General features: G+C 54.2%; 4 protein-coding genes across 16 annotated transcripts; 1 reads left to right on the top strand and 3 right to left on the bottom strand.

Annotated features, from left to right (window-relative positions):
- Nucleotides 1–202: 202 nt before the first annotated feature.
- On the bottom strand, nt 203–20004 carry LOC127382371 (uncharacterized). 8 transcript variants are annotated; one of them, XM_051613899.1, is made up of 33 exons: nt 19369–20003; nt 16098–16205; nt 14552–14707; nt 13698–13829; nt 13390–13581; nt 13228–13311; nt 12957–13075; nt 12674–12788; nt 12326–12409; nt 11900–12015; nt 11576–11717; nt 11266–11372; nt 11077–11161; nt 10771–10905; nt 10566–10697; nt 10041–10297; nt 9717–9840; nt 9355–9549; nt 8904–9059; nt 8268–8488; nt 7764–7941; nt 7332–7478; nt 6685–7107; nt 6276–6395; nt 3612–5141; nt 3243–3323; nt 2915–3001; nt 2689–2780; nt 2360–2445; nt 1707–1773; nt 1417–1580; nt 987–1121; nt 203–772 (listed from the first exon to the last, which is right to left on the bottom strand). In XM_051613899.1, exons 1-33 carry the CDS (start codon nt 19795–19797, stop codon nt 537–539), a joined length of 6435 nt encoding a protein of 2144 aa, XP_051469859.1. In that variant the 5' UTR covers nt 19798–20003; the 3' UTR covers nt 203–536. The 8 variants fall into 8 exon arrangements, with proteins under 8 accessions (XP_051469859.1, XP_051469858.1, XP_051469861.1 ...); XM_051613898.1 differs by having other exon boundaries at nt 11077–11158; nt 12326–12412; XM_051613901.1 differs by having other exon boundaries at nt 11107–11161; nt 12326–12412.
- Nucleotides 20005–26837: 6833 nt separating this feature from the next.
- On the bottom strand, nt 26838–40105 carry CAPN11 (calpain 11). Of its 2 annotated transcripts, none has more exons than XM_051614665.1 (22): nt 40041–40105; nt 36841–37120; nt 36177–36246; nt 34695–34813; nt 34446–34579; nt 34111–34279; nt 33148–33231; nt 32976–33061; nt 32690–32764; nt 32116–32276; nt 31867–32036; nt 31640–31651; nt 31136–31347; nt 30982–31021; nt 30644–30709; nt 30252–30309; nt 30090–30154; nt 29275–29343; nt 29073–29151; nt 28505–28621; nt 28371–28429; nt 26838–28111 (listed from the first exon to the last, which is right to left on the bottom strand). In XM_051614665.1, exons 2-22 carry the CDS (start codon nt 37084–37086, stop codon nt 28085–28087), a joined length of 2118 nt encoding a protein of 705 aa, XP_051470625.1. In that variant the 5' UTR covers nt 37087–37120; nt 40041–40105; the 3' UTR covers nt 26838–28084. The 2 variants fall into 2 exon arrangements, with proteins under 2 accessions (XP_051470625.1, XP_051470626.1); XM_051614666.1 differs by lacking the exon at nt 40041–40105 and adding an exon at nt 39059–39126.
- A 2831-nt stretch (nt 40106–42936) lies between these two features.
- TMEM63B (transmembrane protein 63B) lies at nt 42937–91534 on the bottom strand. Of its 3 annotated transcripts, XM_051616305.1 has the most exons (24): nt 91381–91534; nt 62524–62722; nt 61815–61894; nt 59636–59674; nt 56191–56281; nt 55342–55379; nt 54438–54580; nt 54116–54167; nt 53734–53842; nt 53163–53233; nt 52248–52328; nt 51466–51589; nt 51243–51376; nt 50959–51096; nt 50531–50684; nt 50166–50272; nt 49274–49360; nt 47845–47910; nt 47542–47704; nt 47270–47375; nt 46978–47145; nt 46734–46849; nt 46437–46517; nt 42937–45447 (listed from the first exon to the last, which is right to left on the bottom strand). In XM_051616305.1, exons 2-24 carry the CDS (start codon nt 62698–62700, stop codon nt 45283–45285), a joined length of 2490 nt encoding a protein of 829 aa, XP_051472265.1. In that variant the 5' UTR covers nt 62701–62722; nt 91381–91534; the 3' UTR covers nt 42937–45282. The 3 variants fall into 3 exon arrangements, with proteins under 3 accessions (XP_051472265.1, XP_051472266.1, XP_051472268.1); XM_051616306.1 differs by lacking the exon at nt 59636–59674; XM_051616308.1 differs by lacking the exons at nt 42937–45447; nt 46734–46849 and having other exon boundaries at nt 46483–46517.
- Nucleotides 91535–91601: 67 nt separating this feature from the next.
- On the top strand, nt 91602–103377 carry MRPL14 (mitochondrial ribosomal protein L14). Of its 3 annotated transcripts, XM_051616309.1 has the most exons (4): nt 91602–91667; nt 92109–92222; nt 100002–100095; nt 102720–103377. In XM_051616309.1, the coding sequence occupies exons 3-4, from the start codon at nt 100022–100024 to the stop codon at nt 103084–103086; spliced, it is 441 nt and encodes a 146-aa protein (XP_051472269.1). In that variant the 5' UTR covers nt 91602–91667; nt 92109–92222; nt 100002–100021; the 3' UTR covers nt 103087–103377. The 3 variants fall into 3 exon arrangements, with proteins under 3 accessions (XP_051472269.1, XP_051472270.1, XP_051472271.1); XM_051616310.1 differs by lacking the exon at nt 92109–92222 and having other exon boundaries at nt 91604–91667; XM_051616311.1 differs by lacking the exons at nt 92109–92222; nt 100002–100095 and having other exon boundaries at nt 91622–91667.
- The last annotated feature ends 34295 nt before the right edge of the window (nt 103378–137672 follow it).

Genomic DNA, 137672 nt, shown 5'->3' on the forward strand with positions numbered 1-137672 from the left:
GGCAGAGGAACCATAGGACCAAGCATCCTTGTGAAAAGCAGCAGGTTGCTCAGTCTTCTCCCCAAGCAGGACCAAGACCCATTACAGGGACTCCCCCCATCTGAACATCTCCCTTCACCCCCCCTAGCAGGGACCACCTTGCAGAGCCCCCCTTATTCTGCACCAGCAGGTGCTGCCAGAGGAAGAAGCTCCCAGACCAAAGTGTCTTGTTTGTTTTTTAATAAAAATAACCATCCCCCTACCCCTGCTTGTGCTCTGTGTCAGCAAGGCACCTGGGGAGCTGGCAGCACCCAGTCAGAGCACCCAGCAGGCAGGCAGGAGGGGTGCTCAGCGCCGGGCTGAGGCCAGAGGCAGTGGTGGCTGGGGTGCAGTGGAGCCCCCAGGGCCAGCTGGAGTGGAGCTGCTTGTCGCAGCCTCTTTCCCCCTGGGAGACAGTGAGCAGTGAGCTGGTGCTAGGAGTGGAGACCAGGCCAGGATGGCACCCGAGAGAAGGATAAAGGGCAGGGTTGGGGCTTTTCTCTCCCCTCTGCTGGGTCTCACTCCTTCTTGCCGAAGAACTTCTTGAAGACTGATTTGTTCTTGGGGCGAGAGGGGCCGGGGGTCTTCTCCCCCAGCGTGCCCCGTGGGCTCCCTGGCCGGGCCACAAAGGAGTGGCAGCGTGCCCGTGGCACAGCCGAGGCTTGCTCCCCGATGTACAGCGTGACCGAGTAGCTGCCCCCAGCCTCCACAGGCTCCTTGGGTGCCGCCACTGGGGTGATCTTCTGGTAGGTGGCTGCAAGAGGGAGCAGTCAGGAGGGAGGGCAGGGTAGCATCAGGTTCTTCCAGCCCCACAAAGCCCTCCCCAAGTCGGGGGGTGCTGCAGCCCAGAGTGCAGGGATGTGAGACTGGGTGGGTGCTGAAGCAGTAACACACCTGCCCTCCTGTGTCTGCAGAGACAGGGGCTTTGGTGCCACCTCCTGGCAGTGACAGCAAAACCAGAGGCATACCTGAGGTGAAGGAGTAGGACCTCCTCTTGTTGGCCACCAGCCCGTAGTCATCTTCTTGGCAGCTGTTGTCCCACAGCCCGGGGGACCCCCTCGGTGACCACCGCTGCTCCCTGTGCCCGGCCCAATGAGCATCCTCTGAAGCAGAATGGATACATGCCGTAAGGCAAGGCCACCACAGGACACCCCCATGTTAGCCCCAAAGAGGACAGGGAAACTTGCATGATTATCCGAATATCCCAGGAAGTAAAGGGAAGTAACTGGTCCTTCCCTCATTCCCATTCCTGGGCAAGGGGCTCCAGGACTCCTGTCCCAGACCCCACTGAGTTCAAGACCAAGCAACAGACAGAATCCCCTGGTCAGTGCCTTGCACCTCTCTTGGCTGGGTAGAGGAGAGAGAGGACAGCAGAGCCCAGCCAGGTGGGGAAGTCACCTGCTGCAGCCACAGTCCCATCGGCTGGGCCATCCTTGCTGCTCAGAGGCTGCGGCAGCGGGGCGTTTGATCGGGGTAGCACCACGATCTCCTGGCTCTTGGCAGTTGTGACCTGATGATGTCCCTGGAGGTGGGAGCTTCCAGGGCTGGGGACCTTGCTGAAACTGGAAAGTAACAGAGGTTTAGTGAACCAGACTGGCCCACCATTGCCTGCTGGAGCAGAGCACAGCAGCAAGCACAGGAGAGAGCTGAAATAACAAAACTTGGCTGGCCAGGTCCTGGCTACTCACCCCCCAGCACCGCCGGTGCCCTCGACACGCTGTGCTGCTGCCTGGAAGTAATCCACTTCAGGGAAACCTGGGGGCACAGCAAACATCCTGCTGGGTGCTGGTACCACACAAGAGCATCCCACAGAGCCAGCCCCAGTTCTGGCCAGCCAAGCTACCCAGATGCCCATGCTGCATGGCTGGCTACTCAGACCTCCTGCTGTAGCACCAGCTCTTGACCCTGCCAACCAGCCTAGGATTTTATGATGGGGCCTGAGCTCCCTTGGGTACAGGTACAGCAGGAGGAAGACCTCGATATTACAGATTTCCTTGCCTGGAGGGCAGGCAAGGGGTTTCCAGGCCTTGCAGAGGAGCTGAAGGAAGACCAATGCACAATTATAATTTTCCTGACACTGGCTTTTTGCTACTGAGGCTCCACTGACGTCAGACCTGCTATTCCTGATTTATAACTCCGTATGTGGTGTGAAAATGCCTCCAATTCCTGCCTGGCAGAGAACTGCTGTTTCTGAAGCAGGTTAGAAGGATGCACAAACCAGAAGCAATGCCATGCTGCTTCTCTTCTGACTCCCCCAGGTATCAGAGGGCTTGTCAGGGGCTGCATGCCCATGGTAACTGCATATAGCTGGGCCCCTGCTCTGCCAGCAAGGGCAGCTCACCTGAGTTTTGCTGCAGCTTGGAGACCCATTCGTTCATGAGGGGCTGTGAGGGGGCCCTCAGGAGGTACTCAGAACCATCCCGCAGCCTGCAAGGGTAGAAAAGTCAGCAATGAGGCAGACATGGGGTGCAGACAGCACAGCCCCCACCAGCCTGGTAAAGAGGGGAGGGGAAGGAAGGGGAAAGGGGAAAGGGAGGAAATCCTTATCCAGGCACCAGAGTGAGCTGGCCCTGGCTGGAGGTATTGTCTGACCCAGGAGAGCAAAGCTCCTTCCACCTAGGGAGGGCTATAGCTATGAGACCCCATCTGCCCTGGGGTGGGGTGACTCACTGTAGCCTGAAGCAGTTGGTCTTCTTGGTGTACTCAGTGTCCAGGGTGCAAACTGCCCCAGAGAGGTTTAGTGGAAGGGCTACCACAGAGCTCTGCAGAACAGGAAACAGCAAGAACAACAGTTGGGTTGGCAAGTTCTGCCCTCACCAGCCGCAGGGGTGAGGGTGCCCCGCTGCCAGCCCCATGCCCCACCACCAGCCATTCCCCCTGCTCTTCTCCACCACACCTTGAGGCTGTCCCTCCGGTCCTGGTAGAAGCACAGTGTCTGCCTCATCAGCACAGCATGGAAGAGGCCCCAGGCACGGCAGTTGGCCTGAGAGACACAAGAGGGGACAGCTGTGACACCAGCAGGTTTGGGAGAAGACAGGTGATCCTCTGCCCCAAAAATGCTCCCCCAGTCCTGGTAGTCTCTGCCCTCCCAGAGTGGCCTGCAGCACCCCCATGATAGTGCCAAGAGCTTCCTTGCCTTTGCTCCCACCCCAAAACTTGGTTCTTTCCCCAGCAGGTCCCAGCACTGCAGTTCCAAAGGGGAAGGCCCGCAGCCACATCCGTACCTTCTTCCCTCCTGTTTGCAACACATGCTTCCTTTCCAGCGTCCCCTCCATCATCTGAAACTCTGCTTTACTGGGATAGGCCTGCAAGGGGAATGGGGTACAAGGGGACAGGGAGTGAGTGAAGCAGCATGGAGGTTGGATGCATAGTCTGTCTGACCCATCCCCAAGGGGATGCCAAGGGGGGAATGGAATGACAGGAGCAATTTTCTGGCCTGGGTAGGGGCTGGACTGTTTGTAGGCTTTTGGGGTGAAGCGCTGACTTGCTGGTGGGGGAGTTGCATGCAGCAGGGACACCAAAATTCAGCAGATACTGCCTGGGGTGTCCCACACTCCTCTGCCTGACCCTGTGGGAAAGCCCCCAGCCCTCACCTTGCCGCCTTCTCTCTCCTCTTCACCTTGCCTCCGCCGATCCCAGGCACTCGGGCTGTCCAAGGAGGCTGCGGTCACCAGCTCTTCCATGCAGGGGGATGCCCCGTGCTTGCTGGGGCTGCCACCACCGCTGTGCCCCACGCTGGGGCTCTTATCTCCTGCTGGGCTGTGGAGGAGCCGGGCAGCGGTGGGAAGAGTGAACTTGGCCACCAGCACGTTATTGTCTGCCAAGAGGATGAGAGGCCCGCTGGCAGTGGCGTCAGGGCTGGGCAGGCTGTCCCCCTTGCTCCTCTGCCCACGGCAGGCATGGCTGCTGGCTGGCGGGCTGGGTACCTGCTGCTCGCCTACCCTATCCCAGATAGCCTGCAGCTCCTCCTCCTCTTCCTCAAACTGCCCGTGGGCAGGGTGGCACACCTCCCTGGTGTCTGGCACAGGGCTAGGGGGCTGCAGGGACCCCAGTGCCCACTCGAAGACCGAGAGCTGAGTGGGGGCAGCAGGGGAAGCCAGGGGCCCACCAGGCTGGGCGCTGCGGGTTGGCTGCTGTCTGCTTGGGATGGCTTCTGCCCTGCTGGGGATGCTGGCAGGGGATGGCCTGAGCTCCAGCCGAGTGGCTTCGTGGTGCCTGGCCCTGCCAATGGTGCTGGGACTGCTGTCCTGGCCCAGTCGGGTGGTCAGCTTGTCCTCCTCCTGGCCAACCCACCCATGCAGCACACCGGTGTGGGATGGCTGGCTCGGCCTGAAGTCCTGGAGTTCTTTGCTGGTGCTGCCAGGGCGCTGCGGGCTCCAGCACTCATCCCTGGCGCAGTACGCCCTTTGGCTGCTGTAGCTGGGGTTGAAGCTCACCTCCTCAAACCATGTTCCTCGTTCACTCTTAGGGGATGTCCCCATTCCATCACCGGGCACCTGAGGACTGTGCTTATCTACATCCACCTCCTCCTGCCATCTGGCCCCATGCGTGCCCCTGGGCTTCCATGGCCTCACCTTCCTGCCCTGCCTCTGCTCCTGCCCCTCCGCCTCCCCCCGTGGCACCGTGGCCCCTTGGTGGCACCCCAGGACTGACACGTCTCGGGGCAGCTCCAGGCTAAGCACCGAGCCCAGGGCCAGGTGGGGGCACGTGGCTTTTGAGTCAGGGAGGCGGGGGCCCTCCGGGGCTGCCCCACACTCGGCGTCGATGTCCCGCACCAGCGGGTTCCTGACGTAGAGCAGCAGCTCCCCAACTCCAGAGGCGGCTGCCCCCGGGCCCCCCTTCCTCCGGCCGCACTTCTGCGGCCACGTGTTGCTGGGGCCGTGGTGCTCCTCGGGCGGGGGCTGCAGGGAGCTGGCGCCCATGATGCCCTGCAGGGTCAGCAGCCGCGCCTGCTCGGCCCGCGCCCGCTCCCGCCGCTGCAGGCTGTTGAAGAGGGAGCCAGCCCCGGTCTTGGGCAGCGTGTGGGACGTGGCTAGGGTCCCGTCACTGGGTGCCAGAGGGCAGCGGGCAGCAGCGGGCGGCCGCTTGGAGTCACAGGTTTTCCTGGCCTCCACCTGCTGCACCTGGGAACACAGAGGAGAGAGGGGTGACCCCCCATGGCCGCGGCCTCCATCCTCCTGCACTGACTGCCCCTTCTCCATGCTGTGTCTGGGCAGGCAGGGAGCAGGGCAGGAGACAGGCAGCCAAAAATGATCGCCAGCGGCATATGCAGAGCTGGGAGAAGCACAGCTTCAGCCCAGCTTCCCAAAGGCTGCTCCCTCCTCAGCACAGGCAGGGAAGAGACAGGCAGGGGATCCCTTGCTCATGACAGAGTCTTCCAGGTGGGATGCAGTGGGGGCTGCCTATGCCCTATGGCACTGCTGCCCTTCAAGCCACCACTTTTGGGTGGCTGTGGAGACAGTAGTCACTGCTGCCTGTCCCTGCCGCTGCTACATGTCCCCAGGCAGCAGTTGATTGCGAGGGCAGGGGCTGAGCACAGCCTCCTCCCCTTCCCTGCAGACACCCTCTCCAGCCTTGCCACAGCTGGGTCCTAGCTGGCTGAGTCTCCAGCCACCCACTGTCTGGGTTCCTGCAGCCAAAAGGATGAAAGAGAAGGATCTGGAGGGGTGTCTGCCTGTAGCCCTTAGGCTGGAGAGGCCCATTACCCTCAGCCATCCTGGCAGCCCCTAGCCACACCTCAATGCCTTTCTGCCTCTCCAGCCCCTTTCCCTCTTCCCACAAAGGGGCCCCAGCCGGTGCTGCCCTCAGGGCGTCTTGCACAAAGCTCTTTGTGCCAGGCCTAAAGTAATGAATGGATGGAAGCCCCAGCAAAATGCTGAGCCCCCAGGCCCTGGACTACAAGACATGCACCTCACAGCATGCCCCCCCAACACATGCACCCTCACATGGCCCCATCCAGCTCTTCCCCCTTCAGTTGGCTGCATGAGGAACTGCTGCTGCCCCCCAGCAATGTCTCCCTGTGCTTCTTGCAGCCACCAAAACCACCTACCCAGGGGGCCAAACTCCCACCATCTGAGCCTCCTCTTTGCATGCCCCAGCACCCATGCTCTGGAGCCCATGGAACTGGGAAGGGTTTCCCCTCTCCTGGGGGACCACTGCCAGCAGGGCATGGTGGCATGCCCAGATGGGTCAGTATCAGGTGGGTTCATGCCATGCAGCTGCTCTGCCCGGCATGCAGCCTCCTCTGGGGATGTTACCTCTTCCACTGGCTGGCGAGGTGGCTTTCTCTTTCGCTTTAAGCTACCCCAAGTGTTTCCTAAAAGCCCCTGGCAACGCTTCCAAAAGGTTTTACAGCTTGAGGGTTTAGTGGCAGGGAGCTGAGCAGGGGAAGAGAGAGAGACAGAGTTGAAAGCAGAGTAGGCAAGGAGCCACAGCAGGAGAGCACAGGCAAAGGCAGGTGACAAAAGCTGGTGCTCAGCCCTCGGGCACCGCTCAGCATCAGCACAGCTGAAGGTCCTTCATCCCAATAGCTCTCTTGCAAACAGCCTGGGAGGGAGCACCAGCATGGGACACATGGGGACAGGGGCAAGGGGAGCTGTGCTGGCTGCACAGGCACTGGGTGCTCCTCCTCTGTCCTGCTAAAAACAATTACCATCCCCCACATACCGTCCGGACAACCTCTTCTGCTGGCTGCTCACCACTGGTCACCATCTGCACGTTCTTCTTCTTCTCACCCTTCTTGCTGATGCTGAGGATGAGGTTGACTGTCCCCCCCAGCCCACCGGGGCCCCTCGGTGGCAGCAGCAGCGTGGAGGTCTCAGAGGGATCCCAGATGGCAGCCTCCTCGGGGGGTTCTGCACTGTGAGGTGTCAAGCTTCTGGGCTCCCCCCAGCTCCTCTCCACTTCCAATGGGGCACCCAAGAGGGGTGATGGCAGTGGGGAGTCAGGTGATGGCAGTGGAGAGCTGGCTGTTGCCACTGGCACCTGCCGCCCCAGTCCTTGCATGGGCTCCTGGAGGGAGCAGGGCATGAATCCCGCTGGGCTGCAGATGCTCTCCAGCTGGGGCCGAGGACCTGTGGCACGCTGCTCCTAGGGCAGTGAGGCAAGAGAGGTAGGAGGGCTGCCAAGGCCTACACACTTTCTCAGGACAGTGTTATTTTTGTCCTCTCTGAACCCCTGAGAGTCCCAGGGGTATCACCCGTAGACATTACATGTCCCTCCCGTGCTTCTGCACCACCCACTCCATCTGGTGCCTCTGCTACTCTCATCCTCTGTCACTGTCACTGCTTGACTCAGACCAGGACAGTACTCACTTGGCTGGTGGGGGATGTGCCCACGGGACTCTCTGTGTCCCGTCTTTCCTGCTGCTTGCTCCCTGGGTCCCGCTGGTGCTTTTGGGCTCGCCAACGCACCAGCACCCAGCCCAGCATGCTCTGCAGCTCCTCCAAGCGTTCCTTTATCTGAGGAAAGAAAAGATGCTGGGCAGCCCACAAGGACCCCTGGCCCAGGAACACACTGTAGGGCAGTTCAGAGGAGTTTTGGGAGGGGGGAGGATCAGTTGCATCACCTCAGGTCTCAGCATCCTTTGCTGGGTGAAACCCCTCCAGCCCTGAGCAGCCCCAGAGACACATGGGTAGCCCTGTACCCCTTGCTGAGGCTCTGTGCCCACACCTTGCTCTCTCACCAGGGACAGTACCCCAGAGGATTTCTTGGGGTGCAAATCTCCCCCCATTCCTCTCCCTTACCGTTGGGCTCAGGTAGTGCTCCTCAGACACCAGCTCCTGCCCCACTGCTGCCAGTGCCTCAAACTCCTTGAGCTTCCCTTCAATCCTCCTCTCCAGTTCCTCACATGGAGCCTCTGGAAAACCATGGCCACTTGGGCTCTCGGAGAAGATCTGAGCCCGTGTGTCCTCTGTCCAGGAGCTGTGGGCACGTGAAGGATGGGCTGAGGGGACTGAGAAACAACCTGACCCCACCTCAGCCCTGCAGACCCCAGGGAACACATTCCCAGGCACAGGGATGGCTGGAAGGAGCCCGCTGGGGTGGCTCAGCAGCAGATCTGGTGGGGCAGGGCAACATGCTGTGGGCTCCCAGGCAGCCCTTAGTTCCAGGCTCCCCATGGTCATGCCTGGGTGCAGCTCTGGTGCTGCCCACGTACTTGCCAGCAGCCCACGCTGTGGCAAAGCCACGCTCATGCCAGCTCCTGCCTAACCGCCCAGAGGCCATCCTGCCATCCCATCACCACTTACATCATGGCCAAGTAATCCTTGAAGAAGTGCCACAGCCGGCCCGCCTGCTGTACACGGGCCCGGGTCTCCCGCAGCAGTTCCTGCAGCCCTGCCCAGGCCTGCAGCGTCCTCTGCACCTCCTGACTGACAGGGCACAGCTGAGCAGGGCAGAGTTCTTGCAAGTGGGCAGCTGCCCTCTCCAGCTCCTCCAGCTGCCCCTTCAGGGTCTCCGACATCACATGCTAAAGGCAGAAAAGGTTCAGAATGCATCCAACTTCTGGATGTGGGAGGATGCAGGGATGGAGGGGAGGATGCTGGCACAGGGACTGCGGAGTGTGGGCAGAGCCACCCTCGGTGAGGAGGATGGGCAAAGTGGAGGGCTGCCTGGTTTCCCTGCTCTTCCCATGTGAGTCACCTCCCTACCAGCGGGAAGACAGAGAGGTGCTGGCAGCCAGGCACGAGAGCTGACGCACGTTGGCAGTGGGGAGCAGAGCGGGGCAGGGCTCAGCTCTGCTGGAAAATTCCAGCCCAGCCTGCCATGGTGTGCCAAAATTTCTAACACCTGGGTCCCCAGGGGCCCACACCTCCTCAGGACACCTCCCAAGCACAGGCACAGCCGGCCACACACCCATGGACATGGCATTCCCTGGGTCTCACCTCCATCTCCTGCTGCTGGCTCAGCAAGCCCTGCAGCCCCTGGAGATCCTTCTCACTCTTCACTGTGGTGAAGCCACTCTCAGCTTGGGCAGTGGCACGAGCCAGTGCCTCGGCTCTGCATCGAAGGGCCTCCAGGCGTGGGGACACTTCTGCCACCTGGAAAAGGGGAAGAGAGATGAGCCCTGGTGTGGGACCCCCTCTGCCATCACTTGCCACATGGCCCCACCCCAGCCTGGGGGCACCCTGCCATGTGCCTGCAAAAGGGCAGGAAGCACCAGCCACAGGAGGTACAGGGGTACTAGCCTCACACAGAGCAGCCCCCATGTATCCCAACACCCTTGTGTCCCTCTGGGACTAGCTGAGGTCCATGCCCTCTCCTGACTAGCTGGCACTTCCAGCTGCAGGGGGACCACCCAGCTGCATCTCCAGATCCCCTGCCTCTGTCCCCTACCAGGCGCTCCAGGCTCTCTGTCTCCGCAGCCACCTCCATGACCCGCTCCCGCTCCTTTGCCACATCATTCAACATTTCCACGGCTTCCTGCAGCTCTCCCAAGGGCCGGCTCATGTCCTCGCTGCTTGGCGGCTGCCCAGCCTGGGCCGAGAGCAGGGGAAAAGACCCCTGTGAGCCACAACGCCTGCTCCCTGGCTGAAGCCAACAGAGAGACACCAGGTGTGAAGGAGATTGTGAGTAACCTCCTGGGCAGCTGGGCCAGAGGGATCACCCATGGGCTCCTCCTGCCAGCCACGCACTAACCCCTTGGGCCAGTCCCAGGTGCTGGATGATCCCAAGGGATGCCTGGCCCCACTACTCACTGCTGCAGGTCCCTGCTGGCTCCGTGCCTCCTCCTCTTGCAGGTCCTGCAGGAACTCAGACAGCACCAGGGAGTCACGCAGGTCTGCTACCCGGCGCTGCAGGGTTGCCTGCACACGTGCCAACCTGCAGGGACAGGCCCCTGTCACAGGTGCCAGCAGCCTCTTCATCTCCTGGAGGCCAGCATCCTCCTCCCCACACCTCCCTGGGACGAGTAGTCTCTTCCCCACACCTCCCCGGGCACCTTGTCACACCTCTTCGGCATGAGTATCCTCCTCCCCGCCCAACCTGGGACCAGAGAGGAAGCACCTTCCCCCAGGACTCACTTCTCCTCCACCATCTCCACCTTTCTTTGCATCTTCCTCGCCCCTTCATGCTCAGCAGGTGACTCGCCCGCTGCCTCCTCCCGCAGCCCCTGGAGCTTGAGGCCACACAGCAGGAGCTGTCTCTCCAGCTGTCCCGTCTCCTCCAGGTCCCGGCGCAGCTCCACGGGGCTCCTCATGGTGGCTGGCTCTGAGAGCGACCCGGCCACAGACTGCAGCCACCGCTCAGCCCGGTCCAGCTCCCCCACGAGCCTCAGTGCCTGCAGGGAGAGTGGGGAGCCCCTCAGCCTGGCTCCAAGCTGCCCAGGGGAGGCAGGAGCCACCGTGCCACCTGCTGCAGGTACCGCGGCACTGGCAGCTTGAGCAGCACAGTTGGAGCAGAGCACAGGCTGTGAAGCCAGCTGGAGATGTCAGTGCCAATGCTGTGGATCCCATCTGAGCAGGTACCAGCCTTGCTTGCTGATCCTCAGAAGCTGCTGGAACTGGGCCACCCCAGCCCCTGGCCACCCCAGCCCTGCCACCACATACCTTATCAATTTCCTGTAGCACAGCGCCATTCTCCTGGTGCTTCCTCTGCAGGTCCTCCCACAGCTCCCCCAGTTCCCGCAGCATGGCCTCCACCGGTGGGCTGCCCAGAGGCCCCCCTGGCTCTGGCCCCTCCTGGGAAGCAGGTAGGGCAGTTAGGATGGGCTCCGCCTGGTGTGTTCCCCTGCCCCAACCCAAGGGGACTCACCAAGAGCACAGCCCTGGCACTGGAGCTGGGGTCCAGGGGCTCCCGCTGCTTTCGTGCTACTTCCAGGCTCTTCATGTCCCCCAGTAGATGCGAGGGGATGCCAGGACCCCCACTCTCCTTGTGTTGGCACACAGTCTGCCAAGGAGCAGGGGGACATGGTGCGTTACTGCCCAGACCAGGGACGAGCATGCGTGCACAAGCACGCGTGCCCACAAGCAGCAGGAGGGGGTCAGGAAGGGAGTCGCCCCTCAACACAAGCTCCCCTGACTGGGCAGGGAACATAGGGGACTCGTGGGGAGACATTACCACATTCACCACCTGACAGACATCCTGCACCTGGGCCTCTGCCTGCCGCATTCCCCACTCAGCCTCTGTCTCTCTCCTCCTCCTGCTGAGAGCGGGACAGTCTGGACTACAAGGTTCCCCCTTTCACAGGAGACTGCCATCCCCTCCAACCCCAGCCCACTCCCCACAGCCATCTCCATAAGCCAGTACCTTTTGCTGTCCCAGCCATGAGGGGGCTGCCCCGTTGCTGGAGAGCCAGGGCTGCTCTTCTCCCCTCTCCCATGCTCCTCTGTCTTCCCCGGCACATCCTTCAGCACCTACAGCACAAAGGCTCCCGTTCCTCCTTTGCCAGCCCAAGGGATCTATCACTTTGCCCTGGGCCTGGCACTTACCACCTCCTGTAAGCGGTGGGGCCAGGATACAGGCATACTCAATCCAACTCCTGAACCCCTTCCCCACAAGCTCCCCTGTTCTCTTGACATAGAGCTGCTGGAGATGCCCAGAAGAAGGAAGTGCTCACCGTGCTCCCAGGGCCTCTTGTCCGTTTGTCTCCTGCTTCCTTCCCCACAGTCCCACGGCTGCTGTCATCCTGGGGCTCCGTGCTTGGAGCCACAGCTTTGCTCCCCAGGGAACTGCTCACCAGCGCTGGAGCCTTTTCCGTCCTGGGAAATGGGTGCAAGGGAGGCCCAGGGGAGCAGAGGATGGAGAAAAGAGAGACCTGCAGTGGAGCTGGTGCCCAGAGACAGCCTGCCGGGGGCTAACCCAGGTCTTTCCCCAAGCCTCTGGCTCCTACACTTGGGGGGGGTCAGTGTTGGGCCCTGGGTCTCCTGCTGGACAGCCCTACCTCAGTGCCTGCTGGAGCTGTGCCCACCTCTCCTTGACATCTCGGTGCTTGGGGGTGAGTCGTGCTGCCAGGCTGGGCTGCAGGCTGAGGAGCTGGGACACAGTCACATCCAGCATCTGGAGGAGAGAACAGCCAGGCAGCGATGACAGGGCTGGCACGGGATGAGCCAACGCAGCCACAGGGCAAGTGCATGATGGCAACCCACCACCAGCACTGCAGGAGCAGGAGAGGCAGCAGGCACCGAGCCCAGACCCCTGTTGCCCGTGAGGCAGCTCCCCCATCCTTCACACAGCCCCAGCCACCCCACGTGGCTGTGGGGCGCCCATCAAGCCCCCAGCCCTGCCAGTGTCAGCACTGACCCAGGATGGCACACATCCCCCCTCCATTGGAACGCTCCCACAGGATGAGGCATAGCCTTGCACTTACCATCACCTGGCTGGCCATGTCCCTGACATCTCGATCCCGGCATGGCTCACCCTCCCCTGGCTTCCCCAGAACACAAATGCTCTTCTGCTGTAAGAAGAAGCTGGAGTCAGCAGCGGAAGGAGGATGGATCTCTGATAGAAACGGACACTGCAAAGCCATGCCTGCCACTTTGACTCCCCTTTGTAGACCAGGCTCTGTTCCCCAGCTCTCTACCTGAGCCCCAGTCTAAGGGTGCCAGGACCAAAGCAGCTCTCCCACAGAGGATGAGAGCAAGGTGCTGCCTGCCCAGTTTTGCTCTGGCCACGCAACAGCCCTGCACCAGGCTGACTCTGGCTCCAATGCTGATACCTTGGCATGGATGGCCCTGAGCAGGGTATCTGCTTGCTGGAGAAAGGAGGCCACCTCCAGAGCGAGCTGCAGAGCCTCATGGTGCTCCTTCAGGGTGCCCTGCAGCCGCAGCCACCTGTGCAAGTGGAAGGGGAGAGGTGAAGGGCAGTCCATATTCTCCTGAGGAGCTGTGCAGAGGAGAGGTGAGGGGAGGCAGGCGAGAGGCTCAGAGGGTCCTGCTTCCCAGCCTGTCGGCTCCCTGCACCCGGCTTGCTGCTGCTCAGCCTGTATGTCCTCTGCTCACGTTTTATTGAGGTGCTTGCGCCGGGCTGAGATGCTCCTGCTCTCACTTTTGCCTTGTTTCTCCAGCTTCTGGGCCAGACTGTTCAGCTCCTCATGCAGACTCTGGAACTGCTGCTCCTCCTGGCCCAAGCAGAGGGACAGACATCAGCATTCCCCAACCATCCCTCCTGCTCCTCTGCCAGGGACCTGTACCATGGCCCAGCCTAGGGACCCGAGGGATGGTGGGGTTTGGGGCTCCCTGGCACACCAGCAACCCCCAAGCAGCCTCTCACCTGCTTCAAGTCAAGGATGCGGCGAGTGAGCTGGATCTTGTCTGGGCTTTCCTGCAGGAGGGCTGCCAGCGAGGGCTTCTCCTCCTGGGCCAGGGAAGGGTGTGAGAGGGTGGAGGTAGTGAGGCTGTCCCCCACCCTGCACCATGCTCCCTACACTCATACCTTGTGCCTGATCCATGCCTCCAGCTGCTCTGCTTTTCTGTTGAAGTCCTGCAGGCTCCGCAGCCCCCCCAGGGCTTTGTTCTGGCTGGCAGCTGTCTGCTTCAGGAGTTGCCACTGGTCCCGCAGGGCCAGCAGCTGCCTCCGCACCCCATCGGCACTGGGGCTCACCCGCCACATCAGTTGCTCGCCCATCTGTGGGGCCAAGGGACCCACTCAGTGTCAGAGGCTCCCAGAGACCTCCCACAAGCAGAGAGCCCAGAGACACAGGTGCTGTGGGGAATGGGAGCCATGCTGCTGCCCAGCCTCACCTGATTGAGCTTTATCAGCGTGTTCTCAAAATCCTTCATGTCCCGTTGCAGGGTCTGAGCCACCTCCTCCCAGTCCTGGAGGTCACAGCCATCCTTCAGGTCCCGCAGCTTGCCTCGCACCCAGCCCTCTGCCTGAAAGGTGGCAAGAGACATGTTGCCCGGTGCCTCTGCCAGAGCCCTGAGGATGCAGCTTCAGAGACTTAAGCCCAAACCCTCCCAAAGCCACAAAAAGGACCAGAGGGAACCCTTTTGGCTGACAATCTGCTTGCTCTAAGTGAGAACAGGCCAGAAATGGGGTTCAGGATTATGCCAGCAGCAATGGAGGTGAGAAAGCAAGCAGCATCTTGTTTTTTTTCCAGCATCTGCTTGCCCCAGCCCAGCAGGAGGAGCTGAGCCCCCCCCGGCAGGCCAGACTGGGGGTTTCTGCACAGGACGTCCTTGCACAAAAGCATCTCCCCCCTCTGTGCTCAGCTCCCCTGTGCAAGCACCCATTCACCCTCCCCAGCATGGTGTGGAAGCAGCTCCCCCCCCCACACCATCCCCATTCCCACGCTTCTGGGGAGGGACAGGGGCTGGGAGGAGGAGGAAGAGGAAGATGAGGGACAGCAGGAGCATGCGCACGTGGGGAGGAAGCAGGGCCCTGGTGTGGGCTGACCCCCTCTCCCCGGGGCTGACAGCCAGGCAGAGGCAGCCAAAAATGATCTCATGCCACAACCATGGCTTCGCTCGGGGCCGGGAGTTCAGCCCTCCCTGCCGCGCACCCCACCCCGCAGCTCACATGAAAGGCTGCCGGTGGCCCCCCCTGCCCTGCCCCCCAAGCAGCCCCCCTGGGCAGGCACCCCAGCTGGCCTCACCTGCAGCATCTCCCGGTTGAACTGGGCTACCAGAGGGCTTGGGTCAAGGAGGGGGGACACTCCCACGCCACTTCGCCCGCTGCATCTTGGTGCCGCTGCGGGCTCCTTGCCCTTGGGGCTCTCTTTCCAGGGCAATGATGGTGGGGGTCCTGCCAACTGTGTTGGGCAGAGGTGAGGGGGTCAACATGCTGTTCCAGGGACTACTCATTGCCTCCCAGGAGCGTTTTGGAAACCCAGATAAAGTGTGTCAGCCTGCCTTATCTCTGATCCCACTGCTTCACCGACCTATCTGGGGCTCTTTCCCAACACCCTGAGGCACAGCTCCCCTCTACCAAGGCCACACCGGTGGCTTTTGCAGCCCTGGCAGCAGGTTGCCAGGCTGTCCCTCAGCCCTGGGTCACTTCCAGCTGGCAGGCTGGCACTCAGCACCCTAGCTAGTCCTCATGCCCACTTTGGAGGCAGATGCAGAGCTTGCTGCTCCTCCAGCCTGAGGCTGCATGCCCCTGTGAGGAGCATTCGTGTCTGCAGCATCTGTTTGGTGTCACCACAAGGTACATCGCCAGGGAAGGGGAGGGTGGAAGAGTGGGGCAGGTCCCCAGTGAGCTCAGCCCACCACTCCTTCAGGGGCACCCCGAGACCTCCATCTCAGCGAGCAGCAGCGGGGGGCAGGAAGCACAGCATCCCCCTCGGGGCTCGGCCTCGTGGGCGGCCGGCGCTGACGAAACGCTCTGTCAGGGCTCCAGCTCCGCCAGGGGTGATGGTGAAGGTCAGGCAGCAAAAGCACTAGCCCCCCTCCAAGCTCAGCCCCGGGCCTAGCTGCACAAGCCCAGGGGATGGCACAGCCACCCGTGCACTTGCTTCCCAACCTGCTTCCCAGGGACAGGGACCTCACCGCACACTAACCAGCAGCAAAGCGGAGCCTGAGCATCTTCAGGAGAAACCTGAAGGTGCAGGGTTCACTAGGCAGAAATCGCTCCTGGGGCTGGCCTGGGGCAGCTCTCTCTTTTTGAGGGGTCTGGGTGTGAGCTGCCCAGTAGAGTTCCAGCTGCACCCAAGCCTGCCAGGGTGCAAGCTCCCAGGAGCCTGTGGAGCAGCAGGGTTCAGGCAACTGTTTCAGGCTCTCTAAGCACTCTGGCATGTGCTGCCCCACAGATGGCATGGAAGTTGCTTTTCAAAGCCCTTCTGCCTAACCACAAAAGCTAGAGAAATCCTCTGTCTTTTTCTTATTTTTTTAATTCCTTTTTTTTTTTTTTTTTTTTTGTAGCAACACAGATTCTCAGGCCCTCCTCCAACTCCAGGATCTTCAGTCTCTTGACACAGCCAGGGCTGGAGCAGCCTGCAATCCATCTCCATTGGAAGCAATAAAACCTCTGGGCACTGGCCTGAAGGCTATCCCTTTACCCTGTCGTGCCCAGCTTGTCCCCTCACTCATTTAAAGCAGTGAGGCTCCATCCTGGACAGACCACCAGCAGCCACCCTTGCCTGCTCAGCCCCTAGCTCTGCCCCTGGGTCAGACCCTCTAGACAGTGAGGGCAGGGGAACATACCGCATTGAGGGGAGATCCTCTGTCCACCAGAGAGCAGAAACCACCAGTCCACAGACTTCCAGCCTCCTGCTGCTCATCCTCTGCATCCACATCCTTCCTAAGGAAGACCTAGAGACAGAAAGGTACAGCCATGAGCCTGGAAGTGCTCAGCCTTCCCAGCAGCCAAGGGGATGGAGAAGCAGGTGCCTGCCTCCTCTTGCCCTGAGCCAGAGGAGGCTGCCAGCAGTACCCAGACACTGCTTCGCTGGGCTCTTGCCCAGCCCTCCTTATGCATCCAGGCCAGGCTCCTCCAGGCAGCATCTGCAGCTCCTGCCACACGTTCAGCAAGTGGCAAGAGCTCCTAAGCTTGATTTGTTCAGTTTACTCCACTTTAGCTCCCCCCTCCACACACCCTTTTTTCCCTCAATTCGGCTCCAAAGCCAGCAGAAACCCATCCAGTGGTTATCGTTGGCCACTGGTCACCTAAGAATGCTCGGGGTCAGCCCCCCACCCATCTCCAGAACATCAGGGCAGAAGTTTGAAGGCACAGAAGGACAATAACCCCACTGGCATGAACCTGAATCCTTTCAGCTGCTGATCCCTGACCTTGACCTCTCTGGGAGGTAAGAGTTAAGGGGGCAGCTGACTCAAAGGGAAGGCACCCTCGGGACAGGGGAGAGGCTGGGAGCAGGAGAGGCAGGAAGAAGCTGCAGCCAGGCACAGAAAGGAGGTCCAGGATGAACTTTGTGTTACCTTATCCTTAACAGAGCCTGGCCCCAAGAGGAGAGGTGCGTGGGACTGCTTGGATCATGCACAAGGGCAATTACTCTCATCCTCTATGGACGAATCTTTTCTTGGCCAGTCAGATATAGCAGACCAATTTAGGGACCTCAAACCACTCCCTCACCAGGGCTACCTTGCTGTTTCTCTAACAGCCATCCAAGCCTGCACAGGGAAGCACGAGGTGATGACCAACATGCCCTGCCCTGAAACCCCCTCCCTGGTCTCCTCTGAGGCCACAGCTAACAGGGTGGTGGATCAGCCAGAGCCAGACCCAGCCTACCACCACTCAGACCACTCCAGATTGGGGACAGTGTCTACAGAGAACCAACTTAGGCAAAGCAAGACCCACTTGCCGAGCAGAAAGTCACTTCCTACCATCTCTGTGGGACTGAAGAAGAGCCCCAAGATAGATGGCATCCCCCAGAGCTAGAGCTGCTGCCACCAGAAAGGCTTGGAGCCCCACAATCCGTTCAACCCCTGGGAGACCAGCACCATCAGACCTTTCCAGGCGACTGAGGAGTTCAGATGGTGACTGAAGAGCACAGACCACTGAACCTCACCACAGCATCCCATCCTGAGTGGGAAGGGCAGAAAGGGAGCGAGGCTGAGTCATGGCCCAGCAGACCCAGTGAGAGCTCAGCATGTTTGTCAGGAGGCTGCCAGAAAGAGAAGGCACCCTCTGCCCGACCGTGGAGCTGAGAGGGTTGGATGCCCATTTAGGGAACGGGAGGGAGCTAAACATGAAGTGCTCACAGGCCATAAGGCCCCAGGAAGCTCCTCTTCTAGGCAGCAGCGTCCCATGCCGGCTGCAGCCCGCAAACCCCCCCGAGGGCTCAGCCGTGGTAGACAAGCCTGCAGGTGACACAAGAGCTTTATTTAAAGTCCCCGTCTTGCCACCCGTCAGCTGCAGGAAAACAGGGCTGCCGGCATAGGGATGACTTCATCCTTCCCGCAGAGCCGCTCCACCGGGACTGCCCCTCCTCCCCCGGTCCCTCCGGCCGGAGCTGGGTACTCGCTCCAGCAAAACAACTCTCGCAGCAACCGAAGGCTGGGAGAAGGAGCTGCACTTTCCTCGGCATCCGTGAGGTGCTGTGCTAACCGCTCCCTGGCAGGACTCCAGGCTTCACAACATAAGCAAAGCCACACGTGAAATGAGTGCAGCAGCCTCAGCTGCCTCCTCTATGAGTGCTTCTTCCCCCCGTTAAAAGCAAAACAAACACGGCACATACGTTCACTGCATTCCCATAGAAAAGGAGGTGTCATTGACTTCCCATGAGCAAGACGAGCAGGGACAGCCTGTCCCGGGCTGCACTGTGCTCATCCCAGAGGAGTCCCCCATTCCTACAGGGCAGGAGTGAAAAGCAGAGCCACGGACCACGGGACACGCTTGAGAAAGCCCTAATGTGCTCTGAGCAGGGGACAGCGTTCCCTTCTCTCCCCTGGTTGCCATCCCGCCTAATGAATGCTTTCCCTTGCTCTCTGGCTCCCACTCTCCCTCCCAAAGCTCCATCTTGCAGCCTGCCCCCGCTTCCAGCTCCACCTCCGCAGGCCGGACAGAGGGGAGGGACTGATTCTGGCATCTTCCCGAGAGTCCTGCACTACACCGCGGTGCCGAGCACATGTCCCTACCTTATATGAAAGAGGGGAGCCCTCATGCCGATGCCCCTTGGGCTGCGCAGACTCCGGCCGCCCAGCGAGGAGCTGCCTGCATGCCGGAGGAAGCGGCAGCTCTTGAGAGGCTGTGCCTGGCCTTTATTGGCAATGAAGACAAGGGTTTTGGCAGTGGGCTGTGCGGCTCTCTCTAGCGCTATCCCGCCGGGAAACCAGCTGTTGTGGGTCAGGGTTAAATCCCAAGGAGCTCCTGCCTGCTCTTGCTAGCGACTGCGACATCGACATCTCCCAACTCTTTTCCGCCCCATCTCGGCCACGCAGGGGGTCTCCCGGGCGCTGGCACTGATGGATTCCGTGCCTGTTAGTGCTCAGACTCAGAGGGCGGGGTGCCGGGAGCCCTGGGTCCTGTTCCTAGCCTCGTCCCGGCTCTGTCTGCCTGTGTACTCCTTCATGAGTCACTTCCCTTCTCCATGCCTCCGTTTCCCCTCCGGTAAACGGGAGAGCGAGTTCCCAGCTCCCCACACATAACTACATGATCAGGGACATCCCAAGAGCTGAGCCCTCCATAGCCGGGCTCTGGGATAGAGCTTTTTCTGGGTCATCTAAGTTCTAGGGAAAGCTCATCTCCAGCTCACCTGCAAAGACCCCTCCTGCCTGACGGTACAGAGAAGTGCGGGGGGGGGGAGAGGGGGAGGTAGTGAACAGGACGTGGGAGAAAAGCAACTACTCGGGGAGCCCCTGTAGCGACCGCTGCCTGGAGAGCACGGGGACAAGGCAACAGCCATCCTCTCCCCGGTCGGAGCCCCCCCAGAACCTACCTGTCCGCTTGGCAGCCAGGAACAGGGAGCCGCAGGGAAGACGGGGAGAGAGCAGGGCGCAGGGTACAGGGATCGCTTACCTTGAACTGAGCTTTCCCTGGCCTGCTGTTGTTGTTGTTGTGGTTCCTCTCGCCGCCGGTCCGAGCAGGGTCCCCGTGTCCCCCCGCGTTTCCCGCGCCAGCTTCCCCGTGCCAGTTGGACAGCGTGATCTTCTTAATGGAGCGGACGAGGGAGTTGCGGTTCAGCCGCTCCTCGTCAGTCCCCGCTTCATCGCCGGGGCTGGGGCTGCGGGGCTGGCCCTCGGGGGCGGCGGGGCTGGCCCGGGCTTGGGCCAGGTAGAGGGAGATGCGCTCGTTGAGGCTGCGGCGGAGGCCGCGGTGATTGTCCAGAGCGGAGGCGAGCGCGATGCTGGGGCAGGCGTCCCTGGGGCAGTCGGCGGCACACTTGGGCAGCGACAGCTTGGTGCTGATTGTGAAGGGCTGGACCTTCCTCGCCGTGCTGCCCGACATCTTCGCCCTCCCCGCCGCCAGGCAGGGGGGCAGCCGGGGGGGCCGGCCCGGGCACCGTGAGGCGAAGCGGCAGCCCGGGAGCGCCGGTGATGGAGATGGCCCGGGCGGCTCCGACTCCTTCCCCGGGGCGGGCGGCGGCGGCGGGGCCGCCCCTTCCCGCGGGGGCGCTCAGCGGGGCGGCCCGGCGGCAGGGGGCAGCGGCGCGGGGGGCGGCCCAGCTCCCATGGCCGGAGCGGCAAGGCGCGGGGCGGCCTGGCCGGACCCTCCGCCCCTGCCGGGGTGCGTCCCCTCCCCTGCCCGGGTCCCTCCTCCCCGCGGCGGGCAGGGGAGGCGGAGGAGAGCCGCCCGCGCCGCGCCCTGCCCGTCCCGTCCCCGGCCGGCTTCAGTCGTCCACCCTCTTGCGCAGGTTGAGGAGGCAGAGCAGGCAGGTGAGCAGGGCCTGGCGGCTCTCCCGGGAGCGCAGCCGGCGGCCCAGGCGGCGGAGCGGCGGCAGCAGGCGCTGGCGGGCCAGCGGCAGCAGGCGGGCGAGCAGGGCGCGCAGCAGCGGGGCGGCCAGCGGCGGGGCGGGCATGCTGGCCCCCGAGCCTGCGGGAGCACCCTCAGGCCCCGCCGCCCGCCCCCGCCTCCGCCCCCGAGGGGAACTTGGCGGATCGGGGGCTGCCCAGCAGCTCCTCACGCTGCGGACCTTCCGAGCCGAGTGGGAAGTGGGAGCCCCTCAGCAGGGGGGCTGCCTGGAGGAGGCTCGGAGTGGAAGCACTTGGAGGGAATCGCTCTCCTCCCCACCTCTTCCCCTGGTCACTCTTACCCTCCTTGGGATCCTTCCCGCTCTGGGACACTGTTCTGCCCTCTCTCCCAGCGGAGCCTGTACTGCTCAGCTCCCCCCACGTGGACCTGCCACCAGCCCAAATGGCAGGAACAGCTTCAGAGCAAGGCACAACAACAACAAAAAACAGCTGCCCATTTAAATGCCCCCTCCTCCCGGGCCAGACACATGTTCTCTGTAAGTGATACTGCTCCTCATCCCAGGACAACATTTGTCGGGGTGGCAGTGCTGGAGGAAGAAAGAGGGGTGAGGGAGGAACAACATCTGCCCACCACAGAAATGTGGGCTGGCAGGATGGGGTCCTGTTTCACTACAAGGCTTTGCTGAAGCCCCTGAGCAGTCAGCCAGGTCCATTGCCTGTCATTCTCTGCCAGCGCCAGCAGTCACAACCCTGCTCCCACGAGGGCCAGGAATGCAGCCCAAGCAGACCCCCAGGGAGATCAGGCAAGGGATGCCCCAGTACTTGAAGAACAGAGGAGCAGATGGGGCACTCCTCTGGGGATCTGGCTGGTCCCATGCTTTCCCGCTGTGCTCCCAAGCTGAAACTGCTTGGGGCAAACAGCCAGGGCCCAGCAGGCCAGAGGAGCATAAGCTAGGCAGAGTGAGAGTGCAGGCAGGAAGGTCCATGGGTCATGTCTGTGCTCTTCAGCTTCCCTCCTGTGCCTAACCTTTGTTTTGTTCCTGGTGGCTGTCTGGCTTTGTTTCCTCCCCTTGTTGTTCCCTTCAAAACCCCTGCCAAGGCCCTACTGCTGGCTCGCACTCAAGAAGAATTTAGGATAATGAACAGACACAGGGGACTGAAAGCCACTGCTCTATCTCCCAGCCTGCCTGATGCAAGCTGTCCCTTGCCCCGTGAGTCCCATCCAAGGGTGGTTAGTTCAGCCAGAATGACCTTTCCCAGCCCTGTGGATTCCTCTCGGGAAGCCAGTCGTGGATGAAGAAAGTGGGCTGGCTGTGCCTCAGCACAGAGACATCATGTGCCAAAACCAGAAACAGCTTCCTAACAGCTCAGCTCCAGGCCCGGGAGCTGCAAGGACCGGGGCTGACGTCAGCCCCTTGGGACTGGCCTCCTGGAGGCTCCTGGAGCCTCCCAGGCTCCAGGTCTGCTGTGGTCAGAGGGCTGTGGTGCAGGTGCATGCTGCTGCAGGCCCCATGCCAGCAGTGTGATGGGGAGTGGGAAGAGCTCGGGTGGAGGAAGCAGGACCCGAAGGTTTGCTACAGCTGTGTCAGGATTTACGCATCCCTGGGAGGGAGCTTTCTCCTTTTATCAGGAGGGCAACACTTGGCCTGCTCTTGAGACTCCTGGGTTCACTGTGCTGCAGCTGATCCCGGCTAAGTCTCTGCCTTGCTCAGTGCCTCGATTTCCCCAGCAGTACAGCCCCAGCAGGAATAGTCCCCTCATTGTGACAGGGGCTTTTGCAGGGTCCCACCTCTTAAGTGGGCTGGGATGAAAAGTGCAGTGTCCCTGGTCAGCGGTAGTGACTGGTGATGGAGGAGAGCGGAGATCATATTCCCCAGGGAGTCTTACCTATTCCTAGGAAAAGCCCTGCCTGAGCCAGGGGAACTGCCTGTCCTACTGTGCCTCCCGGGGCAATCCTCTCCTTCAGCTTCACAGGGAAAGGGAGGTGCTGGCCAGATGCAGAGGTGTTACAGCAGAAATGTTGCAGCATCTTCCTGGGGCATTGTGTCTGAGCACAGTGTAGCAGAGATACATAAGGCGGGGAGGGGGAGTGTGTGGTGGAAAATCCCTTGGGAACAAAGGGGCTTCAGTGTGCAGCCTCTGCAGAAACATGCTCCTTCCCTGCGAGTAAGCACAGGTGATGGCAGGAGGGGTTACCACGCTCTGAGAGCCAGATGCTTGCAACATCCCGGTACTGGGTGGAAAGTGGGGCAGGGCTTGTTTGCCAAGCTCTTGGGACTCGTAAAGAGTCAGATTTTTGTCTCTGCCAAAAACGTAGAGATGTTGCCGAGTTGCTTTCACCATCTCAAAAGTGAGGGGCTTTCAGCCTCGTTTCACAAGCTGGGTAAAAGGACAGCCCAGGGAGGTGAAGGGATTTAACCCTGCTCCTCTGGTAAGTCACACACAACTGGAAAGGGAATGCAGCCTCGAAGGAAATGAAATCCCACCGGTACCTACTTCCAAACACAAGACTTGGGGTACTGGAGTCCTGTGCCTTTGTGTTTCCTGGGCTAAGACACGTAAAGCCTTGCTGTAACCTCTCTGATCCACAGAGGACTTTCTGCTCCTGCAGTCACTGCTCTGTCTCTAAACCTTTTTTCTTGTCCAGCCTTCATCACTTTTCATCAAGGGGCTTAAAATCCCTCATCAGGTGGCTGGCTCCTCTTTTTGCTGAGTACAAATCAAGGCTGCTTCCTTTCAGGCATCCATTTACCTTATTGTACCAATTGCATAACCAATCCCTTATTTAATTGCCAGGGAGGGCTGTGATCCACTTCCTGAGCCCAAACAGGCACTGTGTACCCCTCTGTAGCACTTATTTGTCTCAAGGTGGTCAGTTCGCAGCTGGACATCAGCGGGAGATGCATCTGGGTGGTGTGAGGCAAGTGCAAGGCTGTGGGACTGAGCAGTGCCAGCCATGGGAGAGCAGGGCTGGAAGCAGCCCAGCTTCAGGGTCTGTCCATAGGGTGGTGGCAGGTCTGTGAAAACCGGTCCTCTTGTCTTCTCCTCTCAGCCATCTCAAAGCCCTGGGGATTTGGCTTGCACAAAGCCCAGCCTCTTCCTTCTTGCTGCTGAGCAGGGGTGAGCTCACAGCCCACACATCTTCTGAGCGCAGATCCTGGGCTGGAGCCAGCCAGCACCTCCCTCTCCTCAGGGAGAGGATGGCTTGCTGGGAGGCCAACTTGGTTGGAGGGGCAGTGGTGTGGGATGTGCCAGCCTTTGGGCAGGGTGTGGTTGTGCTACCTCCTGGTAGGGCGCCTTGCTCACTGCTTCCCATTGGCGGAGGAAATGGCTTCTGAGCAACCTCATGCCCTGTCAGCCAGCAGGTAAAGCTGGCACAGGCTTTGAGAAGGGGCCAGATCCCTGGCCTTTGCCCCATGAGTGACCTGCCAGCACCCAGCCTGCTCCCAGAACAGCATCTTGGCTCTGTGGGAGGGCAAGACCCTCATGCCACCTCAGAGGCTGGCACAGCGGACAGAGCCACCTGCCAATGCTTGAAGTCTCCAGAGGATTTAGCAGGGAGCAGGGGTGCTGGGAAGAAGGTAATGCCCCTTAGGCATCTTTTCACATGGTGTGTGACGTTTGCTGCAAATCTTGCTCTGGGCATGGAACTGGGAGCTAATAGAAATGGGAGGGAAAGGAAAAGGAGAGGGTCCAAAAGTCCTTCCTTTGAGGAGACCTGGCCCTTCTGGTGGGGATGGGGGAGGGTATTGGTGGTGGGGACACCAGCAGCACCCGAGTGCCCAGACTTGCACAGGAGGAACGCTGGCCATTCCTGCTGGGGAGGGACGTAAGCACTATAAATAGTTTGTTTAACGCACCGTGGCCAGGCCCTGGAAAGCCCCAGCCCATGCACATTCCCTGTTGCTGGCGCTGAGATGGCAGCTGTTGAAAAAAGCCGAAGCCAGCAGCTGCTGCCTGGTGCTCTTGGCCCTCACCCCACGTCTCCAGCCTTCCCACTCCCGTTGGGGCGGCCAAGCCCATGGCATCCCTTGGTATGCGTGCTGAGGCTCACCAAGGAGGTGCCAGCTCTGCCCTGGTTGCAGGATGCTCCCACTGCCTGGCTGTTGGTGCCAGAGGGATGAGGAGGATGGGGAGGGGGACTTAATCCCTGGCAGCTCTTGTAGCAGTGGAGACACGGCTGAGCCTGGCTGGGAGCTGCGAGGCTATGCTGGTGGCAGCTGCTGCCCACACACATACCCTCAGCTGTGGCTCTCCCCAGCCCCACTGGGGATGCTGGGCTGGGGCATGGCCCAGCCTGCTGACTCTGCTCACACAAAGGCCCCTTGTGCCCACGGGAGTGACATTCCTGTGGCCGCGGGCCTGGGGCAGAACGAAGCGCAGCCCAAGGGGGATACAGGGCCAGTGCCCGGCTGCCGGGGCAGCTGGTAGGGCCAGGTGGGCCCAGGCTGTGGTCCTGCCCCCCTCTTGTGCCTGGATGATGGATGTGAGCAGCTGGCAGGAGAAGGAGAACCCCTTGTGTGAGCAGTCAGCTCCAGGCTGCAGGAGGCAGGGGCACAGGGGTATAGAAGGGGATGCTGTGATACTGGGGAGCAGGAGCAGTGGTGCTGTGCACCCAGAGATGCTGCCTGCCCACCTTGTGCGCTCCCACCCAACGCAGACATGTGGGACATGGCAAGACTAACCCTACACTAAGAGCAGTTTTGGCCACATCTGGCCCCCAGCCACCTCTTGCACCTCATCTTACATCAGCATTCAAGGACTTTGCTGGGCCTCCTCCTTGTCCCCTTTTGCAAGGAGGGGGACAAGCCAGGCTATTCTTCATGGCATTAGCTGGCAGCTGGGGACCCCCCACCTGCTGTCCCCAAACCGATCCTAGCCTGCCAGCTGCCAGGGCCAGTGAGGGAAGGGATCTGCCAGCTGGCGCAGAGAGGGAAGGGGGGAAGGGGCTTCTGGTAAGTCTATGCCAGGGGCACCTGTCATCCCAAAGCCAGGACATCACTGTGCCCTACAATTGGCTCTGTGTGTGCTCGACATGGCCCCGCAGCTGGGACAGTGATGACAGCTCTGCATGCTTGCCCTTGTGTCCCATCTGACCCAAACCCTTATTTCCCAAGGCCTTTGTGGTAGTACAGAGAAGCAGGGAGCCCAGGCTGGCAAGCCTTGAGGTACCCCACACAGGGCAGCTCAGCTCACAGGTAGCCACAAGCCAAATGCCAGCAGCCCATCTCCATCCAGCCCTGGAAAGCATCTTCTTCTGGAAAAGACAGAGCAGGCTGAGGAGATGCTCCCTCCTGCTGGAGCAATTCAGCTCCCTTTCATGCTCTGAGCCAGGTCATCTGGCCCCAGAGCTGAGTGCTGCCCTACTGTGGGGAGACTGGTCCCAGAGAGCTGGACTGCCATAGGGCACCCACATGAGGGATACTGAGATGCCAGGTGGGATAAGGTGTGAAGGACACTAATCTTCCAAATGCTGAGCACCCCTAGGGACATCTGGGCTGTGATGCCCATCTGGGGTGCCACCAAGGGGCAGGGTGCATATGCTGACAGTGAGTTCTGCTCTGAGCCACGCTGTGAAAAGACCCATCACCTGGCCCTCCACTGTCCTTTCCCTAGAAGGCTTTTGCCTCCACCTGTAACGTGTATGGCCTCAAAGGAAGCAGGGAGAAACAGAGGCCCCTACCCAGGGTCACAAACCTCACGTGGTCGCTTTCCATGGTCCAGATCTTGAGGCTGCCTCCCACCTACTCCACGGTTAACTCCATCCTATCCGAGCAGACTTTTCCCCCTCCCCAGTTCCCCCAAGACAGCACTGCTTATGAGCAGACCCCATCTCTGCCACCAGCAGGTAAGACCTTGGCAAGGGGCTGTGCAAGGCAGTGCTGCCCCTGGGGCAAAGCCATTGCAGCAAACTGTGAGCAATGCTCATCTGCCCCAGCACCACATCTGCTGGGCGAAACCCAGCCTTCAGCCGCTGCTGGGCCCCTGGTATGGCAGGGGGACAGGGACAGTGACACTTTACTCCAGCTGATTGCATGGCAGAGGCACCCACTGATGCCCCAAGGGAGGCCTCTGGGACACTGTGGCCAGACCCAGCTGAGCAGCATGGCTGCACCCACGTCCCTTGGGCAGAGGCTGGGGAGAAGCTGTTCCAGCCTCCTCATCCCAGCCTGGCAATGACACAGTCCTCCTGCCACCAACACTGGGGAGCAAGCACTGGCTTTTCCTCCACTTGAAAAATCCCTGGAATAACCCAACAGCCCTGCTAACAGCATGCTGCTTGCTCTTGCTTTGAAAAGCAGTGCTCCCTTACACCTCTCTTACATGGTGCTGCCCCTGATTGTCAGTGTTAAGATCCCCCTGCAAAATAAGAGCAAAGTTTTATAAAATCCTAGGGAATGTGAACCCCCCCCATCCCCATGGCAAGACCTGCATCTGATGGGGCTCCTCCACCACCCATGCCCCAGGCTGGGCAAGCAAGATGCCTTAGGCTTGGCTCTGCATCTCATCCCCCCTAACCCAGGCCATGGTGAGAGAAGGAGGACGTGAACCCCAAGTGACTGCCCAGGCCACACATCCAACAGATCTCGGTTTATTCCCGGAGCGCGCAGTGAGCGGGGTGAGGAAGGGGGGCTGCTGGGTGGGCAGCAGTGGTTATTGCTGCAGGCGCATCCTCCAGTGATGACAGGGGTCTGGGGGAAGCTAACTGCCTGCTTCTACAGGGCAAAGGATGGGCCATCACCCACTGCCAAGCTGGAGCCACCTCGTTACCCCAGAAGAAGGTGAGGGGAGTGGAGGAGCACAGAGAAGTGCAAATATGTTGGCACTGGAGTCCATCTGCACTGGGCAAAGGAGCCCAAGGGAAAAGGAGTGTAGCAGTGTTGGAGAGGGAAGGAAAGGGGAGAAAATCCCAACTGTGTGCAGGAAAACACCCCCTCCCCCCTCCGCCCCAAACTGCCACTCCCTCCTCTCTGGGGGGTGGGATTGTCTCTTGGGTGCTGTGGGCCATGAACTGGGGCAGCACAGGCCAACCCACTGTGATGGTAGTGGCATTGCTGTGCCCATGTGGAAGAGAGGAGCTTCTGTTGCACTACAGGGTGGCAGGGGAGCCCCCAAACGTTCAGTGCTTAAGTTTCAGGGCTTGATACAGCGGTGGGGCAAAGACAAGGGCATGGAGATGGGAGGGGTGTGTTGAAGGCCACGCAGAAAGAGCCAATGGGCTCCACGCTTTGGTCGTGTTTAGTGGTGATGACTGCAGTGCAAGGACTTCAAGAGGAAGAGTATAGTCCTTCCTCCTCCCAGAAGGCCACTGGGGACCCCCAGGAACCCACTGCCTCTGCCTGGTCAAGGCAGAACCTGCTGGTGCTCCCAGGCATGGGCACAGAGACAAGTAACACATGCCAGCAGGGCTAGGGCAGCACTAGAGCAAGTGATACAAATCCCTTATCTCTTCCCCCTGCAGCTCCTGCCTCTCCGTGCTCAGCAGCTGGCCCCTATCCTGCTCCTTCACTCCTGCCAAGCTTGGTGCAGGGATGCACAGGTACTCCATGCTGCTTGCCCTCCTCCTGTTCTGGGGTGGGGAGAGAGGAGGGGGGGTGTGGAAAGAAGCCCAGCCCAGAAGAGGAGAAGGGCATGCCCTGCCTGCCTTGACCCCTGGTCCACTGGAGAGGGTGGCATGATGCTTGCCAGGAGGCAGGGCTGGTGGCTCAGCCAGGGATGGAGCAAGGGAGGAAGAGTATCCTGTGTCCACAGATCCAAGGAGAGGCACTTGAAGGGGCCTGGCCCCCCGGGGTGTCCCAGCTGCAGTGGATCTGTCATGGCTCCTAGCCGAACATCGTCAGCAACAGCCACTGGGAAAGAGAGGGAGAAGGGATGAGCAGGAGCTGGTGCATTTTTGGCATGCCCTCGTGTCCACTTTGATAACCCTCCAACACAGAGCCTGAAGCAGCCACATTTGGTCACTGTGATCTTTTACGGGTTCTTTCCTTACCCAGGGGGCTGAAGGGCTTTCTACCACCCCACCCCAGCTGCCCTATTCACCTTAGTGCCTTGTCCCTTTATCTCCCACCCCACTTCTGTGCCCATCTCATCACTAGGCTGAGCTCTCACCTCAGACAGGTTCATGACAGCGGTGCCAGTGCCTTCAGGGTCCATGCTGTGGAAGAACCCTGCAGGGGCACAAAAGCAGGGTAAGCAATGTGTCCCTCTGTCCCTGCCCTCCCTGTCCCGGGACTGGCACTCACTGAACATGGCCTCCAGCTTCACAAGGCAGCAGACAAAGTTGTCGAAGTCCACACCCATGTCAGCGTCTGCATAGCGAGCCACCACCACCTGATGCAGCTTGTTGTTCAGCTTGAAACCTGCAAGGCAGAGGACAATCAGCACCCTAGGGAGGCAGGAGAGGAGGATGTAACTATAAAAGTCCACATCCCCACCCGAAGGGGCCACCAACCCATGGAAGAAAGGACACAGAGTCCAGCCTCAGTAGGAAGAGGAGATGCTCTCCCTGGAAACATATAACTAGTTAGCCCACTGGTCCACTCTAAGCCTCTGCTTTGCCACAACAGGGCCCTGCAGGTTAGAGGAGGACAGAGACTGGGACCACCTTATGTGTGTCCCTAATGCCAAGGCTCCAGCACTTAACATGACTGAGACAGAGAGAACCCACTGCAGACATGGGCCACATCTCACTACCATGACAGGTTGACTCCAAGCAGGCAATATAGGCTACTTGAACTCTTCTCCAGCTACTTGGGACAGGGCTCTGACAGCAGGAGCCCCTTCACCAGCACCATCCTTCTCCAGACATACCAGCTGATTCTAGAGCCATGCGCATCTCGTAGGAGCTCATGGTGCCCGACTTATCCAAGTCGTGCTGGCGGAAGATCGTCTGCAAAAACATCATGGAGGATGTGAAAGGCAGGCCCTCCACCCTGGCTGTCCCTTCACCCCACTGCTGCAGGAGGGGTACTGCTACTGTGCAGTGCACCATGACCCCCCCACTCCTACTCACCAGCCAGCTCCGGATCTTGTTCCATAGGATCTGGAACTCAACTAGCCCAAGGCGGGCACTGCCATCTTTCTGGGGAGTAGAAGGTCAAGGAGAAAGCATCTAGCAAAGGGAGTGGTGTAAAGGCAAAGCCATGAGATCCTAGACACCTGAGGCAAGGAAAGCCAGGCCATGCTCAGCCAGCCCAATTTCCCCCCCAAGCTTCCCCTCTCTGTCCTGCAGAATCAGCAAAATCAGAGCCTGCAACCCAGCAGGAAAAGTGCAATGCTTAAACCAGCTGCCGTGCCACTCCCCAGGGGAAGCCGTGCTGCTGCTGTAGCAGGCACACCATTGAGATGTCCTCGGAGCAAAAATTGCCTGGCCTGCAGCAAAATGGGATGCTGCCGGGCCAGGCTGGAGAAGGACTCAAGAGGTGCTCCTCTGCCCTCAATTGACCCCTCAGCTGCATGTCCTTGTGCAAGCAGAAACACAGGTCATGGCTCCTGTCACTTTCCACCGCTCCTGTCACTTTCCACCTCTCATCCTCAACCACTGGACAGGAGGGTTTTGGGGGAAGGAACCCAACAGCCCTCAGGAGTTTCCTCCCAGAGGGGAAGGTTGAAGTCATGAGTGGGGCTGGGCTGCCTTGTGGCCTAAAGCAAGCAGGGGAAATGATGACTCTTTCAAAAAAACCTGCTGCTAAAGCCCAGGGCCACAAGGACCCCTTCCTTTCTTTCTTCCTCTGGTTGAACCAACTCAGCATGGCTGGAGAGCCAAGCCTGAGCTCCCACAGAGAAGCCTGGGGAGCTAGCCCCTGCCTGCAGCATCAAGAGGGATACATCCATCAGATTGACCATGTTGCGGCAGGAGTCCAGGCTGAACCCATCTGTCTTCAGATCTTTGTCTGAGGAGGAAGGAGGAGGTTGAGTATGTGCATCAAACCCAACCTGCTCAGCAGGCCTGGGCCATGGAGAGCAAGGGGCAGGAAAGGCAGCGCTTACGTCTAGCGATGACTCTGTTCAGAATAGTCCGGAGCTCGAAGACGCTGATTTCCATGTCCTGCAGCAGGAGCAGAGTTAGCAGCACACCTTGCCTGCTCTCCACTCCACTTGTGGCCTTTCCCCCCCTCCTGCCTTAAGTCACAAAACATCAGGGTGCCACTGCATTTCCTGCATTCCCAGAAGAGTCTGGGCCACAGATGGATGTCCCCTCCCCAGATCTGCTCTTGTCACACCACCCCTGGGTGCAGCTGGGCTGAGCCGTGGCAGAGATGGACTTGTCTTCAGGATGGGACTGAGGGAGTGTGGGGTGGGCTGCAGCTCTCACAGCTAGGGATCCCATCTCCCCCCAATCCAGGCCAGGGCCCTCCAGAGCTTGGTACAGCTGTACCCACCTCCCCTGCCAGCTGTTGGAACATGTTCCTAAAGCCGTCCTCTATGTCATCCTCCGTTATTTCCTCCTAGGGTGACACAGGCCAGAAATAAGAGATTAAGGATCAAACCTGGGCTCTGCCCTGCCTTCCAGGCTCAGCAAACCCAAACTCTTTGGGAAGGGAAGCTCTTCTTTGTTAGTCTCATCTTTGTTACTTCCCTTATCCCCATCACCTCAACCCTTCCAGCCCCTCTCCAGCCACAGAGACATCCCAAACCCAGGAAGCCACCTCCTGCCTGCAGCTCACCCTCCCAAGACCCAGAACCTCAGCACCGACTGCACCAAAGTGGCAGCTCCTACCTCATCTGCCAGATCTGCTGAGATCTCCTCATCCAGCTCCCTGGGGATGAAAACAATTTGATGAGTGGGGTCCCCAGCCAGCAGGCTGCCTGTCGTGGGGAAATGTCCCACAGCTCACAGACACAGGGCATCCTCTGGCCAGGCAGGGACTCACGCTGTGTCTGACTGCTTCTCGGTGAAGACCCTCAGGATGAAGTCGGCCTCCTTGTGTGGCTCGAAGGTGGAGGGCACAACAATGTACTCGCCGGGGGGCAGGCGGATCTGGTTGCTCACCTCCCGCAGGTTGATGAAGGTCTCAGACCGTGCTCGTGACTGGTTTCTCAGGAAGAAGTCCTTCCTTAAGTGCACATTCTGGCTGCCCTGGGCCTGGGGAAACGAAGGCACTTGTGGAACACAGCCTTGCAACGAGGGGTGGACCCACAGGGAGCGGCGGGATTGAAGGCAGCCCCATCAAGCAAGACATCCCTGATGGCTCCCAGCAGGAACCATCCCCCCCACGTGAAGGTGGCCAGTACCCATTAGCACTCTGGCCACTGCCAGCATGGTGGGAGCACCCACACCACTGGGTGCACATGTTGATGCATGTGCATTAACCCATTCCTGCTCTCTCTTGTGCTACCCTCCAAGAGGAGGTAGGCTCCAGCAGCTCAGCACGTACCTCTTCAGGAACCTGCAGGGAGGAGAGAAAATGGAAAAAAATATCAGAATCCCAGTACCTCCCCATCCCTTACAGCTGCAGGGAGCACAGGACGGGGGACATTAAGCCACAGACTGGCCAAAGCAGATGGGAAACGTTTCCTTGAGGACTGGGGTGCCAGGTTGAGGTGGGACTGGCAAGGGTTGAGCCAGTCCCCAGGAAGCAGCTGAGGGGTGGGCAGGGGTTACCTCATAGACGGCAAAGCCAATGGTGTGCATGTCGCCCCCCACACGCCGCTCCCGCCGCCGGTGCTTCTGCATCAGAGCCACCAGGAAGCTGCAGGCCACTTCATCATCCCCAGGGTCGTCGTCCTCTTCCAGCAGCTTGATCTTAAACTGTGGGTTGATCCAGAATGTCGCTGGGAGGAAGAGGATACGTGGATGAGACACCTGGCTTCATCATGCTAGAAGGGGTGGAGAGATGGAGGTGAGAGGTACCTGGGTGATTCCTGCAGCCCCCAGCAGTGCTCCCCCGGCGCCATGTGCCCTCGAACACCTGTGTGTGCCACCTGCTGAGCTCATCCTTGGTGAGGGCATCGGGGGTCAGGTTGCAGATCTCCAGCCTGGAGAACTCCCTCATGAAGTCCCGGAAAGACATCCTGTGGGAAGCAGGCAGGGGCTGAGGCCAGGGCACTGCTGCAGGGGAGGAAGGAGAGCGCAAGCAGCTCTGAGCCCAGCCAGTGTTTTGGAAGAATCTTGTGACAGCAAGGTATTTTACCCTGGGTAGCTATAGCTCATTTAAAGCCCACTGCTGGGTTTGGGGGAGAAGAGATGTTTGCCCTTCTTGGATGTTTATTTTGCATTTAGCTGGGCTGAAGTTCCTTGAAGGCAGGAAAATTATTAACTACATCAGATGAGAAAATATTAGCAGGCTCTCCAGTGCTGGAAAGCCAGCACATAAAGGCAGGTCATGTGTTTCAGGTGAAGTAGGACTGCAGGATCTCTCCCAAGCTCCTCTGATCTTTCCCGGGCTGGCTGCTGAAAAAGAGCAGCATTCTGCTCTGGCACTCACCAGAACTCTCCATCCTCCATCCTCAGCTGCAGCTCTTCCCTGTCACCAGGGTCAATGCTGTCCCACTCAGAGGAGCTGGAATAGTAGGAGAGACACAATTAGATGAGGACTACTCAAGGCGAAGTAAGAGCATTTCAGAGCTGGCCCTCAACTGCCCCCCTCTATGATATGAAGGGCACTGCACGCTGAGAACTTGCCCTGGGCAGTGCCATGCTCTCACATGCCATGTTTGCAGTGCCTGCTGGCCTGCCAGTGGTGGGACTGACATCCCACCTGTCCAACTCACCCATCGCTCCAGGCTCCAGTCCACTCCACCTGACCCCAGGGGTTCCTGATGCGGATGAGCTGTTCCTGCTGACCCCGGTAGTTCACCTGCCAGACACCAGACACAGGAGGTTGAGCCCATGCCACTGGCCAGCCTATTTTATTGCTATTAAATTATCATCTAGCCAACTCACATTTCTGAAGGCTGTGACAGAATAGGCATGGCCCTTCACCAGCTTCTTGAAGGTCACTGCTTCCATGTCAAAGGCACTTGTGATCTGAGGAGAATGTGCAAATCTCAAGTGAATGTGATTAAATTCACAGACTCACAGAATTGTCGAGGTTAGAAAGGACCTCTCAGATCAATGAGTCCAACCATCAGCACAAAAAAAAAAACAACGAAAAAACCCCTCCAAAATCCCCTCAAAATACACAACTAACCACACACACTCCACCAAAAAACAACCACAAAAATCCCCAATCTTGGCTACTAGAGCATGCTCTGAAGTGCCACATCTACACGTTTCTTGAATACCTTCAAGGATGGTGACTCAACCACTCTTTCTTATATCCAATCTAAACCTCCCCTGCTGTAACTTTAGGCCAATTCATGTAGCCCTATCCCTACCCCTTCACTTCCCTTCACTGCCTGGAGAACTCCCCTTGCTTTGCAGTGCTCCAGCCAAGACAAGCAGCATGCAGCAGCTCCCTATGCTCAAAGGCTGCTGGCTGAGGGCAATTTAAAGAGAGTTGCCCTACCAGAGAACCCTGAAGATCCATCAGGGAACCACCCAAAGTTCAGAAAGCATAAAAACAACTTAATGAGAGGGAACAGATGGAAAACCTCACCCCAGATAATTCTCAGATGCTGTCATAAGACACGGCCAAAGCTATAGTCAGACAATAGCCCACACTTGAGATGGACATCCCCATTCCATCCAAAGCAGCCCATTCCCAGCAGCTGGGCTGCAGCCCCACATGCTGCACCCCTGGGCTGCCATGCTGGCTGTGGAAAGGGTGCTCTGCTAAGAGGGGAAAGAAGCAAACTCCCACCTGGTGTCTCAGCAAGGGGACTGCTGGCACCATCTCGGAGTGCGAGGCCTCACTTCGGCCATGGCTGAGCCAGAGCCCCTGGCTCATCCCAGCACACCACTTACGTCGATGGAGCAGCCCAGCAGGGATCCCCTCTCCAGCGCCTTGCGGATGATCTGGGCCATGTTGCGTGGCGGCCGCTTGAGGTCGTACATCTCTGCCACGCCCCCGGTGAAGTCCTCGAAGCCCTCGGTGGTGCTGCCCCCCGAGAGCGCCTCGTAGCAGCCGTTCAGCCTGAGCATCAGCAAGGGAGAGGGGTGACAAGGACATAGCACACTGCTGCTCCCCAGGCACCCAGCACAAGCCGGGACAGGGATAGAAGAGATGCCCTCCCTTCTGCCCTGCACAGTGAGGTGCCCTGTCCCTCACCCACCCACGTGCCCACCATGGGGGTACCCACTTGGCATAGGCTTTCTCCAGCAAAGCACTCCAGAATTCAGTGCACTCTGCTGAGTGGACAAACAGGAGCTCCCCATCCTTGGTGGGCAGCAGGTCATCCACCACCACATCCACCCACTCACCGAACTGCCAGATCTGGGGGTCAGGAGAGAGTGGGGTGAGCTCGGAACATCACACGACTTGCTCATCCCCACCCTAGAGGGATGCTCCCATTCCACCAGCCATGGAGGGCTGGGAGCTCCTAGCCCACCTGGAAGTGGAAGATGCCAGCATAGTCCTCCTGGAAGCTCTGCCCATGGGGCACCACGCGGTGCAGGAGCTCCTCATTGAGCGTGAGGGAGCCGATGGCAGCCAGCAGCCAGCAGTCACCTGGGGAAGGAGAGGAAGCTGGTGTGAGCCCTCGCTGCCTCCCTAGCTGGGGGGGCACCCACCTAGAGGTGGTGGATGTGTAGGAGCCCATGGCATGCTATCCTTGCAAATGCTTGGGGCTCCCCAGCTCAAAAAAGCATGTGTAGGAACTGGAGAGGGTCCAGCAAACAGCCAGAGGTCAGGCACCCAGGCTCGCTCAGCCTGTCTTGGAGAGCAGCATTCCTGACCTGGAATCTCTGTCTGGACCATTGCCTACAGCCAGCATCAGCAGCCCCCTCCTGCAGCTGTTTATCTAGACCCTCCAGGCACGCACTTGTGTGAGTGCCCTCCACATCTCAGTGAGTTCTGCAGCAGAATTACACTTTGCATTTAAAACAAGGCTTTTCCAAGAGAGAGGTTTAATGCTGCTGCTCCAGCTTCTCAAATTGCGAGGAACATCACCGCACTTTTCTTTCCAGATGCTCTTAACCACAAGTGGTGCTCCAGGCCAGCACTGCACTTTAATTTATTTGCCTTGGTTTCTCTTTTGCCATTCCGGCCTGTCACACCTTAGCCTTGAGCCTAGAAAACCTGTACCAGGCTGTGGTTTGACAAAATGGCATTTCAGACTTTTTAATGACCAGTTGAACACCACCGTGGTGCTCTTGGGCTATTATGTGTTCCAATTACCACCTCAAGATTGTTCCAATTACTGGATGTATTTAAAGTGGTGAGTCTTGAAACCAGAGTATCCAAAGATACACAAAACTTCCAATCAAGTGGCCAACTTGATCCACATCAGGACAATGCTCTTGGTGGTACCCAGATCTGGTTCTGATGACCACGAAATCCCAGTTGCCAGCCCTGCCAGCCTAACCAGCCCACTAACACTGCTCTCTGTGTCTCATTGCCTTTGGCTTAGGACACACCCCTGGAGAACGGCTCTCCTCTCTATTCCCTTCTGCAACACTGCATTGCTTTGCAAGCACTTTGTCATGACCAGCACATTTCTCACCATTTACCAAAGCAGGGAGCTCTTTGGAGCAGCTCCTGGCATTTTTGTCAGTGTGTGTCAAGCATGGATTCACTCAACATCTCCTCTGACCATGGTCAGCCTCCGCACTTATCAACCCATTCTCATGGACCCTTAACCTAGAGCCACCAGGAAGCACAAGGGGTCATCCACCTTCCAGTTTCCACCACACTAAGTGGGAAGGGAGCCTTGCCTATAGAGATGGTTGTGCAGAAGCTGGCATGAAAATGGAAGTTGCTGTGAAGTTGGTCCATCCTCAGCCTTACAGAAACGACTCTTCTCCAGCCATGCCAACCCTTCCCACATGCTGCTCTCCAGACTAAGGTCCAGGGACACAGCTCCAGCACTCACCCAGAGCCCCCTGGCAGATATCTGTCCGGGTTGCACCGCCAACAATGAATTGAGGGTCATCTACTAATTCCTGCAGGAAGAGGAAAGAATCAGATGCTGGTGCTGGATCTTGGCAGGTCCTGGTCTCCTGGTGGGCTGGAACTCACTGCAGCTGTGACTCAAGAGGAAGGGTATCCAGCCCTCAGGAGATGCACTCCACCTGCCCTCTGCCAGGGAAATCTGCTTGACTGCAACCCCAAGGCCATCACAGTAATACAAGGCAAGATCTTCTGCTGCAGCCATGGGAGGACACAACCAGATGGACTAATATGCATTCCCCTTGCACTGGTGGCACCAGGGAATATACACCCTCCAAAGCCCCAGTCACCAAGGGTGACACAATCCATGCCACAACACCTAGAAGCAATGACATAGCCCACCCATTTTAAAGCCCACAGTCTGCTGCCCAGAAGCAGGGTCTGCCAGACATGATGCTTCTCTGAGCTGACATTCATGGGACCTTGCTCTAGGCCCCTGGGAAGGGGGGTTGTAAAGCACTTGAGGGACTTTGAGAACCAAGAGGAGCAGGCCAGGGCCAGGCTGCAGCTTGACAAGCCACATCAGTGCAGACACTGCAGAGCAGGGACACCAGCCCAGCCCAAGGAGAAGCAAGCCCAGCACTTACCGACGGGCGCTTCCACTCCACCCCCCGTGTCTTGCTGGAGTGCGGCCCCAGCTCCTTGAATCCGAGGGCAGTGGGGCCAGCTGGGAACTGTGGGTCCCTAAAGAGGGTGCCACTCTCAATACACTCTTGTTTGAGGGCCTCATAGTCCTGGTTCAGGTACTTGACAGCGTTATCGTGCTGGCCAACCCCCTCGGCTCTCAGGCGGTCTCTCTCCAGCCGAGCAGCCATCCCACCGAAGGGCATCATAATGCACCGGCAGCACTACCTTCGGCTCTGCTCCCTGCAACAAGACAGGTACGGCCGGGCTGAGGCAGAGCCTGGTACCTGCACAGCTCCCTGGGGACACTGGCCACTTCACACAGTGCCAGGCTTGGGGCTGGGTCCCCAGTTCCCCACCACCCCACAGCAGGGACCTTCTCCACCGGCACTGCCCCGGGGCTGCGAGCAGAGCTGGCACACAGAACATCCCCAGGGTGGGCCCACGCGGCGGGAGGACCCCCCCAAACCCCATTCCCAGCAGCAGCCCCTTCCGAGCCACCGCCTCCAGCCTGGCCATCGCGGCCCGGCTGCCTCAGGGCGGGCAGAGACGCTTCCAGGGCCGGCGGGGCAGAGGCAGCTCCACGCCACACTCCCGTCCCGGCCGAGCCGGGAGGAACGCCCGGCGCTTTCCGCCCCCCGCAGTCTCTTCCCGGCGCAGCTTTCCGGCACCTTCCTTTGTCCCGGCTCCTCCTCGCCCGTCGCAGCTGGGAGGGCGTCAGCGGCCGCCCCGCAGCTTCTCCCAGTCCCGGGTGCCTCTCCCTCTCCCTCTCCCTCCTCCCTCTGCTTCTCCCTCTCCCTCTCCCTCCTGAAGCCGCCCCGGCTGCCTGAGCACTGAGTCAATAGGGCCGGGAAGGGAGGAGCCCCGCGGGGCGCCAGGACAGCTCTATCTATGGGGCCGGGGAGGACGAGGGGAGGAAGAGGCGGGACGGCCCCTGCCAGCACACACAGGGAGGGTGAGGCAAGCCTCGCCGGCGGGGCAGCCGGCTGGGAGGCACCGGGGACGGGCTGCAGCGGGGCACCCCGGCTCCAGGAGCCCGGGGCCCGGCACAGCCGCCCGCGCTGCACCGCTCCCTCGCCCTGGAGAAGGCCTTGCCGCAGTCCTCCCTCCTGGGGGTTTTGATCTGCAGCTCCTCGATGAGCGCTTCGAACCAGCATGACACAGCCACCCGGCACGCCCAGCCCTGCAGCCCTTGCCCCACGGCACCCGCGGCGGTGCGGCAAGCCCCAGACTTCCTCCCTGTGCCCAGATGCCTTTGGCATTGCTCGGGTATCCACAGCAGGAGCCAGCGCCCACCACACTGCCCAGGCTGGAAGGGGCCTCTGGGGACCACCTGGTCCAACGGCCCAGGCAAGCAGGGTCACCTGCAGCAGGGCTGTGGGGCAGGTGCCACTGCCATGGGCCCCCTGGAGCATGTGGCTCACCCTGCCACACTCCCCAACCAGCCTGGTTCCCACTCAGCAGGGCTGGTGCTGAATACTCTGGACGTTTCTCTCTGCAAGGCAGCAAAGCAGTCCTTGGGTAAATAGCCCAGGAGCCAGCAACCCACTCAAAGCAGTGGGCTGAGATGCCAGTGCTGGCCTGCTGCCTCCCCAGAGTCCTGTCCCATGGGAGCAGGGAACCGGCTCCACAGAGGCAGCTCTCCTTGTCCTGAAGTGCTGGGATAGCTAAGGGAAGGCAGGCAACACTGAAAAGGGTGCAAACTCTTGGCATGTGCACAGGGCATAAATCTGGTTGCTAACTCAGAGGGCTATCCAAACCAGAAGCTTTTCTGGAGGAAAATCTACTCTCCATCACTCTGCCTGCCCTGGGATGTTCTAAACCCACTGCTCTTCTCCAAGGCAGCACCAGTCCGTCTCTCTTATTGCCCCAAATCTGTGGAGGTCAGCCTTTTCCCATCATCTCCTCCCTCCAACTCCTGCTCTGCACCCAGCACCCTGGCAGCCTCTCCCAGCAGTGAGGCAATCGTTGCCTGCAGAGCTGGAGGGATAGCTCCTACTGTCCAAGTCGCTGCCCAGAGACAGGCAGGGGGGCTGTGTGAAGAGGAATCCCAAATGCAGCCATCTGCAGAGCCTCCAGCTCCCACCCCACCACCTCCCTGGCCCTCACACTGCAGCCCACCAAGGGCCAGGTAACTCCCCCTGCCCACAGGCTCCCTAGACCCTCTCCCACCCTGCCTACCGGCACCGGCCATGGCTGCGGACGCAGAGAGCTGTGTGCTGCTGAGACACGGGCTCCGTGTGAGTTATTCTTAGCTCTGTGGCTCAAAATACTTGGGAAGGTTGTGCTCAGTAGCAGACAGGAGGTCACGCAAGCGCAGAGCAAGGAAAAATACTTCAGACCCCAGGATGGGACAGGAACCATGTGCAGCCTTGAGCAATGGGGTCTGTTGCTGACAGCCCCCCCCTCCTGGGCTGATGCTGATGGACACTGCAGGTCCTCCACCGGGGAGGAAGGGGTGAGCAGAGACAAGCTAAACTCCTGGCACAGTTTTCCATGCCTGGCAGCATCCAACCCACGTTATGATGCTTTCCAGTATTGAAGACACCTCTGATCCCGCCCAGATGCCACCAGAAAGACATGCTCATCCCTGATACCTGGTGCATCTTTAGCATGTGTCCTGGATAGCATAATTGCTTAAGTCCAGCCAAAAATCTCAGCAGATCTCTGTTTTGCCAGCTGATGTTGGATACTGAAGTAGGGAGCAGAGTCTCCCTCACCCTCCTTAAAACCAGTCAGGCCCGGTCACCGCATCCTGCCGCATACTCAGCTCGGGGCGAGGAGTCACAGCCGCCCACAGGGACCCACACTGCGCAGGCAGCTCTCAAGCCCTTACCAGCCCTCTAGGTGACATCCTCATTTCCTACAAGCTTCCCCTTATGCTCTCGAATCCCCCCTCGACAAGATGCAGCGTTAGCTTGGCGTGGGTATCGCATCCCGGGTGTCTGCGGTACCCAGCTTAGTCGCCGCCCTGATTAGGAAGCCTCCGTGTCTCTGCGGCTGCCTTATTTAACGCAAAAATCCCCCCCGGATCGAAAGGGGATGGGGAGGATCGGCAAGCCTGGAGCTGCTCAGAGCTTGGGGGAAGCAAACGGGGGGCCCCGCGGTGCTTCCCATATGCTGGGGGTCGGTAAGGGTGAGGATGGGGGTAGGATGGACTTACGGAAGCTGCCGCCGCCCTGCCCGCTTGAGCCCAGCCCAGCCCCGGCTCGGCCCCACAGAAGGTGGGGTTTAGGCAGGCAGGATGTGCGAGCAAAGCCGGGATGGGCGGTGGGAGGGGAAATTAAAGGCACAGCGGCCGTTCGCAACTAACGGGAAGGGATTTACCGGGGCTGTTGGTGCGGTTCTGTTGGTGTGTCACCCTCACCCAGCTCCCAGGGCTGGGATTGTAGCACTGGGCTGGGCGCGCTCCTTCCACCTTTGCTCCCGGCGGAGGGCTGGGTGCACACGGAAACCGGTGCTGGAAGGAGAAGACGAATCAACTTTCCACTGGGAAAGGACTTGGAGTGAGACAGCACTGCTCCACGTTGCTGGCACCCTGGCTTAGTTGACTGGAGCTATGCACTGTGCCTTGTCCCAGGGCTCGCTGAGCTTCAGTTGCCAGGGCTGAGCACAGTGGACCCAACAGTACCACCCACCAGGGTCCCTTCTTCTTCCCTGGTGCCTGAGGAGGCTGTGCCCACACCACCTTGCTCCTGCAAGCCCAGGCAGTTATGACCAACAACCCTGCTGCCAGCTGTCCCAGCAGTCACAGCTGGCACCCATCCCACCAGCTGCCCCTTGCTGCTGGTGCCAGCAGGGCCCACCCTGAGCAGGCACCACTGCCCTGTGGCTCCCGCAGCAGGGCTGCCCCAGCGTGCCCTCTGTGACTCAGGGTGCAGCTATGCCGGGTGGTGCCGGTTGCTGGCAGGCATGGCCACAGCAGGGCTCAGCACAGCACCCTGCAGCCTGGTGTGGCGCAACATGGCTTTGTCTGGCGTGGCACGGACCAGCACAGCATGGTTTGGTGTGGCTTAGCCCAGCATACTTGTCTTGGTCTGGCATGACCAGCTCAGCTCAGCCCCATTTGGCCTGGCCTACCCCAGACCCCACCTGCCCAGCTCTGGGAAGATGCTCTGCACTGCTCTCCTTCTGAACTCAGCGATAGACAGGAACTGGATTCAGGAATGCATGGATGAGGATTGAAGGCAGAAGGGACAGAGCCCTCCTTAGACATTAGCCATGGAAGAAGATAGGTTGACCCTTGCGATCCCTCAGCTTTATACTGAGCATGATGTGTATGGGATGGAATACTTCTCTGGTCAGTTTTCAGTCACCTGTTGGGTCCACTCCTCCCTGCAGGTGCAACCCCTTTATGGCCTTCCACTTATGGCACATAGGAAATTTAGCCATGACTTTGTTCTCTAAAAGAGCAACTATAAGCAAGAGCCCTTGTGCATACCACTCATACCATTACCTTAGCAATAACTATAAACATCATGTGTTATCAGTCCTAGAAGCAGACATAGTCAGAAAAATATGCCTTTAACTTCAGAAAGTGCAGTCACTTAAAAGAGAATTAACTGAAAGGTAAAATTACTGAAAGAATAATTGGTTCTGTTCTGGCTCAAATCAGGACACAAGACTTCTTGCTAAGCAAGGAGCAGGTTGCGTGTGGCGTCAGGATCTGTGTCCCTAGCCTGAGGGAAGGGCAACCAGGACATTCAAAACCAGCTGTAGCAGGGCCCTTCTGCTGCACACACAAAGGGACACACTTTGGCCCTGGCCAGGAGCCACCACAGCTGCCCCATCCCCACCTAAGAGAGGCCACCACAGTCAGCTCGTTCTACCCACCCTGCTAAGGAGGAGGCTCTGGGGTGCTGCAGTGGCCACTCCACCTTATCCTCAGCCAGAAGGTGGTTGTGTCCCTGCCCACAGGCTGGAAGAGTAAGGTCCTTGCTGGGGACACCGATCAGGCTCTGCATCAAGCTGCGTGCAGCAGGGTGCTCTCAGACAAGGAGCAAGCAGACCTGTGCTTTAAGGGCTTGTTACTGCCCTGGTCTTGCTCTTGAATGGCTCTGACAGCTTTTTCTCAGGCCTTGACCACTAGAGAACCCTGCCTGCTCAGATCCACCGAGGGCAATGTCCGTTGTTGTTGTGACCCTGTTCATCTCTTGCCTCATTACCCTGTGGTAGCCTTTAAAGCTGCTTTCACAGCTGACTCTCCTGGGCTATTATAAGACAGCTCCTGCCTAATCCTGTAATGTAGGCTGTCCCATGTCCTGCCCCTTGTGCTTGGGAGCAGTTTCCATCAAAGACCTGCACAAACACCTGTGCCATTTCCTTGTTCCCTTCCCTCCAGCTTCTCGTTGCAGCGATGCCTGCAGAAACTTGGCAGCAGGCACTGTTCTTCTTTTGGTCATTGGTTCCCTTTGTCTGTGCCCTGGCATTGCCTCTTCCCAGTCCTTTGGCTGCAGGCTGCCAGGAAAAGCAGAGCTTTTTGTTTCCTCTTCACGCTGCACTGCTGGCACATGAAGCCACAGAGCCTGAGGACCCCGAGGCAGGAATGGAGGTGGGTGGCTGAGGCAGAGGCCTGCCCCACACCTCACCTCTGCATTGCACAATCCTCCAGAAAGTCACTGTACACAAATCATTGACGGTGCTCAGCTGCAGGACACGGCAGCTAGGAGACAGGTTCCTGGATGGAGATGGCAGGAACAGCCATGTAAATTGTTACTGGGACAGAGGCTGCCAGCAAAGCTCCCCTCCCACACGCCCTCCTGCTCCCAAAGCATTCCAGCCTCAACACATGCAGCTCCCATTCCACCTGATTTTAGCAGCAAAGCCTTTGATGCCTCTAGAAGCTGGAAGGAAAGCCTGCTGGGGCTGGGAGAGCCCCTGGGTTCTGAGCCACAGCTGGGTTCCTGCCAGCCTGTGCTTGCACAGGGGGGAGCAGGCAAGCCCCCACTCCTCCTTTTGCACCACGCATGCTCCTGCATCCCTGCTGCAGCTGGGGTCCTCTCCTCCCAGGTCCCAACCCCCAACCCGCTCCACAAAGAAAAGACTGCAAGAACAATAGCTCCTTTTTTTTCTTTTTTTCCTGTTTTCTTTTGTACACAAATATATACAGGGTATTATACACATCTCTACACAGACAGTGCCACTCAGAACACACAGCTCTCCACAGGCAGAGCCCAGACAGCCACAAAGGCAGCCCAGGCCACAGATGGACCTACAGAGACTGGAGCATCCCAGCCTGCCTGCTGGACTCGGGGCAAGGACAGCAGGTGGGTGCAAGAACAGGGAAGCAGGATCAACATCCTCCGCACCCCAGCCTGGAAGCAGATTGGGAGCTCTTAGCTCACATGCTCATTTAATGTTTAGCCTATCCCTGGAGGGGATGGGTGACACTGTGTCCCTCCATGTGCTCCAGCTCTGGCTGAGCCCTGGGATCCAGGGTGGCCTGCCCTCCCGACGCATCAAAGACCCATATCTCTTCCCTTTCACCCCCCCTTTCCTCCAGACCTGGGATTGCTACAAAGAGCTGTACAGGAAAGTCAGCTATGTCCTCTGCAGAGCAGCCCCCAGCCTGCTCCATGTCTCTGGCTCCCCTTCCTCTAATAGTGGTGAAGGAGAGAAAAGACCTAGGACGTGATCGCCCTTCCAGGAGCAGAGCTGGGCAGGGCTGATGCTTCACTTCTTTAGGTCTATTAAAGTGCTTGGAGCTCCAGAGCCAGCACAGGTGATTGAAAAGGTCAAAGGATTGACTCTCCCCTTCCACCTGGCACCATCAGACTCTGGAGGGCACAGCCCCAGCAAGCCAGAGCAGCACCCACAGATGACAGGCAAAGGATGGGTGGTAGTGTCTGCAATGAGCACCAAACAGGATGGTGGCAAGGGGTTGAGGGAAATAAATATAGCTTAATAGTAGGGAGATTTATTATTTTCCTTTACATTTTACACAAGGGGAGGGAAGAAGCAATTGAGAACAACTGATCCTGACCAGAAACCTCCTCACAAAGAGCCTTCAAAGAGAAGAGGCTCACAAAGAGCCTCCCTGCAGATGGCAGGGGCTCCAGTCCACCTCTCTCATCCATCCTGCCCCCCATATTGCCTCTGGAACATAACCATCACCAGGGAGGAGACAAGGACAGAGGTAGGGGAGGAACAGCCCCCCTCTCTCAGGCTGGGTGATGCTGGGAGAGCCTACACCCAGTCAGGGGTGGTGAAGAAAGCCACTGCAGCCCCATGAGGCTTCTGTGCTCCTGAAGATGGTGGGCTTCCTTGGAGAGGGCTTGAGGGGCTGCTCTCCCAGTGCTCCCTACCCACTCCTACCACCTCAGCTGGGGGAAGTCCCTGTAGCAGCTCAGGCAAGGCAGCCCATGGGGCCCCGTTGCAGCCAGGCAGCGCCAACCCACAGGGTGCCGAGGGCCTGCAGCCCAGGACCCTTTCTCCCCTCTCCCTAGCACCCAGGACACCCCCCAGCAATACCCCCCAGCACAGCCCCCATGCCTGACCCTGCTGTGCAGACACAGGGAAGCAAAGGGGGTTCCTGTACCACAGGAGGGTCACTTTGAATTTTGTTTGAAAGAGGGGTAAAATGTGCAAAATATATGCCACTTAAAATGATGCTGCAATCCCCTGCCTGGGCCCCGGGGGAGAGAGGAGGGGATAGGCCCTGGGGGAGATGCTGCCTGTGCCTCCTCCAGCCCTTGAGAAATGCCCTCAGCATCCCTCACCCTGCAAGGGGCTACCCAGCTTACTCCAAGCCCATGCCCCTTCCCCAGGGTGATGCCAACCCTGACCACAAGACCAGTCACCTTCCCCATGGGGAGGGGGAAGTCTCTGTCACTGCCTCCTTCACCTGGCCTAGCTCCTGGCATGTCACACCAAGTGGATGCTGCAAGGGGTTGTGAAAGGGCAGAAAGTGCAACAGAAACCACCCCTCTCCCTAGGTGGGGCTTCCAATACACTGACTAAAGCTTTTCATTTATCACCTTTCTGTAAATCTAATACATGATTAGTGTTTCTCATCAGGAGGATGGGGGACAGAGGGGCCTGCTGAGACCCTTGTGCCCCTGCTCCCCACAAAGCACCCAGCCTTCCTCCTGCCTGCAGGTCCAGAGCAGCACTGTGGGGGTCACAGTCTCCCTCCCTCCCAGACCCCAGGGTTTTGGGGTCCAGGGACATGTTAAAGAGGGTAGCAAGTAATGAGCATGCCTGCCAAGCTGCCAGGCTGGCACAGGGGTGGAGGGGCAGGAAAATGGAGAGCTTGCAGCAGGGCCCCTGCCCTCACTGAAGGCAGTGGACCCAGGGGTGGGCAGGTGAGGGCAGCGGCCAGCACCCTCAGGTCCCTCTCCCCAGGTCTCCATGCACACAGCCTGCTGCGCTCCTGGGCCTCCTTCCCCTCCCACCCTTCGAGGTCCCTACTGGTGGATCTCGTTCTCTATCAGGCTGTCCTCACACGACTGGAAATCCGTGTCGTTCATGCCACCTGCATTGATGAGCTCCTCGTCCTGCGACCCCTGCTCTTCTGACTCTGTCGCTTCGCCCTCGGGCGAGGAGTCCTGCAGCACTTGGGCGATGTATTTCTGCCGGGGTGAGGGGTGGGGAGAGAGCAGAAACACAGGTGAGCCCGGGGGGCAAGGCACCATGCCTGAGGTTGAGTGTTGGGATATGCTGGGAGGGTGAAGAAGAGTCCAGACTCCATGGGATGTACTGAGAGAGGAAGGAAAAGTAGGGCTGGCTTGGTCCTGCAACAGTGGATGTGCCAAAGTCCAGCATCCTGGGACAGGCAGCACTCAGGACTGGGACAGCATGAGGGGGCTTCTCAGCTGACTGTAGCCCATATAGACTGGAAGAATGTCCTCCCATTTTTGTCAGTGGATGTGTCCCTGTAAGACTGTGCCTGCGCCTGCTTCTTACGGGGAATCTCCTTTTAGAGAGATGTCACTGCCCTTAAGTACATGGGGACTGGGAAGGAGCCTGGATTACACATGCACCCCAGCACTACTCTCCTGAGAAAGCAGGAGGTTCTGCTTTACCCCATGTCAGCATGTACCCCCTGAACAGATCTGCACAGGCCCCAACTAGAAAAGTCTCACGATGGAAGAGAGCAGCTGGAACGAGCCAGTGAGCCAAGGAGAAAAACTGGCGCTGGTATCTCAGAGTTGGGCAGGGAGAGTCCCCAAAGCACCTTGATGGCCTTCAAGACAATGCCCACAGAGAACGCTTTGCGTTGGCACTAGGGCTGGCCTGGCTGGTGACAGCCTTTGCTGATGGGCAAGTGCGCAAAGACGTAGAACAAGAAGTGAGACTGACCAAGCTGGATTCACTGTCCCAACAGAGGGGCAGAACATAAAAGCACAGCCATCTGCGGAGCGGCAGAGAAGGGTTGTGCGTGTCACGCAGCTCAGGTGAGGGGCACAGTGCTCAACACTTGCCTCCCACACTCACTGGGAGACTTTGGCTGCTGTCTCAGAGAGGTGAAGAATGAGGTACTTGGACAGGGAGTTATCTCTCCCTTCCCAAACCCAGGTAAGGGGCATGCCAGGGTGTGGAGGTAGGGAGAGGGACTCACAGCTGATTTGGGAGCTGGCAGACTGGTGGCAGGCCTCCCATTCTGCCTGCTTTCTACAGCATCCACCTCTGTGTGGTCAATCTGGAGAGAAAAGGAGAAACACTGCTGGGTCAACACACTTACTGTCCCACCACAGGAGCAGCACAAAGGCAGCAGGGCCAGCCTTGGGACTGTCCCCTCTGCAAAGCCAGGGTTGAGAGGCTCTGCTGGTAAACAGTCTGGGGCTTTCCCAGAGCCCCCACTGTTTTGCTGCTGAGCCATGCTCCCAAGGAGAAGGGTCCCACATCCCCACCTCACCTTGTAGTTGTGAGCGCTGAGGTATTTGAAGTGCCCAAAGCAGACGTGACACAGGCAGATCACAATGGTGATCACAAGGACCACAAAGGTGAACATGGAAGTGGGGGCCAGGAACCCTGGGGCAAAGGAAAACCAAACTGGGACCCTGACAGTGCTCCATGGCTTGGGGCTGCCAAGACCACAGCCTGGCCAGGGAAGTGGCTCTGCAGGAGGCCAGGGGCTGGCATCCCAACCCAGCACCCACCTGTGCGCATGGTGGAAAAGAAGAGAAGCCAGAAGAGGCAGAGGATGGGGGCTGCCACCACCTGGTTCACAGCCCCTGAATGGATCTTCTTGTCCAGCTTGGCAGGCAGGTAAGCATAATACAAGTTGTATCGGTCCACCAGGTGCTTAAGCAGCATGTACATGAGCCCTGGGAAAAAGGGAGGGATGCCAGCAGAGCAAGGAATCAACCTCTTTCCCAGTGTCTCTGACTGACTGAGAAGATTCCCCCCACCTCACCCCTTGCCACAAGGAGGTGGAGGGGTATCACTTACCAAAAGGGACAATGATGGGGCAGGTGATGCTGTATGTCATGACCACAGTGAACACGCACATCATCCAGGCGTAAGCAGCCCCAAACTGGAACTCGTAGGCCTGGTGCTGCAGCAGGGAGGAGAGCCCCATCAGCACCACCCCAGGAGCAGAGCGGGGCTGTGCCACACACCCAGCTGCACGCACAGCGTCGGGCCAGCCCCATCGGGGCCGCATCACAGCACAACCCACCCCTGGGTGGAGGACACAAGCCCCCCCCACCCCAGCCACATACTCGTTTGACGTTCCTGCGCTCGGCAGCCGAGCGCGCCAGGCAGAGGCGGATCATGTACATCAGCAAGCCGGGAATGCGCAGCAGGTCCATGGCGTTCCCGATGAAGGCAGAGGCGATGACATAGTTGACAAAGAAGGCCCCGTTGTCTGGCAGGAACACACACCTGGGGAGGCACAGCAGGAGCAGGTTGCAGGTGGCGTTTCCCCCCTTGCAGGGCAGCAGCCAGGAGCCCCCAGTACCTTTGGACACCGAGAAGAACCTCCCCCCATTGCAAAGCAGGGTCTTCTGCCCAACTCCACTTACTCAAATCGCACAGCGGCTTCAGCAAGGAACTTTTTGTCAAACAACCAGCGGAAAAACACATCCAAGCTGTGGGGGAGGGGGGTCAGAAGGAAAGAGAACAGTCAGAAACATCAACAGACCAACACGCACATGTATGCACATGGAAGCTGCTCTAGGACCCAAAGCTCTGACCATGGACTGTTTTGTTTCCTCCTGGGGTGTGTCACCAGCAATTATGTAAATCAGACACTGGGACAAACACTCCAGCACCCAAAAAAGGATGTAAAGCTTCTCACTCTCGCCTGATCTTCTCCCTTTGCCCTGATCCTACTGGTAAAGTGTTTTCTTCTCCCCTCTGGGCACAACATCCATACAAGGAATAGGTGAGTGACTACAGACTTAGATAAAAGGCACCCTCCAACAGAGATAGCAAAAAAAAAAAAATCCCTTGGGAGAAACAAGTCCCATTTTCCTCAGTTCTGATTTTTTTGATACAAAACCTTTGGCGCCTCAGATACTGCTGGAGTACAGAGGTCCAGAGGTGACAGCAGGGGGACTGAGTCCTCAGAAGGAAGTGAGAACTGTTTAACTGTACCTGATCAAGATAAAAACCTTCTTAGAGCATTCACCTACCTGAGGTTATATGCAACAAGGCATCTTCAATCTGACTGGGAAACATTGCTGTAGTCACTCAACTCTTCTGTCTCTATCAGAGAGCTCATCTGTTCTCAGCTACCCGACGTAGCCTCTGAGGAGCTGTATCCCAAATCCTGAATTTAGGGGGGGTGTAGATCTGCTAGCCTACAATGTATAAGTAACTCCCTACCACAATGAGGACCCCTCATCCCACTCCCACCCCTCAGTTCTTCCTTCCTCACACTGTTTCCCTACTCAGCCACTATTCAATGCTGGGAGCCCATGCTGATGACTGGCAGCTGACGCATTACTGTTTGCCACAGGGCACTTCTACAACCCCTGCAGAAAGATTTGGAGCTCATACCTAAACAGATGAGCACTCCTGCAACCTACACGTAACTATCTCACCCAGCTAAGCACCGCAGCCTACTCAGTTCTGGCTCAAATGCACTAATTTTGTGCAAAATTCAGAGTGTGCACTGAACACAGAGGTGGGGAGTGTCTCCTTCACCCGAAGACCTTGAGCAGACTTTTCATATCCATCCATCAACCGTGTCCATTTTTGCTGCATTATTTATAACACCATGGCATGTTTTAATGTGTTTGCAGATTGATTTAACAAGCTCCTAGAGACCCAGACAGGTATGGTCTGGCTTGGCCGCCAGTCAGAACTAAATGCCATCTTCCCAACGGGATGATGGTGAGGGCACTTGTGCAGTTGGGAGAGGATGTAGTGTAGAACAACCAGGGGTGCATCTTGGCCCTCCCCATGCTCCAGGTCTCTGCACTTCCTTCCCCTTCCCACCACTCCTACCTGCTCAGGCCTAGTGATGGCAGCAGCAAGACCATGAAGATGAGGAAGGTGTAGCACTTGTGCATGGTCGTCCTGTTCTCTCCAGACCTTAGGGCAGAGAGGAGGCTGTTAGCCTTTCACTGTCACCCCACCAGCCCCAGGATTGATGCCCCATCACTTTCTCATCAAAGAGCACTGCCCAGTGTTTAATCTGTATCCACCCTGTCCTCTAATGGTACATGAATATCTCCCTTTTTCCTCCAGCATGTCTGAGGTCTGTTCTCTAGTCCCAGTTGCTCCTGCCTTGTCTCACAGGCCCTCCCAGTCCTCATGTCTTTAAAGGACTCTCTGCAATCATCTCTCTTGACCTACAATCCTCAGCACTGGTGACATCCTCCCCATTAGTCTTTACAAAACAGGGTAGAAAACAAAGCTTACATTGCACGTCCTGTGAGGAAGCTGCCTCACAAGCTGCTTCTTTCTAGTGCTCTGCACTTCAAATACTTTCCCTATGGTCACAAGCCATAGCAGCTAAGGTGATTTTTCCCTTGGAAAAGCTGTGACTTACACATGGGTACAGGCAGATGCCACACCTGCCCACTCATCTGAGCCAAGACTTCCCTCACTAGCAGCACTTCTCACAGTGACCAGCCCAAACTCCTCCCAGTTTTCTTCTTGTAGACCTATGTCAATATCTGCTCAGAAAATCATGCTGCACAACAGCTAAGGACTGGCTGAACAGCTGTCTGCAGCAGACCTCAGTTGTCCAGGAGGTACAATGTAACACCACACCTGGACTGGAAGACAGAAGTTCAAGCAGAAGGATCCAGCCAAGAGCTTTACATCAGTGAGAAGTGCCTGGTGGCCAGGCAGCATGCTGGTATGACTAAGAACAAGCACTGGCTGTCCTTACCTGGTCCAGTGCGCCTCAAAGAAGGCAGAGTAATACACGATGGTGGGCAGCAGAGCAGAGAAGCACCATAGCAGCAAGGTGGGGAAGAACTGGGTGATTATGGGGTTCTGCAATAAGGCAGAGAAGAGACCACGTGTTAGATGGTGCAGCAGCTCTTGCACCAGCCACAGGTACAGCTGCCTTTGCTGATGCCAAGTCCTCAGCATGGCAGCTGCCACTGCATCCTGGCCAAGCTCAGCAGCTCCCTCATGGTCAGGATGACAGGACCTGGGGAACACTGACCATCTCCCTACCCCCTCCCTTGCTGCTGTGCCTTGGGGCGGTTTTCATGCTACCCATCCTGCACCCATCTCCAAAGGCCTTACATTGAGGTATTCCACAGGCTTGGTGACATTGAACTTGTCCATAGTGGTGATGATGATAGCAGGAGTGGTGAGGAAGAAGAGGAGGATGAAGAGGACCACATTGATCACAAGGCAGCGGATCCACCAGATGAAACCCCGAATGGAGAGGTGTTCCCTAGGAGGGAGGAAGGAGGGCATCAGGATGACTGCATGGGAGAGAAAAGCAGGTCCAGGGCTTCACGTTCACACCACGGCCCAGCCTCCATGAACAGCACTTGGAAAGCCAGCCCAAGGCTTTCCCTCTCCAAGCCAGGTAAGACCTTTAGATCAGCCAGGCTGGGCTTCAGGAGGAACAACTCAGTAAACAGAGTAGCAGATGGGGAGGAAGACAGGAATGGCACATCCCTATCCCATTGAGACGACCTGCGGAGCCCCACAGAGCTGCTCACCAGTAGATGTTTTGTGGGTCAGGGGCATAGCTGACGGTCCAGTTGGATACGTGGAGGGATTCACTGCAGGAGGAGGCCCTGGGCTCCCCATGGCATGCACAGCCCTGGCACTTACAAGCATTGAAATCTTTGAGGATTCTGGAGGAGAAGATAAAGGAGATGCTGACATGGAGAGCTGGAAGGGACAAGCTGAGGGAGATGCCTTAGTGCTAGCATCCCTCTGATTTAAGGTGAGAGCTGGGACAGATCACATTCCTGGGCAGGATAGGACCCTTTGCACTCACATGGCTGTGATTGTCTCATTATGGAAGGTGACAAAGGCCATCCCAAGAGGCTTTTCATTCACCTTCTCCTTCTCCCGCTTGTAGTCATCTTTGAGCTTCTCCTCTAGCTTGGTATAGTACTCTATGGCCTCCACCTGGAGAGGGGGAAAAGGGTCAGAGCATAGACCTGGGACCCCAAGCTCCCATGTGTTCTACTGCCCAACACCTCCAGCTCTGCCCCTACCTCCTCACAGCCCCTGATGACACAGCAGCACAGATGGCCACAGGGCTTGGGGTTGATCATGGATGGAGTGTTCTCCTTGCCCTGCAGGTTGGTGAAGTAGATTCGCCCACGCTCAGCTTTCTTCCTGAAACGGGAGAGCAGAAAATGGGGAAGGAGGGGAGGGAAGGAGGGGAGGGAAGGAGGGGAGGGAAGGAGGGGAGGGAAGGAGGGGAGGGAAGGAGGGGAGGGAAGGAGGGGAGGGAAGGAGGGGAGGGAAGGAGGGGAGGGAAGGAGGGGAGGGAAGGAGGGGGAGGGAAGGAGGGGAGGGAAGGAGGGGAGGGAAGGAGGGGGAGGGAAGGAGGGAGGGAAGGAGGGGAGGGAAGGAGGGGAGGGAAGGAGGGGAGGGAAGGAGGGGGAGGGAAGGAGGGGAGGGAAGGAGGGGAGGGAAGGAGGGGAGGGAAGGAGGGGAGGGAAGGAGGGGAGGGAAGGAGGGGAGGGAAGGAGGGGAGGGAAGGAGGGGAGGGAAGGAGGGGAGGGAAGGAGGGGAGGGAAGGAGGGGAGGGAAGGAGGGGAGGGAAGGAGGGGAGGGAAGGAGGGGAGGGAAGGAGGGGAGGGAAGGAGGGGAGGGGAGGAGGGGAGGAGGGGAGGGGAGGAGGGAAGGGAAGGAGGGGAGGGAAGGAGGGGAGGGAAGGAGGGGAGGGAAGGGAAGGAGGGTGGCTCAGAAAAGCTCCTGTGGCAGCAGACTTGAGGGGGGAGCCCACAGCTTCTGCCCACCCTGCCCTGTCTCACAAACCAGGAGTTACCTCTCTGCATCAAGGAACATCAGCCGGGCCACGTCGTAGCAGGGACGGGCCTCCAGGACGGTGCAGTTGGTGTAGGCCTCCCTGTGGAAGGAAACACCAGCTCATCACACCAGGCACCAAAGGCTGTGCCCTCAAGCAAACTCTGTGTGTCTAGGACTTCTCTCCTGCCTTGGGCTGAGCGTCATGACACACAGCAAGTGCTTGCTGAGGGTAGAAGGGAGCCTGCGTGCTCTGTCCCTTACAGCAGAGGCAACACACGGGGCAAATGCTACAGGCTCCAGGCTCCTGCAGGAGAAGCCTCTTTGGACTTTTGCTCTGTGGCAGTAAGGCACCCCTCTGACCCCAAATCCCCCCTCTGCCCTCATCGGCTACATGGGTTGGGGTCAGGAAGAGACGGAAGGGCTCCCAAAGGAGGTACAAAGCATTTCTCCTCTCCCCAAGCTACTTCTAAATGTGGTCCTGACAGTGTGTTCTTTGAGGTCCTGACAGAAGAGAAATTATTTCTTTTTGTTAAAAAAAAAAAGTATACTTTTCTGCAAGGACTATGGTAAGGGCAGAAGGAGCAGCACAACATCTCATAGTCACTGCTTGAGTGCCTCCTACCCGCATCCCTTACCTCTAAACTTGACTACATCTCAGAACATGCCCTGTCCACTGCTTACCATGCTGACCCCCTGTGGCTTTGCAACAGATGGCTGGGCATACCCCAGAACACAAAACCAAGGACACTGCACATTCGGATAAAAATTTGTGCAGAAAAATAACAGTAAGATGCCCAAAATAAAAGCATTTGCCTATTTTTACTGGCTTTCTGCTCTCAATGTATTATTGCCATTCCAGGTAACACTAGCATTACCTCAGTAAAAACATGTCCATTACGGAGAAGCCTGTAATTAGGGACATAGTGAGACTCACTCAAAATGCTTCTTGATCTTCTCTGGCTCAGCATATTTTGAGATCCCATTGATGAAGAGAGTTCGCTTAACCTGCAAGGACGGAAAAAAAAGGGAGCAGGGAGGTAAGTGAGGATGATGTGAAAGCCCAGACTGCAGCAAAACCCCGCAAGGCCTGAGTCAGTGATGTGAAAGGGCATCACTTCTAGCACCTAGGGCTTCTCCTCTCCTATGCTTCCACTAGCTGCTGGCATCTTGCATCCTGGTGTGCTGTAGATGGACATGCTAGGGCCTTATGCTGCAGCTGCCTGAACAGAAACAGGGGGTACCCTTAAGAAATGAAGAAGGCAAAAGCAGTTAAAGCAATCTCTGAGGAAAGCATGGGGTCCCTTGCACATGTTCACCTAGCACAAACTTATTCTCTTTCCCCATAGACAGTCAGGGCTGCTACTCTGGAGGAGATCTGCTTTTGGCCAGGCAGAATAGAAGGACTGCTGTGGGAAGTGGGGTGCTCATTACTCTCTCCAGTGCCCCCTGACTTGATAGAAAGGCATGGGAGAATGTGCCTGGGAGAGCGGCCAGGTCCTGCTCACCAAGTCATCCTCTTTGTAGCGCATCTTGGAGGTGTGCCGGCGCATGCTGTACACTGTCAGCAGCAGGTACAGGAAGGCAAAAGATGTGTGCAGCCACAGCAGGTTATTCCTGTCACAAGGAAGACCACAGAGGTCAATGAAAGGTTGCCATTACAAGTCTGCCTGTGGTCAGGCCTTGAAGGCACTGGGGCGATGAGCAGCATAACTGGCACAGCACCCACATGCCTTACAACCAACTTCCAGGAGCCCAGCCTAGAAACAGTAGCCTCTCAGCAAGGGCAGAAATGCAACCCTCAAGGAGGTGAGGCTCTGCAGCAAGTGGACGTTTACAAAATACCCCCAGAGGGCCTCAATTATCCATTCCACCCCTGCCCACACATACCCAGAATTCAGGTTAGCGATAGTTGTCCTCCCAAAGCTGTAGGCGTTGTTTTCTAGGGAGAAAGAGGCAGGCACAAAAACATTCAGTTATACAGAGAGGCACAGAGCACCACTGGGGTGGGCTACAGCAGGAATCTCACCTGCAGAACACCCCAAAACCCCAGCTGCCCAGGGGATGACCCTCTGGACGAACATGCTCAAAGTGAGGCAGCAGTCAGGGTTTGCCTGTGTTAGTCCTGCCCTGCCCTCTGCTCCACCCAGTGGTCTGGGACATGGTGCTGAAAGCAGCTCCCCCAAACCAGCCAAAGGCTCCCTGTTCTTACCTAGCAGGTCTCCTGAGAAGTTTACAGGTAACACGATGCCCACGGAGAGCACACCCACTGCCACCAGCAGCCCGATGATGTGCCTCTGGAAGGACAGGTAGTGCACTGCATCACCCCCGCACTTGTCCCGGATCTCGTCATCCCTGCAGAGAGAAGAAAGGCCATCAGGCAATCTTCTAAATTCCAATAACTGCTGGAGAGCAGCAGCAGCACAGGGTCATGACTGCCCTCCCACACAGCACCCTGGTACTACAGAACAGTGGCCAGGCCCCAGGGTACCGAGCCCAGCACCCAGCCTTGAACCACCTTGGGCAGAAACCTGCCTGTGCAACGCTTACTGCAGCCCCACTCCCCATGCCCCTGCTCTCTGCTCCCCAGGACAGGCAGCTGAACACACACAAACCCCACCTCACACCCTTCTGGTGAGCCTTGCCTTCCCTGTGGAGATACAGGATGGCTGACACTATCCCACAGTGCTCTGAAGCCAAGAACTGCTCAGGAGACTACCCCTGGGCATTATCAGGCTGCAGGAATCTCCCTGCATCCCCCGGTTCCCACTTTGTAGCCAGAGAGCAGTGGCCCTAGCAGGAGTCCCAGGAAGAGGAGCATGTCTGCAGAGCAGCAGACAGCATTTCTCAGATGGGACTGAGGCAAGGGACGCCTGGGCTGGATGCTCTCTTCTGTCACAGACTCACTGTGTGACTTAGTTTTGGCTTTAAGACTCCTCACCTAGTCCTGTCTTTGCTTGTTCTCTCCAGAGGACAACCTTTGCTTGTGCTCAGGAAAGGGGCTGCAGCAAGCAGAGAGACTTCACACAGCTGTACTGCGCTGAGTGTCCCAACGCCCTGCACTGCCTCTCTTTCCTCCCTGTGTGGGTTCCCCATGCAGGTGCTGGTGCACTTACTTTATCCTGAAGATGGCTGTCAGCCAGGAGCAGAAACCCTGTGCAGAAAGAAGACAAGGAGGGTCTTGCATCATTCTATGTTCCCTTATCCTTGCTCCCTCCTTCAAAGACTGAGGGGATCAGGCTGGTGTCCTTGCACCTCCACATACTTGGTTCAGAGCGGGATTGACGATGGGCACCCAGATATGCAGAGCCATGGATGGGCCAAAGTGAAGGAGATCACAGTACTACTTCCTGGGGCACAGCACAGGCTGTACCCTGTCATGTGGCTGTACCCTACCAACTAGCAGCTCAACATCCCAGGTGACTCATGGATTCCTGGATAGCATGGAAGCTCTCCACAGCCTAGGGAAACCCAGGAAATTCACTATACAGGTACTTCAGCCATCATCCTGGGTAAGAGAAGCTCTGCAGGGACTGGGAAGGCAGAATAGCCCAAGCCAGTGCTCCTCAAAGGACACCTGAGGGAGGAATACTTCCTGGGAGCTTTACCACCCACCCATGACACCCTGTTATCCTACTGAACTGTGCCTCCCCTTTAGAGGGGAACAGCAGTAGAGGCAGACAGTGCTGTGAGGAGGAGCTGGCAAGTACTGTTTGTAATGCTGAGATGACAGGTTGGACAGATGACTGTTAAGCCACAGGGATGCACACCCCACTTATTTAAGTGTCTAGAAGCCACATAGTTATGTCTCCTTAAGCTCTATACCACGCTCACACACTATAAGGTATGGGACCTGAGGCCCAGGGATGGGCAAACAGTGTTTCTTCTGAAGAGCCCTTGGTTCAGACAAGCTGTGGGCTCCTGGCCACTCAAAGGCAAGGTGTCTGACTCCTGCTGCTACTCACGTTGTCCCTCTGGTCGAAGTCCACAGAGCTGGAGACGGAGGTGAGGCGCTCGTAGCGGTCGTGGTTGTCGGAGTGCAGGGCGGAGACTACGCTAAAATGACAAGTGGGAGGTGAGGGAAAAAGTTAAAAGATGCAAGGAGGCAGTCTGGCCAGGAACCAAGAGCACCCAGAAGATCAGAGGTTAATTCAGGTCGGTTTGCCTCAGGTGAAATGGAGAGAAGTGAGATCAGAGAGCAGAAGGTAGCAGTAAGCAAAGACCTCAGATGGCACCCTGAGCCCAGCAGCCACCATGTGCTCAACCATGGATGCTACTCACTCAGTGACTTCCGAAAGGCACCTGTGTTATGCAGCAACCCCTGCGAGGAGGGGCTGGCACCAGCTTCCATGGAGGAGACACTAGCTCTGTTCAGCACAGGGTTTAGACAGAAGAACAGAGGTGGGAACCAGAGGGCGCCACAGCCCTTCTGGCTCCGGTATGGCCACGAGGTGGCAACCCCAGTGCTCCCAAGAGGCCCTGGCAGTGACCCATCCTGGAAGACTGTGAGTCTGATGGGCTGTATTCCCACTGCACCCATCTTCCCCACCATTAGTGCTTCAGTGCAGGGAAGAAGGAATGCAGCTGAGCCCCAGCAGCCACGCTGCTTGGAGGCATGCTCAGCCCAGCCTGCTCCACAGCCTCAGCTGAGCCTCCTGCCTGGAAATCCCTGCAGCAGGAACAGAGCAGGCAGCTAGAAGTGAATGACAGCAGGCTAAAGGACAGGAAAGCAAGAGAGGTGAATATCCCAGACCATTTTACTCCAGGCACAGGCGGAAACCTAGATGAAGAACCTGCAGCAGATGCACCCAAGGCAGACAATAGGCCACACTAAGAATGGAGGCGGAGGGCAGCTGGCGAAGGAGACAAGAAAATGGTCCAGAGACCTAAATTAAATAGCATCTGCAAGATGACAACAGCAGGCTGGGACCTTGGAGGTGCAAGAAGAGATATAGCTGACCTGAAGGCCAAAAGCAAAGGAAAGAAACAGATGAAAACATGGTAACATGTAACCAGTACAGGCCCATGGAGGATCAGACGGAGGAGAGGCAGCTGAGAGACTAGAGTGCTAAAGATGAAGTGCATAGCACTATGGGAAGGATAACAAGCAAAGACCCTTGTGACCCTGCCGAAAGAAAGAGCATGGGACATGTACATTGCCTCCCTCAGAGCAGCACCTGCTAAGTCCCTAGCTGGAAGTAATGGAGAGAGGGGAAAGGAGATTAGCTGAAGGTCATGGGACTACAGGAGAGCAGATGAGAGAGCTTGCGACTGCGCAGCCCAACATCCCACCATGCTGGAGGGACAGAGCAAGCTTCAACCAGGCTCTTTGACCTTCAGCCCTTTAAAACCCCAGAGGCCTTGCCACTGGGCACAGGGAATGAGGGTGAATTTCTGCTGTCTACAGCTCTGAGGAGAGCTCAGCACAATTGTATGGTGTGCTTTTGGCTCCTAAGTACTGGAAGAGCAGAGCAGCACTGAAGAGGACAACTGACTGCCATGTTACACAACGATCAGGCTAATTCAGCTCCATTCAGCAGGACGTAGAGATGATAATCAGGATGACCCACAGTGACGAGAACACAGAAGGGGCCAAAATGGGAAGCTGAAGAGGGAGCTCCTAGGGTACCCACACCTAGCTCGAGGCTTTTTCAAGAAAAGCACCAACAGAGCAAGTGGGTGAAGGGAAGGCAGCCCTAAACTGCAAGAAGATTAAGGATGGGACTCAGAAGGCCTTCTCCATGCCCACTGTCCCAGGTTTGGTGCTCATCTGCCAGGGAGGGAGAAGGATGGGGTCCAAGGCATGGCTAGCCTCAGGCCAAGGGAAGTGCAGGCTCCAGCAGGGAAGGACAGGCATACTGCGGAAGGGGCTTGCTGTGGTGCAAGGCAAGAGGTGGCTGTGTGGGGACAAGCCCTGCAGGGGTCTGTGATCACTACCCTTACACACAGAGGTGTGAGTAGGTTGCCATCACCTCCCGGTGCAGACTGAGTCAGATTAAGGGTGCCAATGGCTACCACAAGCCCTTGCCATTCTTGACAGGCAAAGGTATATGTCAAGAGGAGAATATTCTCCTGCACATGCAGGGGCGGGGAGCACCAAGTGGCATGTTCCTAACCCACCACTTGCCACTGTGCTTCAGCAGAGAGCAGCTGAGATAGGAAGGTGCCACCAGCCTTGGAGGAGCACAGCCAAGACACTTTCCTAGCCAGTGCCACAGGCTTTTGGAAGCTTCTGGATACTAGCACTCTCCCAGCTTAAGCAGTAGGTTTCAGGGGACAGATGTCAGCAGAGAGCTCCAGCAAGCTCAGATGAAGCACTGAAGCAGGAAGAGCAGCCCCCTGGAGACAGACAAATGCTTGTAAGGACAACTGAAAACCCTCAAGGCATTAGCAGTGCAAAGTTGCCAGACGTGCTCGAAGCAGGGCAGTGAGTGAGGGATCCTCTCCAAGCCATGTACCACAGCTACCACCACCTCTGTTTTCACAACTCCTATTGCTCTGCTCCTTTGGGAGCAAGGAGCAACCACAAAAACAGGAGCATCCCTGTACCCTCTCTCAAGACAGTAGCAGGCCTCAGCTTCAGATAAGTGTTAGCCTGGCTGATGATCTCCTCTGCAGTGTATACCACCCATCCAGTCAGCACGACTTGGGGAATACTCTTCTCTTAAGGATAAAAGCAGAAAGAAAGAGGAAAGCAGGGAGGGTCCATGGCAGTACTTAATGGTCAGTGGCAGGCCAAGGAGTTGGTGGATGCTCTCAGCATTGCTGAGGCAGGAAGTTTGTATATGCAGGGGGAGAGAGAAAAGACAAAGGTGCCTTGCTGGGCATGCTGCCTGCTGGGGGTAGGTGGCAAGGGATAAAGGCCAACACTTGCCCTAGCCCTGGCAGCCTCACAGAAGGAAGTCTTGCAACTGCCTGCCACATCCCCTCCATGCACTTGCCTGCCCTTGCAGCTGGCATGGGAGCAGCCCTCGTGGTGCCCTGGCACAAGAGGGACCAGGCAAAGGAGGCTCCCCTGCACCTGGGTGACCTGAGCATGCTGTAGGCTTAGGCAAGCAGGTTTATTTTCTCTGTCATAAGGCAGGATAGCTGGGCACAAGCAGGTAGAGCAGGTTAAGTAATGTGGCACTGTCTGCCTTGGCCAGGACTGGGAGCTCCTCAGCACTCCTGCACTCAGGGAGCATTTAAGGCCTTCTAGGGGCAAACCAGGGTGGATCCAGCTGTGGAAGTGGCTGACACAAAGGTAAGGAAAAGAGAAGAGCATGAATCTACTGAGAGGCACAAATCCAAGCCCAAACTCGGAGCCATTTAGATTAGTTCAGAAGCAAGACAGAAAACTGCAAGAGAAAAGGAGAAAGAGAGACCACAATCAAGAAAGAGGAGAAACAAGACCCTGAAAAAACGACATACTATTCCCGCTCCTCTCGCTCCGTCTGCCAGCGTCGGTGCCTGGGGGCATAGAAACAGAAAGGGAGAGGTTATAACCAGGGGAGCAGGTGCCGGGTCTCCTCTGTTGCAAGGACTATGCACCTGACGGCTCCACATCATCCTGAGGAAGAGAAACCTGCCAGTGGTCAGGATGGAGAAGATCTTCCTTCCAGAGCCTAGTGCTGCCCCAAGCCACAGCACCGCAGTGCCCCTGCTGGCCTAGGCACAGAGTGTTTTGCTGCCAGCTAAAGGAAAATTTGCTTTACTTGGGAAGGTGACCTTGCTCCATAACAGGGCCGTCCCAGGGAGCTCCTCAAGGACAGGGCCAGGTAGGACAGCCTACTAACGCTGTCCAGCTGCCATTGGAGCTCCCTCCCCTTTCATGCCTCTCCTCCCCCACCAGGTTGCCAACACACTTGCATCCTGCCCTCCTGAAATGCCCATCCTGCCCATGGGCCAGGCAGAAGAGGCTACTTCCTGGGAACCCATTCCTAGTGACCCACAGCCCCTACCACAGACATTCTGTCCTGCTCCCTGTGCTTACCAATTCTCCCTCACCAAATGGCTGGGTCTTTCTGGCTACAGCTACTGCTCCCAGTCCCTTGCACCCAAAGTGCTCAAGTATCACACCCGAGAAGAGCCAGCCCTCTCTTCCCACTGAAGGCCAGAGCTGTGCAGCCCCTGTGGCTACCAGCCAGCAGCTGGGTCCAGGTACCTTAATCCTGAGGAGCTGCTGCCCTCTCCCCAGTGAGGTCTCACGCAGCTATTCCCTACTCCTCACTTTCTCCCAAGGCCCCTGCATCGCTAATATCCCCAACCAGGCCAGGAAAGGAAGGGCAGAGCAACCACAGGGACACAGCTGTTTATCTAATGCTATCCAGGACCACTTATCTAAACTAGGAGAGTTCCTGGTTTGGTGCTGGAAGAAAAAAGCTGTTACTCTCCACTGCTTTGCAGGGAGTGCTCAAGACTGGGTTGCTTAAATCTATGTCATCAGGAACAAAAGAGGCTGGAGCTCAGCCTCATCTAAGCCTTTGGGTGCTATGAGCTCATGGAGCTGATTAAGGGGAAGAAGAACCTACCATAGCCAGCATTCAGAAGCCACACTTTGCCTCCAGCATGTGACAAAGCACCACAGGTACAGCAAAGCACCCCTGGAGAGAGGTGAACTACCCACACAACCCCTCTAGTCTAGTCAAGGAGAGTTCCTTGTTCTGCACTGGGAGAAAAATAATTATTGTCCTTCATACTGTTGAGAGCAAACATGACAACAGCATCTCTGCTGTGGAGCTGCCACCCCCAGTGGGCCCCGGTTTTTGCTGACAGACACTGTAGCCCACAACTGCGTTAGGCAGGAAGGACCCATACCCAGATTGACTTGTCTGCACTTGGGATACAACCTAAACTCACACTGGCACAGCAGTGAACACTTGGCACCTACTGCTCCTCCACCTTCTGCTTGCTTCAGCACAGGGCATGGGAAGGGGTGAGCCAGCAATTTGTTTGCTCTTCCTCTATGCCCATTGCCAAAACAGAAGCACCTGGTGGCCTGTGTCTTTCACCTGGTGAACAATTAACTAGTGGGAGTGAACTCCCTATTTACCCTGGGCAAGTACAAGTGCTCCCTTAACTGTCAGTGCAGGTCCCTGCTTCACCCTCCCTGTGCTCACACGCACTGCAACCTCACGCCACTGGCCAGGTGTGTCTGCCTTTCCTGCCAAGTGCATGAGAAATCCCCCACCTGGATACACAGCCTACCACTTTCAAGTGCTCTTAATGATAACTCCATCCAGCAGAGTCACAAAAACACCTTCAGAGGCTTAACAAAGCCTTCACTGTGGCAGCCCTCACCCCTCCTGTGACCTCTTGTCCTCTCTCCTCCCTACCCTTTATCTACTATTCCTCTGTATGGACCCCAGCACAGCCCTGTCACTGTAGGGACCCTAAGTGATATAGAGCTGGTGGGGACCACTCCCTGTATTGGGAGAAGGATGCTGTAACAGAAAAGCTGATAAGCAGGGATTTTTTTCCTGTTCCTAGAACTCAGGGGATCCAACTGGCATGCTTGCTTCTCCTCTCCAGCTGCCTCTGGCACATGCCAGGGGATTTGTCCCTTCCACCCAACTCACACCTTCTTTTCCTGCCCCTCTCCCACGCTTACCTGTCAGCATCAGTCACCAGGGCCAGGCGTCCGTAGTCCCAAGCAACTTTACGCAAAATTGAAAAGACAAACAACAGTGCCTGGAAGAGAGCAAAGGGTGAGCTGTGAGATGTGGCATTGTCTAGCTCTGTCCTTGTCCTCTGTGTGCAGAGCCACAGGAATAGGGCGATAGCAGGGGATAGGACTGCTCAGCTAATGGCACACAGAGGCTATGGAACAGCAAAAGTTCCTCAGAGCTGTTAAAATCAGATTATCTGGATGGCTGTGGGAGGCAGAGGTCCAGGATACAACACAAAGTAGCTAAGTTAGCCACAGTATCACAAGGCCCTCAGGTCCCAAGAAGGTGAGATTATGGCTACAGCATTTGTGGTCCTGCAGGTCCTAAGGAGGAATAAGCAAAGCCTTTGGGTGGGTAAAGCTGCAGGGACTTGGCAACAGAAGTAGGAGTTTTGGGTTGCAAGACTGACTTAAACTAACTCATGTACTTAGGAAAATTTGTAACACCCTTTTCATGGGGTCAGTGTGGTGGTATTTAAGTCAATAATGGCTAAGCACACAATGGCTAGGGGACATGATCAGGGCCATGAAGTCAGTGGGCAGGCAAGCAAGGGATGGCATTTGGCGTCCTTAACTCTAACTGCCTGACCAGAGTCATCCCTTCACAGTGAATTAGGTGGCAAATTGTTGAAGCAATGGTAGGTAGACTTACAAGAAAGCACATAAAGTCAAGGGCTAGGACGGTAGGCACCCCTCCGAAGGGCAGCCCCTGCAGCACAGTGCTGCGGATGCGGGCACTGTAGCAGTAGTCCTTGGTGCTGTTGTTGCATGTGGAGGTTTTGCAGGTGGCCCCTGCTGAGCCAAGGGTGGCAATCACGTAGGGAAGCATCTCTACAGCTTCATCGTCTTCCCTGGGGAAAGGAGAGAAAGGCTTGGTTAGACACACGCCAGCTGGATGACTCTGTCACCCTGCTGGCATGAGGACCCAGTCTTGCCTGCTATCTCGGACTCCCTGTGCTACTGGATTTCCCTGGGAACAACTGTCCAGGGGCAACATCATCTGGAGAACCCTGTTGCATTTGGTGGGGTGATGGAAGAGCCCATGTGCTTTCAGCAGCTGTGGTCCCACCACACAGAGTCCTGGAGCTCTCTTCCTTTTTCCTCCACTCTTGCACCATTTTAGGTGTGTCTCTTTCTCACTGACTGCTCTTCCTGAGGCCAGTGTCTCAGCCCCTTCCCCTCAGCAGGGAGAAAGTTTACATACAGGAAAGAATGAAAGGGTGAGGAGGTGGGGACATGAAGTCACATCTGCATGATGGAAACAAACTGCTACGGGACAGTTGCTGCATCATGATCCCACAATTTCCTTTGCCTGGCTTCCTGCCATTAGCTTTATTAGGCTGAATCACCACCCTGTGCTTACTGCAGCGCTCAGCCCCCAGCTCCCAGGGCACCCATCAGGGGCTGGTTACAACCCCTGCTTGTCTTCTTTCTTTTCTCTGACTTCGATGCATTTAGAGGCAATCACTCCGAGGGCTGAGAGGAGGCTTAGGCTCCACTATTAAGCTTATCAAACATTTTATTTCATTCAGTGCCTTCCCCAAACTGCTGCAAGACCAGCAGGTGGGTTTGCATCAGCATCAGTGCAGCATCACTGCATGGACATGGGGACATACTCCACTTGGGTAGAGCAGCTCCATTAGGAACACAGAGAAGACCATGGTAGCAATGGATAAATGCAAACTGAGCATCACCAAGATGGTCTAGAAACAACAAATAGACAGTAGAAACACAACTGCTTTGTGGAACAGGGGAGAGAAAACCCCATCCGCTCCAGAAGGAAGCAGTGATTACAGTTGGAAAGATCTTCCCAGGCTGTCAATCCCTGAAACACTCCACTTACTCTGCACCCCCCAACCACCCCAAAACCTTCACTACCATCCTAATCCACACAAAAGTGCTGGCTGGCACAGCATCACTGCTGGGCAATGCTCAGAGGCTCCTTACCCAAGCCTAGAAAGGCCATCTTGTTAGACTGGGCAAAACAGAAGCCACTTGCCCAAAGCACAAGAAAGTTACCACCACACTGCTGGTTTCAGCCTCTTGTCCCAGAGATGTCACCAGCCACCAGCTCTGCTCTGCTAGCTCTGCATTGGATAGTGACAATAGGAGAGAGGCCACAGGGCACTTTCCTCCAGCTCATGGGTACATCCTGGCAATCTCCCATCTGGCTGCAGAGATTTATCAGCATGGTAGCACAATGCTGGCTGGATAGTGACCACCAAACCGTTCGCTGCAGTGTCCTAGAGAGCTCGGCTTCAAAGTGATCCCTCCCACCTCAGTTGGTATGGATCCACAACTGCAAACCCACTGAAGCACTAGGGACACAGAGCACCACAACAAGCAAAAACTCATCTAGGTCCAGGCACTGACGGCAGTCAATCAAATTGGAAAAGCCACCAAGCAGCCTCTTGAAAGATATTCACAGGTATGGAACTGGAGAAGGGCTGCTGCAAGCAAAAAAAAAAAAGTAGTAGAAAAGCAGAAGAAAGCCAAGATACGAGATCACAGTTGGGAACCAGCTTGGAGCCAGGCAGGACAATTTACCTTGCTGAATTAATGAGAGACTCAGAAGCTCCAGGAGAAAGATGGGAAGAAATGATGGGATGAGACTCACTAAAGGAAAGTGAGTGTGAATGGTTACACCCCTCTGTTTTTACCTCTGAAGTGCCAGCCTAGGTGGACTCACTGCAAAGAGAAATACCTCTCATTCCTCTTTTTTGGAATCTTGTAAACTTTTAGGTTGTAAATGGTATCTTGCTGCAATGAGTTCCAGATGCTGAGTAAAAGACTACAATCCCACTGTAACTCCACAGTTCGCCTTGCATAGTGAGAACAGGCAAAGAATAAAAGCTCTTGCTTTTTCTAGACATATTAAGCTCACTGCTGCTAAGTGCCCTCTCCTTCCACGACACAAGGTGTCTTCCAGCTCTAACCACTCTCACCATACATCCCAAATATTTCCTCTTTTTTTGACCCTACAGGAAGGTGACCAGAACCGCATATGATTTCCTGGGTAGGGAAATGACCTTGACTGCCAGAACAGCATCCTGATGCTCTTAGCATCTCTCCTTACATGACTGCCTGTGCAGCTGAGCATGATTTACTTCTCCAAAGGCATCCTTGCATACTGAGGAAAAGTATATTGGTAAATGGCCACAATGATGTTGCCCTCAGTAGTCACAGTAATTTAGAAGCCAGCCATGTCCCAGAACAAATAATTCCTTCCAATACAGTCACACACTTCTTGGTACCCATTCTCTCCTCACTTCACACCACTTCACTTCACATGGTGTCACTCTGGAGTCGCTTCATCTTGACAAATCTGAACAACTTTGAGGTACCTGGAGATTTTGGGTACCTTGCTGCACATCATCTCTTCTGGGCCATTAATAGCAAAGGACCTCACCTCTCTGCTCCTAACACTGAAACTGTTCATTCACTCCTACCTACCCTTGCTTTGTTGACCCTTGGCCAGTTTTTGATCCAGGACCTCAAGTCTCCTCCAGTGGACAGTTTTCCTAAGTGTTTTGTGAGGAGTATCAGAGGTTTGATGATCATCCAAGCAAATCACACAAGGCTGACAAATATTAGCTATTATTTTACTGAAGTACTGAAAAAACTTGCAACAGACCAGGGAAGTATGATTTGCCTCTGCAGAGACCAAACTCTTTACCTTATTCCTGCATGTTTTATAGCCTCATTTTCCAGTAATATTTCTAAAAGAGATGAGGCTCATATGTTGACATTTCCCATAACCCTATCATAATTATTACTTACAAACACTGTTACTTGTTCAAGACAAACTTTGCAAGTCTAAGGGTAAGTTAAGACACATTTCTCAGAGACAGGACCCAAAGATATATCTGTTTTTAAGCCTTGAGGATGGACTGGAAAGGACTGGGCATAAGCCTTTCTTTGACTTTCCGGTAACCTGGCCAGAACATTCCATAATGGAAAAGCTGTGGCATAGGCCCACGGGTTACATTGCCTTTTCATCAGCCCAGCCAGGTGGCACAGTGGCAGTCAGTACCATCCCTGGGGTATGCAACCTTCTGCCCAGTGAGCATAAGTGGCTCCCCAGAGACAGAGGTGCAGGGCTGGTCCTGGAAGCAGCTGACATGAGATGCAGTGCTTTAAGCAAAGCACTGGCAGGGAGGAAAGGCAGTGCTCACAGCAAGCACAGTCTTGTGGCACAGCAGCACAGCTGTGTAGGAGGGAAAAGGGGACTTCCCAAACACACACCTTATGCTCTGCCTCCACCCACAGCAGAGATGGTTTTGCAAAGCTTTCTGTTCAGGTGCCTCTGGGGAAGAACCCTGGGTGCCTCCTTAATACCTATGCTGCCACAACAGGTAAGAGAGCCCCTGTGATCAGACTGTGCTGTACCGAGGAAGGGGACAAGGTTAAAGGTGCCTTTCCAGGTCCCTTCTTCCTCTTGTGGGATGTAGGACAGGGTGAGCTTGGCTCTGCCTGGGCTGGGATGCTAACAGCAGTCAAGCTCCTGCTCATCAAGACAGCCAGGGGCCCTGGGAGTGGGTGGGAAGCCATCGCAAGGGCTGAAGTGGTGGGAACCAGCCCAAGGCCCCCAGCCCTATCCTGGATGCTAGCATGGCTTCTCACCACAGCATACAGCAGGGTCAAGGAAGGAAGAAGAGCAGAACAATCAGCTCCCACACAAGCCCTGGAGCCTTCCACTCCTGCTCTCTGCACATTTACTGCTGACTTCCCCAAAACAGCAAGGACAGCATAGAAAGACTGGCCAAAAATAAATGTTGTTTCTTATTCAGCAATACTGGACTCCATCTCCTTCTCTACGAGCAGCAGAGTGTGGGGATGGAGGAACAGAAGTGACTCTTCTTTCCCCAGTTTCCCCAGGTAAGTCTGCTCCTTGCCATGCACCACAGCTTCTATGTCACCCATAGGACCAGCATGTCCACACTGCCCCATGTTTCTATCTCCATGTATCAGGAGGAGACATCCCGCTTCCTAGCTGAAGTCCCTAAAGCACACCCCACTGGGTGCTGCAGTGCCTGCAGCCTCCAGCCCAGCTCCTGCCTGCTAAACCCTGCACAAATGCAGCCCTGGGAACCACTACTCTTGAGGGCTTGGCAGACCCAGCAGGGCAGGAGCTCTCTCCTCCTCCTCGCCTTTGTCCTTGGCCTGCAGGTCAGCACAGCTCACTGGGTTTTCCTCTTGGATGCGCACCCACGTGGGAGCTAAGCAAGTCTCCATGCTCCCACCTGTTCATTGCAGAGGGAAAGAAGGAAGAAGGCAGTATGAAGCTGGGAAGGCTGGGATGATATGCCTTTGCAGCCTAAGAGACAGCCACTAAGAGCACGCGTTGGGATGCTCATGGAGTCATCCCACAGTCTGGGCAGAGGGCGATATGCAGCAGAGTCCTGAGGGGCAGGGGACCTGCAGGCACCCTGCATTGAGGAGGCTGCCTGCCCCCCAGTAAACTCTGCTGTGGCCCAGCGTGGCTGGGGCACACAATAAAAACAGTGCAGCAGGTCCTGCCAAGTGAAGCACTTCCATTCTTCTCTCCTGGTCATCCTGGAGTCCTGTCCCTCACACCCAGTGCTCATATCCTCTGCCAAACCCCTGGAACCAGAAGGAAAGGAGAAAGAGAAAGCACCCTGCTGGGACTTGGGCCAGAGCGATGTAGAAGCTGGAGAGCTGGCTTACAGGCAGATAGATGCACTGACACGGACAAGCGTGTAGCTGAGTTCTTCCAGTCACACTAGTGATGTCAGCCAGACGTGAGGAGGTAGCCTGAGACACTCTCACATAAAAAATATACAGCAATGAAGCATATCCCTGAGCTAGCAGACAGAATGACGTAAGCACACACGCTATGTTCATTTGTTTTATCACCAGTGAATGTTAATAACTCCAATCTGTAATTAGAACAGTGAGATTGTGCTCTGGTAGAGACACATTTGTTAATGGAAATGTAACAGTTTCACAACAGGCTAGAGGCATGGAGACAGGCAGCAGGACATCAGCAGGTCTGGGCCTAGAAGACTACAGATTTCCAGATTAAAAAAAACAAACAACAAAACAACCCCAAACTTGCTAAATCTCTAAGACACGATACTCGAGCTGGTGAGGTACATTTTGGTTCCTGGACCCCGAGGGTGCTGGGGGCATGGCCTACACTTTGAAGATCTGCTCCTCTGGGGTCTGCTTGGTCTCCCAAGCTCCCTGGGTCTCACCATGGATGATCCACCCTATGACCAGAGAATCTGCCACGCTGAGCCCCTACCTGCCAGGCCAACACAGACCTGTGGCACTGGGCACTTGGGGATCCTCACGCAGCAGCTAGGACTCATGGCTGAGGGAGCCTTTTCACCCCCCAACAGCCACCCAGGTTACCTGCACCTCAGTGGCAAAGCCCAACAGAGCTCTGTGCAAGCTGCTTGCAGGTACAGACAAACCACGGGAAGAACAGGCCGACTGCTGATGAGTAAGCAGGGAAAAGCTTCAGGAGAGAGAGGGAGAAGGGGGCTTGTAAATTAGCTGAAAGCCTTTCCTAGAGTACAGCAGCAAAGAAAAGGGGTAAATAGCACTCTTGCTGCAGACAGAACAGTGAGAAATCTGCTCTGTACCATGCTTCAGCCCTGGCATGGGGCTTTCAGGCAGCTGACGGCTGCAGAAGTGCTGACATACTGGGTGCAACGAGGAAGAACATGATCTGCAGGCCAAGGGAAAAAGGATCAAGAAGCAAATGTCCTACTGGTGCATTTCAAACAAGTCTGGGCAAAGCACCAAGAAGCATATAACAGGGATCAGACCTGTATCACCAAGGAGGAAGACCTGCCAAAGCCCTGAATCTCTCCGCTTTCTCTGCATCTCCTCCAGTCAACATACAAAGCTCCCTGCATGCTTCATTGTCAGTACAAGCTAGCCAAGCAGACACTGGGCCTCCAAAGCTTTCATCTGGTAGGCTCGGCTTCTTCAAAGCAAAAACCAAGTGAACCCTTGCCCCGGGTCCAAAGTCTTTGGTTCAGGCTCTACCAGCAAAGGGCATCACACCTTTTTTGTGTCTATCAGCTCCCAGCCCTGTTGTTGGCAGGTACTGTCACTGCCACAGCCAGCCCCTGGCCCCATGCCGCTCAGAGCCCTGCTTTGTGACAGCCTGTGTACTGCTGGCTGTGTGCATCCCGCTGCTTGGGACCCCCTGGTCCTGCTCCCAGCACAGCTGCAGGCACAGTGACCCCACAACTGACTCATTTGCACTGGGACAGTGCCCAGCAGGACTGGCTGTGACAGCAGAGTGCCTTTGGAACCATGAGAGACTTCGGTTTGGCTTTCTCCTAAAGGCAACCGAGACCCACACAGCTCACTTCATGAGCAAAACAGGGAAGAAGCATGACTCCCCCACCCAGGAGGAGGGAAGCTCCCAACATTCTGTTCTGAAACTGTTAGAGGGTGATCTGGAAGGAAAACACATTTTTGAGACCTCTGCTTGCTTCCTGGAGCTCAGTACTGGGCTGCTCCTTTGTTTCAAAGGCTTGAACCAGGGTTGTATGAAAAACTCTCTTCTCACAACCTCCTTCTCTGGGAAACACCTGCAAGCTCAGGAATTTCAGCTTCAAGTTTCAGGTGAAACCAAGCCATTTAATTTCTACAACTTCATCTTGACAGTCTTCCATTGCCTAGGCCACATAATTCCTGTTCTTCCTTGGAGGTTATTTTCTCATCCGTGATTTTCAATAAGAGATTGTGGGTGCTAACTTCCATGAAGGTTGGAGAATCTACCCATTTCGCAACTCTGTCCTTTCCAAGATCATCCAGGATAGTCAATCACAAAACCTTGCCTTAGAATATCAGCAAAACCCTTCATGCTGCCTTCACCCACTGGAAACTGCCTTGCAAAGCGATACGGATTTAGCTCCAGACAGCTAGGCCTTGTTTATAACTCTTCTTACAGAAACTCCCTCCAATCTGTTGGTAGTGCTTTCAAGTCATATGGTGCCCTGAACATAATGTACCATGCCAAGAGAGGCTGTACCATGGCTCAAAACCCTGGTATGGTGTGGTTCATGCTCCTCTCATCTCAGCTGGCTAATGCATCCTCAGTCCAAAGGCTCTTCACTCTCTCCAGCTCTGCATTTTGCTCCCACATGACATCCTGCTGCTCTCCTGGTGTTTCTGCATCATGAAGGAGAGGACCCTGGCCCATTTTGACACCACCTGGACAATCCCAGATTCCCATCCATATATCCCACTCTAACCCACAGCAAGGGCTCATCTCCTTCTCCATCATCAAGAGGAAGTCCAAACCTATCCAACAGTTCTCCATGCCTATCAGCTCTCAGTCTGCACAGCTGAGTCATAGCCAACCTGATTTGCAGTAAGTTTTGAGTGTTACATTTCATGAGTCGCTGAATTAAACACTTTAGTTCCAAATATATCTATCTGTCACTTTCCCTTCAAGCTCCTGGCCTGTACATCTATCAGATAGAAATCAAGCTTGTCTGCCAGCTTGTACTTTATAATCTATAAATACCACTTACTTTGGCTTCCCTTGTTTCCTGTAGGCATATTCCTGCAGTGATACAGCAAACACACCATAAGTAAGCTGAGCAATGAGACTGACGAGGCACTGGATTTCACATTGTGTATTCTGCAGAGCAGTGGACATAGGACAACCAAACCCTGGTTGGGAGCAAGCCCCAGAAAAGAGGGCTTCCTGTTCTATCACCCAGCAGTAGCAATGCTACCATTTCTCAATGGACATTTAAGAAACCCAAGGATGGGGACTCCACCATCTCTCAAGACCAGTGGTTTTGTTGTGGTTTGGGCCCAACATCACAACAAAGGAACAGCCCCATAGCTGCTCAATCAACTCCCCCCTCCACACACACACTGGGATGAGGAGGACAAAGCTCCTGAGTTGAGACAAAGGACAAGGAGGGTTCTTCACCAATTAAGGTCCCAGGCAAAACAGACTCAACTTGGAGAAAAAATAATAATTTCATTTCACACTAATCAAGCACACACAGGACACAGACAACACACAGCGCAGGGCTTGCATATGTTACCCCACCCCTCCCTTCTTCCTGGGCCCAAATCACTTTGTTCCAGGTTTCTCTCCTTCCTTCCCCCCAGTGGCACAGGGGGATAGGGGATGGGGTTTAGAGTCACTTCACAGGCTGGTCGTTCCTGCTGCTCCTTCCCCCTCAGGAAGAAGGATTCCTTACAGACCTCCCCTGCTTCCCCACGGGGTCCTTCCCATGGGAGAGCGTCCTCCACAAACGTCTCCTTCATGAGGCCTTCCCATGAGATCCAGAGCAAGCTGCCCCAGCCTGGGCTTCCCACAGAGTCACGGGCTGCTTTGGGAACAGCCACCTCCCCTGGCACCAGGGTCTTCCAAAGCTGCATCATCAGAGTCCACTGGCAGCAAATCCACTGGCCACAAAATCCAAGTCCACTGGCCAAGTTCACCCCTCCTGGCACCTTCAGGGAATGTTCCACTACATAACTCCATGAGTGCAAGGGGACAGCTGCCATCTTGCCGTGGTTTCAGCTTCTGGTTTATGGATCCCAGTACCACATGGGATGTTCCTCAAGGAACATCTGGGTCATCTCCTGTGTGTCTATTAACAGTGCTTACGCGACTTGCACTTCCCTTGCAAAACAGCTATGGGCCTGCCCCAGGTTGACTCTCCCATACTTCATTCTTTAGGTGAGAGTGACTATTTATTAATATATGAATGTTAATGTATAAATTATAAATAGAGTGACTATTTAGAAATATATATGAAAAATACATAAAAATATAAAATATATTTTTATATTTTACTGTAGAAATATCACTTCAGTTTTCAAGCATTGTTAAAGAGAGCTGTTCAGGTGTACAATATCTGGCTTGGCTGAAACATGAATTAATCTCTAATCTAACGATCCCTTATTCACTCTGAATTTTTCAATGTTGCCCTCTGTTTCAGTGACCAAATGCCATCATGTCTGTTTTGCACAGGTGCGTATTTTTAGCAGGAGCTTTGCACCTCTCCAAGCTCTCATCCCTTTTTCCTTTGTTTATCACTAAGCTCACCTCACCTTAGAGCTTCTTTTTTATCTCTGATCTTAATCCTCTTGTGCATAGGGGAGTATTAACGTACTTCCCTTCCCTCATGCCCCATATCTGTCCACTACCAGTTGTCACAGACTGGGTATTCTCACCTGCACCCGGCTTTTCCTCTTGAGTGAAGCCAATGTGTGTGTCTCTCACAAAACCAAGTTTTTCAGCTAGTCTCTCAAGGTCACATTGACTGACTTCTCTTCCTTCTGCATGACTGCTTGCAACACAGTACTCACACACAGGAATTTTGTCCACTGGGCATGATTACAATCACTTACCTACACAGTGTGGTCAGTACTTCCCACCAAGGAAACCCTTGGTGATTGACATCACCAAGCAGTGGCAAGGAGCATCTCAAGAGTTGTTCAAGCTGCCTCTCAGGGCTCCAAAGCTGGTTCCTCACTATCCTTCCAGGGGCTGGAAGGATACCCTACTGCGTCAGCCCTGGAAGCACTCCTACTCCTTACTCTGCAGCATGCAAGTTGCTCACTCAGAGGTTATTTGGGATAAGCTTCTCTTTTGCCCAGTCCACCTGCCCTTAGCACCAAGACCACCACATTCAGCATGCACAGGATTGCAGCAGCATTGGATGGTACTGCAGAAAAGTTTCTGCTGCTTTTAGCAACTGCTCCACAGAGATCCAGGAAAGTTGAAACTCTGTATCAATTTAGGAACAGCAGCAAAGCTGGTACATGGGCTGCTTCAAGCAGCATTCCTGGAGATGACACTTAACAGCACACAGAAAAATTCTTCTTCACATCAGAAGGCAAGGAAGCTTGGCACTAGCAGGGAGGGGCCCACCAGCCTGGTGCTTCCACCCAGCAGGAAACACATGGTACATAAAACCAGGAAGCCTAAAGGGAAACCCTTTCCCTTGTGGGCACCTGGGTGCGAGCAGCCAGGATGCTGCATGACCTTCAGAAGGAGCAACCTCTCAGCACTGCTCCTACAACAGGAGCATCTACTCCAAATCCTGGCACCTGCACCCTTCCTGTAACAAGGGATGATCCTTTTCAAAGGTCCTTAAACAGATTGCAGCTCCAAGTGTTTATTTTGCAGCCTGTGGATGTTCTTGCCTTTTCCTCACCTCTCTTACAGCACTCTTAGGGGATTGCTTCCCTTGCAGGGTTGGTCTACAAAAGACCCACAGCTCAGGGAAGCAACAAAGGTCAGAGTAATCACAGCCCTGTGGCAGGCAGAGCTGAGCTCCCTTTAGGACTCCATGCTGAGAAGAGATTCGGCAGCCACAGCAGGAGGAGGAAAGAAGTCAATTGTTCCTCGACAACAGCAGGCATCAGCAAAGGGCTGTCACAGCAAGAGGGCTGGATGTGGCCAGTGAGCCAGGAAAGTTATAGAAAAACATCTAGGAACCGGTATTCTGCATCTGCTGGGGAAATCACTACAGGAGTCAGACCTCCAGCAACAGCAGTATGGCCCAACCCATGGCACAGCACCAGGGCACTATGCACAAGGCTGATACATTACCCAGTATAGCCAAGAGGAGCAGGGCAACCTTGACCACAAAGATGTCCAAACTAGGACACTGTGACACTGGAAAAACCTTGAGACTTTATGGCACACAGTTCCTCTTACGCACTCTGTCCTAGCAGCTACTGAACTCCGCAAGGGAGGAAGATGCTGCAAGAGACCAATTTTGAGCTCCTGCTAGGCACCGAGTAAATAAAAGGTCATAGCAGAGTGAGATGCACATTAAACACAGCCTTGAGACTGTCTGTGCCCCCAGGCTCTCATCTGTGCTACAAAGAGAACAGCTGGGCCTCACCCAGCATATCTGTGACCAGAGATATCCCAATTCCTCTATGCAGGATGTTTGCTCTGATGCTGCCAGAGGGATCTAATCTAGAGACAGCTCCCCAGTAATCATTACTTCTTGGGAAGAATTAGGGTTGAACACCTCTTTTTTGAGTTTTCAGGGCATCTCTGCCTGCCTTTGGCTGCCAGGGCTGGGGTCTGCAGCCAGGAGTCACTTGCATGCACCAGGCTGGGGACACTGGGCTTCCAGCCAGCCACCAGCACTTGAGAGATGCTGATCAGGCTTTTCTTTTCAATGGTCTCTCTCCATCCTGTGGGGGTTGGCAAGAGGAGCTGGGCCTGGCTTGGGAACACAGAGAACAAAGTGCCAGTTGGGCACTGGGCACAGTGTCCAGCCGAGACCAGGAACACCAAAGTGGTACTTCAAGGCAAGTAGCCTGGCTCCCAGACCCACAGATAAAGGTGTGCAAGATAAAAGTGGCTCCTTGGATGTGGGGAGGGTACAGAATTTTTGGTAAGAGACAGCAGTGCAAACCTCATGCCATCTGAACTCTATCTCAATGTTAGGACAAACAAACAAACAGTACTTGAACTGGGCAAAGCCGCTCTGAGTCACTGTTTATCCATGCAGCACAGCTCCAGAAGAGCAAATATCAAGCCATGAAAGTCCACTTGAAGACTTGCAGTTGGTAACCTGGGCTCCTCTTGCCTGCATCCCCAGATGAAGTGGGTGAAGCCAACTACTGAAATCCTAACTTGACTTGAAGGAGATGGGTTGGAAGTCACCCCAGAAGCAATGTAGAGCACACCAAATACTGTGCACCAAGGGCTGATAGAGGTGAAGTTAGGAAGGGCCCTCCACCCCAGACAGAACAGGATCACACAGAACTGTATACCTGGCAGCCCCCTCAGGCATGCCTGCCAGACAGCCACAGCACCTCTTGGCATCTGTTCCTCCAGGCTATGGCACTAGAAGGAAAGCAGTGGGTACTTTCCATGGGCTTGAGTCTGAAGAACAGCCAGGAACAGCTAAGCATGATGGCCTGCAGCTGCTGTAAGGCATCCTGAGCACCTGGAGACTGCTTTTCATGGAAAGCACCACCCTAAACTGAGTGCAAATCAGTGGGGAACTGCCTGATCACATTCACAGCCCCAAGAGGGATCACACCCAGAAAAACAAGGCTGTTTCCATCCCACCACCTCTGCTGCTAAGGCTAAGCCTTTCAGCCTTGATCCTTATGTGTCAGTCAGAGCCAAGACCTATCACTTATTCTCGCCATGTTTCCAGAGACCATCTCCCTCTCCCAAAGCACTCTCTTGTACTCTGTACTTCCACAGATGAATTCTAATGTCGAGAGAAAACAGCGTGACAGCTCTAATGGCTGGGATCCAGGTGCCCCAAGCCTGGGGTGAATCTAATCTCTAACCTTGTGTCTCCATCCTTGCATGAAGCCTTGAAGTTTGAAGGTCACCCTGTACCCACAACTCTTATCCTCCACTGGACATAGGTACTGGCACACAGCTCAGCATTGGCGGGATATACCAAAGCACACCCGAGATTTCCACCAAGAAATCCCATTCCTGGGTCTTCTCTTTGCATGGAAGAAGCATCTGACTGTACAGACTGATGTGAAGTGCAGTATCACAGAGGTGCACAGGAGAGGCAGTACATCCAAATAAAAAGGAGTCAGGGAACCCCAAAGACAATCAGGGTGCCTTCAGACAATAAAACTGTTCTTGCTGGTTCACATGCTGCAGAGGGTGGTCATGCCCTTCCACACCTCATTTCTGCATCAGGACAACATCCCACACGTGTTGCATGAAAAGACAAATCACTTGTTAAAACAGGGTCTGAGGCCTCTAATACAAAGCAACAGACCAGCAAGCAGATCCTCCAGAACTTTCCTTATAGGTGTGAAGTTTTGCCTGGCCTTCCCAAACATATCATAGGAATAGAAGTATAAAACAACTAGTAGATTATTGCATTCCAAGATTAATTACTAATTAATAACCCAGATGAGGTTACCACTTAGTATTTCTCTCATTGCAAATCTAGCTTTGGAAGCTGTAAGGGCTAATGTTTGTTAAAATATTTCTTCAAGGATCTTCATGCAAAAGAAAACACCCCTGCTCAGGGAAACTTCTAAGTACATACTTATCTCGGAACGCTCTCACTGAAGTCCTCATAACTTAAGTACATGGCTAAATTGAAGTGTTTACCTAAAAAGGGACAGACTTGAGCACTGTGCTCTGCTTCAAGCACCAGATGTTTTCCAAGACCATTTTCTGAACCCTGGCTATGTGCACTGGTTATCAACCCAGCCTCAGTCGAGCTCTGAGTAGAGGCAGCAAAGATCAAGTAGCTTAACCAGAATTTTTCTTTGATGAGAAATAGGTTCCTGCAGTACATTTCATAGTGACTGGTTAAACAAACAATATGAGTCCAGAAAGCTTTCTTCTTCTCATGGGGAAAATGGTTGAAGATCCCTTGATGTCAGGAGACATCTCATGTGTCTCCACTCTCCTTAAATTAAGCTCTGTACACTTGGCATCCTTCCACATACACCTTTCCAGTCTCTGACTGTTTCCATGGCTGATGTCCCACAGCATCTATCTAGTCATATCATGCCCAAACATCCCAAGCACAGCTAGGGCCAGAGCCAGAGGGAGAATGGTACTGCAGTCTCCTTACCTGGCAGCACAACTCCTTTGCTTTTGTAGCTCGAGAGGCCACAGAGTTCTCTTTCAGTCACATTGTGGTCAAATACCTAAACCACTATAACCTGTCATCCTAGCTTGCCTTCTCACTTCCCATTTCCTTCTGGCACAGCTGCCTCCCATGGTGTCCAAACCGTCCACAGCAGCAGGGGAAAGCAAGCTTTTGAAGAAATGTTAAATAAACACAGTAGTTTGGCAAGTGTCAATTCTTATATGGTGAACTTCAGTTTTCCCATTTAAATCCACAAACATTCAAACATCCTAGTTGTCCCATTTTTACATAGTGGGACTCACCTGAACCATGTTGCCAGACACACTGCTGATCATACATATTAGTGTCAAGGCTTCCTGGCTTTTGGCAAACACTGCCACACAACAAACAGAGCCTTTGCCTCTCTGTCACTGTTATGGAGTATTTTGCAAAGGTCTTCCGCACTAACCACTCAGGCATGATTGTTACCCCCAGCAGCTCTACCATCTGGGGTCTCCTGCACTGCCACTGGGACAGGTGACCTACAGATGCCAAGGGCAGAGACGAACCCATTATAGCATGATGGAGGAGAGGCTTTTCAGATCTTTGTGTGGAAAGACGTGTGCAACATGCTGGAGATGAGGCAGGAGCTTCTTACAGGGCATTTTGCTTTTTATCAATGAAGAAAGAGCTGCCACGCAGCCTCATCTCACATGCAGGTCAGGCTGTTCCTAGGATGCCTTTTTCCTGGCTCATCCTAATCAGCTCAGAGGAGCCAGCCCAATATTTCATAGGAAAGTGCTAGGCAGCATTAGGTTCACATGCTTAAAACACAACATGGGCGATGTAGAGTAAGGGTGGACAATGCTGCTTATCCTCCACTCCTCAAACTGCAAGAGCATTCAGCTTCAGTTTGTACTTTCCAAGTCACCACAGCTCTCCAAAGAGCTGCCAGGCAAGTCCAGCTGCTTCTCCCTCCCAGTCATCCCCTCTGTCTGGAAGGGGGAGAAAGCCACAAAATCAGTAGTCCCCTGCATAAATATCCCATTAGCAGGAGATGCATCCCAGGCATGTCAACTCACAGCTCCTCCTTGAATTACAGCTGCTTGCGGTGAGGACATCCCTGCTCCACCCTATGATTCCAGGACTGGGAACACAACTCCCAGGCTTGCCTCCAGAGGGGAATGTGCCCAGCTGTACCCAGGAGCAAACCTGGCAGCCCCACTAAGCTCCTCTAGAGCTTGAAATGGGAAAGCACAGGGATGCAGAAGGGCAGTACCTCCTCTAGCCTCTCCTTCTGGGCTGCCACCCTGCCCGCTTGTTTATGTCCAAGGCTTGCCACAGCAGTCCTGCCACAGCCCCATAAGCAAGCAGGGAGGCTGGAATTTCACCCCTGGCACCCTGCCCTTTGCTTATGCCACCTGACTGGCATTGCAGTCAAAGCCTCTGAGGAATCTCTGCGTATGGAAATCAGGCCTCTTCTGGAGCTACGGTGTCAGCCACCAGGCATGGCTGCCAGGACTGACTGCCAGGTTTGCCGGGAGGGTGACATGTCCTATCAGGGTCAATGCTGGGACCTCTGAGATCAACCCTGTGCACACAGCTCTGCTGGGCTCCACGTCATGCAGGCACCTGGGATCTGACTCATTCACTGCAGCTCATCAGAAATCCACAGCCCCAGCAGCACTTCAGTGTTAACACTTGCTCTCCAAGTAGCACAGACACAGGGACGTGTTTGTGTGACAAAGCAGCAATCAAAGAGATCCCTCGCTTGATGCCTTCTACCCAGCACCTCAGTGAGCACTGCAAAGCAGCCCAGGGCAGTCAACTGCTAACCTTCAGAGTTTCACCCAGATGCTGGCTATATACCTTCACCTGAGTCAGGGACCATATCAATAGGAGGAAGCCGACAGCTACCAAGTCCCAAGTTTTATTCCACTACTGCCAGCTGGCACTCTGGCAGTATCCATCCCCAGCTATGCCCACACCAGCCCAGTGCCTCTGCATGCCTGCCAAGCTCACAGCTTCCAGACCCAGGTCACACTAGTGCTCACCAGCAGAGAAGACTACTCCCAATATAGCATCGGTTGCCTATTTATAACAGGCTGTTTACCAACACCAAGAGGTCTTTTGTTGGAAGCAGAGGATGGTATGAGTCAAGGGCACATGAGCAAGAGATCTTTCTCCTGTCATGAGAAGATGAGGGGACCGTGGGAGGGCTGGGTGCTGCAACACAGCTGATCACCTGCCACTCCCTCACCAATGCAAGTGGACTTGAGGGCACACAGCATTTTTTTTACATCAGATTCTTAAGCTCTGGAAAGAACTTCCTGTGAAAGGATGAGATCAGATCCAGCACACAGGAATGGGCCAAGCATCCCCTTGCAGCCTGCTCTGGGCTCAGGGAGCACTGCATGCCAGCAGGTGTTGAAAAGCAGATTTAATATAAGGTCTCTAAAAGCCAGCCTCCTGACAGCTCCTGGGACCCCTTTCCAGCAGCTCAATTAAGAGCTGCTGGTCACTACAATGCTTTGACAGGGTTTCTTCAGGCAGTGCCCATCTCCACAGGGCATGGGGTGGGATGCTTGTGCCATGGCCATCCTCTGGCAGGCAGGTGTGAAGGCAGGCTCCAGTGCTCACCCTTGCCTAGCCTCCTCTCTGGATGATCACTGTCATTGTATTTGCACAGTGCCCCTGGGAAGAGTCAGATTTGGGGGGCTGTATAAAGCAAGGACATCTAACTGCTGAGGCACTAATGATGCCAGCCTTCAGCAGTGGGCAGAGACAAGCAACAGGTCTCCAAGTGGGGCTGGGAGGAAAGGGGCTGCAACCCCAGGCTCCTCCTATGGCAGTCTCATGTTCAGGATACTGTCCAGTAATATGGTCCTGAGCAACAGAAGGCAAGAAATTAGTATCTCTTCGGGCTCCTTCAATTTTCTGGACTTCCTCTAGTGTCCAAGCTATACACCCTCCCAGGCAGCTGGAAACAGACCCTGCATGATGTTATTGAACTGCACGCCCATATGGTGGCAGATCAGAGTCTTGAAGCCCATCCAGGGGACATAACCAGTGCCAGTCCTTGGCTCCTCCCAGAGCCACCACCACATTTTCCATTCCTCCCTCTTGGCTGCATCCAGCCATCTCCCAATGCCAGGCTCATATTCAGAGCCTCACATTTTCCTCTCTGTCTTTGAGAATGTTATTGCTTTCCTGTCCTCGAATAGTCAACTCTTTTTCCATCCTACCAAACTGGTAATGGACCTGCTGGCTCCATTCCCCTCTGTAATTTCCCAGACCCATACCCTACATCATTGCTCTTAGCAGTCCCAAACAGGCTGGTGAGGATACACATTTACATTAAGAGGCTGGATCAATTTTTGAGTTTTTAACCTTCCCTAATGGACACAGGGACGATTGTGTCAGGGGCTTTACCAGAAAGCATCAGCTGGCAGTCAGTGTGCATTCAGCCAAGGCTTGGGGTCCAGAGGCATGCCTGGAGCACACTACCTTAGCCATAGGAACACAGGACACTGTCATACATAGGGCTCAGGAAATGCTGGTCAACTGCACAAATTTTGGCTATAAGCCATCCACTCAGCTTGCCCTCCTGTGCCATCCCTTCAGCATGGCTTGTTCCTGCTGACAAGCTACAGGCTTGGTGGGGGTACAGGCTTCTGCACTCCATGTGCTGTCAGAGATAGAGGCACTAGTGGGACTGCCCATTCCCAGGATGATTATTCAATATCTTCATCCTCCCTATCTCATCCCTAGTACCTGCTGATGGGTCCTCTCTCTCTGCTAGCTTCCCACATATCCATGTCATAGCTCCCGACCATCCCCACCCGTGTCCCAGCCCACTCGCTCCTCTCGCACCAATTCACCCGCCCCCAACACTGACTCACTCCCCACCACACATGACCACGCATCCAGCTTGCCTCCAGCATCCCTGCCACCCCAAGTCACAGGGTGAGGTGTGTCAGCACTGTTTGAGAGAGCAGCAGTGAAGCAGCCTGGATCCACGACACAAGGCAGCCTGGCTCTGCTCTGCATCCCGCTCTGATCGGCTGCGTGCCCATGCTGCTAAGCCCCGTGCCTCTGCTTCTGTGCATCAGAATCACACATAACTCCTCCCAAGGAGATCAGGTAGTTAATTCATGGGAATTAGAAAGATACTGCACTTCGCAGATTAGACATACCAGCAGCGCACAAGTATTTCTTGCTGCTTGAACCCCACCTAGTCAGCTGAAATCCTTGTTGAGTTACTAGGAGTGAAGGGTACATCCTGGAGCTATGGTCCTCTGCTCCCATCAGTAAGGCCTGGGGAAGCAGCCAGGGGCTGTCACTGCCCTGCTGCTCCTTTGTCCACTAAGGCTTTTGGATTTACCTCTCTCCTGAGTGAACAACACCAGTCCTTGCTTGAGAGCATCACCAGCCACAGGATTAAAACTGAAGATGCTTTTTTTGTTTCTTTTCCCAGCTGCTTGCCAGGATAACTGCAAGAGCACAAGCATCCCACCACCTCTGCCAGCTCAGGTCAACTCTGAGCAGCTGGAGAGATGCCCAGGTGGGCAGCAGCACACCTTATGAAGTTTTGTCACTGCTAGCTTAATCTTCTATCCAAGCTTAGTGCTCAGGCTCTTCAAGACCAGGTACACTCCCTGGCCTTAAGGGAGGGAAGAGTGGCACTGACCAGAAAGTTTGTCTCAAGGAGTGAGAAAGGAGGAATAAAAGACTCCCTGTCCACCCATGGCCTGATTCGCTGGACTCCCCAGTCCCAGCACAGCCTGTCATGCTTACTGGCAGCACCCCCCTTCAGGTACCTGAGAAGAGCTCTGCTCAGTGCCCTCATCTGCTACTCCCCATCCATGGGTTCTTCAGTCTTCACCTCACATGGCTCCTACACATTGCCACCTGCTACCTGTCACTTGTCTCCAACACCACCTTTTCTCCTTTAGTTCTCTTCTACCTGGAGAAGACTCCAGGTTTCTGGTAGGACCAGGCCAACCTCCAGTCCTATGAGGGGACCCTAACACAGAGAGCACATTGGCCTGACTACTTCCTGTGGTCTGCTCTTCTTTTCCCCAGCACCCATGGTCACTGGATTAGGAGAATAGAAACCACACATTGGCTATTGCCTTTGGTATTTTTTTTGGTATTGCAGCACTGGTCAAGGAGTGGGAGGTTCCTTCCCTGGCATGGCAGGCAGCAGTGTGCCAGCAGGGCCTCCTCCTGGACCCTCTTGGTAGAGTTACCAATAGATGGGGCAGAAGTTCCTGTCCCACCATCCCCAACACATATACCTTAAAAAAAAGTAGAGGCAGACCAAAAGAACCCAAAACACCCCAACCCCAAACACCCTGTCCAGCCATGTTTGAGTCTCAAGCCCTCATTGACAATGAAATCCACCTGGCACAAGGCTCGTGAGGGCAAAATGTGCCACAGAAATGCCAACACCTCTAAGTGGGGAGGCAGAGCAGGAATAACAAGGCAGCTGAGCCTGGGACAGGGGTAGGAGGAGAGGGTGTTGCCCCAGAGCTTCGTTTGGAGTCTCCAGAGCCAGCCCTGCAAGGAAGGGTTGGTAGGAAGAGGCAGGCTTCGCAAACAGTAACACTTGCAGTCAAGGAGTGCTCTGAAATGCTGGAGTGGGCTGGGAGGCAATTAGAGGTTGATCAGGATGATTGACAGGCTGGAAACAGCCAGGGGGTAGGAAGGTGAGCAGAGGGAAGAGGAGGCAGGCATCCTTGCTATGGGCTAGATAGACTCACCACCCTGCTGTAGCTTTTCAGGACTTAGCTGGGAGTTTCTAGACCATGAGCCCATTCAACCACAAAGCACAACTATACCTGCACCCCGACTGGATGGGCTGGAGTCCACCTTAATAAACAGGTTTAAAAATTCCTTCTCTAGCTCCAAGAAATGCAGCACAAACAACAAGAGACAAAGCATATGTGCTGCAATCCAAATAGCAACCCCTCTCTCCCCAAGCTGTCTGAAACCTGTTTTGTTCTCTATTTACCAGCCGCACACTTCCAGCACTCCAGTCACTCCCATGTATTTTGAAAACAGGCTCATTAAAACTGCACACCTCCTCTACTTTGATTACCCCATCTCTTCTCTCCCCTAGATTTCTGAGCTCTGACTAGAGGTCCTATTTGATCTTTCACACTCTGCCTCTGTGCCTGACACAGCTGTGCTTGCAAATGTCTCTGGGGTTGGCAAAGACCAAGCAATCAACATGTCTCTACAGGCATAAGTCTGCTGATAGAGGTGCAGTTATACTGGCAAAACTGCTTCTTGGTGTTTTAAGGTGCTGGAATAAAACCAGATTGTGAAGCAGGAGCATTTCTGCCAATGTAATGTATCAGCAGAGCAACTAAAACAGGCATTCCTACACATCAAGCAGGCCAGAAGCTGGAGGTCTTTTGAAGGATGCACCTGATGTACCTTACAGACACAGCTCAAATACTGCCACCATACCATGTTTTTATGCCTTTGATTTGTGAAGGTGTGTCCCTCACCCCATACCCACTGGAGGACTGAGCCATGGCTGCTACTCCACAAGACTCTTCTGGAATAACTCTGGCTGTTTTGTCCCATAACACTCAACTCCCCACAGGAAGACACAAACACTTACCAGGCTTACTTCCTACAATCCAAAACCTATTCCCAGCCAATGGAACAAAATTTGAGAGAAAAAAAAATAAAGGAGCGCAACACTGTTTTTTTCCCCTTCTTCCTTAAAGCACATCAAAGCATTTGCTTTCTGCTGACTGTCAACCATAGTCAGGAGCTATCTACTAGCTTTGAAATTCCCCTCCTACCCCGGTGATAAAAGAACATAAAAATCTCACGAGAGTGTGAGATTTCAGAATCACTAGGCAGCAGGGATTTACAAGGGATACATCCTGTCAGGCACACTGGATCATCTTTATTTTTAACAGCATTACAGCGTTAGTGGGTGAAAGAGAAGTCATGGAGGTAGCAAGATTTTAGCGAGCCATCTGCTGCAGCATCTCACCCAATCTCCCTCTCAAGGTTTGCTCACCAGGCTAAGGCAGAAACATCACCTCATGGACTGAAAACGGGTGCAATGATCCTAAATAAATCAGCAGCTGCAAGTGACAAGAGCACTCTGGACTGCAGGCTGGCAGGAACCTGAGGTAAGGGTAACATTTGGTTTCATTAATCATTTTCACCAGCCAGGGTGCTGAGCTTGGAAAGGTGGTGGGTGCTGGCTGCTCCCAGGTTCCTGTTTGGCAAAGAAGCTGGGTGCCACAAGGGAAGGGAGGCTATAAATCACTCAGACACTGATGATCAGCTGGGGCAAGGAGAGGCAGGGAACAATTTCAGAGTCGCATACACATAAAGTGGGCATAGGTTTACCAGGGCATTACCCAATATCAGCTGGGGCTTTCTTCTACTAGAGGTATCTCTTCATAAGGTAGAGGAGTCTCAAGGAAAGGGCTTAGACAGATACCAAGGCAGGAGGAACAAACAAGGAGCAGTCCTGAAAGCCAGAGAAAAGGGGTGCACAGGGAAAGCACCAATAGGCTAAGGCAGGGACATTGACCCATGCAAGAGGAGAAGGCAGAGCTGCCTGCACAACTCTGAAAGTGACCACAGCCCCAGCATCTCACCACAGGTTTTTCTTGCCACTCCCTGCAGCCTGGCATTTCTCTCCTACACCAAGCTAATGATGCACAGTCATAAGATATGTTATGCTTATGCAGGATAACCTAAAATATGTTATGCTTATGCAGGATAACTGAGTCCCACCTTAATCTTTTCCTTGATTAGATAAACAGATTGATCTCCTTATATTTCTCACCATAAAGCTTTCTCTCCGGCCCTCAGATTATCTTTTAACTCCCTTCTGCATTCTCTTCCATTTTTCAGCATCCTTTTCTGAGCACTGACATTGGATTTAGACAAGAGTATTTTAGTACCAGTCTCCCCAGCACCTCCTACAGCAGTATAATTCCTTGGGCTACTCACTGCTGCCTTTCAAGGTGTCAAACATTTCACATAACCACCAGGCTTGAAGGGGCCTTAATAGGTCATCTGGTGAGATTCTCTGCTTGAGGCACAGCCAGCTGCAACTCATCTGTATCTACTGACTTTTGACTACTTCGCTCTAAAACAAACAAAAAATCCCACACACAACCCCCCAAAAAAATAAACTCCCCCTTCAAGACAGCCTCCTCTTCTGCTTCACCATCCTAACTGGTTTAAGAGAAAACTATAAACCCGCATTCTCTCATTAAGCGACTTCCCTCCCTGTTTTCATCACAACTACAGTCTTCTAGAAGCATATCACTTTACATCCTTGAAGACCATGAAGTGCCTTCTATCTTTTCTTCCTCAGGCTACACAGTCCTAGTTCTTCTCACCTTTCCTCCGACACCGTATTTCCAAAGACCTTAATAATTTCTGTAGCTTTCCTAGATACTCTCTTATTTGTTCACATCCTTCTCCAAGGGCTGCATCTACATCTGAGCCTGGTCCTCCAGCAACACCTCATCTGTGTGAAGAAGAGCACTAATTGCTTCCAGCACCTTAGAGGTGTCACTCCAGCAACAAGTCTTGCCTCATGTTTTTCTCCTCCCCAGCAGAGCACTAACTTACCCTGATGCCAAATCCTAGAAACCTCCACATTTCCCCCTGGCCAGCCTAGTCAGGGTCTCCTTATTAAACAGGAACCCTTTTGAATACAGCTTTTCAAACAGTTGTGGGTCCACCTGAGGGATGCTTCCTATCTTCCACACCTTGCCTGTTTGTTTACACAAGGCTGATGTTTTGGGTCAGTGACACAGACTGACTTAAGCCAAGATCTATGACATCCACAGTGCCCCACTCAGCCAGTAGGCAAGCTATCCTTTCAGGCAACAGAATTGACCAACTTAACACTGTGCATTCCAGACAAATACAGACCAGTGGATTTTTGATTAGCATATTCACCCACCTCCTTAACAGGATAAATGCTAACTACTTAACTGTTTATCCCAGATTATTTAGACAGGCTGGTTGTAGTCCTATTCTTTCTCCTTGTATTTCAAGGGATCAAACCTTGGGATCCTCCTCCACTAGATACTCTCTTAGGTGGCTGCTCACCATGAAAAAGTTGCCGTAGTCTATTCTTTAACTAGTTTTAGGGAAATATGATAAGGCTTTGCCCACAGGACCACATCTGATTTACCTAAATAGGTTTGTCACCTGTTAGGACTTGTGTTTGGATTCCCTTTTTAAAATTAACTTAAGTACCTCATCACCCCTGACCTTCTTAGCAAGGTAACGACATGGTTTCTTCTGTCACATGTTATTTGTTCCTCTTTCCCACACAGCCAGGAGCCAATTCCCTCTATGCAATAGCTGCGTCGGCTCTTTCTGCCCTAGCTGGGAGTTCACACCGAGTTTTGCATCCACCACAAATCCAGTTCCTTCCTCCCAGATTTGTAACTTTGCAACTCATACCAACTCAAGCCGCTTCTTCTGTGTTGTAACAGCAAGCCCCTGGGCAGCTGCCGCAGCTCAGCGGACACAATAATTCATTTACAGGTCTAAGCCTCAAGCGGAGACAAGAGCCCAGCAAAACCCAATCACCAACCTGCATACACAGTCATCCTGGAGAAGATGTCAGCTTTACCAGCACCACCTGAGAGCCTCCAGAGTACAACGGTTTCACACAAAGCGAGTACTGACCATATGCACAGCGAGTTAAAGGATTAATCCCTTTTAAGATCTTCTTTGGGACCAAAAGGCACTAAAATTTTGGCTCAAGAACACACATATCTTAAGGTCAGCCACAGAGACTCTCTCCAGTCTGTGTCACTGCCAGCATGTCTCTGACCTCCACACATAAGACATCAAATGTTGATAATTATTTCAAGCAGGAGACAAGGCCTGCTGCCATCTGAATTTCCTCTAAGTACAAGATCATGCCAAGATTTTCTCATCCCCTGGCTCTGAAGGGCCCTGAGACAGCACCTACTAAAGGCTACCATTTAATTAGTAAAAGCAGGGCTAGGCAAACACACAACTCTCCTACTAAACGCACTCGTGTAAGAAACGGCATTTTTAAGAGTAGCACTCTTTCCCTGACCCATGTCAGCAACACATCAGGAGACAGTTTGATGTTCTGAGGGAGCCTGTCAGAGCTACTCTTCCATGTAGGTCAACAGGAGAGAGCACAACACCTCCTCATGAGCAACACATGGCCTCCTCATTGGTGTGACAGAGCCAGAGGTCACATTGCTAGTGGCAGCTGGTTGACTACAGGGCAATGCTCTGCACTGAACTGGGAGCAGAGACCTGCACAGAAACCAGTGGGAACATCCCTAGGGGAAAAGGAAGGGGTGTCAAAGCAAGCCAAATGGTCTGCACACAGGATTACAGGGGTGCAGAAAGGATGAGTACACTCAACGTAGGGACTCACAAGAGTAGCTCTGGGGACATACAGTCCTTCTAGGGGTGTGTTGTACAGGAAAAGCCTGCAGAGAGGTTTTCTGGCTTGCTGCTCAGAGGCAGCATGGTTGTGGTGGTTCAGGAAAGCAACTGCAGAACACACTGGAAACACGCAGACATAAATTCTGTCTGCAACTGCTTTCTCCTGGTGCTGATGCAATGTGCTGCCTTTTGAATGCACAGTCCCTTAAGAGATCCAGCCCCTTTCTTAAACGCAGTAGCACAAACATCTTCTGAGATCAGGTGACACAAATGGAAATCTTCAAAACCTTGCTTTAAACCAGACCTGTACTACCAACTGCCAAATTCTCTAGGAAAAAATGCATGCATGAAACAAGACCTGTCTCTCTTCCCAGCACAATAACCATGTGGGCAGAAACTGCTGGCATCGACAATTAGATGAAAGCATATCACAAACAGGAGACCTTGCTCAAAAGATGTAGAGGGCTATGCCAGCATGACAGCCAACTTGCCCGTTTAAGCTGCGTAGCCACCATAACAGGCTTGGCCTAAGGAGAGCACTGGGATACTGGGAAAGCATTCCCACTCCCCCACCAGGCTTTATGAGGAACGGGGACAAAGGGCCTAGAAAGCTGGAGGAATACCAGGCAGGCAAATCAACATGCAAGAGCCACGGGGAGAACAGAAACATTTCCAGCACCATTTAGCAATCACGTGTGGGGAACGCATAACGAGCATGCAAAGATAACCCTGCGAAGGGCAATGAGTGCTGCACAGAGAGGCACAGAGGAAAATGTTTGGCATCTCATGCTTAGCAAGAGTGTCTTGGGCTTCCTGCAGCTAATCTGTATTTGGAGCTGAGAGCAGACACCCTGCTCTGTGCTGGAAGGACATAAAGCAAGAAGGCAGTGCCAACTGCAGGTTTGTGGGCTCAGAGAAAAGCCGTTTCATGCTGCAAACCTTTGCTCTACAAGCTTGGCAGTGGCTTCATGAATCTCGCTCTCTCTCTGTTGCAGAGTGCATACGCACATGAACATTTCTTTTTAATTCCTTGATTTTTTGTTTTTCTCCTTTTAATCAACTTTCCAGCCAATGTACCAGGCTTGCCCCTCTAACACACTTCTCTGAGCAAGCCAGAGAGCTGCCAACAGGACAGGATCTGCAGGCAGAGAGGCCTCTCCTGAGAAAGCCACACTCAAGGCAGTTCTTGCACATGCTGACTCCCCATATGACTGGTGAGACAAGGAGTCCTTACCAGCAAGAGCCTGAGTTGCAAGGGGCATGGGAGAGAGGCCAAAGGCTGCAGTTCCAGGCAGTAGACACTCCCATGATGAACATAGAGCTGCCACCACAGTCCTTCAAAGCTAGAGCATCAGGACCAGCAAGACACTTGTAAAGATCAAAGTGGCAGAGGACACAGGACTCCCTCCCTTTCTCCCTGCCTGAAAACCTGTGTTTCAGTTTCCAGCTCAGCCTGTAAGCAAGCTCCAAGCTCCCCAGGCTTGTTTCCAGAGCCAGGAGGAGCAGGAGACAGCTCTGCTCAGCCCAGACATAAGCAAACCTTCCTCTGACTCATGCAGCATCCCAGAGGTCCAGGCCCATTTGAGTCTCAGCTGCATCTCCCCATAATGCCTCCTGAGCCATAAGGCAAAACCTGGGACCCTGCAGAGCCAGTCCAGGCAGCAGCAAACCTGCCCCTTGGCTTTAGGCTCCAAGCAGGACCTCCACCTGTGTGTGTGAGAGGCAGCATGGAGAACAGGCAGTGGGCTGGCACATGGGTGGCTTGCGCAGGAGCTGCCAGCCTTGGGAGGGATGGCTGCTGGGCTCCACACAGCAGGCTGCCATACAAGCTGTCACTGGTGGGAAGGAGGTAGGGCAGGAGCATCCTGCAGGACTGCCACCGTGGATTGCTCTCTTTCCTTGGTTCCCACCCCCTGGAAAGCAGCTGCAAGATTAAAAAAAAACCCTCAAGGTGCTGTCATTCAAGGATATGGAGACAACCTCATTTTCCAAACACCTCCATCATCTTTCCTCATCTACAGAAGCCCCAGCGAAAATGTGGCCCCAGCCTCCAGCAAGCCTTATCATCCTTGCCTTCCTTACCCACCACAGAGCTCTCAGATGCTTTGATATACAAATCAGCCACAGGATCTATAACCAGTGCTGTCTGCAATTAACAGCACGGTGTGGAGCACCTACTTCCAGGGCCTCCTCCAGCACGAAGCAGGCACCTCATGGCTGCGCAGGCTTCGCATCAGATGGCGCAGATCCTGGCTGTCTTTCCTGGGAGCAGAAGGTGCTGCTCACAGAGCCCTCAGGACCCCAGCTACAGCCTCACCTTGGTCAGCAGGATGGAGACAAGGCATTTATGGACTGGAGTTGCAGCAGGCATGGAGGGGGAGGTGGCAGAGGAGCTGTGGGCAGGACACTGCAGGATGACTGGAGGGTGACTCCAGATACTCAAGGAAAGTGTAATTAGCAAGGGACAAAAAGCAGGCCCTCAGCACTGGCAGCTCTCAGGCTTTTATTGCACATCTGATACTCCCTGGGATTTTCTTACAGTTCTAGCTCCCAGAAAGAAGAAATTTCATGAGGATATTTTATTTTTTTCTTTACATAAACATATATTAAAAAATCCCAAACAAGTAAGTTCCTAGCCCATTTTATTGCTGAAGAAAGCTAAAAAATATGACCAAGGATATTGTAAAAGCCTGCAAAGAAAAAAATAAAACAACCACCATACAACAAACAAATAAGAAGCAAAGCACTTGGTGTTTTGGGGTTTTTTTTGGCCCAATTCTTGACTTCAGGACATTTCAGGATAGTTGCACCACGGTCTGGTCAAAGGGGAAGAAAAAGGAGCATTGCAAAGCCTCGCAATGCCTTCTTGACAAGAAAACTGACACCCTCAGAAAATACAGTAGCTTCAGTTCCTTCCAAGGTTACTGAAGACAGGAACAGACAAAAATAGAGCAAACTTAGTGCAACAAAACACACTCATGAGCCAAACCAGAGTCTATCCCCAACCCCCTCAAAGGCATCTTCTTTCATGTTTATCTTGCTCCTATGCTATCCAGGTGAAGACAGCAGAAAGGACTTTTCTTCCTGCAAAGAGAGTGTAGTCCTCTCACTAAAAGGCTCAAGATGAAAAGGTCTTTCCTAGGTAGATACCAGCTAATTGCACTAATTAGAAGAAACCTTCTTAATGCTTTGCTATTTCTGGTTTGAAGGGAGTCCTCCTGGAATCAGTTACAAGCTGAGTGGTTGGCTTTCCACGCTCTCAGAAGCACTAAGAGAATAAAAGGCTATTAGGGACCAGAGAGTCTTTGTGTTTGGAGGGACAGGGTCCTTGCAATGCACTTGCAAAGGCTTTGACCCATACCCAGGTGGGGCACCTGCAGGACCCTCCAAGAGCGCAGCCCTCCAGTGGCTTTGTGACTGCTGCTAACAGGATGTGCTCCTGCCCTGCAGCCCGTGGCTTTCCATGCATGCTTACTCCACAGAATGACACAATGGACCAAGACACTTCCACAGTAACAACCATGCAGGGGGAGGGGGTCGCCTGGTGAATTATGCACAACTAACTTAGCCACTCTGAGCATGCACCGATCGGCCCTTCGCTTCCGACTGCGAGGAGTGACCGAGGGAGGTACCCAGAATCCCAAATTCCCAGAACACTTGGGTCTCCATCCAGCCGAGAGCTTTCAAACCTGCTACGGGCACCGGGCTGACTGCAGCCACGCCACAGATTTTTGGCATTGTGCCTCCAGCAGGTAGCCACGTACAGATACCTAGGGTGCACTACAGGACGGGAGGGAAAAAAAACACAAACCCGCGGTTTGCTGATTTGGAGGAGCTGGTGACGAAGATAAGAGCAGAAAGGATCAGCTTGGCTATACAGCCACAAGCCCTATCTGATTGCTCTCGGCGAAGTTCTCCACGGTACGAGAGGCAGGGCGGTATCAGAAATTTGCCTCCCGTTTCCACCCTTGGAACAGCCCTCCTGCCTCCCTGGCAGGTCTCTCCCTGTGCGCGGTGCCCGGAGGGGAGGCAGGGAGGAGGGCAGGCAGCTCTCTCTCCAGCACCGGGACGGCACAAAGGCAGCCTCAGCGGCTCCCGCCGGCGACCGCAGGTGAGACGGAGGCTGCTGCCACCCCACAGAAACGCGGCCGGGGAAGCCCTGGGGCGCTGCGACCAGCGACCGAGCCGGGGGGCAGCGCACCGGGAGCCCGCGCACCGGGGCGGGGCAGCCGGGGGGCGGCCGAGCAGGGCGGGCGGGCCCCGCGGGGAGCACAGGCCGCTCCGCGGGCGCCGCAGCCCCAAGATGGCAGGCGGCGACCCCCGCCCCAGCCCGCCCCAGCCCGCCCCGCCGCGGGGCTCCGCGCAGCAGCCGCACCTCGGGCCCTCGGGAGGGCAGGGCGGAGCGGGCTGCCGAGCTGCGGCCACTGCCCTCCCTTCCCCCCCGCCGCCTCCCGCAAGCTGCGGACCCGGGCCCGCCGGGCCTGGAGGAGCCGCGGCTGCCGCACGCCGCTTACCCCGTGTCAGGCGCGGACTTGGCTCTCCCTCCACTCCGCTCCGCTCCGCTTGGCCCCGCCGGGCCGGGCGCTGCGGTACCGCGCTGCGCACCGCAGCCAGCGAGCGACGGCGCTTCGGCTCCGCTCGGCGGGGCTCGGCTCGGCTCGGCGGGGCTCGGCGCGGGGCGGGGCCCCGGGAGGGCGGGGCGCGGGGCCGCCGGGCCCGCACCGCGGTGGGCGGGGCTCCGCGCCGTGGCGCCGCGCATGCGCAGGGGCTGGCGGGCGGAGGGGCTGCGGTGCCCGCGGAGGTGCGCGGCGGGGGGGGCGGGGGGACGTGGGGCGGCCCCGGGAGCGGCGGGGGGCACCGGGTGGGAGCAGCGCGGAGGCAGCCGTGCGGAGGCAGCCGTGTGGCAGCGGGCGTCCCGCCGCTGCGCCGCCGTGGCGGGGTCTCCGGCTTCCCGGGCAGGGCAGGCCGCGGCCTACGGATCCGGCAGCCCGAGGGCGGCCCTGCCCCGCCGCCGGGCCAGGCCGCTCCCGGGGTGTTGGCGCGCTCCCGGAGCCGACAGCGGGCCCTCCGCCCGCCCCCGGCGGCCGCGGGCGCTGTGCGAGAGCGGGCCGTGGTGCGTGTGCGGCCTGCGGGCCGCGGTGCGGGCCCGGCGGCGCCCGGGCTGCCCGTGGCCTCGCTTCCCCCGGGGTGCCGGCCCTGCGGCCTGTCCCTGACCGCGAGCCCTTTGCGGGTGTCGCTGCAGGTCTGTGCACAGGGCCTGATCCGTCTGAACCCTGAGCGCTGATTTGTGCTGTGAAGCAGACTGAGAAACGCTGGCCCTGAAACGCGGCACGGGAGCCAAAATGCCACACAGCAGGCAGGTAGTTGTGACATCTTCGGAGAACAGCTGGGAGCCGGAGCCTGGAGCCTTTGTGTCGGTTGCTGCTGGTCACCCCATTGGCGGTGCCCTGTGTGCATCCTGCCTCTCCAGCAGGCAGCTCCTTGGGTTTCCGTGGGGCTTCAGCCCCTGCCCTCACTATCTGCCCCGAGGGGAGAGGAAAACGCTATCCTGACACTCCTGCACGCGTGTCCTTCAGAGGGTTTCTTTGCAGCAGAATTCATGTGGGGCTGTGCTGCAGGGATTAGGTTTGTGTGGGTTTGAGTAGTCACGCAGCAAAGTTGGACCAAAAAATTCCTGTGCCCTGACAAGCACAGCATTTACTTGTGTGTGTCATGGGGAGACACGGGAAGTGTGGGCACTAGTCTGTACTTTGCTGGTTATTCTGCAAAAAAACTCCTTTGGAGGTCCGGTGAGTAAGGGGAGGCAATTTGGGGAAGAAGACAGCATGACAGGTTTCTTATAAGCGTGGAAGACTTACTCTTTGTGGTAAAAGCAGATGGGCAGCAAGCCTTTTTAAAAGCAGGACACAGATGTTCATCTAAGCTGTGTTTACTTGTCTGGCTGAAGAGTTCTCCAAGCTTATCTAGGAGGGTCTTGTTTGGGAAGGGGAAAGACTGAGTTCAGGAAGTTTTTTAGTGAGGAGTGAGGCCTGTTCGAGCAAAGCTGCAGGTAACTGTGCTGCCTTGCAGCATGAGTGTGCCTTTGTTTCCAGGTTAGGTCTCTCTAAAGCCTGAATTTTGTCTATATTGGGCATTCTGGTATAGAGTTATCAGGAAGGCCTGGAACCATTGTCATTCTTTACTCTGTGAACAGGTAGCCTAGTTCGGTGGTTCCTGGCTTTGTTTTTATGGTTGAGCCACAGCTGCCCACCTTTTCCTCCTTCTTGTTTGTGTCCTCCCTGCCATAGCTCCCCCAGCACCACTACTGCTAACTGCTTTGTGATTGCACTTTACTGGTTGTGACCTGGTCACCTGGGTCAGGGTTGGGAACAGAGTCTGGTCTTGTGGCTTGCATCCTGTTCTCATGTTCCCAATACATTTGAGAGGTGATAGCAGTGTTAAGTTACGGGAGTGCGGGCAGTTCTCTGAATTTCCATGGTATTCCGAACGATGTGGACAAGGTAGGACCTCTCTAGGCTTCATCTCCAGCCCCACAGACCCTAACCAGAGGGGAGCTTCTGGTCTGCCGGAACCTGCTCCACCGCTCTTTTCCTTTGACCTCTGTAGCTTAGTTTCCTGCTGGTGAACAGGTGATAATCCGTTCCTATTTTAGTGCAGTGCTGGGAATATGAATAAATAGAACAGTTTAAGGTGCTCAGGTACTAGAGTTGTAAGGGCCATTAAGTGTCTTAGAGTTTGGACTTCTGGATACTTAAAATGTCTAAAAGTAGTTTTCCATTAAAGATACTCAGCTCTCTTTTTAATCTGCCTTTCCCGATTATGATCTGGAAAATTAGGTTAGTGTGTTTTGCTTCAAAATTGTTAGCGGATGTACCTGTAATGAGTTTGTGTTGGTAACTTGTATCAATAAGTATCCTGTTTAATAGCTAATTCTATTCATAAATAGAATTTGAAAAGACTTAATTTCTCTTTGTGAATCCTGACCTTTCTGGCTCTCATTAATGTAAACCCAATTATGTTTTGGTAATTAATATCTTGTGTATTTTTCACATGCACAAGCCCTTAATCACATCATTTCCTTTATGAGGAAAACTGTGAATGGATTGAGTCCTGTAGTTCACAGTTGGCTCTTGTAGCTCACCCTGGCAGACAGTCTATAAATAAACCTGCAGTGGCAGAGTAGGGGTTTAGGTATTTGCATTGTGCATATTGTCTTATGTTTATTTCCTGTGTTTTAATGATGGATGACAGATCTTTGTGGTGCCCAAAGCATGTCTGTTTTGGTCTCTTAGAAGAACAAAGGGGATGCTGGCCCCCACAGTTTGACTCTGCAGATCAGGTTACTACCATTCAAGTTAAGAATATTTTTCCCTGGTTTATTTTGTATGTCTGACAGCAGGCTTTGGGTAGTAGGCCTCAGCATGTGCTTTACAACATCCATTGTTTTTTGCTGGGGTTTGTTTCTATGGATGAGTTACTAGCAAAAAGAAGGAAAATAAATAGCTGAATGGTTGTGGAACAACAAATCCTGGGAATATAGGGAGCAGGTGTCGTTTCCAAAACTTATGATCAAAAAGGGTAGTAATACTGAATTGCTAGGTAACAGCACTATTTAAAAATACTTTTATTCTAGGATGCAGAGAGGGTAAGAATGGAGTCTTGAGTGGTTTTTTGGGTATATGCCACTCGTGAAAACTTGGTCAGAGCCATTTCATAAGCCACTTGGAGTGTTCAGATGCAGACCTTTTTAGTTCTCCCATGGCTGTGTTAATGGTGCAGGTTCATCCAGGCTATTCTTATTAAGCACATCTGTTTTTTCAGAAAGGAAGTCCTTGTCCAAATATCCCGTTGTTTCTCTGGAGATACTGTCACAATGTAAAGCTGGGTTGGCAGTGAAAGAAGAAGTCCCAGTCATGTGTTTGCCACATTCCCTCACAACAGCATTTATGTGGCTGCAGGATGAGTTGAATCAGGGAACTAATCTAGCTGAAAACTGCAACTGATTTACATGAATGCTCCCAGCATAAGAGAGGTAATGGAAGTGTGTGTTGGAGGGACACAGGAGACCACTGGATGTAGTCTACCTTGACCTTAGCAAGGCTTTTGACACTGTCTCCCATAACATCCTAGTGAGCATGCTTAGGAAGTGTCAGGTAGAAGAGTGGATAGTGACGTAGATTGGATAGATTGAGAACTGGCTCAACAATAGAGCCCAGAGGGTGGTCATTGATAGTGCAGAGACCAACTGGAGACCTGTAACTAGTGGGGTTCCCCAGGGATCAGTGCTGGGTCCAGTCCTGTTCAACATCTTTGTCAGTGACCTGGATGAGGGAATAGAGTGTATCCTCAGCAAGTTTGCTGATGATACGAAACTGGAAGCATTGGCTGATTTCACCAGAAGGCTGTGTGGCCATTCAGCAAGATTTGGACAGACCGGAGAGCTGAGAAAAGAGGAACCTAATGAGGTTCAACATGAGTAAGTGTAGAGTCCTGCACCCGAGGAGGAATAACAACATGCACCCGTACAGATTAGGAGCTGACCTGCTAGAAAGCAGCTCTGTGGAGAAGAACCTTGGAGTCCTGGCAGACAACAAGTTCTCCATGGGACAGCAATGTGCCCTTGTGGCCAAGAAGGCCAATGGTATCCTGGGGTGCATCAAGAAGAGTGTGACCAGCAGGTCAAGGGAGGTTCTCCTCCCCCTCTACTCTGCCTTGGTGAGACCCCACCTGCAGTATTGTGTCCAGTTCTGGGCTCCCCAGTTCAAGAGGGACAGGGATTTACTTGAGAGAGTCCAAGGGAGGGCTATGAGGATGATTAAGGAACTGGAACACCTGTCTCATGAGGAGAGGCTGAGAGACCTGGGGCTGTTCAGTCTGGAGAAGAGAAGACAGAGGGGATCTTATTAATGTATACAAATATCTGAAGGGTTGATATCAAGAAGGAAGGGGCAATCTCTTTTCAGTCATGCCCTGTGATAGGATGAGAGGCAGTGGAAACAAACTGGAACACAGGAAGCTCCACCTCAACATGAGGAAAAACTTCTTTACTGTAAGGATTAGGGAGCACTGGAACAGGCTGCCCAGAGAGGTTGTGGAGTCTCCTCTGGAGACCTTCAAGACCCGTCTGGATGCCTTTCTGTGTGACCTGCCCTAGGTGTTCCTGCTCTGGCAGGGGGGTTGGAATCAATGATCTCCAGAGGTGCCTTCCAACCCCTAACATTCTGTGATTCTGTGTGCCTTGACGTTGGTTCAAAGTGAGTCATGTATGTAATTCTGCCCTTATCTGGAAGATGTCCTTGCTTTGTATCAGCTCTATGAGGTGGTCTACTTGTATGTTTGCATTTTTTTGATGTAGATGTTGTATTTGTCCTGCTTCTGTTGGCTGGCAGGAAATTTTCCAGAACTCCTCCATTCAAAAAACACTCAAGATTGTGGTAAATACAAGTTAGTTTTATAATCTCAAGGGAAAATGGTGAAGGTGGTAGCTTTAGTATGGCACTTGAAAACAGTGCAGTGGGTAAATAACTTCCAGAGGTTTATAACTGGTGAAGAGTTTCATTTGTTGTGTGGTGTTGGAATTTGATGTCGATGTGTTGTGTTGAATGGGATTTGGTTGAAGGGCCCTTGAGAAGGGAGTGTTTGCTGCAGTAGGTTATTGCAAGATGGGAGTTACTCAGTGAAGTAGAAATAGGGTCATTTTAATGAGTATTTGATCAACAGACTCCTCCTTTTCTGAAAGTTACTCTGAACTCAGTCTGAGGTCTGTGCTAGCTTTTAACTGTGGAGTGAAGAGAAGCAGAGCATCTCAACGATCCTGTTTTTGAGAAATTAGTCTGTTGGTGAGATAGGGTCACTGATAGAACTTGGGTGCAGTAGGACAGGAGCTGAGAGGTGGCTCTGCACAGTTATTTATCACTGCTTTGGTGCAGCTCTGTGTGGTCTGCATGCATCAGATAGTTGTCTTTGTGTTGGGCCTTTCATTTTAGGGTAGTGTCTGTTTAAATACTGCTCTTGCCTAGTGTGAGCAACTTGGAAATTAATCCTGCCTGGGCAGGAGGTTGGACTAGATGACCTCCAAAAGTCCCTTCCAAGATAATTCCTTGGTCAGGACTGTATTAGTGGCTAAGTACTAAGCAGCAGTGGTCTTTTGCCTATCCAGGGTGTTGAAGGGTGCATTCCTGTTTCCGTTGGGCAATACCTACAGCAGACTTCTGGGAATTCCTGCTAACTTTCTTGTGATGAGGGTTATGGGGGTACTCTTCCCATACGCCTCTGAGCACTGAAATCTGACAACCTGGGGAATGCCACCTTCAGAAGCAGACTCAGGTGACTTCTGTTCCCCATGTCTGTGCTAAGTGCAGCCTCCTCTGAGCCTTTTTAAGGCCTGCTGGTGTGAGGCAACATCAGTGCTGGGAAGGAGAGAGCTGCCGGGTGGTTGTTATCGCTTTATAGCAGCTCTTTAGCTTTTGACACCAGCACGGAGTGTTTGTGTGCCAGTACCCAGTGTGACAGAGTGAGTGGCTTCTGTGCCCTCTGGAGTTTAGTAATTAGCTGCTCCAGAGAGCAGGACTGAGGGTGGAGGAGATGAAGTGTCACAGTCACAGAGGGAGCAAGTCAGGACTGGGTCTGACTGAGGAGAGCCTGGAGACAGACCCAAACTCTATTGACTGTTGTTTCTAGAAGGGAAGCTGGCATGTTATGGTAGCTGAAGATGTGATTCACTGTTTGTGAACCTGCTTACACCTTTGAATGCTGTACTCCATGCCGTAGGTGCATTCTTCTCTTCCCTCCACCCTGAACCTTCCTGCTAGTTGGAAGCATCCCCCGCCCCCGGTATACTCAGTTCCTAACAGGATGCTTCATACCAAATAATCAATCATACCAAGTTTCCTAGCCTATGACACATCTTAATGTGCCAAGGAATAATTCTTAGCAAAGAAGGGGATGCTGAGTCATCTGGAAAAATAAACAGTCCATGGACACCTAACTCATGTTTCTGCCAGTGGTTTTGTAACTTCAAACCTTCACTGTTGCCACAGGGTAGAAGCAAACAGTGACTCCTCCCAGGAAAGGGGAGTGAGTTCAGAGCTTAGGCAGTGCTTCAGAATTCTGACAAGCGGCCTGAGCACATCTAGCTATACTGGTCATGATTTTGCTGTCCCTCTGACAGTGGGCAGAGTGTGCACCCATGCTTGCACCCTGCCACGAGACAAGAGACCTCTCCTATCCTCAGTATGTAGTGGTGAGGATGAACAGGCCCATCTTCTCCTGCCACTGAGGCCACCATGCTCGCCAGTGTTACAGCTGGACTCCCATCAAAGACGATAGAGAGGCCAACTTGCTGCTGCTACTTTTTTGGCTCTTTTAAAAGGATGCAGGGCCTTGATGTGCTCGGTGTGATTCTGGAGGAAGTAGAAGCAAGATTACCCACTAAATTTGAGTTTCACACAGGGAAAAGCAGTACACCCAATCCCTGCCAACACGGAGTGTAGGCCTACAGCAAGACAACACAGTTAAACTTGTTTAGAAATCCTAGCAGAAGCACGGCCCAGGTAATTGGACCTTGATTGCCAGCAGCACTGCAAGTACCACAGGGTCTTGTATTTGTTAGGACCACACAGCTGGGAAAGAAGCTGTGGCAAAAACACAGCCTTCTCAGGCTCATTTGGAGATCTTCAACCCCACAGAAAATTGACTCTCTTTAGTGAATAAACATAACCTTTTGTCTGTTGCTGATCCATTTCAAACCTGCCCGTATGACGGGCGACACTCTTCGCCGCATATGGAGTGTGCTTTGCTCAAGGAGTGCTGCTACAGAATTGCTGTGATGCTCGTATCCAGTGTTTCCTTCCTTCTCATCCTGGTCAGGTAATGCTCTGTAGAACAACTGCAAACCCTAAAAGATACATCTCCAAGTAAGCAAACACACTGGTGAAAAGTAACAACAATAGAGATGCCAAGTTGTGGCATCGTCTGTCAGAAGGCTCTGTGGGTAGTGTTTTTCTCCCTAGAGAAGTTAGGTCAGCTTTGGTTTTAAAATAAAATTTAAGAAAATGACCTTACAGTCTACTGCTACACTTTGTGCCTAAGCTCATCAGAACTGGCAAAGAGAGATAAGAGGTCAGTATATTTTTACTGCTTAGAGAGGAGTGGAGCATGTGTTGTTTATGCTGCCAATGTCTAAGAAAGCAGTGTCAGTAGTAGTTGCAGTGAGATGGAAAGTCTTAGCTCTACCTGAGCAGGCCTGAAAGAGGGCTGGCTCTTGGCCTGGGTTGTTTTCTCCCTTCACGTGGATCTGCTAGTATGGCTGCTTGGGTCAGCACTCCCTGAGCAATGTCTGGCAGAGTGATCTGAGTTCAGGTAAGCCTGTGTAAGTTGGTCCCTATCAGTTTGACAGAATGAGGTTAAGGAACTGCCAGAGATGTAGTCTGGGAAGAGGGTGTGGTATAAACTCAGTCAGAGGTTAACTTTGTAACCCAGCTCTGTTGCAGCTGGGCTAGTGTTCCGGTTTGGATTGAGAATGCACCGTAATGTTACAGAGTATTGTTTCATCTGGTAGCCTTCACAGGGCAAAACTGGCAGAAGTGTGATTCTTATCTCTAAGCCCAGGCTGCTGAACCCTCTGTATATGCTAAGAGGGAGCAAGGCCTAGCCAGGGGAGCTTTGTCTTGTTTTCTGTCTGGGAAATGGTTTCTTGAAGCTGTGATGCCAGCGTGCAGAGTATGTCAAGCTTTTTGCTTGCTTTCATAGGTAACGTTCATAGTTTTTACAAGTAACTATGGTGGCTTTACTGGTCACTGCTGCCTCTCACATCCAGAGTTCTCAAACCTGCTTGTTATGTGGTTGACAGTGCCCACAGAAGGGTCCTTACGTCTGTGCACAGGAAATTGCAGTGCAGTGATACTGAATCCAGCTTTGTAGTATATGCATCTGAATTATACTGCCTGCTGAATTCAGCCAGGGGTTGTTGATCTGCTTTGTATCATTCTGCAGATGCTGTTAGCACACTGTGTGCTGTGCATTGCAGAGTCTAAAGAGGTGCTGAGGGTCTAGTGTGTGATTCACATAAGGAAAAGGAAGTGAAACAAATTGTGTCCAATTTCCAGAGTTCATAATTCTCTTGTTTCTTATGCAGGGCAGGTTGCCAGAATCCAAATGGCTCTCTTGAACAGGCAGCTGGGTTCATCCTTAACCCACCTAAGCAGCACAGTGACCCAGCGACACTTCAGGTAATTTTAAAATCCTGCTTCTGCTTTTGTTTTCTTGGAAGAATTTCTTCATTGAAAGAGGTGCTGTTAAGTAGGTCAAGCATAAGATACAGTATCCTTCAAAAAGGATAGTGAAACAAAATCTCGTAGTTGTATCTACACAGCTTGTAAAGTGATCCCAAACACAACAGATTCAGGTTTCCAGCAGTCCTAGTATAGTCTGAACTCTGCATTTTTGTGTGCTTGTAAGGAAGCTTTTAGGCCTTTGACAGCACTGCAAGCAGAAGTTGGAAGTGCCTGTGTTTCTCAGCCAAGTCCAAAAAAGCAACAGCCAACCCCTGCTGATGTAAAGCAAATGACACATTTAAAATTATTCTAGAGTTTATAATTTCAGTTATTTAGAATCATTGAATCATTTTGGTTGGAAAAGACCTTTAAGCTCATCAAGTCCAACCATTAAAGACAGGAGTGGAACAAGAGTAACTTGAAAAATTGCCTTGTACCTTAACAGTGTCCATTTTGTTATTTTTCTTTAGGTCCTTGTTCCAGGCTCAAGGCATTTAAAGCTTCTTAAATTTATGGGCCTCATGTTTTACACTGCCTTGCACAAAGCTTAGAGTCTAATCCCACAGTGCACTCAGTGTGGGTCTGGGGAATTTCTCCCATATAGCTCTTTGAAGGGTCAGGGCTTCAGTTTATAGGGTGAGAATAGTCATTCCCATGACTGTGGTCTAGAGAGGGTATTAAGACAATGCTCAGGGCTTGATTGTGTGATAGTCCCAGGAGCTGTCTTGAGGAGGTATCTAAGTCTTACTGGCTTTCTCTGTAAATAGGCTACATGAGAGCATTGGCCAGTAGACATTTAAACAATATATATGTGCTAACAGCAAGAGGGAAGCCAAGTCTGTAGAAGTGAGCAGTGCTTCTGCAGGACATCAGCAGTCTCAGTAGGGAAACCTTTTCTTTGTACTGGGCCTGCTTTGAATGTGGTGGGGTTTTGCACCAAGGCTGTGGTAGAAATGAAGGAAGGATGGGGAAGGTCAAGAAAGGAAAAGCTCTTTTTGTGCAGTTACTCTTGTCTAGTGGTACCTGGGCCATCACACTTAGAGATGTTTGCTACTGCTGCTTTGTGGACTTGATCCCACCTAGGTTTCCCCTTCTTCCTATAACAACACTCTTGTCCCTTTCCAGCCTCTTCCCTTCTGCCTTCCCAGCTGTGCAGCCATAGCTGGCAAGCAGATGATAGGGTATGGTACACCACAGTCCCTGCCAGGACATGAGGTGGGAGAGGGTGGCTGCTTGCAGAGGCGAGTGACTTCTGAGACAGAAGAGAGGTGTCCTCTAGGGGAAAGCTGGGGTAGGTCTCTGTTGTGGGGAACAAATCTTGAAAGGCAGCACTGGATCTCTGGAGCAATTAGACTAATGGAGACTGACCCAGCCAACCTTCCTGTTCTGCACATAAAAATGTCGGCTTCAACTGATGTCCACCCATGCTATCTATGTTTGATGTGCAGGGGATGGCTTGCCCTTCTGCAAGGCAGCATTGGAAATATAGGTCCTTTGTCTACAAGAAGGGGTGGTAGTTGCCATTTTTGGTCTTTAATTTACTGTACACATTTCTGCTCTGCAAAACAAGGTGAACAGTTAGGTTGATTCCATGTGCTGTCTATTTGAGTAGTTCAGCTGACAGCGGTTTGGCATTCCTGCAGCTGTATGTCCAGCTGTATGACTAGAAACACATCCAGCATATTTCTAGTACCTTACTGCAAAACAGTTGTTTAGCAGTAGAAATAATCTTTCTGCTTTTTTGCATGGGCTGTATTTGGTTGTCCTTTGAAGAGAAGCAACAAATCACTTGAATTTGAGCTTCCTGGATAAAAGAGTTATTTCGCTGTTTATTCCTGCTGTTTCCAAGCATATTGAGAGTCAGACTTAACAACTTAGTGTTGTGCAGTTAATTTCTGTTGTTTCTTACTCCTGCTAATCCCACAGACCAAACTGATACAAGAAGAGACTGCGTCTCTCTGAGTTCCTCCCACATGGGGAAGGTGATGAGCTGTTCAATTTCTAGTTGCTTCCAGTGGTGACCTACAGCCACAACAGGAACTCAGGGGTGTCACTGGGAGCAGAATAAGATGGGAGACTGTCGCAAGCCGGTACTGGGGGGCTACCCACAGAGACCCTCTTAGACTTCACTGAAGAAAAGATTGCTCAGAAAAGTCCTTATTGCTGGTGACTGTGCACAAGATTGAAAGAGCGTGACTTGAGTCTTAGCTTCCTGTAGGCTGTTTGTGGCAGAAGCTAGCGTATTTTTTTTTTGCTTGCAAATTGGAGCTGAATGGAATCATCTGCAGTTGCTAAAAAGCTCAGTAAATGGAAGCCACTCTTCACGCCATTTTCTAATCATGTTTCAGAGTAGAACAGTCGTTTTATGTTTGACATTTAGTGAAGAGTGTGCAAAGCCCAAAGTAGCATCTGGCTTTCAAAGAGCACATTGAATGCAGTGTGTGTCACCCATACGGTATGTATTTGTTGCTGGTGCCTTCCAAGTGGTTTCTGTAATGACAAGGTTCTGGGCTGGGTTTGCGCTTGCTCCAAGGATTGTTGAGGACAATTGTCTCTCATTCTTTCTTGTCTTTTGCTAGTATCACTGGGGCATGCCAAGCAATACAGAAACTCACCCGTGTGCGAGTGGTGGACAACAGCGCCCTGGGGAACACGCCGTACCACCGGCCACCAAAATGTATCCACGTGTATAACAAGACTGGAGTTGGCAAAGTAGGAGATAAAATCCTTCTGGCTATCAAAGGAGAGAAGAAGAAGGCTTTGATTGTAGGGCACAAGATGCCTGGTCCCCCCATGACGCCTAGATTTGATTCTAACAATGTGGTACTCATAGAAGACAATGGAAATCCAGTAGGGACTAGAATAAAAACCCCAATACCCTATACCCTGCGACAGAGAGAAGGAGAGTTCTCCAAAGTATTGGCCATTGCCCGCAATTTTGTATGAAAGCTAAGAAAGTTTTTTGGCCATCCTGATTATCACCTTTCATACAGTAGCTGTTCCTTGGTCCTTTTCTAGAAAATGATGAAACATGAAAAAGTTGACTCATCAAGAGTCTCTCTGTTTAAGAATTACTAGCAACTTGTTTAAATATTGAAATACCTTTTTTTTTTTTTCCAAAATAAGGTTGATTTGTTTCACAAAACTGTTGCATTGTGTTGGGGAAATGTTCCTTCACTCTCACTGCTCTGGTGGTGTGTATTTGGACTCTAATCATTAAAAGGAGAACAATGAAAATCCTTCTTGTTTTATTCTTCTCTTGCTCTCTTTTCGCTATTTCTGCCTTTCCCAGTCCCACAGGAGCATGACACAAAGTGCAATTCCTGGCCCAGTGATATTGGGATCTACAAAATGGATTCACATGTGATGGACTAAGAGAGATATATAATGAACTATTGGTGCCTTGGGTACATTGAATAAAAGGATTAGTTTCTACGTCTTTGCCTAAGAGAAGCTGCCAGTGGTGGTGTACCTGAGATCAGTGCTGGAGCTCATGCTGAAGATGGTCTTAAATAAGGGCCTGGGTGTCCCTTCCCATGTGGGGAAGCCAGCAGTTCAGTGGCAGCCAAGGCCATCTCCTCCCCCCTCCTAGGAGCTTGGTGCAGGAGAGATAACACCTCTTGGTGAGGGTTTCTGGTGGGGGTTGCCAAAGAAAGGCCCACACAACCCTTGATAATCAACAGAAGAACTGTTTATTGGTGGGAGGGGTTGCAGGTGAGCTTGTGGGAAGTCCAGAGATCTTTTTTTTAGTTAAACAGAACTTTCACCTTGTAAACCTGTGTTGGGTATGATGAATCATTGTATTGTCTCTCATGCCTGGGCCTCACACCATGTCTCAGCAGGTAGACACACCACGGCCCCATGCTGTTTCCCTGTGTGCCCACAGCTGTGTGCTGGACAACATCAGTTGCGTCAGCATGGTCAATGGCTCTCACGGTGTGAGGGGGTATGTTCCTCCTCTGCTTCTTCCCCTTCTTCAGGCTCCTGGGAGGTGCAGGAACCATCTCTGCCAAGGTGGGCAGCCACCCACCGTGCTACTCCAGCTGCTCCCTGGCAGGCAGGCATGCCTCGGCTCCACAGGCTTCCCTGGTGAGCCTGGAGACAAGAACTGTGTAATGTTGACCAAAGAAGTGAGGTCAGTTGCACTCACAGCACAAGGGGTGGTGGTGCCTTCTCCACTGCCTCCTCTTCCTCCTCTGCTTTCTCTTCCTGGGAGATGCCTTCTTCGTCTGTGGTTCTGGGGAGCAGGTCTCTGGCCTCCCACACCAAGGTAGGCAGCCACCTGCCTCAGTGCTCTGGCTTCTTTTCCTTCCAGCCACTCCTGGCATCCAAGAGCCTTGAAGCTGGATGGTGAACTGTGGGCCAGCTGCAGGGGCTCCTGGTTTTACTGGGCTGGTGACATCAGGAGGCCATTGTAATGGCAATTGTGACTCTGGCCAGTGCGTGTGGCCAAATATGGTGGGTTTGGGCATGGGGGTCATGGCCTGAAAGATGTCCAAATGTGGGAGCAGGAGGGTCAAGGGGGCATTTCCTGGGGCTTGCTCATGCTTGCCCTGTGCCCTGTTGCTTACCCAAGAGAAAGGCTTCGCCCTGGGTACAGGGGCCACCCTTCACCTCACCTCATGAGCCCTGGGCCCCAGCCCCCTTCTCATGGAATGTCTGGGGTTTCCTCAATGAGATGGTGGCAACCATGTTTCAGGAGGCCTCAGTGACCCCCATCATGGACCCAGTGCCCTGCGAGTGGCACAGCCCCCTGTGCTTGGCAATGGCAGTGAGTAGGCAAAGCATCCAGACGTACCTCTGATGGGACGGGGAGGCCCGGCTGGCCTGCACAAGGTCTCTCAGTGCTCCATGGAAGAACTGCTCATTGCAGGGTGTTGCATAGATGCTTCTTCCCTGTTCCTCAGCTGTGCCCCTGGAGCGAGAAGTGCCATCTCTTCTGCACGGATCCCTGGGGGAGAGAGGAGGAAGGGCCCTGGCATCCTTTGGGCTGCTGTGCCACTACAATGCAGGGAGCATGTCAGAGGTCACTGAGGGAGGTCCCTGTGGCCTGGAAGGAGGGCTGAGGTCAGTCTGAGGTGCACCGTTGCTCTGTTCACTTCTATGAAGGACAATGCTTTTCACTGCTTTTGCCAGCTGTTGCTTATCTGTTCCAAGAAAGCTCTCCCATTTTGTTGGAAGAATCACAGGCAGCTCCTGAACTCGAGCCTTCCAGCAGGTGTCTTTGAAGAAGTTCTTACCCTTCTCAGACATCCACCCAGATCACTGGAGGCAGACAAAGGGAAAACAAAGAAGCTGGGGAGGCCCCGTCACTGAAAGGGTTCATGGGTAGGCTGAATGGAGCTTTGAGCAACTTGGTGTAGTGGGAGGTGTCCCTGCCCATGCAGGGGCTTAGAACCAGATTATCTTTAAGATCCTTCGAACCTAAACCATTCTATGACTGTGTAAGTCTTTAGGAGTAATCAGAACTGGGAGATGATGGGCTAGAGCTCTGATGATGTGTGGTTGAACAAGGTATGCTAGAGATGGGGAAGGAGAGGTAGGAAGGGGAGATGAAAGGGGTAGGTTTGAGGAGCAGCCTATGCTCTCCACCTGACCAACCTTAGGAGTTGTGTCCTCCTGAGTAACGCAAGGGCTGAGTTCAGATTGCAAGGTCCACAGAAATAAACTAATTTTTAACTGCTTTTTGGGACCGTGTCAGACATGACCTGTTGCCAATGGGCAGCATCTGCTGGTTGGAAAGACTGGCTGTTGTCCAGTGGTTCTTCCCAAGCTTTGGCACAGTACTGGGCAAATTCTACTGCATTGCTTTCAGGCCCAGCTGTGGTCCAGGAGCCAAAGCGCTGTCTTTATATGGAGCTCAAGCAGGGAAACTTGGTGCCTGTGACAGGTGAAGGGACACTGTCTTCACCAGCACAGCTGTTGGTAGGAGCACTCCACCCTCCCTGTCATTCTGGGAAAGCTCCTTGCCTTGCCCCTGCCTTACCCCAGCGTGAAGATGTGAGGACTGCAGTGCTGAGCCATACCACGCTAACTCCTGACAGATGTATGGAATCTGTACTGCCCCTGGAAAAGGTGAGGCGTGAATCCCCTTGTACTCCACTACTCTGGGTGATGCAGATAAAATGATACTTCAAATTTAAGTTTAGTCTCAACCTTTAAGTAACAGCACTGTCCACCTTAGTGAAACTTCCCTGTGAACTGGAGGGGCCCAAGACCTTGTGTGGTCCAGCTCAGTGGGAAAGCAGAAATGGCTGCTGCCAAAAGCATGTCCCTTGCTTGCTGTTGTCCATGGGCCAGTTGAAGCTGGGTCTGTGCTGTGAATCCTCCTGAACCCCAGCAGCCTGCTCACTGGGCCTTCTGCCCACTGGCCCAGCAGCAGAGCAGACACTTGCTTGGCTGATGTCAGTCTTTCCAGTCTATCTAAGCGCCATCAACGTCAGGGAGGAACTTTCCATGCTTGGAAGTGATGTTTATGCCACTTTGCTGAGCAGGACGGTGAACAAACTCTGCGTGCTGATCACAGCAGTGACCATGACTAGCCTTCCTGTCTCGGGTGGGGTTTGCCTCGCTGCCACAGAGCATGGCCTGGCCTGACTGCTTGGGCATCGTTCACAGACTTTGTCATTCCATGGTTGAATTTGTTGACGGATCAGCTCCCGGTGCTCGTGTTTCGGGATGAGCAGCTGTTCAAAGAGCGACTTTCCGGCTCTTTTGCGATGCTCGGTGCCACCCCTGCGGGCGGCAGCACCTCTCGATGCCTGGGAGCGGGGTGGCGGGGAGCGGGCCTCCCCGCCAGGGCCCTGTCCGTCCCCGGGAGGGCTCTGCCGGCCCCTCGGGGTCCTGTCGGTCCCCGGGGGAGCTGTGCCGGTCCCTCAGGACCTGCCCGGCTCGGCAGGGTTGTGCCGGGCCCCCTCCTGCGAGCCGGCCGGGCCCTCTAGTGGCTCCCCGGCGTCTGGCGGGTCCCGCATCCCGCATCCCGCCTCCCCCGGCTGCAGGAGCAGAGCCGGACCCAAAGGGTGGGACTAGCCAGGCTCCCCCCGAGGCCGAGAGGCTTCAGCGAGTGCGGGGTGCACTGGTCGGATCGTGGCGCCGGCGGAGGTTTGTGCTGGGCTGCGCTGGGCTCATCTCCCCCAGTGCGGCATAAGGGTGGGAAAGTCAGCGCTGGGCCCTGCCATCAGCGGATACATCTGCACAGCCCACCTCAGGTGTGTTTTTTAGCCTTTTCACAGGTCGTCCCAATAGCAGGCTAAAGTATTTGGGGGGGGGGGGGGGGGAAAGAAGTGTATATTTTTATGCATATTTACAGAAAGTATATATACCACATAACAGCTCTGTCGTTTTGCTTTAGAAAACCTGCAACATTTGAAGTCTCCCAACCCCAATAAACAAATAAACAAATACTTTAATAGTTTTTTAAAATAAGAGCATCATAAGCCAATTGACAAATCTAACATGCCCTTCCTGCGGACAGAGGGAGCTTAGACATCCTCAGTGTAAATCCTTTTGAGAACCAAGAGGGAGATGGCTTCCACTAATATAGTGCTGGAAAATATATTTTCAAATGGCACTTGTACAGGGTAGTTCATTTCTGTGCAAAGGCTGTGGGCACAGTAGCAGTGACGTCCATCCCAACTGGAACACCTTGGTCCCAGCTAGCTTGGTTTATAACTCCTCTGAAGAGCTGCCTCATCGTGAGGTTTGCCAACAACTCCAGCCTTGAAGTGTCTCCCAATAGGACCTGGGGGTCTGCATAAAAATCCTTGTTTTTCTTGTCGTGTCCATAAAGTTTATGGAGTCCCTCATGGGATGCACAAACCCTGCTGTTTGGATATTAAATGTTTCACAGAATACTTGCTAATAACTTTCCAGTGCTTCACTGGGGAAGAGGTCGTGGGGAGAGGGCATGAGAGGAAGCGGGCAAGACAATGCAGCATACTTGAGATTAAAATGTGAAGTGATGCTTTATTTCTAAGAAAACTGATATGTGGAACTAAATCCTTAACCTCAGAGCTTAATAAGCAGACAGGCAGACAGCTAAGCTAAGCATATCCCGTAGAGCATCTCCTGCAGTTTTTGCTCGGCTTTCCCTAACAAGGATTGCGGCCTCCGCAGAAAGCCCTGGCCCATGGTGACAGTTCTGTGCTTGGCAAATTCCAGGCACAGCCTGTAGTAGCATCTCTCCGAGGGGAAAGGGCCTGGCTTGTGGATGAGCCCTTAGTCTGCTCCCACCCATCCCACTGAATTTGCCCTGCCATGGCTGCAGGAAGGTCAGACCCTGACTGCCCCAGCGCTGCTCTGGCAGCAGAGCCTGCACAGGCAGGAGCACATGGATGGCATCTTGCCAGCAGCCCAAGCTGATGTAGGCTCTGCAGGCTCTCTCTCTTTTCATTTGAGCAGGCCTGGTATTCCAGGTCCACTCCTTTGTTTCAGCACAGGGGATGATACCTGTTTTTTTCTCAGCTTCCAGGCTGTCCCCTGCTGCACTCTGGACGTGCCAAAGCCTTCTTGAACAGCAAGGCAGTAGTGTCGTGGGTTTCCTCGGCTTCATCTTCATAGAATCATAGAACCATTCAGGTTTGAAAAGACCCTTGGGATCACAAAGTCCAACCATCATCCCTACTCTACAAAGTTCTCCCTTAAACCATATCCACCAACACCATATCCAAATGACCTTTAAACACATCCAGGGATGGTGACTCCACCACCTCCCTGGGCAGCTTATTCCAGTGCCTGACCACTCTTTCTGTGAAAAAAAATTTCCTAATGTCCAGTCTAAACCTCCCCTGTTGCAGCTTGAAGCCATTCCCTCTTGCTCTGTTGCTAATTTCCTGTGAGAAGAGACCAGCACCAACCTCTCTACAATGACCTTTCAGGTAGTTGTAGAGACTGATGAGGTCTCCCTTCAGCCTCCTCTTTCTCAAACTAAACATTTCCAGCTCCTTCAAGTGTTCTTCATAAGATTTATTCTCTAGGCCCTTCACTAGCTTCGTTGCCCTCCTCTGTACTCTCTCCAGCACCTCAATATCTATCTTGAATTGAGGTGCCGAAAACTGGACACAACACTCCAGATGTGGCTTCACCAGTGCTGAGTACAGGGGGCAATCACCTCTCTACTTCTGCTGGTCACACTATTTCTAATACCAGGCAGGATGCCACTGGCTTTCTTGGCCACCTGGGCACGCTGCTGGCTCATATTCAGCTGCTTGTCAATTAGAACCCCCAGGTCCTTTTCTGCCAGACACCTTCCAGCCACACTTGCCCAAGCCTGTAGCATTGCCTGGGGTTGTTGTGGCCCAAGGGCAGGACCCAGCCCTTGGCCTTGTTGAAGCCAAGACCATTAACATCAGCCCAACAATCTAATCTATCCAGATCTCTCTGTAGAGCCTCCCTATCCTCATGCAGATCAACACTCCCGCCTAGTTTGGCGTCATCTGCAAACTTACTGATGATACACTCTATGTCCTTCTCAAGATCATCAATAAAGACGTTAAACAGAAATGGTCCCAACACTGAGCCCTGAGGAACACTACCTGAGACTGGCCACCAGCTGGATTTGGCTCCATTGACTCTTTGGGCCTGACCGTCCAGCCAGTGCTTGATCCAACAGATCTTGCTGCATCCTTGTTTGGGATTTGCCTGAGACTGAGCTCTCCTCAAATGAGGGCTTGTTCTTGTGCATCCATTTTGCTAGGAAATCAGATGTGACTTCCTGTATAGGAAGCCTCTATAGGCAGCAGTTCTTGTAGGTCCTTTTCTTGAAGGATGGCTGCAGGCTGGTGGGAGGGAGGAGGTAATTAAAGAAAACACCACCTACCTCAGCTGCTGCTAGAAGGTTATTCACTCCCCTATTTATGTTTATTAGTCTGCCACTAACATAATTTTACCTGGTAAACGGGAAAACTTCTTAGCGTGAAACAGTGCTTAGGAGGAATTCTCTCATCTCCTCTGCAGCCTCTGGGAGCTGTTGCCTGCTGCAGAGGGAAGGGGAAGCCAAAGGCAGAGTCCTCCCAGGGTCTTCTTGCCCCATTGCAAAAGTGCCTCCCTGGTCAGCCCTCACTGGGTCGCTGGGTTAGTGTCCATTCTTCTGTGTTTGGATGTGGGGTTTGCATCACCCTCCCAAGTGGGTGCCTATTCCACTGGTGATGGTCAGGAATTCATGTCTGGACACCTATCCATGGGACCTGGGGGAGAGGGCTGTTTTTTTTTTTTAGGGTAGAGAGTGATGGCCTTTGGGGACTTGTTTGCCCAGAAAAGAAAAGCAACAGGGCTCTCTGGTGAGGGCCAGGATCTGGAAAGAGACAGGCAAGCACTGCGGATTAGCTGGCTGTGAGAAGGGCTGTCCCAAAAAAGGAAGTGGGTGAGACAGATTATCACAGAGGGATGCAGTGGGGAGCTGATATTTTCCATCTGCTTGGAGACCCAGGCTGGGAGACAGGCAGCCCTGTCTTGTGGCCCAGTGCCAGCAGGGTGGATGGACTGCAGAGCTGGGGGAGGCAGCTAGTGACTTTGAGGGCTGGGAGAAGAGGGAGATGGCCAAAACCTCAGCTGAACAGGGAGCGGTGCAGCCAGAGGCTGCACTTTGGTCCAAAGTGAGCATCGCTCAGTTGGTGGTGGTGAGGGCCACGAGCTGCACATCCCAGAGCCGGAGGCTAGATGGCAATGTCGGTGTGATGGCATGCCCAGCAGCCTGTCCCCACAGCCCCCCACACTGCTTGGAGGGCCCCTAAGCCTGACTGACACAGCTCTGGAGCTGAAATCTCCCTCTGTCAGCACGTTCCCAGTTGCTGTCCCGCAGCAGGGCAGCAGGGCCATGGCCAGTGAAGAGGAAGAAGATGGAGACCTGAGCCTGACCTGGTCTCTTGGGGAAAGAACTGGCAAGAGCCAGGAAACTCTGTCTGGGGCTGAGCCCTGTCTCCACAGAGAGGTGTGGAGTGGTCAGGGTGGCAGGGTCGCATCTAACCCCTGTCCCATTTTGGTGAGGGTGAGCTGGGCTAGGGAAATCAATGGTAAAATGGGCCTGTGAGCAGTGCCATGCCTCTCACAGGGCTGGTAGCTGCTCGTGGCAGGGAGAGGAGGGACACAATGGCCTGCCCAGTGGCGGGATGTGGGCTCTTAGGTGGCAGGGGCTGCAAAGCTGGGGGCTGGGGTGGGCAGCTGGAAGAAGCAGCCAGGCTGTCTCAGGAAGCCCTGGGCTAGGCGACTCTCCTGGTGAAAAACATCCCCTCAAAATGCATTTTTTAATGCGTTTTGAAACCCCCTGCCAGAGCCTTTCACAGAGAGGCAGATGCCAAATCCCCTTCCCTGAGGGTCAGGCTTGCCAAGCCTTAAGCAGTGAGTGGGGAGGCACAGCCTGAGCAGTGTTTTCCACCCAGCTGCAGGTGGGAAGGCAGCAGAAGGACCCCTCCAAGCTCTTCTGATGAGGTTTGTAACTTTTTTAGACATCTGCTTCTTTTCTGGACATGGCTGTGCTGTTTAGGATCCACGTGACCCCGGGAGAGCCAAGAAGACCAGGAAATGGCTGGACCTGGGGCCTCGCTTGTTTATATCCTGCAGCTACTGTTCAAGATAGACAAGGGCAGGGGGAGGGCATCCATCAGGAAGACTGACATGGGCTGGACACTGGGAAACCCTGAGGGGCTGTTGGGGGCAAAGAGCCAGGAACAAGGAGAGGAGGCTGGGACTGACAGCACTGCCAGGGCAGAGCCTTGAGGTTGAAGCTTGTGTGGTTGCTGCCCAAAGAGCTCTCCCATGAATGACTTAGCCCCCACTGAAGCTCTATCTCCCATTTTCCAGCATAAAAAATGTGGTGGTGAATGATACTGAATCAAGCCTTAATACTGTTGCATAAATCAATAGTGGAGCCTCCAGTGAGCTAGTGCATGCTGGGCTGCTCAGCTTATCGCAGCACCTGTCAGGGGTAGAGGATATGAATTTTCCTAGGCCTCTCACAGATACACCCTTTAACAGGAAAACAGAATTGGAAAGCTCAGGAATGTCTACCCTCAAGAGAAGGAAGATTAATTAGGGTTCATGACAGAAGGATAAAAAGGAGGATGTGGAGGAAGCACATAAAGAACATCCATTCGCCCTGTCTGAGAGTGTGACAGAGGTGTTGTTCAATCAAACAGTCTGGCAGAGGAAATAAAATTAGCTTTTTTTTTTTCATTTTTCCTTTCACCTAAAGCACAAATTGTGCCATGGAATTCATTGCTCCAGGGCACAAGCAAGCTTCACTGGTTAATACAGCTCAAAATGAAGCTGGACACTCACCTCCATGCCAGATAGAGTGAGTATGAATAGTACACATGCCCTCCCCAAAAGGTTGGGAAGTGGTGTGCCCAGTTATTGTGGTGTAGACACCAAAGACAGGTTGTCACATAGACTTCTGACATGTGAGTTTGCGTTGAAAATGTCTGAAGGTTGTAAATTCCATGAACCTAATGTTGTTCTTTAGAAATAAACGTGAAAGCCCCAAGATACAACATGGACCAAGGCAGAGCCTGTGAAGCAAATCCAAGGTCATTTGGATTGTACAAGACTGTATTCTGGACCTTTCTCTCTAACTCAAATGAGCTGCTCTTCAAAGTTACGGCCTTGCAGCACTTGGGTGTGGAGCTCAGGATTGAGAGGGGCACTGGAGACTATTCTCCAGGGTGAAGGTCAGGACACAGCCAGGCACAGCTCCTGTGCAGCGAGGCTAGCCCTCTGCTTGGCTGGAGGCATGGCAGGGTGAGCTCTGCCAGCTGAAGGACTGCAGCTCTGTGAATGGCTCAGAGGGCATCCTGTGCCAGCGTGCTTCCAGTGGTGACCTACAGCAGCTGTACTCCAGGCTTCCTGTGGAGTGTGGGGAGAAATGGCGAAGCTCCATTCAGAGCCCACCAGCTTCTCTCTCTGCCAGGATCCACCAGAGCAGGGCAGGAAAAGGAATGAGGCAGGATTTGGCCACCCCAAGGAAATTCTCATCTCCTACCCTTTCACTATCCGCAGTTGGGTCTGTCATCATACCAAAACCAAAGGCAATGCTTGGATGGGCTTCATGACTGCTGTTCTACCTCCCCAGTATGAGTGTAGATGGTGGCTGACCTTCAGTCCTAGAGAGCTGAAAACTCCCAGGTACAGCAGCATCACCCTGTGACATCCACTCCTGGCCATAGAGGGTCATCACGGAACTCACAACCATGGCCATACAGTCCATACTTTGACTCAAGGCCCCTCCTCTGATGGGACCCCAATTGTGACCTTGGCATCCCAATGTGTCTCCTCTGGTTTCCTGTATTAGATGCATTTCTTGGAATCAAAGGGTTTGTTGCTCTAGCTTGTGAGGCTGAGGTCTGACCCTGGAGGAGGTAAAAAAGCCCTCCCATTTTTGGGACAACATGATAAAGTGATTGGAAATCACAGCAGTGCCTTCTGGGGTCTGAGACAAGGAAAGCTTTGTGATTTGGGAGAGCAGCAGTCATGGGGCAGCATGCACTGTGGGGGAGCATCCTACATCTGGGAGGTGAAAAGAGCTCAGGTGTTCCTTGGCATTGGTCCTGCCAAGCCTGGTCCTGCTCAGGCACCCTATGCTGGGGACAGGGGATGAGATACAGAGGGGCAAGTGATGCCTGACCTGTGCTGCTGGCCCAGCAGCAGCTTCCAGGAGACACTGATGAGAGAAGACCACTCTTGGTTCACCAGGGCTGGCAAAAAATGAACAGGCCAGAGTGCATTTCTTATCACAGTGCTTCAGGCCATCTCTAGGATAGTTGTGCCTGGCCCCCCCGGGTGCTGTTTTGTCCTGATTTTTACACTTTTCTCCTGGAATGCACAGGAGACTTGGGAAGGTGGAACTTGTCTCTAGTGAAGGAGTGGCTATTCCTTCTGCATGATGAACTTTTGGGCTTTTGCATTCGGGTGAGCAGAGAAAATGGTGGTGTGCTGCCCAGTCACCTGAGCTTTGCTCCTAACCATGTCTACGTTCCTCTTCAAAACAAGGCCCAAGATCCCTCTTGTGTCCCCCATCAGTACACTGACGGCACAAAACTCATTGCTCAGAGGGGTGGATGAAGTGAGGAGAGGGTAGGATGGTAGATGTTATCTTGCCCTTGTTTCTGGAGGTTAATGCTTGGCTCTTGGCCCTTGTCCAGGAGGCCCCAGACAGCTCTAGGAACTCTCCAATCTGTGTTTCATGATAGCTGGTTAAACTGGCTTCTCAAGTCTGCTGTTTTGCCCTTGATGTACCTTGGTTCTGTCTCAAGGAGGAGGGACAGGTCCCCAGGAGGCCTTACCTGCAGTGGAGTGAGCTGAGGACATGGGGACCTGCAGGGCATCAAACCCAGACCTGGGAAGACAGTTCCCCCCAGGAGCCTTGGAAGCTCAAGCATTGGGGCAGGGGGAAGAGGAAAGTCAGGCCAGCCTCCTGCCTGTGAGAGAGGGTCTCCAAACACCCATTGGGCTCTGCGGGGCAGGATCCATTCTTCCCCAGCTCTCTGGGCTACCTTCTCTGCTGGTGACTTCACCCAAGGTGCTCAGAGCAGCCTGTGTTCCTTGCTGGCAAACAATTGCAAAAGGCTCTGTCAATGCAGAGTAATGGTTGGCAGGTGGTTTCTGCAGAAAGTTGAGCAAACCTTAAGAGTTTTAAGAAGGAGGAAATACAAAGTTACTGGGCTGTCCTCTGCAAATTTTGGGACACCTGAGGCTGGGCTGAACTCCATTCTACAGCCTCCAGCTCCTCCTATGTGGGATGGCTGAAAGATGGGGAAGAGCCCTGTGAGATCCTTCCCAGATGACATCAGGTGTGTGGGAGAGGGGCTGTAGGGATAGTGTTGCAAAGGGGCTACATAACTTGGGAGGCACATCCTGTGGTTTTAGGGCAGGTGTAGGCTGCTCTGGTGCTGCACAAAGGCTGGGTGCTGCTGAGATATAGAGGGGATGCCATCCCAGGAGACACATGAGTTGGTGTGTGAGCTCTGTGTTCCCTGCACTTCAGATGCTGGAGTTCTGTGATCCTATCTGCATTCTGCCATAGCTCTGCTTTTTCCTGTGTGAGGTGGATAGGGGCTGTTCATCATGTCCGGGGATTATAGTTACATAGTTTACAGTAGGGACGCTACTGTGACCCTTTAAACTGTGCTGTGCAGAACTGGAACAAGGATTTGTCTGGCCTTGGGGAATCTCTGAAGTACAGGCATGCTAAGAGAGATGGAGATCAAAACCAGGCTGCATTTGCAGCTCCACAATCCGCCACTTTGTTGCGGGGTGGCTAGTGGATTTTAGTGCATGAGTGAAACCTGGTGTTTGCCTTTCTTTCTCCTTCCCTTCATCCACCCCTTCTTCTGGTTTCTCTCTTGTGCCCATCCCATTCAGCAATGGACACACTCAAACCAGGCTCAGGTGTGGGTGGGACAGCTAACCTGAGCAATTAACCAGTTGTTCCTTTACATCCCTCTCACCCTTGCTTTTGCCAGGCTGTGCCTCAAGCCCACCCCAAACTCTCTCCCTCCAAATCAGCTGTATCTAAGGGACTGTTCAGGCAAATAAGCCAAGTCTGGTAGGTCCTATGTCCTCATCCTGAGATGCACTGAATTTCAAGATAAGAGAAGGAAGGGGTCACACTGCAGAGCATGTTAAAGTACTTGCTTTAACCTTGGGCTTTCTGGTCCTAGGGTGGGCAGAGGGAGAGCTGTGCTGCAGTCCATGATCCTGCTGGTGTTGCATACCTGGAGTGAGGTTCCCAGGGCTTAGTTGACTCAGTTTCACATCTGCCTGACACAGAGCATGTGGGATGGATAACTTAGCTGGGGCCAGCAATCTTCTCAGCCTTGGGGTTGAGTTTGCTGGCCTGGCACCTGTAAGGTCAAGTGCCTACCCACGGTGTTAATGCAGCACCACTTCACTGGCAACACAGTCCCCAGCGCTGTCCAGGCTTTGCCTCCAAGTACTGCTCAATCCCTGTCCTTTTACTTAAGAGGTGTTCTCCCCATCCAGGTGTTTGAATGGCCTTTGGGTTAACTTTCTGCCAAGTATCAGCCTGGCTTGGGTGCTGGCCATGTAGGTGCAGGCTGTGGCAGCCTGTGGCTCCTCTGCATTGAGACATCAAACCTGCACTGAAAGCCTCTGGTACCACGCAGAAGGGTTAACAGTCCACTCAATTCTTCTCTGCTTCTGGGAGCTTTGTTCATTGGAGTATTAAATTCCACAGCTGTAAATAATCTGCAGCAGGAGAGATTATCAAGGCCTTGGGAAGAAGCAGCTTTTATTAATAAGATCAGTTCTCCCTGCGAAGCATCACGTAGTCCCTCTCCACCCTTTCCTCGCTGCTTCACCAGGCATTACTGAGGACCAGTGGCATAGTTTCCTCACCTCCATCCCATGCCACCCATCCTCCTGCCATCCTCCCTTGACCACTAGTGCTGATCAGCAAATATGTCTCTTCACAGCAACGGATGGCATGTTCTGGCAGCAGAAAATGAGCCTGGAGGGTGCTTGCAGGGAGACACATTCCTGGTGATCAGAGCCATGTGGCTTGGTGTCTGGGGCTATTTTCCAGAGCATGCCAGGAACACTGGGTGAAGGCAAGAGAATCACAGCTACCCAGGGTGGACAGAACTCTAGCAGAGGATCAGCCTGAGAGAGTTTCTTTAGGATGGACACTAGGGTTTGGGTCTCTTTCAAGCCTCTCAGTCCCTGGGGACCCCACAATTCTACATGAGGAAAAATTCCCTTCCCTAACTTCTCCTCAAACCCAAATCCCACTTGAAAGTAATTTCTAGTCTTAACACATTCCTGGCAGAGATGGATCCCCTCTGCCACCAAAGTCAAGAACATGGCATGGTTTGCCACTCAGCAGGAGGAACATCAGGCCTAGTGATTGTTCTCACCCCTGGGAGGTGGCTATGGATGTGGTGGCTCCCCAGTATGCTACAATAATCCCCCTGGTGCAGGACATGTCTGAGTTTTTAGCTTTCTTTCTGGCAGAGACAGCCATCATGAGCCCCCAAACATCCATAAGCAACACACAGACATTCTCCTTCTCTTCTGGGAGAAAGGGTGGTATCAGGCAGCAGCAAATGTTTTGAGTTTGGAGGGAGTCCCCCAGTTTGCACTGCTCAGTGCAAACTTCAGGGCACTGCAAACATTGCCAGGAGCACCAGCCCTATGATGAGGCCACTGGGAAGTGGGCACCAGCCCATCCTGCTGTTTCCCACTTTCCTTGCTATTGAGTCCAGAGTTAACCCTGAGCAAACACATCTTTCCCCCTTATCCCTCACCCAGCTCACCCCTCCCCATATCCCCAAAGAAGCCTGTGCCCTGCTGACCACAGCATCACTTTTAATTAAGGTGGTTCCCCTGTCTGAATGTCTCTGCTTCTCCCCGCTGGGCTCAGGCCAGAGGGACGTGCTGGGACAGAATATCACATTGAAATCTCTCTGAACTTCAGCCAGTTCAGAGAAACTAAAGTCAGAGCAAAGAAAGCAGCTGATAGCTGCACCATCCCTCTGCCAACAGGCTCCACAGTGAGGGCAAGCTCTGTCCCAAGCTCTGAGAAATGGGTAGCCTTGGCTCCCCACCCAGGAGATGGCCTGGGAATGAGAGATGGTCTCTCTCCCTGTAGAGGTGTGCAGAGCTGGGAGTGCCCAGGGCAGGCTGTGAATGCTGTGAGCAGTACAGTAGAGTGAGGGGTCACTGGCTCCCGGGGCACAGCTGATGTACCTGCAGGACAACCAAGCTGGTGGCCATTAGATGCTCAGCACTTGATGGAATTTAGATGGTAAGAAAAAGGACATGGAATAGGACCCAAGCATGGATTGCCCCATTGCATGCTGAGGAGGGAGAACAAAACAATGTAAGGGTGGGACATCCACTGGGGTTTGTAAAATGGAGAAGGGAGGCAGGTAAGTTAGGGTATGCAAAGGATCCCCTTCTAAATGGAGACAAGCCTTTCCATGAAGGTTTCAGGGCTTTTCTTAGGTACCTGGGTGAACACCTGGAGCAAGGGTTGCCTGCTGCAAGGTGGCTTGGCTTTCAAAGCTTTCTCAGCAAACATCTTTACCTCCCCCTGCTCCCAGCATCCCGGAAGCTTTTCCAGGAGTGAGGACAGACCTCAGCTGTCCCCGCAGGAGGGGATGCTGAGGGTTGGTAACTCCTCTGGGGTGCTTCATGGAGCCATGTTTCCAACTTTCCCAGGAAGCATGAGTGCCAGCCCCGTACCCAGCTGCTGCTGGAGCTTCCCTGGGGTCCTGCAATATTGTAGCTGCTGCTGGTGCCTCAGACATGCCACAGGGTCAACTCTGAGCCATGGGAATCACTGGGGTGTTTCAGCTCTTGCAGGAGTATGTGACACTTGGCACAGGCACCATACTGGGACACAATGACCTTCACACCTTCACAAGTGAGTACATCAAATGGGGACCTCATTGGGTTGGTGAAGTGCATCTGACTGTCTTTAGCTCCTGTACAGGCCCTGCAGAGACCACAGCTTTTTTACTTTGGGACGTGGAAACTCTGCCTTCTGGCAGGAGGTGAGCAAAGCCATGGAAAAGCAGGAGAAAGGCCCTGGTGCGCAAAGGTGAAGACTCTCTTGAGGGGCTTGAAACACATATGGAGGTTCTTAGGGGCCTCTCATCTGATGAGGCATTATCCTGCTGCCACGTGCTGCCCATGGAGAGGTCTTTTGTGTTTATATGAGTCTGGGGCATCAGCTAACAGTAAATTGAAATTCTTTTCCTCCTGGACCGGCTGGGCTGAACCCATGGGCACCTACAGAAACTGCCAGGACATGTCTGTGCTGTTTTATGAAAGTATGTAGCATTTTATCCCAGGACAGCGGGCGGCAGGAGTCAGGCATGCACCAGGCCTGCAGTTTCTCCCTGCTGCTGTTAGCTTTGCTCTGCTAAGAGTCCGCCTGGGCGAGACAACCCTGTGTGCCCACCCCCACGCAGCCTTTCCTTTCCTCCCTCCCTCCCTTCCCACCGAGCCCGCACCCCTCCCCGGGCCGGCCCCCGCGCTCTCCCCGTCCCCGCTGCAAGGCGGGCGGTGGCCACACGGTGTCAGGCGGCTACCGCCCGGGAGGCCAGCAAAGCCACCGGGCCTGGCGAGGCAGCCCTGGAAAACCACAAATAATCGGCTCGTCTTGCTGTAAGGTGTAGCCCTGAGTGCGCCTTTCCATAGGGAAGGGGCGGCTTTTGCTCCTTTTCCTACGGAACGTGGGAAGGGTGCAACGTTTTCAGGTGCTGTGTGAGTTTTCTTGGTCTTTCCCAGCAGGGGGAGGGTGAGGGGGTGGTCTCCTGCCTGGAGCACCCTGGGCGGGACGAGTTGTGCTGGGCCCTAGGCTCTCGCTGGGAAACGCAGAGGAAGGCTGTCCTGCCAGGGGAACAAAGGGACGCGGGGAGTGAGAGCGACACTTGCAAGCAGGGAGTGTTGGCAACACGGCTGCCATTGCTCGGGGAAGAAAGAGCCGGAGCCGGGAGAGGCTGAGCGCAGGGAGCGCGGGTGCCCAGCAGGAAAAGGGGGTCAGGAGGTTCATGCTGCTAAATGCCTGCTGAAACCAGGAGAGGCGCGAGTTGGACTTTAATCAAGTTCAGTGGTGCCTCTCCTGGCTCTCGGCTTTGTGGCTGCACCTGGTGTCAGGGGCGGACACCCATTTTTCCCGCTGCATTTTCATGGCAGAGGCGGGGGAGCCGGTGCCGAAAGAGGGCAGGCTGGGAAGGACGCATCAGTAAGTGACGTGTGGTGTCGGAGTGAGCAGTGGCCCAGCCTTGCTCAGGTGCAGCTCTCCGTGCTGTGCCTCACGTACAGAGACGCTGTCTATCCTCCAGCTATTTACCGCCAGCTCATTTTGCAAATGCTGCACTCCCCAGATTTTTTCCCCCCTCTCTCCCTCCCTCTCTCTGTTCCCTGTAGAGATGCTCAGACAGTGCTTCTCATTCAGCACCAGGGCTCCCACCTGCACACACATTGAACACCTCTGATCTGCCTGCAGGTTCTTCTGTTGGGCTGGTTTAAATTCACCACCCCTTTCTCCCACTCCTGGGGCTTTAGTCGTGAGGGGTTGGGGGGGGGGGAAACTCTAAGAACAAAGAGAGAAGCTGAGATGGGGCCAGAGAGGAGACTCAGCCTGGAAGCCCACTGCTCCAGCTCTCCCGGCCAGGAGCCCAGAGCTCTGGCCTCAGCCACCATGCAGGGCTGCTCGCTTCCTGGTGGGGTGTAGGGTCCCCATCTTTGTTTCCCCAGGGCTAACCCTCGATAGCAAGGGAGGGAGGAAAATAAGGGCATGGGGGATTGGAGAGGGTCCCCTGATGTGGTGGGGGGCTCAAGACTTGATTGCTGTGGGTGATGGTAAAGAAAAGGGTGTGGAATAAGACCCAACCATGGATCGCCCCATTGCATGCTGAGGAGGGAGAACAGAATGCTGTAGGCAGATGGGGGTGGGAGCCCAGGTCCTCCCCAGTGAGCAACTGGAAAAGGAACATCAAGGGAAAGGGGCTGCCCCTCAGTGTTTCCTCATGGAGAGGGCTGCTTGGCCTTGTAAGGGTTTCTTCCTTAGGACGGACTATGACTGATGGCTAACTCTCACCCTTCCTGTGGCAGGCACATGCTACTTTCATCTTTTTTTTAAAGCCTTAGGCTCATGGAGAAGCTGTGTTTTTATCTCCCCGTGCTGAGAGAGGACTTTGTGCCTTTAAGGAGTTGCTTGAAAACAAGAGCTGAGGGTTTTCCTATGAGTAGGAAACCAGACAACAGAGGTAAGCAAGTCTTTGCAACCTCCTGATTTTGAGCTGCTTGGTTGGCAGTGGTGGGGCTGGTTACTTGGCTCTCTGCTGTGGCCTGGAGGGTGGTGAGGAGACCCCCCAAATACAGCTGGGGCAGGCCTGAGGCTGGAGTGAGGGGCTGGATGGAGAAACCCCAGCTTGGCATTAAGGGCAGGGACGGGATTGCCTTTCCACCCCGTGGGAAGTCTTGGGGGGCTTTAGGAGCGCTGCAGGGAGGAGGGCTGGCGATGTAGCCGGAACCCAGGACAGGGGTCCGGGGTGCGGGTGGGCGTGCCGGCGGGGCTGTGGGCTTGGGGGACTGCCCGGGGGCCGAGCAGGACGACGGGCTTGCTGTCTCACGCTACGGTAGGTGGCAGTGCCGCCCGGATTTATGAATGGAAGAGGCGGAGGAGGGGAGGCAGATGGATGCGGGGAGGTGGTGATGGAGAAGGGGAGGCGGCGGGGGTGTGGGGGGGAACTTGCTGGCTGGGCTCCGGCCTCCACCTCCGTTCCCCCTCGCCCCTGCGCCAGGCGCCCTCCCCCAGCCATTAGCATAGGCCTGCCCGGGTTTACATGTCGGGCTGCACGTTGCAGCGGCCGGATCCAGCAGCCAGCAGCGCTGGCAGCCGCCCCGAGTCAGCTGCTTCCCAGCGAGGAGCGGCGAGGAGCGGAGCGGGGCGGCGGGGAGGCAGCCCGCAGGCACCGACTTTAAGGTGTCCTCGTGGAGATGCCGGTCCCGCCGCTTCCCGCCCCGCACCCCACCGCACCGGGGTCCCCAGCTGACCCCCGAGCAGAGCGTGGCTCGGGGCCAGCGAGGCCCCACAGGTTTGACGCCAGGCTGCTGCTGTGACCTTGGGCCCTGGTGTGCCCCAACCAGACTGCCCACATGCCCTTCGGAGAGCTTTTGGCAGCCCCGGAGGGGGAATCTCAGAGCTCTGGGGGGCACGGCGGCCTTTTGCTGTTGACAAACTGCCTTCTCCCCACTGCCTGTTTCTATGCCCCACCTCGCAATGCAGTGCTGGGGCATCCTCCTCCCCTGCAGCTTCTTTGTGCCCTGGGAGATGTTTACAGCCCTCTGTCCTGCTCTCCCATGACTTCCCAGTTGCATTCGAGGTGGTTCCCTGTGGCAGGGAAAGCCCGGAGAAGAAGCTGAGTAACTCCCTGCCATTTGCTGGCAGTGACTAGTGCTCAGTGCTTTCAGATAAGGAGGGGAAATGCCCTTTTAAATTGTTTTTGGGGCCCCTGAGCTATCACCTGGGATTGTGTGTGTCAGTTGTTTCCACCTGCAGCTGGCATTTCCCACTGTAGGGACAAGGACATTAGCATTGCTGGCACAGCTGTGGGACGGGTGACTGAATGGCAGTAGTGATTGCATAGCCCCAAACCTTCCCTTTAATGCCTGGCTGGGTGTGGGTTGTGCCTGCAGCACAGGATGGTCAGCCCTTGGCTGTTCCTTGATTGTAGCAGGTTGGGGCAATCACTGCTTTCCCATCCACTCTGCCCACTCTGTCACATAGGGGATGAAATTTCCTCCAGAAAAGGAAATTGTGTTGGTGAGGCCTGAGTCTCCTCCTGGGGAGTGTTCAAGGTGCTCTGGGAGAGCTTTGGAGGAGACTACTGAGAGCAATGCTTCTCCAGGAGGCAAACTCTGACACGGCTTTTCCAAACAGCACATTGATGAGGTTCCTGCAGGGGGCACCTACCCATGTGCCACCCCTGTGCCACAGTGCAGGAACAGAGCCATCCTGTGGCTTGAGCCAGGGCCCCTGCAGAAAGCCCAAGCACGGTGCTCATAGTGTCTGGGCCCTGTTTCCCGTTATTTGTGGGATAGACAAGGCTGGAGCTGCAGCAGTAACCCCCCCAGCATGGCTAGCTGTGCCTCAATGGTGATATCTTGCAGATCTGGTGGCACCAGTTCCTGCCTGCTTGTCCCACTCCAGCCGAGGTGATCCCACCTGCCTGACCTAAATCCCACAGAGGTTTCAGTGGGACACAGGGCTTTTCATCACCCCTTGTCTGACCCAGTTAGGTAGGATTGCTGTGTGCCGGGAGGTGGTTACTGCCTGCCACCCTAAAGGAGTCCATGCTTCAGTGGCATCCTGGCTCCTGCAGGATCATTTGTCCAGAGGGCAGGCAAGGGGAGGACTCTCCACCAACTGTGGTGAGCTGCTTTTGCAGCCAGGAGGTGATGCAGGAGGACAGCAGAACCTGCATGGTGGTTTCCATGGGTGCTTCCACCTCATGGTTGGCAGGAGGTCCCAGCCTAGCCCAGCACCTTGTGGCACCTTGAAGCCACCGGCAGAAAAGATCTAGATGGTTCTCAAGCCCAGGGAGGGTTGGGGCACACCTTGCCTCCCAGTGTGAGCCTGGCTTGAGCAAAGGAGAGCAGCTGAACTTCAGAGCAAACACAAAGCAGAGCCCAGCCTGGGCTGCTCAGCTGGGCCCGCAGGACCTCACCTCGCCCCGTGAGCAGCATTGCATGGCCACCACAGCTCCCCCCGCACCCTGCGTGTTTGCCAAGCACTCAGATGGTCCCTTCCTTGGAAGAGCTGACAATCCAGGGATTTTTGTTTGCACATTAAACCAGCTAAGTATTCAGAATAGACTCCAGCTACCGCTGTGGGGAAAGCAGCTCCAAGATACATAGACCCCTGCCAAACCTGCCTGTGCTACCTCCGGGGCAGCAGTGGTGCTGCCCCCCGAGGTGGCTGGGTGTGGGTGGGTGGCAGGCTCCCACCCACCAGCCAGCACTCGCGGAGTCCAGCTGAGCCCATGGGGAGGGCACCCCTCTGCAAAGCTGCTAGCCAGCGTGTGGGGAGCTCGCCCCACTACCGCTGTGTTGAGGGGCTTCCAAACATGGGCCCAGCTCTCTGTCCTCAGGAAGTGGTGGGAAAGGAGTGGGTCATGCCTGCCTACAGCCTTGGGAGCAGGGTGGGGATCTGGGGTGCACCCCACCATCCTCTGCCTGGGTCACGGCAGCTGTCGGTAAGAGAGAACTGCTCCACAACCATGCATGGGGCAGGATGAGACCTCACCATGTGGGACAGTCACACTTGGGCCATTTGCTGCATGCCTGGCACTTTGTCTCACTGGTTTTTCCTCGTGTGGTTTGCGGGATGTGGAGTTGGTTGGCCTGCCGGGCACAGCACACAGCGTGTCCCTTTTCCAGGACGAGCTAGTCTGGCTCTCCAAGTCCCATTTTGGGAAGCAGGGATCAGGGGAGTACACCCTGCCCAGCACGTAGGCCATCCTTGAGTAATGACTCTGAGTGTTTGGCTGGTCTGATGCAATGAACTAATTAGGAATTTTCTGTCACCACAGCTGGACTCACCTGGCTTGTACACTAGTAGACGGGTGATTCTCGCTCCGTGTGACAGTTCCTCCAGCCTCCCCAGGGACCAGGAATAGCAGCGAGGGGATCACATGGCCACTCTGGCTGTCCTCCTCTGCACTGTGCCAGCCTCCTGGCAGCCACACGTGCGAGCGTCATGGGGTGGCTTCAGTGTCCGTGGAGGAACGTGCTCCTCCTCATGAGCCCTGGGGACAGGCGGGTGACACGTCTCCTGATGTGCCGGCAGCACACGTGGCCAGGGCGCAGCCCTGGTAGGAGAGAGCAGTGGTCATGATACCCCACCTCTCTGGGATTTAGCCAAAATAGCCAAGGGCGCTGGGTTGACCTGATGCCTTTGGAAATGCTTTCCCGGTGGTTTGCAAAGGCCCTCCTGCCAGGCAAGGAGCTTAGCAGAGCAGACCTGTGCTCCTTGCAGCAGGGTAGCATCCTGCTGCCTGGCTGGGCATGGCGTTCTGCTTTGTTGGTCCCGTGTTGGGTGCCCAGCAGCTGTGAGCAGGGGTGGGCACAATATACAAGCACTCCGCTGCCCGGGTCCTGTTCCAGGCAATACACAATACAGAGAATCCATCAGTGCTAATGAATACTCTTAGTACATGTGCAAGTGGCACAGGTTGGCCCCTGGGCCTTGAGTGCTGATGCTAGCTGAGGGCATCCCAGCATCACAGGGTTTTCCCACAGGGACCCCCTGGGATGAACCCACTCCTAGCATGTCCCAAGGGCTGAGGTCTGTGACTGGACATGTTGAGAACCACCTTGGTGACTGAAGGTGGGAGGTCCTGGAGAAGACATGCTGGGTCCAAGCAGAAATCAGCTGCAGCTGCTGGAAGAGGCTCCAGGAGAAAAACTGTGTGGCCCACAGAAAATGAATTAGTGTTGACGTTTGCAGAACATTTGTTTAGATTAAGCAGTATGGCTCAAAGCAGCTCAGCTGTGGGGAGCTGGTCACCACAGCACTTACTAGCTATCTTTCAGTGTTGCTGTTCATGGCACTGGCCAAGTGCCTGGGCAGTGGCAGGGGGAGCTGGCCCTGTCCCTGTGACCCTCCTCCTTCACACTACACCTTCTCTCCCTGGTTGTTCCTCATAGCCAGAGAGCTGCGCAAATGGTGGTTTTTCTTCCCAGACGTGGATGCTCTGGGCGATGTCTTCTCTCAAAAGGCATTATCTCTTGCAGCATTTGCAAGGAGGCTGTGGTGGGGGCATCTGGTGCAAAGACCTGCTGAACTTTCCTGAGGACGTGGGCACTGGAGATTAGTAGGTGACAGGCAGCCTTGTCTCAGCTCTGCTGGGTTGATGATGCTGGGATCCCCAAAGCCATCGGGGCATCAACTCTTCCACCAACTTCCATATGCAAAGTTTAGAAAAGGCTGTGGCCAGGGATTGTGGGCTGTTCTCTGCTGGCACCAACTCCCTGTAGCTGCTTGTGTGTGCAGCTCTGCCAGCTGGGAATGGGCATGCACAAAATACCTCAGAGGCACGGAAAAAAACGTACTTATTTCCTGGAAGCCTATATAAATTGGAAACATCTCCCGGCAAGAAACACCAAGTTCAGTTTCCTGATGTAAAGCGGCAGCTACAATAAAGAAAAAGACCAAAAAAAAAAGGCTGGACCACCCACCATCTGGGGAGAGAGTGCCCCAGATCCCTGGGGCATTCAGAGGGGGAACCAGCCAGGCCCTGGGGTCTCCGCAGGTGGGACACTTGCTGCCTGCAAATGCAGGGAAGCCTTTCTGCAGCCCTCCCCAAACCCAAGGGAGCCACCTTAAGAGCTCTCCCTCCGTAGGACCAAACGGGATCCGCCAGGCGTTTCATATACCATATTCTATAGCCAAGGAGACCTTAACAAAGAGCCATACGCTCTCACGTTTCGCTTCAGGCTTCTCCCTGCTGCAGCTGGGGCTGAGTTTTTTAAAATCTTTGTGTCATTATTTCGTTCCTCTTTTGATTCAGCCATCGAGGGACAAGGAGATGCCAAACGAAAAGAATGGGCATTTAAACAGAACTAGATTGAAGAGGCAGTGTGTGTGCCGAACAACAAGTCTTTTTACATTTCATATGATCTTATACATGGGCTCCATTCAGTATATTTCCCCTCTGTTTCATTTGAATGTACAGAATTAGCCATTCACATCCTCTGGAATTACAGCTCTTTAACATTTCCATTCTGAGCTGCCTCCATATTTTGGGGGTTGGGAGTGTTATTAGCTCAGCTGGGGAAGCATAGGCTGAGGTCAGAGTCAGTCCTGCAGGCTGGAAATGAGCTTTTTCTTTTTTTGGGAAGTGCAAGATTTGATGCTTGATGACTGCGGTCAGAAAAATATACGAGTGCACACAAATATACATATGTGCTGGAGCATGCGTGTGGCTGGTTTCAGTGGAGGGGGTTGTGTCTTTTTCACATGAATCCTGGTGGAGCTTTTTTCTTCAGATAGAAAAGCGAGCTTCAGTTTTCCGAAGCAGAGTGTGGTCCACGATCGCCTGGGGTCGTCCACGTGGCCGTATCCTTGTGCGTGGCTGCGTGGCTGCTGCTTCCTGGTCTTTTTATTGAAAAGAAATATTTACTGTGTTATTTACTAAAGCTCCCTGGATACTTGTACAAATTTAGAAGAGCTGGCCCAGAAAACTCAGTCAAACCGAGCTGAGAGTCACAGAAGGCAAACCAGGAGGGCTGCGTGTGTGCAGCTAATCGTGCTGAAAATCTTGGGAGCCAGCACTGCTGTCCTGAGCAAGCACAGGACTGTGTGGTGACCTTTGTGTATCTTGCAGCCTGCACCATCTTACCTGGGGGTCCCGCAGCATTCATGTGGTGCTACTTCTGGCACCCATCAGCACAAGAAAGGAGGCTGACATGGGAATGTTTCTGCCTGTTTTTCCTGGCTTTACTTGCCTGTTAGTACAGCCGGGTCAGTGTCCTGTTTGAAGGTGTCCCACCTTTCCCCAGCAGACAGCTGGGATGTGGAAGTGGTAACAACCTGTGGAAGTGATAACAGCCCACAGAGAGGAGCGAGTGGGACCTGCCATCTCTCCTCTGGCCACTTGGCAACACCTCCATGCTGCAGAGAGGTGCTTCCCTCGGAGGATCCTGAGGCTCCTTAGCCTTGTGGACCAATATCCCCAAAAGAAGTCTTTGCATCCTCTGCTGCCCTTTTCTTTCTTGTATTTTGAGCTTTTTCTATCTATCTGTGGCATCTACATCATCATTTCCTCAGTCCACCTTATCTGACTGTTGTGGAAATGAGGACAAGGTGGCAAAAAAGCAACAAGCACCCCCTACAGTGGGGCAAAAAAACCCAGCAAGGTGGATCATGGCTCAGAAGGCAAGGAGGCTTCCAGATTTGCCTTCACCTGGCTTTCTGCAAGGCACAGAGGGCAGGGGTACAGGCCTGGGGGCTGGGACATGACCCTCTGCCGGGGATCACGGCCAGTTGACTTCACTTTTATACACAGCTTCTGCTGGGGAGGGCTCACCTGGGCCAGGCACAAAACCCAGGTTCCCATTCGACCACTGCTGAACCGGTCAGACACAATCAGACTCCAGGCTTTCCTGGAGATCCCTACAATCACAGCCCCTGCCGAAATTTAACCTGGCTATTTATACCTTTTCCTGTGCGTGTTTAATTACAGCAGAACCTGGCGATACTGCTGTGCTTAACGGTCTATTGGCGTTTCCATTATGAGCCCAGACTGGAAGGGATTATATAGCCTGAGTGTTTGAACTGAGCCTCAGACAGAGACTTGGCATAGACTTGCAGCCCAAATACGAAGATTTTCAATTGGCTAATGGCAGTTTTGAAAAGGAAACATTTTTCACATGCTTAGCCCCTTCCGTTTGCTTAAGCTGTCTTCCTCTGTTTTAAACACAGCAAGCAAGGAGTTGTAATTCAGCAGTGACTCATGCTCATTGCACAGTGATGCTGTAGCCAGCCAAGGCAAGGCCTTCTGCCTTAAGAGGAATTACATTCGGAAAGATGACTGGGGGAAAGTCATATTTTTCACTCACCGGGGTTACACCATCTGTGCGTCCAAACCACAGGTGCTGTGGCCAGCACGAGTTGTCTCACCACGTCTCAGGCACTGCAGTGGAGACATCTAATATGACCAAGATGTCCTGGCCTTCATGAGCAGCCAGCAGCATTTATACAGCATCAGTTGTTTCACCTACGAGTAGATATCTCAAAGAAGTTAGCTCCATCAAGTCCTAAAGGTGATTTTTCTTCCCACCAGCTATATTGGGAGCCTGGGGTAACTTACTAGCTCAGGCAGCAGTGTCCATACTGGGAATAGTCTGTTTGGACCAGTCCCACTTGGAGGGAGTCCAGAGTAGCTCCTGTGCTGGGATGTGGTGCAAACATCCACTCCCCAAGGAAAGAGGTTCTTCTTTAGTACCATGGAAGGCAGAGCTAGAGCAGGGGAAAAGCCGTATCTTTTTTTTATGAATGGGAATCTTTGGTACAGAGGGATTAAGGGGATTGCTCATGGCCTCACAGCAGATCAAAAGGAAGCCTTCCTTGGGAAAGAACCTAGGTCTGCATTGCACACTGCTGCCTCTGCAGTGGGCTTTACCCAATGCTTTTAATGCAGTGAATGTATTAAATAAGCAAGTTGATTTAACAGGCAGGGGAATATCTTATGCTGGGAAGAGCTGTAAGTCAAGTTGGCCAGTTACCAGCAGGCACCTGGTGAATTCAAGAGGAGCTGATAAAAGAGGCTGTGGGCTGCAAACAGCCTTTCTGTCCAGAAAGCTTGCCTTTGGCTCCAGCCAAAGTAAGGTGCTCTGTGCCTATGTCCCTGGGAGAACTGGTCCATCCATTGCTCTTGTCATCAGCCTTTTGTCTTTTGGAGCCTGAGTAGAAGCAACTACTAAACCCTGTGCTCAGTCAAATGAGAAGCAGCAAACCCCAAGACTGGTACAATTGCATCTTGGCCCTGATGGGATGCTACACAAGATGTCCTGGCTGCTGCTCCCCTGGAACTGGGGCTGTGCTTTATTCCCCATCTGAGGGGGTGTTGGAGCTGGGTGCACTCTCCTGGGGTGTGCTAGGCAGCTACACCCCCAACCTGGGAAGGGCTGGTGGGGACAGGGTGGAGGAGACAGCTTGGTTCCCACCAGGCCTGTCACCATGGGAACTTTAGGGAGTGAGGCCATTTACGGCTAGTTGTAAACCCTAACTGACAGCAAAGGCTTTCTTTGCCTCTTCCTCTGGGCTTGGCCCTGGCTGTCTCAGAGAAAGCAGGCTCACATTTTACCTCCGGCTGGCTCTGCAGACACATCTCCTGGCAGTCAATGCTGGCTGGCTCCGTGGGAGCTGCTCGCGCCCGGGGAAGGGCTCTGGCTGTCTCTCCCAGAGAAAGTGGAGCAGATGCCCAACGTCATGGAGCATCACAGGTCTGATGGCTCTGCAGACAACTGTGGTTGTGGGGGGAGATAAATGGTGGGCTTGCTTTTCTTCTGCAGTGCCATTGCCCCTTGGAGGAGCTCTCAGATCAATTTGCAAGGCTGAGGATCTCTGTTAAGGTCTAGATCCCGTCGGCTGGCTCCTAGCTTTGAGGCTGGAAAGGCTCATCTCTCAGCTTGGCCAAGGCTGGCGGTGCTGCGGCAAAGAGATGGAGGAACAGTGGGCAGGAGTCAGCCTGCAGAGGAGAAGTTGAGGGCAGAAGGACTTCGGCAGCTAAATCTCATCTGGTCCTTCTGCCAATGCCAAATGTGAAGCTTCCTGTGAAGCCACTTTTGCTGTGCAATTTCCAAGGGCTACTCCAGTTCTGATGCCCGCTTGGCCCTCCTCTAGAGAGGTAGGTTAAAATGCAGAGCTGCTCATGAATTGCTCCTTCTCCAGCTGCTCAGCTCCTGTCAAGAAAAAATTCACACTCAGAACTTGTCGATGCTGCTCTGTCCTTGGGGAGCTGCAGTCTGGGTGGCTCATGTCTGTCTTTCACAGGCCCAGCACCCTGGTTAGACTGCTGATCCCACCATGTGCCAGGATGTCTTGCTAACAAATGTGGTGGCATGACCATGCTGCTGGATGGGAGCCTGGCACAGCAGAGGAGAGCATGACAGGGTAGAGGAGAGCATGGCATGGCAAAGCAAAGCCTGGCAGGGAAGGAAAAAGCCTGCCAGAGCAGAGCATGGCAAGGCAGGACTTGGGGACCAGGAGGCAGCTCCAGTACTTTGGGGTCAAGGCCTTGGGAGGGAGGGCTTTTGGCCAAACTACCTGGCTTCCAGGAATTCAGGTTTGTGTTAAAAAATAAAAGCTCGCTGCAGAATCCAGAACTGCTGTTAAAACAGAATGAAAGATTCAGTACAAAGAAATAGCTCCAACAGATAATCTCCAGCCACTTCATGTAGGAAGCACTTCAGTGGAGAGCTGCCCAGAGACCCTCCCTTTCTCAAAGACACTTGCACGCACAAACACTCTCCGCCGTAGGTTTCCCCGCAGCCTGAGGTCCAGCTCTGCTCGTCCTGTCTGCCAGGACCTGTGACCCTGTCTGCACAGGAAGATGACTCCTGGTGGAGTGACACACTGGGAATAACATGGACCACTGCTTTCTCCATTCTTCTTCTGCTTCACATTCCCTGATTTCCCTCGCAGATGAGTCACTGGCTGGCACCCCAGCTGGAAGATGGGGGAGTCACCCCTGTGCTGCTGACACAGCCTGAGTGCAAGCTCTGCTCTCTCCTAGGTATGAGGCAAGGAAGAGGAGATATATCTCCTCAGAAAAAGTGGCAAGGTTTATCCTGGGCTTCCTGTGGCATTCGGGGGCAGGGGAGGGAAATTAAAAGGTATTGCTGCTGTGTGACTGTAAGTGAACTTTTCTTCTCTGTGGGGTTGTTTTGTTTTTTCTTTTTTTTTTTTTGTTTAATTTTAATTTTTATTTTCAATTTTATTTTTAAGAAAGTGCTAAGGAAATTTTCCTACTTAAGGGAAAAATAAAGCAAAACCAGAGACTGGTAATGTTGACCACTCACCCGTGGAGAACAGCGTTCCCATGAAAGGGCAGCTAAAGTCCATGGAGAGACTGCGTTGGTGCCCAGAGCTAATGAGGTGTGACTGTGAAGGGGGCTCTTCATGCTTATGCAAAGTAAAGCTCACAAACTTCAAATGTTTTCATGGATGGTCTCCAAACCTTCTGCCCTCCTTTGGGCTAGAGTTGAGGTGGGAGACCTTGGAGCTGCAAAGATTTCAGTGTGGCTGTTTCCAAGCAAAACCAGAGCATCACAATGAACATAAATAATCAAATGGAGCTATTCTGAGCCTCTGCCCCATTGGAGGGTTTCATTTGCACCATACCAAGCAGGATGTGTCCCTCCCTGCTTGGAAGCAATGTCGTGATTTACAGTTTATTACTTTCTAAGGAATTCTTTCCTCTGTCTTCAGAGGGTGGAGGCTGCACACCTCTATGAGACCCTCAGCTCACACCTGCAGAGCTCTGCTGATTTCCACTAGCAGGGCAGGACCTCCATGTCATGGTGCAGGACTAATTCTCCTGCTACTAGGATGAGCCCTCATTGTAATATTTCCATGATTTGCAGCTTCCCCTCAATGCCTTGTGTTAAAGAAACAGCTCTTTGCAGATGTGGTCTTGTCCTGACACTCCCAAACAACAGCTCTTATGCTCCCTGTGCACTGTTTGGCTGTCACCTGTCACTTGTGCCTGCGATGCTGTCTGAGACCTCTTCGTTTTGCCTTAGTCCTTGTCTCGTTATGTGCTGGTGATACTCAGCAGCTGGCTGCCCCCACCTCTCACCCTAATCTTCATTTCCTCTGGCTCTCAGGATACCCTGGCTTTCTCCAGGGCTGCATCCTTGCAGGATCCTCTGCATCCTTCTGCCATGCTCTCAGCCGGTCAGTTCTTCATGCTGACTCCTCATGAAGGCTCACCTTCCTTTCCCTCCCAGATCCAGACCAGTTTTCCTTTAGCCAAATCCCCATCCCAAATCCTCTCTTCTCCCAGCAGTTCCTGTCAGCTCCTTTCTCCACCTGCCTGTGCCATGTGCCTGGGCCAGGATGGGGAGCATGTGGGGGCAGGAGCTGCCTGATCTAAGGAAGGGACTGAACTTGCGGTCTGGATGCAGTGATCCACAGCTTTGCTTATCTGGAAATCCTGCTCAGCCCCTGGCTGGAGCACATCCTGAAAGGGGAAAAGTTTCAGGGAATTTAGGTGGTGAGCACTATAAGGCTGTCTTAAGAGAGCACATGTGAAATGGAATATTTCAAAGACTTGGCTAAGTTTGGTGGCAGCAAAGGGTGCATCTGGACTAAACCAAAGGCCTTCCCTGCTTCTCCTTTTGCCAAATTTCAAGTCTGCATGCCAAAAACATGCAGCTTCAAGAGCTCTTCAAAGAAAAGGTCATCAGATTTCTCTGTAACAAAAGCCAGAGAAACCGAAGTATTTCCCCTTACAATGTTCTTGGAAGCGGATGAATCACTTTGGCTGAAATTATGTATTTTATATCTATATTTGTATAGATAGTTCAGTGTTAGGCAGCCAACCAGCAAGACAGAGTTCAGCCCAAATGGTTTAAGTAGGGCCAAGTTAAAACCAGCTGAAAACTGGCACATGGTTTGGGAAGAGTAACAGCGTGTTCATCGTGCTCAGCAGGAGAAGGCCTACCTGCAACCCCAGTCCCTTGTACATCTGTTCTCACAGAGCTGCTGGAGTGGAGATTGTGTTTTGTCGGAGTGAAGGGAAAACGAGAAAACCCTAAAACCTCCATCCTTTTCTGCCTTCACTTTCTTCCTCCCCCAAGCCAGAATGACAGTGCTCAGTCTTTAATCTGTGAGCGGTACCCATGCTCCAGCCTTGGTTTGGAGATGGAGCTCGGGGTGGACAAGGTATGGTTTCTTATGCCCAGTAGGGTTGGTCAGCTTATACCAGTGCTTTTCAGCTGTCTAAAACTTGAACCTCATGACAGCTCTGAATGGTGTAATGTCCTGTAACACATCCTGCATCAAGGGGAGGCTGTGTGGTCCTCACAGCAAGGCAAGAAGGGGAAGAGAGAAGGGAGGCAAGCATCACAGACTGATGTGCTGGGAAGTGTGGCTGTGCAAGAAGAAATGGCAGAATATGAGGTCTCCAGGGGCAGGCAGGGCTGGGTGAGGCTGTACCACTGCTCAGGTCTGTACTGTATCCTCTTTCATTTTTCTGCAGTGTGATGAAATGGTGGTTCACTGGCTTCCCTCCTGGTGCTCTGTGGCATGTCTGTATTCTGTCAAGCTGGGGAGTCAGCATCCCAAATAAAAATGATGTTGCCCAGGACTGGGAGGAACATCTTGTACTGCAAGGAGACTGGCACTGGAGTGTATAGCTGGGCATGGAAAATGGCATGGAGCTGCACTGCAGCTGTGGAGGCATTAAAGATGGAAGAAGCCTGAAGTTCCCAGGTAGCACCACCTGCTACAGCAACATGCACTGAGAGATGCGTATGGATGCAGCCCTTTTCCCTCCTCTCTCTCCTACACTGCCTCTGTGCCCTGCCATAGGCCACTGTTGTCGTAGACAAGGAAGGGGAGAGGCTGGCCCAATTATGGCAGTGCTGCAGTGGGTGAAGGCAGGACTGGGGAGCAGTGCTGCCCTTTGCAAAGGTGCTGCGTGTCCTCAGAGGTGCCAGTTTTGCTCTGCTGCCAGTCTCCCTGTAAGGCCAGTATGCCTTTTCCTCTCTGTCAGAGTAAATAGCCTCTGAGCAAGGTCAATCTGGCAACCACTGCAGGCCCTGCTGTTTTGCTGGGGTGTTTTGGGGAGGGGAGTGAATACCCCAAGAGCAGGATTTTGTGGTCCAGCAGCAGCTGCAGTTTTCATGACAGCCTCCTTGCTCCCCACCTCTCCCCACCTCTAGCACCACATCTCATCGGTGCCCAGCTAGCAGCAAGTTGCATTCTCCCTTCTGCCCATCTACTGGGTCTGTGGCACCAGGCACTCTCCCGTTTAAGCACCTCTTGCCACTAGAGGTATGGATAATTTGATGAAGAAAGGAGGGAGGAGGGACATGTCAAGACCTGGAGCAGAAAATAAATATTTAGCATCGGATTCTCAGAATATAATGTGGTGCTTTTACATCTGGCTTCCACCAAGATGTGTCAAGCAGCCTCTGAGGTCAGGAGAGTTTGCCCATCCCTGACTTGGGTGGCCTGTGGGCACTCAGCACAGCTCCAGCATTGCGGTATCTCCTGCCAGCCTCGGTCATCTGCTGATGTTCCTCCGTCTGAAGCTTGTGGAGGCCAGGGTATGTGAGTCATTGGCCTCTGCTGGCCTCCATCCACATGCTCCATTTGGTGCTGCTTTGTGTGTGTGAGAGTGTGCTCCCCTCTCCCAGCTGTGCGTGCCTGCCTGCCAGCGCGCTGCTGATCCCATTTGCAGCTGTGCTGGTTTTTGCCTCTCTTCTAGCTCTGAGAGTCTTGTTCATGGATTAGGGGGAAAGGAGGAGGAGGGAGGGAAAATGAAAAATAAAATCATAAACCAACAGAGGAAGAGATGCCTAGTGGAAGGGGTTGTCTTATTTCAGAGCTGTTTCCCCCCTCAACAGCGTGGTGTGCCATCGTCCCTGCTCTGCCTTCACCACCAGCAAGGAGAAGATGCTGTCTCCCCGCACCTTCCTGGAAGATAAACTGACATCCCTGTTGGAAGTCCTCCTGCTTTGCTCAAGGGCTGCTAGCTCCTCTGGGTGCAGTGTTGATTCCCAAGAAAAAACAAGCCACCGTCTCATGGCTTTGCACCTGGTTCTGCTACTTCTGGGGCTGCTTCCACTCTTTCCATGTGGTGAGAGGGCCACCCATCCTGCAGGTAGCTGGACTGGACCTTCCTCAGTAGGCATCATCAGACCACTGTATATGGCCCATAGAGCACAGAGGTGGTGAATCCAGAGCTGGACAGCCCCTCCCAGCTGGAGCTGGCTGGCAGCTGCAGAGATAGGACACACAGCCTCGTGACCCTACACCCGACAGCCGTCTTCATTGCAGTAGGTGCAACAGGAGGTTGCCAGCTGTGGCACCTTGCAGGGGAATCATGAGACAACCCAAGGGGGAGAGTCCCACGTGTCAGGAGGTAAGTTCTGCTCTTTGTGAAAGATCGGGGAGGGCCTCAGGGTGGACTGCCCACGATCCTGATTCCCATGGCATCCTGCAGACAGTATAACCCCCAGAGGGTCTTGTGGGTCAGGAGGTGAGCTAAGAGACATTTTGGAGAGCTTGAGTACCATCCTTCTCTCTCCGCTGGGGTGCTGGAGACTTGGGTGTGTCAATCTGGAGCTTTCATCTACGTATCACAGAGGGCTTTGACAAATGATCCATACCCCAGTGCACCCCACAAAAACCTGCAACAGGTCATGACAACCATCACAAGGGGTCTTCTGAGGATGAGCAGGACTATGAGTATAGGGGTGGACCAGCCAAAATGCTATGGCTTGTGCTGCACACTGTCCTGCTTCCCTATGTTTTATGGTCAATGGATTTGATGAAGACACCACAGCCTTCAAAATAGTGTGTTGCCCCCAAGCCTTTCCTGTAGCAGACCCAGTTTCTGAAAGGAGGCATTTGGATTTTCTGTCACTTGGCCTTGTTAATTCTGCCTTTTCCCAAAGAAAATCAATGGCCTAAAGCTTGATTGTGCTTTAGCTGGCATAGATGCAGATCTACGGACTCGAAGGGTTTCCCACCTGTGGGACACCTGTGTAAATGAGATTAGACACGGCCCTGGGGATGCAGGTCAAATGGGGACAGAGCAGTAGCTTCCCAGCAAGGGGCTGGAAGGGCTGTGACTTCCTCAGCAGCTGCGAGCCTGCAGATACGATGGGGAAGGCACTCAAGGGGGTCTGGGCTGGTGTTTAAGCAGCCTGGAGCGGAACAAGGCTGACTTCACAGTTTACAGCTGAGGTGTACGCTGCAGACAGCGGAAGGGAGGTATTTTCCCAGTCTTTCTGGCAGTCCCCACTCACAGCTGGAGAAATGCTTTGGATGTGAGATTCTCCTGAGGAGACATCAAGCCCATGTACTCTGCAGGCTGTGCCAGGCTGGGGCTTAGGTGCAAGAGAGACATGGACACAGCAAAGACCCGCTTGCTTTTCACGGAGTTGCCTGGGGCTGGGGGACATTGAAGCTCTCGTGCCCTGGATTCTCAGGCTAAACTCCCACCCCCATCCCAAACTTGCTCATCTTGTAGTCCATGGACTTTCCCCAACTTGCAAAGACCAGCCAGGGGCAATTGTGGCTTACCTTCTCTAATCAGGGACTTTGCCTCCTGGTCTGGGTGCAGGAGGTAATGTGGTGGCAACCCCTGGTACAAGGCTCTCCCTGCCTTAGCAAGGCCAGCACATGAGGTGGCCCCTACCCCGACACTGGGGGCAAGTAAGGAGGGGTGGGTTTCAATTGCTTGTAGCATGTCTTGATGTGCTGTGGAGTTGGGTGAGGAGCATGGACTCTGTGGTACCAGCCTGGGGAACAAGTGTGTGGGTGAAGGAGGGGCAGCTGCTGTATTGGCGAGGATGGTGGGAGTGGGGAAGGAGTGGCTGGAGACAGGGGATGCCCATCCTCTGAGGTGTTTAGCTCCAGAGAGGGATGCTGAGTGTCTCAGAGGATAAGCCCTCAAAATCCCAGGGGGGCTTCCGTTCCTCTCATCCTCTGTCATGGTCCTGGAGACAGCATTCTGAAGCACCTGTGATAGGGACCTTGGGCAGGAGCATCCTTCCCCCTCTCCTGCCCCAGCAGAGATGGCTGCCAGGGAGGTGCAGGAGGAGGCTGTCAGCTGGGACGAGGAGTGGGGACAGCAGCTACCAGAGGTGGCTGGGCAGGAGGCCCAGGGAGGGGACCGAGGCACAGCAGCAGGCAGCTACCACGGCAGGCTGGCAGCGCCCGGGTGGGCACAGAGGCCAACGCTGCAGTCACCAGAAGGGAAGGAGACATTGTAGTCTTTGTCGTCCTTGCCCCGCCCCGCTGTTCAAAGGGGGGTGGGAAATTTGTCCTCACCTCCCCTTACCCTTGTTTTGAGGGGTGAGAGAGAGCGCATGGCACCCCAGGGGGAGGGGGTCACAGCTGGCACCCCAGCTCAAGAAGCAAAACTGGGTGCTGGATAAGGAGCCGGTCTCTCACAGCCCCCGGTGCTGGGAGGGCAGGCAGGAGTGGCAGCCCGCAGGCAACCTCTCCCCCCGGGCTGCCCGAGTTGGGCAGAGCAGAAAGCGGGTGCCCAGTTTCACCCCCTGTTCTGCAGGCTGCCGGTGGGGAAATCCAGGCAGAGCCTGACCTGGCGCTCGTCCTAAAGCGATCGCTCTTCCAACACAGCCCCTGGCCTTTGGTTTTCCCCTGCCACCACCTGCAGCTCGCCCCGCCATCCTGGTCCCCCGTGGGTGCGGGAGGCACCTCCCTCCCTGCCTGCCTCGCTCCCTGCCTGCTGCGGGTGCCCCGGCAGCCCCTCCTCCCCACCTGGGAAACAGGCTCCCTTCTCTTCCCGGCCCGCTCTGCA

Source organism: Apus apus, chromosome 3 (assembly GCF_020740795.1).
Source record: "Apus apus isolate bApuApu2 chromosome 3, bApuApu2.pri.cur, whole genome shotgun sequence".
NCBI lineage: Eukaryota > Metazoa > Chordata > Aves > Apodiformes > Apodidae > Apus > Apus apus.

What these genes read in the sequence shown, in the direction of transcription:
- LOC127382371 (XM_051613897.1), bottom strand. Translation starts at nt 19,797, where the DNA reads ATGTCGGGCAGCACGGCGAGGAAGGTCCAGCCCTTCACAATCAGCACC. An exon ending in TGCTACAGGAAATTGATAAG is followed by an intron (nt 10,298 to 10,565) that starts GTATGTGGTGGC and finishes CTCTCCCTGCAG; the next exon opens with GCACTGAGGCTCGTGGGGGA. An exon ending in CTCGCCAGCCAGTGGAAGAG is followed by an intron (nt 5,142 to 6,275) that starts GTAACATCCCCA and finishes CTGTGTTCCCAG; the next exon opens with GTGCAGCAGGTGGAGGCCAG.
- CAPN11 (XM_051614665.1), bottom strand. Translation starts at nt 37,086, where the DNA reads ATGATGCCCTTCGGTGGGATGGCTGCTCGGCTGGAGAGAGACCGCCTG. An exon ending in CTGTCACAGCCTTCAGAAAT is followed by an intron (nt 33,062 to 33,147) that starts GTGAGTTGGCTA and finishes GGTGTCTGGCAG; the next exon opens with GTGAACTACCGGGGTCAGCA. An exon ending in TCCAACAGCTGGCAGGGGAG is followed by an intron (nt 30,310 to 30,643) that starts GTGGGTACAGCT and finishes CTCCTGCTGCAG; the next exon opens with GACATGGAAATCAGCGTCTT.
- TMEM63B (XM_051616305.1), bottom strand. Translation starts at nt 62,700, where the DNA reads ATGCTTCCCTACGTGATTGCCACCCTTGGCTCAGCAGGGGCCACCTGC. An exon ending in AAGATCAAGAAGCATTTTGA is followed by an intron (nt 52,329 to 53,162) that starts GTGAGTCTCACT and finishes TTCCTTCCACAG; the next exon opens with GGAGGCCTACACCAACTGCA. An exon ending in TGCCAGCTCCCAAATCAGCT is followed by an intron (nt 45,448 to 46,436) that starts GTGAGTCCCTCT and finishes TCACCCCGGCAG; the next exon opens with AAATACATCGCCCAAGTGCT.
- MRPL14 (XM_051616309.1), top strand. Translation starts at nt 100,022, where the DNA reads ATGGCTCTCTTGAACAGGCAGCTGGGTTCATCCTTAACCCACCTAAGC. An exon ending in GTGACCCAGCGACACTTCAG is followed by an intron (nt 100,096 to 102,719) that starts GTAATTTTAAAA and finishes GTCTTTTGCTAG; the next exon opens with TATCACTGGGGCATGCCAAG.